The sequence below is a fragment of the Caretta caretta genome, chromosome 28, assembly GCF_965140235.1.
Source record: "Caretta caretta isolate rCarCar2 chromosome 28, rCarCar1.hap1, whole genome shotgun sequence".
In the NCBI taxonomy this organism is placed as follows: Eukaryota; Metazoa; Chordata; order Testudines; family Cheloniidae; genus Caretta; species Caretta caretta.
This window is the reverse complement of record NC_134233.1, coordinates 15330266-15471822: the sequence shown is the minus strand read 5'-3', so window position 1 is coordinate 15471822 and position 141557 is coordinate 15330266. Positions and strand designations below refer to the sequence as shown.

The 141557-nt window shown below is 51.8% G+C and overlaps 3 protein-coding genes, 1 long non-coding RNA gene and 1 other non-coding gene across 9 annotated transcripts in view; 3 read left to right on the top strand and 2 right to left on the bottom strand.

The window, feature by feature from the left end:
• LOC125628606 (uncharacterized) overlaps positions 1-8996 on the bottom strand; it is a 175796-nt gene extending 166800 nt beyond the window's left edge. Inside the window, exons 1-4 of one of the 5 annotated variants that reach the window (XM_075123905.1) lie at positions 8618-8996; positions 6242-6460; positions 5262-5350; positions 4442-4568 (exon numbers count right to left, since the gene is read on the bottom strand). In XM_075123905.1, coding sequence (XP_074980006.1) covers positions 4442-4568; positions 5262-5303 — 169 coding nt within the window. In that variant the 5' untranslated portion in view covers positions 5304-5350; positions 6242-6460; positions 8618-8996. Of the gene's footprint in view, positions 1-4441; positions 4569-5261; positions 5351-5756; positions 5861-6241; positions 6461-8617 lie in introns of those variants that run through there. The other 4 variants (XM_075123909.1, XM_075123910.1, XM_075123906.1 and 1 more) reach the window with 4 other exon arrangements.
• A 17249-nt stretch (positions 8997-26245) lies between these two features.
• LOC142070246 (uncharacterized) lies at positions 26246-56220 on the top strand. Its single transcript, XM_075123804.1, has 4 exons — positions 26246-26354; positions 38490-38582; positions 38956-39766; positions 55566-56220. Exons 1-4 carry the CDS (start codon positions 26246-26248, stop codon positions 56218-56220), a joined length of 1668 nt encoding a protein of 555 aa, XP_074979905.1.
• A 10387-nt stretch (positions 56221-66607) lies between these two features.
• TRNAG-UCC (transfer RNA glycine (anticodon UCC)) lies at positions 66608-66679 on the top strand. The gene has a single exon. It is a non-coding gene; the product is annotated as a tRNA-Gly (tRNA).
• A 2093-nt stretch (positions 66680-68772) lies between these two features.
• On the top strand, positions 68773-135971 carry LOC125628519 (uncharacterized). Its single transcript, XM_075123803.1, has 16 exons — positions 68773-68977; positions 72585-72673; positions 73279-73405; positions 80941-81054; positions 81402-82516; positions 89946-90044; positions 92690-92782; positions 95979-96105; positions 106198-106311; positions 106648-107774; positions 123608-123718; positions 124389-124524; positions 125244-125335; positions 126094-126217; positions 133634-133747; positions 134051-135971. The coding sequence occupies exons 2-16, from the start codon at positions 72596-72598 to the stop codon at positions 135592-135594; spliced, it is 5115 nt and encodes a 1704-aa protein (XP_074979904.1). The 5' UTR covers positions 68773-68977; positions 72585-72595; the 3' UTR covers positions 135595-135971.
• On the bottom strand, positions 87573-91777 carry LOC142070336 (uncharacterized). Its single transcript, XR_012666294.1, has 2 exons — positions 90503-91777; positions 87573-89718 (listed from the first exon to the last, which is right to left on the bottom strand). It is a non-coding gene; the product is annotated as an uncharacterized LOC142070336 (long non-coding RNA).
• Positions 135972-141557: the final 5586 nt, after the last annotated feature.

The window sequence follows — 141557 nt, the reverse complement described above, 5'->3', positions numbered from 1 at the left end:
GGCAACCACATCTGCACGCAGTATTCAAGGTGTGGGCATACCATGGATTTATATAGAGGCAATACGATATTTTCTGCCTTATTATCTATCCCTTTCTTAATTATTCCCAGCATTCTGTTCGCTTTTTTGACTGCTGCTGCACACTGAGTGGATGATTTCAGAGAACTATCCACAATGACTCCAAAGTCCCTTTCTTGAGTGGTAACAGCTAATTTAGACCCCATCATTTTATATGTAGAGTTGGGATGATGTTTTCCAATGTGCATTACTTTGCATTTATCAACATTGAATTTCGTCTGCCATTTTGTTGCCCAGTCACCCAGTTTTGAGAGATCCTTTTGTAGCTCTTCGCAGTCTGCCTGGATCTTAACTATCTTGAGTAGTTTTGTATCATCTGCAAATGTTGCCACCTCACTGTTTACCCCTTTTCCCAGATCATTTATGAATATGTTGAATAGGACTGGGCTCACAACAGACCCGTGGGGGACACCACGATTTACCTCTCTCCATTCTGAAAACTGACCATTTATTCCTACCCTTTGTTTCCTGTCTTTTAACTAGTTACTGATCCAGGAAAGGACCTTCCCTCTTATCCCATGACAACTTACTTTGCTTAAGAGCCTTTGGTGAGGGACCTTGTCAAAGACTTTCTGAAAATCTAAGTACACCATATCCACTGGATCCCACTTGTCCACATGCTTGTTGACCCCCTCAAAGAATTCTAGTAGATTGGTGAGGCAGGATTTCCCTTTACAAAAACTGTGTTGACTCTTCCTCAACAAATTATGTTCATTTATGTGTCTGACAATTTTGTTCTTTCCCATAGTTTCAACCAGTTTGCCCGGTACTGAAGTCAGGCTTAGAGGCCTGTAATTTCTGGGATCACCTCTGGAGCCCTTTTTAAAAACTGGTGTCACATTAGCTATCTTCCAGTCATTTGGTCCAGAAGCTGATTTAAATGATAGGTTACAGACTACAGTTAGTAGTTCTGCAATTTCACACTTGAGTTCCTTCACAACGCTTGGGTGATACCATCTGGTTCTGGTGACTTATTCCTGCTTAGTTTTTCAATTTGTTCCAAAACCTCCTCTAATGACACCTCAGTCTGGGACAGTTCCTCAGATCTGTCACCTAAACAGAATATCTCAGGTTTGGGACTCTCCCTCACATCCTCAGCCATGAAGACCGATGCAAAAAATTCATTTAGTTTCTCCACAATGGCCTGATCGTCCTTGAGGGCTCCTTTACCACCTCCATCGTCCAGTTGCTATTACTTTTTGAGTCTTTAGCAAGCTGTTCTTCAAATTCTTTTTTTGGCCTTCCTAATTATATTTTTTATTTTTCATTGGCCAGAATTTATGCTCCTTTCTATTTTCCTCACTAGGATTTAACTTCCAGGTTTCAAAGGATGCCTTTTTGCCTCTCACGGCTTCTTTTACTTTGTTGTTTAGCCACGGTGGCTCTTTTTTGTTTCTCTTACTATGTTTTATCATTTGGGGTACACATTTAAGTTGAGCCTCTATTGTGGTGTCTTTAAAAAGTGTCCATGCAGCTTGCAGGGATTTTACGTTTGGCGCTGTACCTTTTAATTTCTGTTTCACTAACCTCCTCGTTTTTGTGTAGTTCCCCTTTCTGAAATTAAATGCTACAGTGTTGGGCTCCTGTGTTTTCCCTGCCACAGGGATGTTAAATTTAATTATATTAGGGTCACTATTACCAGGCAGTCCAGCTCTATTCACCTCTTGCACCAGATCCTGTGCCCCACTTCGGACTAAATCAGGAATTGCCTCCCCTCTGGTGGGTTCCAGGACCAGCTGCTCCAAAAAGGTGTCATTTAAGGTGTCAAGAAACTTTATCTCAGCATCCCGTCCTGAGGTGACATGTACCCAGTCAATATGGGGATAGTTGAAACCCCCCCATTATTATGGAGTTTTTTATTTTTCTAGCCTCTCTAATCTCTCTGAACATTTCACAGTCACTATCCCCATCCTGGTCGGGTGGTCGGTAATAGATCCCTCCTGCTACATTCTTCTTATTAGCGCATGGAATTACTCCTATCCCTGGAGAGTCTATGGCACAGTTTGGTTCATTTAATTTTTTTACTTCATCTGATTCGACGCTTTCTTTCCCATATAATGCCCCTCCCCCACCAGCACGACCTGTTCTGTTCTTCCGATATATTTTGTGCCCTGGTGTTACTGTGTACCGTTGATTATCCTCATTCCACCGAGTTTCGGTGATACCTCTTATATCAATAGCCTCATTTAATACGAGGCACTGTAGTTCACCCATCTTATTACTTCGACTTCTAGCATTGGTATATAAGTGTCACGGAACGTGGGGCAGTCAGGGCCCACACCGTATTCAGAGAAAACGTTAAGAACATTCCTGCTTCGTCACAATAAGCACTTTAAAAACCTGTCACTTTTGAGCTGTCTGCCATTACATGATGGAACTGAATGGGACTTCTTTTCATTTGACTGATTCCCATCAGATCCAACCCATATTTTAGCATCTTCCGTCCTCTTACAATATCATCTTGTTCTTATAACATTTCCTTGCACGCAGCTGGGGCTCAAACTGGGGTTCTCCTTGTCCCCTGACTGATCTCAGTCCCTCAGTTCGTACACGGCACCCACGACTTCTGCGGGGAGCCAGAACCGAAAAGGTCAGTAACTCTAGAATTTGGCATTTCAGAGCCGCACAAGCCAAACTGGTGAGTCGCTGACACTGAAATGCACATATGCTGCAAGGCTAAATCCCTTTTAACTGCTAGAGGGTTTCCTGCAACCTGCTGTCACTGTAAAAAGCTGGCCCAAGGAGATGTGCTGTGGCTATTCAACCTGGACTTTACCCTTGAATGTGAGATTGAACCCAACCTCTCAGACCTCATCTGTTGTGCATATTTCTTGCATTCTGCCGACGTGCTTCTTGGATGTCTTTGCCCTCTGATATCAAAATGTTTGGGTCAAGAGTAGTATTTTAAAGGGCCCTAAAATCCACCTGCAGACTCTTGCCTGGTCCGTTTTGCCAGCATAGCTCTGCCAGGTAGGGATGTGAAAAAACCAACACAGCTATGCCGGCAAAAGCTCTAGGGTTGGCACAGTTATTGTGGCAAAGACACAGATCAGCCCCACGCTGGTACGGAGGGGGTCAACCCTTCCCTCCTAGCAGAGGAAGCCTTGCCCCTGCGGCTCTGCTGGGCATGTGCTGCCAGGTATAAAAGCCTGCAGAACTGCTGACGGCCAAGGAGGAAGGACACTCGGCGGGGGCTCCAGCCCCGGAGCCGTTACAGCCTTTACCTGCGAGAGCGGAAGAGCCCGAAACCTGAACCAGAGGCCTGCCGCTACCAGAACCCCCGGGAGCGTCTGCTGCCGAGGTGCCTGGAGACCCCGATACCATAGGGACCACTGCGGCCGGAGAGCCGGGAGGCAGGGACCCAGGGAGGGCAAGGGAGTGGTACCCGTAACACGAGCGTGGCTCCACTCCTGAACTAACCCTGCAGCGGGCACTAACCACTGGGAACGGTGCCGTGAGGCTGGGGCAAAGGTTAACAAACTAGCAAGGAAAGCGGCAGATTCTCCATCTCCGGAAATCTCATGTCAGGGCCGGATGCCTTTTTGGGAGAGGATTTAGTCCAACACAAGGTGTTCAGCTGAATACGGCAGTAACTGGATGAAATTCTATTGCCTGAGTTATACAAGAGACCAGACGAGATGACCTAATCATCCCTTCTGGCCTTAAAAATCTGTGAATCTATAACAGATACGAGGAAGGACTAAGAACATGCCCTTGTTTGTGTTGTGTTCTACAGACGGGAATCCCAGCATTTATCCACATCCCCTCCGGCTGCGTGCACTGGGTCAGGTGTAGCTGTAATCGGACGGTGGAGGGAGTAGTTGGAGCAGCTTGGCAGAGCTGTGACTGTGATATGCAGAGAGGTGCGTGTGACCCCTGAGGGACCGAGCCTGCCCCATTTCAGTGCTCAGTGTTGTAGGTTGTCAGTACAGGTGCACAAGGGGGAGTTCTTGCCACTGGGACTGTCAGCACCCTGGTGGGATACATGGTAGTGATCTGCAGGGCAAGTGAAGGCAACGACTCAGAAGAAATCCTCAAGGTGAGGGTAAGGGAGTGGGATCATTTTGTAAGTCGGAGCTGGTTTGCATGGAGTCAAGGCCAGGGTTGGAAGCTTCTGTTCACTATGCGGGACCCAAACCCCAGTTTCACCTTAAACCCAGAAGGTATTTGACCATGTGCTAAACTGCTGATGTGCTCTGTTCCCGCAGTGTCGGATAGCAGGGGAGGGGAGAGGGCTAGTGTGTGTGTCCCTGGCATGTGGGGTGATGCTGAATCAGGGCAGTGTAATGGTTACATTATAGAGATGATGTGAACCTTAATTAGTCACTTCCCTTCCAAGAACCGAGGGGACAGGAACCCTTACCCAGCGAGGTCACATTCTCGTAGTTCTCCTGCATGACGTCTCTGTAGAGGGCTCTCTGAGCGGGGTCCAGCAGAGCCCCCTCTTCCCTGGTGAAATACACGGCCACCTCCTCGAAGGTCACCGGCCCCTGAAAGAGCAAGAGCCCCCCACTCAGGACCTGCTGCCCCACTCACAGGCCCACTATTCGTGGGGGAGAGGAGCCAATCAAATGGAAGCTCTGGATGGTTTGGCATCAACAGAGTCCCACCCCCACACCACTCAGAGGATCCAGGAAACACCAGGGTGAGGGGCGAAGAGAGAGGCCGCTTGTCTCTCCCCGCAAATTCATCACACCGACTAATCACAGACGGATACAGGAGATGGAGCCCCCAGCAGGGTCCAGGGCGAGCTCCCTGGTAGGAAGCCCAACACCCTCCTCCTTGTGAGGAGCTGGATATGAGGGGAGAGACGTGTCTCCTATGCCACACCTGGGGGTGCCCCCTTCATATCTCACAGCAGCTGCTGGTTAGCCGGGTCAGGCTCCAGCACTGGGAGTCTGGTCCATTTTCCCAGCCCCAGCTAGGTGGGTTGTTTCCTCTTCCACAAATTAGGGCATTTCCACCTCCGAACCTCATGGGTCAGTTCCTAGAATCTAGGTCACTTATTAAATAACTTCCAGCAGGTTTGCCACCCTGTGTCCTCCTCCCTTTCTCCATCCTGTGCATTTCCTGCCTTGCTCCAACCTCCAAACCAGACTAATGAAACCTTCCCACCTCCGGTGTATTTGCTGCCCCTCTCCCTCCTGCAGGAACCCACCAGCAAACCCCCCAATAATCCCTACCTGAGCTGGCTCCTCTGCAGCCATTTCTCTCCCCTGTCCCATGGGAGGACGGGATCAACTGGAGCGAAACGTGGGCGTCATTCTGCAGCCTGGCAGGGCGAGAAGGGCAGTTGTGGAAGTTTAGGAACGGGCTTTAGTTCATTTCACATCACGATTCCCCCAGGCCTTTTCCCTGCAGACAGACAGCCTAGATTCTGCCATGCTGGGAAAATGCTTGTTCTCTGTATTACAGTGTAGACCTGGCCCCTCCTGCCAGGCTAAGCTCACAGAGACATTTTTAAGCCTCCCCAGTAACAAATATTGGGGGGGGGGGGGTAGCTGTGTTAGTCTGTATCCACAAAAACAACAAGGAGTCCTTGTGGCACCTTAGAGACTAACAAATTTATTTGGGTGTAAGCTTTCGTGAGCTAAAACCCACTTCATCAGATGCATGGAGTGGAAAATACAGAGGCAGGTATAAATACACACCACATGAAAACATGGGAGTTGCCTTACTGAGTGGGGGGTCAGTGCTAACGAGGCCAATTCAATTAGGGTGGATTGGCCCATTCCCCACAGCAATCACGTGCCAGCAATGCCCCTCTGCCATGTACATTGGCCAAACCGGACAGTCTCTACGTAAAAGAATAAATGGACACAAATCAGACATCAAGAACTGTAACATTCAAAAACCAGTCGGAGAACACTTCAATCTCCCTGGACACTCAATAACAGACTTAAACGTGGCCATTCTTCACCAGAAAAACTTCAAAAAACAGACTTCAGCGAGAAACTGCAGAACTGGAATGAATTTGCAAACCTGACACCATCAAATTAGGCCTGAATAAAGACTGGGAGTGGCTGGGTCCCTACAAAAAATAATTTTCCCTCTGTTGATACGCACAGCTTCTTGTCAACCGTTGGGAATGGGCCACATCCACCTTGATTGAACTGGCCTCGTTAGCACTTCAAAAAGTAATTTTCCCTGTGTTGATATTCACCCCTTCTTGTCAACGGTTGTAACGGGCATCCACGTGTTAGCGTCCCCATAGAATCTGCCGGGCATTAGGACTGTGCATCGTTAACAATAAACCTGGCCAAGCGCCTTTGCCACTCAACCCAAGTCCGTGGTCTTCCTGGGCAGTTCGATCAAGACTTGTGGTGCCGGCTACCTGGCCAGAGTCGGGGCAGCACGCAGAGGAAACACACACAGCCAACCCCTGACAACAGAGAGGGACAGAGAGTTTGAGCCGCCTTCCCTCCTTTAGCAACAACCAGAGCTCTCTGGGGAGAGCAGCGAATGAAACCACCTCCCCATGGGCACAGCTGCTGATCTCATTTGCCCCCCTGTTCATCTGGAGTCACTCCTTGTCTTTCCTTGCAGTGACTCCGGATTAACACTCGTCCCAATGACACCAGAAGCACAGTTCAGAAAGGATGAGGCCAGAATACTCTTCAACAGATCACTGTGTGCGAGTGCTCACCCCCTTCCCACCTCCCTCGATCTAGGGCAAGAACTCGGGGTAACAGTTTTCCTTCCAGAACCTGAAGCCCCTGCAATTTTCCAGAGGGGAGAGAAGCAGAAATCGGTGATGGTTTCACCTCACAGTGTTTGATAAGTGGACAGAAAGTTATCACCTGCCTCTGCTGGCCAGTCACACAGGCAGAGGGAGCCCTGGGGGACGCTTCTTTAACAGGAGAAGGGAAGGCCTGGAGGGGCCAAAATAGATAAGAAATTTCCATGTCCCGTCACTAGCAAATAATGGCCACCTGGATCCACCCCAGAGGTGGCTGCATCTTAGCACTGTGGGAAACCCCCCCTCACGGAGACCCTTTGTCACGGGGTTTGGGATACTTCTGGACCCACGCTGCACTCAGAGGGACCTCCTCATCCCGTGCCAGCTGGACAAAAGAAAAGGGTCCAGCCAACTCTCCTGTCGCCAGCTGGCAGCCACTGATCTCCCAAACAGGGGGAGGCCTCTGGCTGCGATGTCTATTAAATATGTGGCTGGTCCCTTTCATCAGCAAACCTTTTAACAAAGATAACGGGGGGAACAAACGATTCGCAAAGGAGAGGGAAAGACGATCACTGGGCAATTTAACTCCCTGCGACCTCCAGGATAGAGAACGACTCAGGGCCACCGGTCTCCTCCGAGGAAGAAGTTGCTGGGATTTAGAGACATGGGGAAGAGCCCCAAACCCGAGAGGATTTTTAATTGACATTTGATAATGACCTAGAAAGAGGCAAAACCTGAGACTTGAGATCAGTGTTCAGAAAGAGAAAAGGGCAGAAATCGGAGGAATTTTGAATCCATTTTTGCAAATTAGAGAGCAAAGTGGAAAATCTGAGGGATTTTATGTCCGTTGTTGTAAGAGGTAAAATCTGAGTGTGTTTCCCTTCCTCATTTGAAAAATGGAGAGAGAGAAAAGAGGCACCGTTTACAAAAAAATTCTACTGTGTTCACGTTCAAGAATTTGAGAAAAAGCCTAAATCTGAGATTTTGTTGTTATTTTGTAATTCGAGAGATGGAAAATTCTCCGGGTATGAGGAATCGACTAATTAGTAATAGACAACTAGAGAGAAAGTGGGGCAAAATGTTAGGGTATTTTAGATCAGCCTTTGAGAGTCGCAGAGAAAATGGGTCACAAACTCCGCGTTTGATCACCTGAGAGAAAAACGCCCAGACCTGAGGGGATTTTATGTGGCTATTAAATAACGGGAGGGGGAAAGGGGGACAGTTTGAAGGGATTTTATGGGACTGTCCAACACAGAAACACAAAGTGATGGTCCCCCCCCACCCCCATGATTCACATGGGCCGCAGGGAGACCTTGGGGAGCCAGTTTTAAGGGGGCCGGGGAGCGGGAAGGTCCCTGGAGGAGGGAAGGGGGCAGCAGTGGGGGATGGGCAGGTGGCTCGGGGCAACTGTGTGGGTAGTTTTGGGGGGCAGCCACGTGGATGGGGGAACCTGGGTCTGGGCCGCCCCCACGGGGGACACGTGCCCCTCCCTTCCCCACCCCAGAGGCAGCCGGGTCTCAGGGCTCCCCCAAACAGCCCCCCCCGACCCCCACCCCTTTGGGGGACTCAGGGCAACAATTTCCCACCCGCCCAAGGACAAATCGCTGCAGGGTGGGGGGACCCCCCGGGGGAGGAGACTGTCAGGGGACTTTGGAGGATTATGGCGAGAACAGGGGGGATCCGGGGGGCTGATGGTTGGAGGGGAAAGGGGGGGGGTCGTCCCCTGATTTTACAGGGGGGGGCAAGTGGCACAAACAGGGACAGGATCCAATTCATCCCCCCTCCCCGGGAATTTCCTGGCTGCCCAGAGACAGTTCAAGCCCCCGCAACTCCGGCTTCTCCCCGCCGAGATCCACTCACCGTCCTTTGTTCTCCCCGGCCCCGGCCTCCTTCCTCCCGGCCCCTTCCTGTGCCCTGCACATACCAGCCCGGGCGGCAGCGCACGGCAGCCCGGACGCCTGGGTCCTCAGCGCCCCGTGACCGCTGCTCCGCGGCCCGTAGCCGGGTCCCCGCCGGGGGGGGCGGCGACAGGGAGCCGGGGATCCCCACAGGGCATCAGCCCCACCGTGCCCGACTCCGGCCTGGCGTTGGGGGGGGCCTCAGCTCCCCGATTTTCTGTCTAGCCACTTCAGCTCCCCCCCCCCCCCAGCCGGAAAGAGGCCGGCGCTGCTTCGGGGGGGGGGACAGGCGTAAAATGTGAGCTCGGCCTCCCAGAGCCAAGGAGAGAACCCAGGAGTCCTGGCTCCTAGCCCCTCCCCCGCTCTACCCACTAGACCCCACTCCCCTCCCAGAGCCAGGGAGAGAACCCAAGAGTCCTGGCTCCCAGCCCCCACTCCCCCACCAGCTCCCACTCCCCTCCCAGAGCCAGGCAGAGAACCCAGGTGTCCTGGCTCCCAGCCCCCACTCCCCTCCCAGAGCCAGGGAGAGAACCCAGGAGTCCTGGCCTCTAGCCCCTCCCCCGCTCTACCCACTAGACCCCACTTCCCTCCCAGAGCCAGGGAGAGAACCCAGGAGTCCTGGCTCCCAGCCCCCACCAGCCCCCACTCCCCTTCCAGAGCCAGGCAGAGAACCCAGGAGTCCTGGCTCCCAGCCCCCACTCCCCCACCAGCCCCCACTCCCCTCCCAGAGCCAGGCAGAGAACCCAGGAGTCCGGGCTCCCAGCCCCCACTCCCCCACCAGCTCCCACTCCCCTCCCAGAGCCAGGCAGAGAACCCAGGAGTCCTGGCTCCCAGCCCCCACCTGCAACCACTGGACCCCACTCTCCTCCTAGAGCTCCAGGCGACCACCTTCTAGCCGCTAACCAGTAAGTGCTGGTCAGAGGCGGGGGAGGGACTGGGCTGTTGGCTCACAGGCCCGGCAAGTCCTGTGCTGGGCCCTCGGATGCCTGGGTTCACACCCAGAGGCAGCCTGTTGCCCAAGGAGCTATGGGAAAGAGCTGAGACTTGCAGTCCCGCAGGGTGATGTGGTTATTGGTGCCAGCTCGAAAGGGTGCCAGGGAAAATGCCCAAGCTCCCCTCCTCACCGCCCGCCCAGCACAGGATGCCTGGTTCTATCCCCGGTGGGGGGTTTTTGTCCTTCTCTGCCTCAGTTTCCCCTGGGTAACCTGAGGCCGATTCCATGCCTCTCGGAGGGGTTGTGGGAAAAGCCGGGAGTCTAGGGGAAGCGGGGGTTGGGGGGGCATCCTCCCATCTTCCCCACCATGGTTCTTCCCAATCCCTGATGTGATGAGGTGGCTGAGCCCTGCCACACTCTGGGTGTCCCTGCTCCGGCTGGAGGCCAGCGTGTGCTCGCAGGGTCCTGTGGCAGGGAGTTCCCCAGGCTCGCAGCACCACAGGTCCAGATTGGACCCTCCCACCGAGACTCTCCCCAGACGTTCCCCCCATGAGCCACTAGGACCCAGGCCCACCCACCTCATTGGCCAGGACCCCCCCACCCCGGAATCCCACCACTCCACCTTCCTGGTACCCCACCACCACCTGCCTAGGACCCCCAAAGGGACAGTCCCACCGGGGGCTCCCAGCGGCCACCCCCCCCCCACACACACACACTTCACCAGCCAGGGGCGCCCACACTGGGAACTCAGTCCCTCCTTGCCTGTCTGGGACCCCCTGACCCAGCCCCCAGATCCCTGCTCCCGCTGAGACACCCCCCACCCCCACCCCCACCCCCACCCCAGCCAGAGCCCCCCCAGGTCAGTCTGCCCAGAGACCCTCCCTCCCTCCACACCCCTCCATTACCAGCTGCACCGAGAGCCAAAGGGACCCCCCCTCACAGCACCCTGATCTCCCTCTGGTCCCTTCCCGATTCCCCCCCCCACCAACACGCTGGTTCCCCCTGCCCCAGGCTCCACCAGTCTCTACCCTCCCCTTCTCCAAATCCCTGATCTCCCCCCACCACCCCCATCCCGTACTGCCCCGCCCCGCTCCTCCTGGTCTCTTACTTCATCCAACCCCCCCAGATATCTCCCCACCCCTAATATCTCCCCAGGGCCTCTCTGTCCAGCGCCCCTGCACGGGTCCCCCCAATCCCTTACTACCCCACCACCCATTGCCTCCTTGACTTCCCCATCTTTCTGCTTTCCCCGGCCCCCCTAAAACCCCAATCTCCCCAGGACCCTCTATGCCCCTTCCCCAGGTACCCTGGGTCTCTTGCGCCCCTGGCCCCTCTCCACCCAAGTGCCCCCAGCCCCCCGGCCATGGGCTGCGGCTTCTGCTCAGGTGATGGTGATGAAGGCTGCAGCTGCCGGGGGGAGCTCCGGGTGCAAGGCACCTACCCCGGCCCCACTGCCGTTGTCCGGGCCCCTGGGCGAGCAAAGGGGCGGCCACCCGGCTCTGCCAGCTGGGCATGAATGGGGTCCTGCTGGGTGGCTATGGGCTGGCGGATGGTACCTAGTGTAGCGGGCGGGCCGGGGTCCTGGGTCCCGTCTTGGAGCTAGGGCAGATTGGGGGAGTGGGGCGTGGCCAGGGCAGAATGGGGGGCAAGGGGTGGGCCCTAGACCGGGGCAGATTTGGGGGGTGGAGCACAGCAAATGATGGTTTGCTAATGACCAAAAGTATAAGTAGAAATCTTGACTTACTCATGAATGTCATTTTTTTCCAGAAAATCTATTTCTTTTGAGGGTTCATATTTTAAATTCTATTTGGTACCCTCATTTATTTGTCTCAAACTGCAACTTTAATGCCGGTAGCTAAAACTATGTCCAAGTAGATTTCCCTGCCCTTTCAGTGTCAACATTTTTTCTTTTCTTTTTTTAATTTTTCACTAATTAAATGCCTTATTCATATGGAGAGACCTATGACATATCCCACTGCGTGTGAACGAAGATGCTTGTTCGTGATCTAGGACGTTATTCTACTCTCCCTATTCTCTTCCTGTGTACTTTGCCCTCACTAGGCGTATGTAACAAAGATCTTGTCTGACTCTTCTATGCACAGTTCGAGTCTCCTGTACTTTCCAGAGTACGAATGTCTTTATACTCCAAATACGTCTCTGTAAACGAATTAAACTTTTAATTAGAAATCACATAATAATTGCACAGCATTAAGAAATAATCATACAAATTTGACATGGAGTACTTTCAGAATGAGGGGCCGCAGCTGGGTCATCTTCCACAGTTTCTGTTTTCCAGAGTCCAATTGTAGAATCCCCAGTTTTTCTGCGGATGAAGGATCTGAAATGTATAGGGAGTAGCCAGGTGGACTGCCCACAAGGAAAACTGCCTCCCCGGCTTCAGTATCAAACACAGAGAATGTCTGGTAACTGCAACAGTCTGCCCCTCCCCGGGACCGACACAAAGGAGGAACAAAATACATGGTTTTTAAAAATCTGTGTTGATTTTTGCCAGGACAAACCAGTGAAATTTTCAGTATGAAGAACATGGCTGAACTGTGTCATAGCAAAACTATGGATCAGACATCAAAGGCTACAAGCGTAAAGTACGTAATTAGGAATGTAAACAAGTCCATAGAAAAATCAGCATCCAGCAGCAAATGACAAGAGAAGAGTACAGCGTGTGTTTTCAGTGTTTGCAGGATGCGGGGATTACTTACAGAAATAAGGTTTTTAAAAGGAATTTTCAATTGGGGAAAGGGGAGGAGTCCAAGACAGTACTGTAGATCATAGAGTCATTTTAGATAGGTGGATTCCTTGGGAAAGGTAACAGCAAAAATATGAGCACAGGCCCAGATCCACAAAGATAGAAATTAGGATCCTAAATACTTTTGTGGATCATAGAATTATAGAATATCAGGGTGGGTATCTAGTCCTCAGGAGGTATCTAGTCCAACCCCCTGCTCAAAGCAGGACCGATTCCCAATTAAATCATCCCAGCCAGGGCTTTGTCAAGCCTGACCTTAAAACCTTCTAAGAAAGGAGATTCCAGTACTTCCCTAGGTAACGCATTCCAGTGTTTCACCACCCTCCTAGTGAAAAAGTTTTTCCTAATATCCAACCTAAACCTCCCCTGCTGCAACTTGAGACCATGACTCCTTGTTCTGTCATCTGCTACCACTGAGAACAGTCTAGATCCATCCTCTTTTTGGAACCCCCTTTCAGGTAGTTGAAAGCAGCTATCAAATCCCCCCTCATTCTTCTCTTCCGCAGACTAAACAATCCCAGTTCCCTCAGCCTCTCCTCATAACTCATGTGTTCCAGTCCCCTTATCATTTTTGTTGCCCTTCGCTGGACTCTCTCCAATTTTTCCACATCCTTCTTGTCATGTGGGGCCCAAAACTGGACACAGTACTCCAGATGAGGCCTCACCAGTGTCGAATAGAGGGGAACGATCACGTCCCTCGATCTGCTGGCAATGCCCCTACGTATACATCCCAAAATGCCATTGGCCTTCTTGGCAACAAGGGCACACTGTTGACTCATCTCCAGCTTCTCGTCCACTGTCACCCCTAGGTCCTTTTCTGCAGAACTGCTGCCGAGCCATTCGGTCCCTAGTCTGTAGCGGTGCATGGGATTCTTCCGTCCTAAGTGCAGGACTCCGCACTTGTCCTTGTTGAACCTCATCAGATTTCTTTTGGCCCAATCCTCCAATTTGTCTAGGTCCCTCTGTATCCTATCCCTGCCCTCCAGCGTATCTACCTCTCTTCCCAGTTTAGTGTCATTCGCAAACTTGCTGAGGGTGCAATCCACACCATCCTCCAGATCATTAATGAAGATATTGAACAAAACCGGCCCCAGGACCAACCCCTGGGGCACTCCACTTGATACCAGCTGCCAACTAGACATGGAGCCATTGATCGCTGCCCGTTGAGCCCGACAATCTAGCCAACTTTCTACCCACCTTATAGTGCATTCATCCAGCCAATACTTCTTTTAACTTGCTGGCAAGAATACTGTGGGAGACCGTGTCAAAAGCTTTGCTAAAGTCAAGGAACAACACATCCACTGCTTTCCCCTCATCCACAGAGCCAGTTATCTCGTCATAGAAGGCGATTAGATTAGTCAGGCATGACCTTCCCTTGGTGAATCCATGCTGACTGTTCCTGATCACTTTCCTCTCCTCTAAGTGCTTCAGAATGGATTCCTTGAGGACCTGCTCCATGATTTTTCCGGGGACTGAGGTGAGACTGACTGGCCTGTAGTTCCCAGGATCCTCCTTCTTCCCTTTTTTAAAGATGGGTACTACATTAGCCTTTTTCCAGTCATCACTGGTCCTAGTGCACCCAAACGGCTCAGGAACAAAATGGCAAACAGAAAGAGCTAGGGCTGTCAAGCAATTAAAAAAAAATTAATCGTGATTAATTGCACGTTTAATTGCGCTGTTAATAGTAGAATACCATTTATTTAAATATGTTTGGACATTTTCTACTTTTTCAAATATATTGATTTCAATTACAACACAAAAAGAAAAGGAGGACTTGTGGCACCTTAGAGACGAACCAATTTATTTGAGCATAAGCTTTCGTGAGCTACAGCTCACTTCATCGGATGCATACTGTGGAAAGTTTAGAAGATCTTATTATATACACACAAAGCATGAAAAAAATACCTCCTCCCACCCCACTCTCCTGCTGGTAATAGCTTATCTAAAGTGATCACTCTCCTTACATCTGATGAAGTGAGCTGTAGCTCACGAAAGCTCATGCTCAAATAAATTGGTTAGTCTCTAAGGTGCCACAAGTACTCCTTTTCTTTTTGCGAATACAGACTAACACGGCTGTTCCTCTGAAACCTCTCCTTACAATGTGTATGATAATCAAGTTGGGCCATTTCCAGCACAAATCCAGGTTTTCTCACACCCCACCCCCCCCCAAACTCTCTCTCCTGCTGGTAATAGCTTATCTAAAGTGACCACTCTCCTTACAATGTGTATGATAATCAAGGTGGGCCATTTCCAGCACAAATCCAGGGTTTAACAAGAACGTCTTGGGGGGGGGGGGGGGGAGGAAAAAACAAGGGGAAATAGGTTACCTTGCATAATGACTTAGCCACTCCCAGTCTCTATTCAAGCCTAAGTTAATTGTATCCAATTTGCAAATGAATTCCAATTCAACAGTTTCTCGCTGGAGTCTGGATTTGAAGTTTTTTTGTTGTAAAATAGTGACTTTTATGTCTGTAATCGCGTGACCAGAGAGATCTTCTACACTTTCCACAGTATGCATCCGATGAAGTGAGCTGTAGCTCACAAAAGCTTATGCTCAAATAAATTGGTTAGTCTCTAAGGTGCCACAAGTCCTCCTTTTCTTTTTGCGAATACAGACTAACACGGCTGTTACTCTGAAACCTGTCAGTAATTATTGGCTATTAAAATATCAATTCCATAGCACAGGGACATCCAGCCGCACAATGCTAACACCGGTAAATGAGGAAGAATAAAAAGAGTAATAAAAAACATTTAAAAAGCAAATAAAAGGAGTGCAACTCCCTTCACACTGGATTCCCAAAGCAGGGAATCAGAAGAGCAGATAAACCAAATCTGGGAACTGCGAGGAGGCTTTCTGCAGACGTATGGAATCATAGAATCATAGAATATCAGGGTTGGAAGGGCCCTCAGGAGGTATCTAGTCCAACCCCCTGCTCACAGCAGGACCAATCCCCAATTAAATCATCCCAACCAGGGCTTTGTCACGCCTGACCTTAAAAACTTCTAAGGAAGGAGATTCTTCCACCTCCCTAGGTAACGCATTCCAGTGCTTCACCACCCTCCTAGGGAAAAAGTTTTTCCTAATATCCAACCTAAACCTCCTCCATTGCAACGTGAGACCATTACTCCTCATTCTGCCATCTGCCACCACTGAGAACAGCCGAGCTCCAGTACAATAAACTGAGAAGCGACTCTTTTAAACACTAAAAACATGCATGGGGTGTGTGTATGCGGAACATTTCACTGAACCAAGTCTCCTTTCGCAGCTCAGTAAGTCATTCTTGACGGGGAAGAGCTGCCTTCTCTAGACTGTACGTCTGATTTCACCTCACTTAAAAATCTTCTTGCTTGCAAAATCAGACATTAACGTACAAAAGTACCACAGCACACTAGGACTGAACAACTGCTTAATTTCTCATTTTACCATAGAATTATAAATCCAGTGGAAAATAAACCTTGCACAGACATTGCAGCGTACAGGGTAGAGAGCAGTATGAACAAGTCACTGTCTGTTTGCCATTTTAGTTTGCATTAACAACGAGGAGTCCTTGTGGCACCTTAGAGACAAACAGATGTATTTAGGCATAAGCTTTCATGGGCTAGAACCCACTTCATCAGATGCATGGGCTGGGTTATAGCCCACGAAAGCTTATGCCCATATACGTTTGTTCCTCTCTAAGGTGCCACAAGGACTCCTTGTTTTTGCTGATACGGACTAACACGGCCACCCCTCTGAACCCTGTCACCATGCAAGGCATTAGTTTGTATTGACTTTGCAAATCTCTAGATGAGTTGATCCACCCCCTGGAAGACCTCTGCGTACCCCCAGGGTTACACGTCCCCCTGGTTGAGCACCACCGCTCCAGGCACTGGGGTGCCCTGTGCCTTTAAACACACAGCCCTGGGAAGCAGGTGCGGAGTTATATTGTGTGTGGGTTTCCCCTCTGCCACTGCAATGCGTCTCCCTGGTCTTGACCCCCCAGCCCCTGATTCTGCCCCATGGCCCCTCTCCTTGCTGCCTCCAGCTGTTCGACCCTCCTGGGCGGGCAGTGCGGCCCCTGCACAGATTCCCAGCCCTCCCCTCCGATTTGCCCCCTCTAACCTCAGCAGGGAGAGCAGAGGGTGACCCCCAGGGAGGGCAGCCTTTGCAGGGGCGTGGCTGGGGGGCTTGTTCCCCCATGGGGTCTGTGCTGGGGGGGTGTCATTAACCCCTCCCTGCCCAGCCGGGGGGGATGTTCCCCAGCTGGGACCAGCCGCCTGGGCAGCCCTGGGCCGGAGCCTGCAGGTAATTAACCAAGGGCCGGGGGGGGAGACGCCTCTGCACAAGGGGGCCCAGGTCCCCCCGCCCCTGGGTACCGGCCCCCGGGTTGTTCCCGCACCTGGGGCGGGCCCCGAGCTGCGTTCACACCAGTGACCCCGCTGCCCCCCCCGCCCCCAGCTCCAGCCAGGGGCTGCCCCAGAGGCACGGGGGGGTGGGTCAGATGGGTCAAGAGACCGGGCCGCAGTGGGGTTCCCCTTTGTGTGTCTGGGGGTGCAGGGGCTGGAAAGGGAGGGATGAGAAATGAGCCAGAAATGAGGGGACAGACCGTGTGAACTGGGTGGACCTGGCTCTGGACAGGCCGGAGATGGGGGGGCAGGGGGGTTTCTCTCTGGTTTTGCCACTTCAGTCTCAAACACTGAATAATTTCTCCTGAATTCTTCCCCTTTCCCCTCCAATTATAAAATATGGGGATAAAATCCATGTCGATCCCCCCCCTTTTTTCTCCAATGATTGTCCCTGTCTCTATCATCCTCAGATTTTGCCCCATTTTCTAATTCCCAAAGGTCAGTTTAAAGTCTCAGTTGTGAGCTATTTCCCCACCCATTTTATCTGCCGCCAATTGTCCTTGTTCAGGTGGGAAATTGTCGCCATGAGTCATTCCCCCAACTGTGGGTCCAGCTTAGGGGAGCCTGGAGATGTGTCTGGCTCTGGGGTGGGACGGGGCAGCCGGTCTCTGCCAGCAACAGGGCATGGGAGGGACACGGGGGGGAAGGGAGAAGTGATTTTTCTCAGTGGCGTAACCAGGCCCAGCTGCCCCCCCCCACCCATCTGCCCAGTGCAGCTCCCCACAGCCACCAGCTGCCTGTCCCCTGCCCCTCCCATCCTGCTGCCCCCTCCCCACTGCCAGGGGGCCTTCCTGCTCCAGACCCCCCCTCCCTGGTCTTCTTAAAACACCTTCACAAAGGGCTCCCTGCTGCCCAGGGGAATGGTGGGGAACCGTTACTGTCTGTGTATTTTACAATCCCATACAATCCTTTCAAACTTTCCCACTCACCCCTCGAATTATTCACCATCCCTCAGGTCTTGGTGTTTTGATCTTATATTATCGAATATTTCGGTTTTGACCCATTTTTCTCCCCAGTTCTCAAGAACGGATCTAAAGTGCCCCGAGCGGCCAGGCGGGTGACGTGACCTCTTTCGCTGGGCCGATTTCCGCTGGTGAAAGAGACACGCTTTCGAGATCCACAGAGCTTCTCCTCAGGTCTGGGGAAGGAACTCAGCCTAGAACAGATTGAGAATCCTAAGAAATTAACCCATATTGCCACAAACCGTTCAAACCGAAGTGAAAAGAACAGGAGGACTTGCGGCCCCTTAGAGACGAACCAATTTATTAGCGCGTAAGCTTTCGTGAGCTGCAGCTCACTTCCTCGGAGGCCTCTGGCGTGGGCAGTTAACACCGCTGCATTCGTGGGACAAAGGGGAATTAGTGGGTTACAGATTGTCGTAGTGAGACATATAACCAGAGCCAGGACACCACTTTCCCTAAGGCCGACCCTGGCGGGATCCGTGGAGGAGACGGGGGGGGGGGGCTGGAAGCATGTGGGGGGCAGTGGAGGCCAGGAGGGATGCGGGGTGGCGGGGGAGGGAAGCAGCTGGGGTCATCAAAATACAAGTCCACCCAAACGAGGATGAGTTTGTTAACAAAGAACAGAGATTTAAGCGATGTGAGGTAAGAGCAGAAGACAGGTACGGTTACAAACAAAACAGATTTCCTAGCGACTAAGGGCATGTCTACGGCGGTGAACGTACGGCGGTAGTAATGCAAGGTCTTTTAAACGGCAGTGATTTGCGATAAGGATTCGGCCTCCCAGGTTGGCAACAGTATCAGGACTGACAGGGTGAGAACCACTGCTATGAATATCACTAGATGGAGAGACTCTAGGGAGACACGAGGAGCAACTATTAGAGGGGATACAATCACTGATTTTCACATGTCTGTTTAGTCATCATTTCCCCGAGCAGATAAAGAAAGGCCAAAGCGTAGGAACGTAACAGAAGATGGAGGGAAAGTACGTAACGTCCAGCATCGATACGTTCCCACTCACATCCCCTTGGGGAACGCTGGAATAGGCAAGGGGATCATCAGGTGTTGGCAAGCGTTAGGAAAGGGATCGATATTAAGACAGAAAAGATCATATTGTCTCATCTTGAATACTGCGTGCAGATGTGGTTGCCCCATCTCAAAAAAGATATATTGGAATTGGAAAAGGTTCAGAAAAGGGCAACAAAAATGATGAGGGGGATGGAACAGCTTCCATATGAGGAGAGACTAATAAGGCTGGGACTTTTCAGCTTGGAAAAGAGACAGCTAAGGGGGGATATGATTGTGGTCTATAAAATCATGACTGGTGTAGAGAAAGTCGATAAGGATATGTTATTTACTCCTTCTCATAACACAAGAACTAGGGGTCACCCAATGAAATAGGCAGCAGGTTTAAAACAAACAAAAGGAAGTATTTCTTCACACAACGCACAGTTAACTTGTGGAACTCCTTGCCAGAGGATGTTGGGAAGGCCAAGACCATAACAGGGTTCAAAAATGAACTAGATAAGTTCATGGAGGTCAGGTCCGTCAATGGCTATTAGCCAGGCTGGGCAGGGAGGGTGTCCCTAGCCTCTGTTCGCCAGAAGCTGGGAATGGGAGAGAGAGGATGGATCACTTGGTGATTCCCTGTTCTGTTCATTCCCTCTGGGGCACCTGGCCTTGGCCACTGTCGGAAGACAGGACACTGGGAAAGATGAACCTTTGGTCTGACCCAGTAGGGCCATTCTTATGGTGGTCGTCTGCTGGACATCTTTGGATGTGTTCCCCACCCTACCGCACACAAGCTGGGTGCTGTCTTTTATCCTGAGTGACGCTTATGCCCACTAAGACTCATACACATGTATAAAGGCTTATCCTTCTCTGTCCTTCCACATCCTACTAAATTCAGGATGCCCCATTTTCCATAGGCTAATTAGTTCCTCTTACCCTCACTAACACTGGCATCAATCAGTTACTAAAGTAACTTGTGCTTATTTTAGAATTCCCCCAAATATTTGTGACTGTTCCGAACTGACATCTTGCGGTGTTAACAGGTACATTGTGGCAAGTTTTCCTAAGCATCAGCAATGAACACACTTTTGCTGTTGTCATGCAATTTATGGGTTCAGGGTCGTGTCTTGGGTAACTGGTCCTGTCAACGTATCTTGGGCTTAAGGCCTTGTCTGGCTAAGCCTAATATCTTACAGGCCTTCAGCCTCGCTTTACAGCCTTATCTTACCTACACACCTAATTCACACTCATCTGTGATACAGTCCAAACCCTGTGGTGCTATTCCTGCTTCGCTTTTACCAGGTCAAATCTACGTAGAGCAACAGTGTCCTGTGATATACAGGAAGCTAGATCAGATGATCTGGTAGTCCTTTCTGGCCTCGGTCTCTGTGACCATGACTCTTTGATTGTGAGCAAAAGTATCCCCAAAAACCTATGAGGGGTTGCTTCCCCCAGCACTGAGATGCAGCCACCTCTAGAGTGGGTTAGTGGCCATTATTTGCCAGTGACAGAGCCTGGAAATGTCTTAAATATTTTGGCTTTTCTGTGCCCTACAGTCTCTTGTTCAAGAAGCATCATCCCCCAGGGCTCCCGGCTGCCGGTGTGGATGGCCGGCAGATCATACAATCGTAGAATATCAGGGTTGGAAGGGACCTCAGGAGGTATCTAGTCCAACCCCCTGTTCAAAGCAGGACCAATCCCCAATTTTTGCCCCGGATCCCTAAATTTTTGCCCCCTCAAGGACTGAACTCACTACCCTGGGTTTAGCAGGCCAATACTCAAACCACTGAGGGGCCCGGGTGATTTAAAAGGACCCAGGGGCCCCCAGCACGCAGCGGGGCTAAGGGAAGATTCCTGCCCGCCCTCACTGCGCACTGCTCCCGGAAGCAGCCAGCACCTTCCTGTGGCCCCTGGGGAGGGGGTCTCCGTGGGCTGTGCCGGCCCTGAGCGCCGACTCCACAGCTCCCATTGGTCGGGAACTGCGGCCAATGGGAGCTGTGGGGGCGGTGCCTGTGGGCACTGGCATGTGGAGACGCCCTGGCCCCCCGCCCCTCTAACGGGGGGGCCCAGGTGCTCAGGGGAGAGTTGGCAGGGATGGGGCAGGTTCCCTACTTGGTTCCTAGGAAGCCGCGACCTCCAGTTCCTAGATCCATGTGGTGCCTTCTCTCCACCCCGAGCCCCGGTTCTGCAGCTCTCCAAACTGGAGAAATGGTCTGAAGTCAATAGGATGAAATTCAGCAAGGACAAATGCAAAGGAGCAATCAATTGCACACACACAAAATGGGCAATGACGGCCTAGGAAGGAGCCCTGCGGGAAGGGATCTGGGGGTCAGAGTGGATCACAAGCTAAATATGAGTCAACAGTTTAACACTGCTGCAAAAAAAAAAAAAAGGAAACATCCTTCTGGGACGTATTAGCAGGAGTGTTGAAAGCAAGACACGAGAATTACCGTAATTCTTCCACTCTACTCCGCGCGGATTAGACCTCAACTGGAGGATTGTGTCCAGTTCTGGGCACCACACTTCAGGAAAGAGGTGGACAAATTGGGGAAAGTCCAGAGAAGAGCATCAAAAACGATTCAAGGTCTAGAAAACATGACCCATCAGGGAAGAGTGAAAACACTGGGTTTGTCTTAGTCTGGAGAAGAGAAGACTGAGGGGGGACATGATCACAGTTTTCAAGGACATAAAAGGTGGTTACAAGAGGGAGAAGAATTGTTCTCCTTAACCTCTGGGGACAGGACAAGAAGCAATGGGCTTCAATTGCAGCCAGGGCGGTTCAGGTTGGACATTAGGAAAAACTTCCTGCCTGTCGGGGTGGTGAAGCACGGGAGTAAATTTCCCAGGGAGGTTGTGGAATCTCCATCATTGGGGATTTTTCAGAGCAGGCTGGACAAACACCTCTCAGGGACGGTCTAGATAATACTTAGCCCTGCCATGAGTGCAGGGGACGGGACCAGCTGACCTCTCGAGGTCCCTTCCAGTCCTACGACTGGCTGGGAACCACAGCCAATGGGAACTGCGGGGGCGGTGCCTGGGGGCAGAGGCAGCATGTGGAGGGGAGTTCTTGTTGCCCTTCCGGGGAGCCCCCCCCCCAGGTAAGCACCGCCCCACACCCTAAATCCCAGCCCTGAGCCCCCTCACCCACAGATATGTAGGTACTCTTACCCCACTCTTATTACCAGGGCTTGTGTTTGGGACATTTCTGGCGTTTGAATGGCAGAGCCTGGAATGTCTTTCTGCAGGGAAAGGTTTGGGAAGGGGGTGGGCAGAGAACTGGGATGTGACGCTAACTGAAGCCTGTTCTGACATCTCCCCCAATGCTCCTTTTGCCTTGACAGGCTGCAGAATAACCTCCATGTTTTGTCCCAGACCACCCCGTCCTCCCGTGGGAAGGGGAAGGGGAAGGGGAAGGGTTGCACTGGAACCGGTTCAGGTCGGGACTGTCCGGGAGTTGCCGGTGGGAAAGGAGCAGTGAATGCACTGATGGTGGGAGAAGGCAGAAAAATATGCCATGGAGCTGAAAGAAGGTGTGACAAACTTGCTGAGACTTGTGTCACCCGGTTCCTAGAGTCTAGGACGAGACTCTTAGGGTTTGGGGGGGGGAAATGCCTTCATTTTTGGAACAGGAAACAACCCCCCCCCATCCCTGGACAGTCTTGGGAAAACCTTCCAGACCCCTAGGGCTGGAGCTGGAACTGATCAACCAGCGGCTGCTGTGAGAGAAGAAGGGGGCACCCACCAGTGGGGCTTAAGGGAGATGCTCCATCCCCTCACATCCAGCTGCTGGGAATGGGGAGGGAGTTGGGCTACTTGCCAGGGGGCCTGGAGCCTGCTGGGGGCGGGGGGTCTCCATCTCCTGTATCAGCCCCTGGCTAGTAGGGGAGTGATGGATGTGAGGACCCCTGTCCCCTCTCTCTGCTGGGGGGGGGCGAGGGTCCCTCTCTTTCTCCCCTCACCCTGATGCCTCCTGGGTGCTCTGAGCGGGGTGGGGGTGGGACTCTGTTGATGCCAAACCATCCAGAGCTTCCGTTTGATCGGCTCCTTTCCCCCACGAATAGTGGGGCTGTGAGTGGGGCAGCAGGTCCTGAGTGTGGGGCTCTGGCTCTTTCAGGGGCCGGTGACCTTCGAGGAGGTGGCTGTGTATTTCACCAGGGAAGAGGGGGCTCTGCTGGACCCCACTCAGAGAGTCCTCTACAGAGACGTCATGCAGGAGAACTACGAGAATGTGACCTCGCTGGGTAAGGATTCCTGTGCCCATGGTTACTAGAAGGGGAAGTGACTAATTAAGGTTCATGTCACCCCCACAATGTAACCTTAACTCTTCCCTGTTTCAGCGACACCCCACCATGCCAGGGACACACACACCAGCCCTGTGCCCTGCCCTGCTACACAACACGGGGAACAGAGCATGGGAGAACTACAGCACAAAGTCTTAACAACCCTCTGCTAAGGCAGAACGGGGGGATAGGTCTGGCCTCGTGAACGGAAGCTGCTCTGAGCTTCCTCCACGCAAACCAACCCAGACTTGCAAAATCTTACCACCCATTTACCCTCCCCGTGAGGATTCCTTCTGCGTCATTGTCTTCGCTGAAGCCCTGGAGGCCATTAACCCCTCCGCCAGCAGAGCGCTGACCGTTCCCACGGCAAAAACGCCCCCTTGCGCACCTTTGCTGGTACCACCTAGCAAACTCAGCCGTGAAATGAGGCAGACTTGGGCCCTCAGGGGCCACCCGTATGTAAGCAGAGACAGGGTGGGATCCACCCTGACATCTGGTGGTGAGGTGTGGCAAGTTGTGGAAAAGAACTTCAGGGGCTGATCTTATTTGCATAGGCACATCCACCCCGCCTAGCAATAGGCCATAACTGCCCAAATGGTCACTTTGGCTGCTGTGGGATCCCCAGTGTCTCTGTTATTGGGGCGGGAAGAATAAATTGTTAGTACCCTGATTATGGGAACTGTGCTTGGAACTGTACTTGGCCTTTTTTGTTATGATGGAGGACTCACCATCAACTGAGTAGCACTCACTAGGCAAGGGACATGGGTTCCAAAACTCTGTGAATGGAGAGAGACTTGAGACAGGTATTAGTGCCTGGTGGTGTAGGCCCCTTTGTGAGAGCCTGAAGCACCAATTGCACCTCTGTCTCTCTCCACTGTGGAATGTCAGAGCTAATTTTGGGTCTATTAAGAGTTTTGTTACAGGTACTGTGCTGAATTCACTTCAGCCTTATGGTGCACCAGCATTAAGGCTCCCACTACTATGAGCTGAAATCACTGAGAGCTGAAATCACTGAGCACTGTGTCAAGTAGTGGGGAGCCGGAAGATCTGGTGTGCAGCGGAGCTATTTGTGAGACGGCGGCGTGAGCAGAGCCGGGCGTGAGACAGCGGCGTGTTCGTGAGACAGCGAGCTGAGCGGAGCCGGGCGTGAGAGAGCGGGGTGTTCGTGAGACAGCGAGCTGAGCGGAGCCGGGCGTGAGACAGCGGGGTGTTCGTGAGACGGCGAGCTGAGCGGAGCCGGGCGTGAGACAGCGGCGTGTTCGTGAGACGGCGAGCTGAGCGGAGCCGGGCGTGAGACAGCGGCGTGTTCGTGAGACGCTGAGCGGAGCCGGTCGTGAGACAGCGGCGTGTTCGTGAGACGGCGAGCTGAGCGGAGCCGGTCGTGAGACAGCGGCGTGTTTGTGAGACGGCGAGCTGAGCGGAGCCGGGCGTGAGAGAGCGGGGTGTTCGTGAGACGGCGAGCTGAGCGGAGCCGGGCGTGAGACGGCGGGGTGTTTGTGAGACGGCGAGCTGAGCGGAGCCGGGCGTGAGACAGCGGGGTGTTCGTGAGACGGCGAGCTGAGCGGAGCCGGGCGTGAGACAGCGGCGTGTTTGTGAGACGGCGAGCTGAGCGGAGCCGGGCGTGAGAGAGCGGCGTGTTCGTGAGACGGCGAGCTGAGCGGAGCCGGGCGTGAGAGAGCGGCGTGTTCGTGAGACGGCGAGCTGAGCGGAGCCGGGCGTGAGACAGCGGGGTGTTCGTGAGACGGCGAGCTGAGCGGAGCCGGGCGTGAGACGGCGGCGTGTTCGTGAGACGGCGAGCTGAGCGGAGCCGGCCGTGAGACGGCGGCGTGTTCGTGAGACGGCGAGCTGAGCGGAGCCGGGCGTGAGACGGCGGCGTGTTCGTGAGACGGCGAGCTGAGCGGAGCCGGGCGTGAGACGGCGGCGTGTTCGTGAGACGGCGAGCTGAGCGGAGCCGGGCGTGAGACAGCGGGGTGTTCGTGAGACGGCGAGCTGAGCGGAGCTGGGCGTGAGACAGCGGCGTGTTCGTGAGACGGCGAGCTGAGCGGAGCCGGGCGTGAGACAGCGGCGTGTTCGTGAGACGGCGAGCTGAGCGGAGCCGGGCGTGAGACAGCGGCGTGTTCGTGAGACGGCGAGCTGAGCGGAGCCGGGCGTGAGACAGCGGGGTGTTCGTGAGACGGCGAGCTGAGCGGAGCCGGGCGTGAGACAGCGGGGTGTTCGTGAGACGGCGAGCTGAGCGGAGCCGGGCGTGAGACAGCGGCGTGTTCGTGAGACGGCGAGCTGAGCGGAGCCGGGCGTGAGACAGCGGCGTGTTCGTGAGACGGCGAGCTGAGCGGAGCCGGGCGTGAGACAGCGGCGTGTTCGTGAGACGGCGAGCTGAGCAGAGCCGGCCGTGAGACGGCGAGCTGTGCAGAGCGGAGCTGGTCGTGGTGGAGCGGAGCAGAGCCCTGTAAGGCAGTCAGCTTCAGGACACGTAAGGTGCCCCTTACCTCTTTCCCCCCCACACCCAGGCACATTTTAGCCAGACTGGGGAGTAACACTCTGCAGATGAACTTTTGAACTCCGGGGCTGGACTTTTTTTGGACTTTGGGTGATTTGTGGATTGCTGGACTCAAGAGACGTTTGGGTTCTGGGACTCAAGAGCCTGAGGGAAAGGATGTGGCCCAATTTTTCTGGGGTGGGTCGGCATTCATGGTTTGGTTAATGAACACTAGTCGTGGTGTTTCCCCAATTTAATGCTGATGTTGTTTGCCTCATGTTATTAAAGATTCTCTACTACACCAAGACTCTGTGCTTGCGAGAGGGGAAGTATTGCCTCCTTGAGGCGCCCAGGGGGTGTGTAAGATTTTCCCAGGTCACTGGGTGGGGGCTCGAGCCAGTTTTGCATTTGCTTTAGTGAGAGGGAACCCCGGTGTACTGAACCCGGCCCTTGCTGCTATCAACTTGGCCTGGCAGAAGGGTTACATTTTTGGGGGCTCGTCCGGGATCGAGACTGGGTCAGTACCCCTCGCAAGCACATCTTAGGTGAGTCATTAAATTGGGAAAACCCAGAATCTGGTTGTTGTTGTTTTGATCTGTTATATTTGGGAAAGAAATTACAGTTTGTATAATGGCCCTACATTTGCTAGAGGATTGGTGCAGGGGGATGAATATTAACCCTAGGAACTGTGTCCTGGTGACCGGGGTGCCGGAGGCATTCGATGAAGGCTCAATAGAGCCTACCTTAAGGGCATCCACTGGGTACCTGAGTAAGTGTAAAATGCGTGGGCGCATATTTGTGAGGGAGGACGGAGATTTTGCTGTACTGTGTGAGCTGCCGTCGGCTGTGGACCCACTACAGGTTCCAGGCACGATAGCAGTGGAAGATGGTGAGTGGAAGGTAATAACTACTGGGAGCCAGCCCTCACCGGCTCCTGCATCTGAAGTGGAGTTTTTAAAGAAAATGTCAGCCTTTTTGGGGAAAGAGGGGAAGACCTTGGCTGATATGCCGGGCCTGTTGGGCCTTGACCCAGGAGTCCCAACCCGGGAGGCTGCTCCATCACCTGATGAGTGGGTGAAGGCTTTGGGGCAAGCATTAGAGAAGGTTGTGCCACCCCACCCTGAGTCAAGCCCCTATCGTAAACTGAGGCTGTTTTCTGGGGGTCCCACCCCAATACCCGGGGAGGAAGCATTTGAACCCTGGCTGGAACACACCACTGAAATGCTGCAGGAGTGGGCAGTACCTGATGCTGAAAAGAGAAGGCGACTAGTAGAGTGCCTCAGGGGACCAGCCCTAGATGTGATTCGCACCCTGAAGCTCAGTAACCCTGGGGTCAAGGTAAAGGACTGCCTAGAGGCCCTTGATCATGCCTTTGGGAGAACCGAGGGCTCAGAGGATGTTTATTGCAAGTTCCTCAATGCCAGGCAACAAAAGGAAGAGAAAGTTTCTGCCTACATACAGAGGTTGGAGAAATTATTACAGAGAGCCATCATGAGGGGAGCAGTAGCGGTTGAGCAAATGGACCGGACTAGATTGGCTCAGATTGTGAGGGGAATTCAATATCAGAACCCAATCCTTCTCCACCTTCGATTAAGGGAGCGCCAAGACAATCCACCGGGTTACTCTCGACTGATAAAAGAGGTCCGAGAGGAGGAAGAGAGGCAGGCAGCTGGTGAGGTTTGGGAGGTTCAGCCACCCCAGGCAACTGCCACAACATCCATACGAGCGCCCAAGGCGCTGATGGTGAATCCTCAAGAGGAACTTACCCAACGAGTTCAGGTTCTGACACAGAAAGTGGCTGAACTAGAGAATACTATCGATTCAGCAAAGACTTCAGCGTACAAGGAACCCCCTGTTACCACGGTCCAGAAGACTACATTTAGAACCTCTGCCCCACCCCGGCAACACGGGAAAGGGCAATCCTTCTTCTGCTACCGGTGTGGCCAGGATGGGCACATTGCTGCCAGGTGTCAGAATGCAGAGAATCCCCCGCTAGTATACCAAAAGCTGAGGACCACCTGGGGAAAGTCGGGAAACGGCCCCAGGGCCTGGGAAGGGAGCCGCCTAGGCCTGCAGGGTTTGGAGGCTCCTCTGCGAAGAACCATGCCACCCGAATCCCACCAGGATTGATAGGACCTCGAGCTGAGGTCACTGTAAAGGTTGAAGGGACAGAATGTAGAGCCGTGCTTGACACGGGATCCCAAGTGACTATCATATTCCAGTCTTTCTACCAGCAGATGCTTATGCATCTGCCTATACAGCCCTTGACAGGGCTTGGCCTGTGTGGTCTCAGCATGGATGAATACCCGTATCAGGGGTATGTCATTGTACACCTGGAATTCCCAGAAGAGATCGCTGGGGTAAGACAGGAGGTGGACACTGCAGCTTTAATATGCCCTGACCCTAAAGGTGTCTCTGATGTGTCCGTGCTGATAGGGACCAACTCCAGCCTCTTTAAGGTACTTGCAGATTACTGCAGACAGCGAGCAGGGGACCAATACCTGAATACCTTAGTGATACACACACATTGTGCCGCAGCCTACAGAAAAATTGAGGATGCAAAAAGAGTGATGCCTGATTTGCCGGTGGGAGCACTGAGGTACGCAGGCCCGGTCCCCTTAGTGGTGCCTGCAATGACAGAAAAGGAGGTGATTGTCATGAGTACCTGCCTGAAAGGCAATAAGAGAACATTAGCAGTGGTAGAGCAGCCGACTGAGGGAGGGCTCCCTGAAGGAGTGCTGGTTCTTAGTGGAGTCATAACCCTACCTGCTGAAGCCCAGGAAGAGGTGACTATACTGATTGCTAATGGAACAAGTCGTGATATTTTTGTGAGGCGAGGACAAAAAATAGCAGACCTCTTTGAGCCCGAGTCAATTGTAACCCCCCAGTGTGAAACGCAAGTTCCGACGATAGACCCAGCAAAGTTTGACTTTGGAGATTCACCTGTGTCCGAGGAGTGGAAAGATCGCCTGAGGAAGAAACTTTGTGAAAGATCCAAGGTGTTCTCACTGCATGAGTGGGATGTGGGATGTGCAAAAGGAGTAGAACACAATATCAGACTACATGACTCTCGACCTTTTAGGGAGAGATCTAGGAAGATTGCTCTCTCTGAGATGGAAGACGTGCGACATCATCTTCAGGAGCTGGCTGCGAATGGCATCATTACAGAGTCCCGCAGCCCATACGCCTCGCCCATTGTGGTAGTCCGTAAAAAGAATGGGAAAATCCGGATGTGTATTGACTACCGCACCCTAAACAGCCGTACTGTGGTCGACCAGTACACTATGCCTCGAGTGCAAGATGCCTTAGACTGTTTGCTGGGAAGCCAGTGGTTCTCTGTGTTGGATCTTCGAAGTGGGTACTACCAGATCCCTCTGGGAGAAGAAGATAAGGAGAAGACCGCCTTCATCTGCCCATTAGGGTTTTATCAGTTCGAACGCATGCCCCAAGGGATTTCTGGAGCACCTGCCACCTTTCAACGTCTCATGGAGAGAGTTGTGGGAGACATGAATTTACTGCAAGTGTTAGTTTATTTGGATGACCTTATTGTGTTTGGAAGAACCTTAGAGGAGCATGAAGAAAGACTTCTTAAAGTGCTTGATAGGTTGGAGGATTATGGTCTGAAGCTTTCAATTGACAAATGCCAGTTCTGCAGAACCTCAGTGAAGTATGTGGGTCACATCGTATCCCAAGAGGGTGTGAGTACTGATCCTGATAAAATAGAAGCACTCACTACATGGCCACGTCCAAGTAACTACAGAGAACTCAAGACCTTTCTTGGATTTAGTGGCTACTACCGCAGGTTTGTGAAAAACTATGCTACGATTGTAAAGCCTCTGAATGATCTTACCAGGGGACATCAGTCCAGCAAGAACAAATCTAAGACCAGGAATAAGGGGAGGTTCCCAAAGCCTCCTGTGCAGAGAAACTATGGCCCCTTTGCACCATTTGGGCCACGGTGGGATGAGAGATGTGAAAGGGCTTTTCGAGAAATCATTACTTGCCTAACTCATGCTCCAGTCCTAGTTTTTGCTGACCCAAGCAAACCATTTATCCTGCATACTGATGCCAGTTTGGAGGGTCTGGGAGCAGTCCTGTACCAGGAAGTGGAAGGCAAATGTAAACCTGTAGCCTTTGCCAGCCGAGGATTGTCTGATAGTGAAACTCGCTATCCCACCCACAAGCTGGAATTCTTGGCCTTGAAATGGGCCATCACTGAGAAATTTCGAGACTACTTGTATGGTGCTCAGTTCCAGGTGTGGACAGACAACAATCCACTGACTTATGTGTTAACAAGTGCTAAGCTGGATGCTACAGGGCAGAGATGGGTGGCCGCCTTGGCTAGCTATGAGTTTAGCATTCAGTACCGATCCGGGAGAAGCAATGTAGATGCAGATGCATTGTCCAGGCGTCCGCAGGCTCCAGAAGTTGCTGTGATACCCACAGATGGAGTGAGAGCTATTTGCAGTGTGAGTCGTCGAGAGCCAGAGGCCTGTGAGAGCCTTCAGGGATGTATTGCAGAAGCTTTGGGCCTGCCCCCTGAATGCATGCCTTCTGCCTCAGTGAACTATATTGCATTGGACCAATCCCCTTTGCCCATGCTCAATGCGGCTGACTGGCAAGAAGCCCAGCGGCAAGATATTGACATTCGTGATACACTACTTGCCAAAAGGGAGGGGCGAAGCCCAGCTGCGGTTGTCCCACCTAACCCGGAGGGTAAACTACTATTGAGAGAATGGACCAAATTAAAACTGATTCAGGGAGTGCTACACCGAATGACCACCGACTCTTTACAAAAGCAACGAGCACAACTAGTACTGCCAAAAAAGTACAGAGCCCTGGCCATGAGGGCCCTGCATGATGACTTTGGGCATTTAGGGATGGAGAGGACCCTGGAACTTATTCGTAGTAGGTTCTATTGGCCCCGAATGGCTGAAGATGTTCGCAGGAAATGTGAGACTTGTGCTCGATGTGTTCAAAGGAAAACTCTGCCCACGAGGGCTGCATATCTCAAGAACATCACCAGCAACAAACCTTTGGAATTGGTATGCATTGATTTCTTGTCTGTAGAGGTAGACAAGAGGAATGTTGGGAACATTCTAGTAGTGACTGACCATTTTACACGGTATGCACAGGCATATCCCACACGTGATCAGAGGGCCACCACCGTCGCTCGAGTATTGTGGGACAAATATTTCTCAGTCTATGGATTCCCGGCTCGGATACACTCTGATCAGGGGCGGGATTTTGAGAGTCACCTTCTGAAGGAGGTGCTGAAGATAGCAGGAATTAAAAAGTCTAGGACAACGCCTTATCACCCCCAAGGTGATCCCCAGCCAGAGAGGTTCAACCGAACCCTATTAGATATGTTGGGAACTTTGCGACCAGAGCAGAAGGCAACCTGGAGCCAGCATGTCGCATTTCTGGTGCATGCCTACAATGCCACAAAGAACGATGCTACGGGAGTCACCCCATATCTCTTGATGTTTGGGCGAGAACCAAGATTACCCATAGACTTGTGCTTTGGTGTATCAGAGGATGGAGATAGCTATGAAACTCATCAGCAATACGTATCCCGACTAAGAGAAAGGCTGCGGGATGCTTATCGCTTAGCTACTGCTGCGGCTCGGAAGAACGCAGACCGCAACAAACATCGATATGATGCTAGAGTGCGATCGCAGGAGCTCCAGCCGGGGGACAGAGTCCTGCTGCGAAATTTGGGTATTGCTGGCAAACACAAGATAGCTGACAGATGGAAGGCAATACCATACCTGGTGATGGAAAAGCTGGGAGATCTGCCGGTCTACAAGATCAAACCTGAAGACAGTCCAGGGCAAATAAAGACGGTGCATAGAAACCTTTTGCTCCCTGTGGGGGAATTGGTAAGCACCCCTTATGAGATGGGCCATGACAGGGCAGCCGGGCAGAACAGAAGTGCTAGACCAAAGCTGCCATCCAACACAGACAGTGAGCCCCCTGCAGCTAACTTACCCCTATTCTGCACATCTGAGAGTGAGTCTGAGGAGGAAGACACAACCCTGGTGTATCCTGGGATGGAGACAAGATTTCAGTCTCGACCAGCTGAACCAAATGAGAGTTCTCCCTTTTCCACCCTAAACCCTATGGCGGAATTATTTAGGCCCCTTTCTGACACCCCTGTGCCGCTGATGAGACCCCCATGTGGAGACACACAGGTAGAGGATGTCCTGGGCACCTTGGACCCTCCCGCGTTAGAACTAGGAGTGCAGGGGCCTACGCCAGTAGCCAAGAGACCCTCAAAGGAAGCCTCTCCATCCGTCAATCAAGAGGATGTTCCCCTTGCCTCGGCAACAGAGATTCTCAATAGACGAGACAGGGTGATAAGACCAGTAAAACGGTTAACTTATGATGCACCTGGGGTGACTAGTGAGGAGCAAATACATTTAGCACACAGGATTGTGGAAGCCAAAGTGGGCTTTCTGAGGCCCTTTGGAGGAAACCAATGAGTTGGTATAAAGGGAGTATGATTTGTCGGGACGCCAAATTCTCGGCTGGGGGGAGGATGTAAGCAGAGACAGGGTGGGCTCCACCCTGACATCTGGTGGTGAGGTGTGGCAAGTTGTGGAAAAGAACTTCAGGGGCTGATCTTATTTGCATAGGCACATCCACCCCGCCTAGCAATAGGCCATAACTGCCCAAATGGTCACTTTGGCTGCTGTGGGATCCCCAGTGTCTCTGTTATTGGGGCGGGAAGAATAAATTGTTAGTACCCTGATTATGGGAACTGTGCTTGGAACTGTACTTGGCCTTTTTGTTATGATGGAGGACTCACCATCAACTAAGTAGCACTCACTAGGCAAGGGACATGGGTTCCAAAACTCTGTGAATGGAGAGAGACTTGAGACAGGTATTAGTGCCTGGTGGTGTAGGCCCCTTTGTGAGAGCCTGAAGCACCAATTGCACCTCTGTCTCTCTCCACTGTGGAATGTCAGAGCTAATTTTGGGTCTATTAAGAGTTTTGTTACAGGTACTGTGCTGAATTCACTTCAGCCTTATGGTGCACCAGCACTAAGGCTCCCACTACTATGAGCTGAAATCACTGAGAGCTGAAATCACTGAGCGCTGTGTCAAGTAGTGGGGAGCCGGAAGATCTAATGTGCAGCGGAGCTATTTGTGAGACGGCGGCGTGAGCAGAGCCGGGCGTGAGACAGCGGGGTGTTCGTGAGACGGCGAGCTGAGCGGAGCTGGGCGTGAGAGAGCGGGGTGTTCGTGAGACGGTGAGCTGAGCGGAGCCGGGCGTGAGACGGCGGCGTGTTCGTGAGACGGCGGGGTGAGCAGAGCCGGGCGTGAGACAGCGGGGTGTTCGTGAGACGGCGAGCTGAGCGGAGCCGGGCGTGAGAGAGCGGCGTGTTCGTGAGACGGCGAGCTGAGCGGAGCCGGGCGTGAGACAGCGGCGTGTTCGTGAGACGGCGAGCTGAGCGGAGCCGGGCGTGAGAGAGCAGCGTGTTCGTGAGACGGCGAGCTGAGCGGAGCCGGGCGTGAGACAGCGGCGTGTTCGTGAGACGGCGAGCTGAGCGGAGCCGGGCGTGAGAGAGCGGGGTGTTCGTGAGACGGCGAGCTGAGCGGAGCCGGGCGTGAGACGGCGGCGTGTTCGTGAGACGGCGAGCTGAGCGGAGCCGGGCGTGAGACAGCGGCGTGTTCGTGAGACGGCGAGCTGAGCGGAGCCGGTCGTGAGACAGCGGCGTGTTCGTGAGACGGCGAGCTGAGCGGAGCCGGGCGTGAGACGGCGGCGTGTTCGTGAGACGGCGAGCTGAGCGGAGCCGGGCGTGAGACAGCGGGGTGTTCGTGAGACGGTGAGCTGAGCGGAGCCGGGCGTGAGACGGCGGCGTGTTCGTGAGACGGCGGGGTGAGCAGAGCCGGGCGTGAGACAGCGGGGTGTTCGTGAGACGGCGAGCTGAGCGGAGCCGGGCGTGAGAGAGCGGCGTGTTCGTGAGACGGCGAGCTGAGCGGAGCCGGGCGTGAGACAGCGGCGTGTTCGTGAGACGGCGAGCTGAGCGGAGCCGGGCGTGAGACAGCGGCGTGTTCGTGAGACGGCGGGGTGAGCGGAGCCGGGCGTGAGACAGCGGGGTGTTCGTGAGACGGCGAGCTGAGCGGAGCCGGTCGTGAGACAGCGGGGTGTTCGTGAGACGGCGAGCTGAGCGGAGCCGGGCGTGAGACAGCGGCGTGTTCGTGAGACGGCGAGCTGAGCGGAGCCGGGCGTGAGACAGCGGCGTGTTCGTGAGACGGCGAGCTGAGCGGAGCCGGGCGTGAGACAGCGGCGTGTTCGTGAGACGGCGAGCTGAGCGGAGCCGGGCGTGAGACAGCGGCGTGTTCGTGAGACGGCGAGCTGAGCGGAGCCGGGCGTGAGACAGCGGCGTGTTCGTGAGACGGCGAGCTGAGCGGAGCCGGCCGTGAGACAGCGGCGTGTTTGTGAGACGGCGAGCTGAGCGGAGCTGGGCGTGAGACAGCGGCGTGTTCGTGAGACGGCGAGCTGAGCGGAGCCGGGCGTGAGACAGCGGCGTGTTCGTGAGACGGCGAGCTGAGCGGAGCCGGGCGTGAGACAGCGGCGTGTTCGTGAGACGGCGAGCTGAGCGGAGCCGGCCGTGAGACGGCGAGCTGTGCAGAGCGGAGCTGGTCGTGGTGGAGCGGAGCAGAGCCCTGTAAGGCAGTCAGCTTCAGGACACGTAAGGTGCCCCTTACCTCTTTCCCCCCCACACCCAGGCACATTTTAGCCAGACTGGGGAGTAACACTCTGCAGATGAACTTTTGAACTCCGGGGCTGGACTTTTTTTGGACTTTGGGTGATTTGTGGATTGCTGGACTCAAGAGACGTTTGGGTTCTGGGACTCAAGAGCCTGAGGGAAAGGATGTGGCCCAATTTTTCTGGGGTGGGTCGGCATTCATGGTTTGGTTAATGAACACTAGTCGTGGTGTTTCCCCAATTTAATGCTGATGTTGTTTGCCTCATGTTATTAAAGATTCTCTACTACACCAAGACTCTGTGCTTGCGAGAGGGGAAGTATTGCCTCCTTGAGGCGCCCAGGGGGTGTGTAAGATTTTCCCAGGTCACTGGGTGGGGGCTCGAGCCAGTTTTGCATTTGCTTTAGTGAGAGGGAACCCCGGTGTACTGAACCCGGCCCTTGCTGCTATCAACTTGGCCTGGCAGAAGGGTTACACGTACAACACAGACGGTAGAATTTCATCCAGTCACTGCTGTCATAAGCTGAATACCTTGTCTTGGACTAAATCATCTTCCGGAAAGGCGTCCAGCCTCGACTTGAAGACTTCAAGAGATGGCGAAACCTCCACTTCCCTCGGTAGCTCTTAACCTCTGCACCACCCTGACAGACACGTTGGCAGTGGCTATTGCCGGCTCCGGGGTTAGTGGCCAGGGGCAGAGTTAAGGATGTAGTGTACTTTACCTCTTCATTTTCTGGTTTTCAGAGGTTTAACTTGAGCCACCGTCCGTATGCTGGAAGGGCATGAGGCAGCACTGGGCAACTGTAGTTAAATTAACGTAGTTTATGGACATTGGATTTCCTTCATTTTTTTTTTAATGAACTTCTTTTGCCACTGTAATTGTGTCTACACTAGAGATTTTGCTGGCGTAGCTATGGGGGGGGGAAGGGTTTCACATCCCTAACCCACAGAGCAATGTTGGCCACACTTCTAAGTGTAGACCAGGGAAACGTCTGCATTTGGATTTAAGTACTCTAAAATATTGCTCTTAACCCAGGCATGTTGATATCAGAGGACAAAACTTCCAAAAGGAACTCCTTCAAAATGCGATAAAAATACACAACACACGTTGTCCGAAAGCTTTATCTCAGGAGCCCCTTGATCCATTAAACCCAAATTTCAACCAATAACCCTGCTCGGCATGCCAATGAAGAGTAGCAAATTTCAAGACAACATGAGTAAGCGTGAGTACGTCAGCATAGTTAGAATGATCATGCCAAACCAAGCTAATTTCCTTCTTTGACAAGGCTACTGGCTGTGTTCCCTCTTAATTTTTCCCATCCATGTGCGGAATGAGTTTTGTTATGTGCACCAGCATGGAGGTGTTGTGTGGCAGGGGTGGGGATGAGGGTTTCAGGGTGTAGGAGGGGACCCAGGGCTGGGGCGGAGGGTTTGGGTGTGTGTGGGCGGGGGGGGGTGAGGGCTCCGGCTAGGGGTGCGGGTTCTGGGGTGGGGCCGGGGATGAGGGGTTTGGGTTGCAGGTTCCCCACAACCCTCTCTCCCCACACCAGCACCTGGGCTGTGGGGAGACCACGGCAGGTCCGGGGCTGTTACCTGCACACAATAGGGCACCCCACCTTTTCCCAGTCCATAGGGCTCCAGGTGTAACCCGGTTAATGTGGGCACTCACACGTTGTCCCAATTCGTAAGGCTCCAGGCAAAAAGCACCTACCCGTTCCCAATTCGTAGGGGTCAGGGTGTAACTAACCTGGTCAATGTAAGTACCCACACCCTTTCCCAGTACATAGGGCTCTGGGTGTATCCTACTTCTGTAGGTGTGCAGGACCTTTTACCAGTGAAAGAGCCTTACATGGTAATATCCCGATCCTCTATTTATTAACCATTACCAAGCAGAATACACATTAAGCCTACAATGCCATGCTCACCAGCCCTGATCACGCAGGCAAACTTTCCCTGTTGGCCAGGCAAGGTTGGTGTTGTCTGGGTCCTACTTGCTGCACGTCACGTTCGGGCAGAGGATTCTTAACAGCCCTGATCTTAGGCTGAGTCTTGGGGGTGAGTTTGTCTTCTTCCAGGTCTTTCCGTCGTCTTCTTCTCTTCCCAGCCGATCTCCTTCTTGGACCTCACTTTATACAGTGAAACCTGAGTCCTGCTTAGCTAGACCTTAACCAATCATTATACTAAAATTTTACTAACCAAGCCTAACATAGTGTAACAAAATTCTTTAAGCTATCCTACCCCACCACCTTCATTAATTTACACCTGGCAAAATTAATTATGAAACAATTAAAGAACCAGACAGAGACTATACAGACAAACAATAGGGAAGTGAGGACCATAATGACAAAACAAAGAAATGAGGACTTCACAACTACTAATATTGATAAGTGATTTCTTGACAGACAGGACGCCATCGAACTAAGTTTTCTTTAGCCATCTTAAGATCTGTTTCTTTATCTGTTGATAGTGGGGGCCATTAAGATGGGGTCTCCTTCCTGACAGCCTGATATGACATTGTTTTAATATAAATTAGATGGAATGTGAGGATGTGACTTCCGGCTTCTCAGCTAATGACTGATGCTCTTTTAATCTGGCTGCAAACAAAGGCCTTAGCTTTACATGGCTGGGGCCGGGGGAGAGGCGCCTCTCCCCGGCTGCAGTCCTGAGCGCCTGCATGGCCCTTGATAGGCTGCTGCACGGCCGTACAGCTTAGAGGGAACTTAGATTACTGGCCTAGTGGATGCGGGGGAAGCAGAAGAGTTATTATAGCTTGATCTGAGGAATAGTGATACAGTCCCACGTGACATTTGCATAAGGAAATGAGGGGAATATGGGAGGGTGTCTCCTAATTGGGGTCAGTCCTGGGTCTGGTACTGTTCAATATTTTAATTAATTACATGGACAGTGGAGTGGAGAGTATGCCTATAAAATTTGTGGTTGACACCAAGCTGGGAAGGATTGCAGGCACTTTGGAGAACACTATTAGAATTTAAAATCACTCTGACAAATTGCTCTGAAATCAACAAGGTGAAATTCAATAAAGGCAAGTTCAAAGTACTCCACTTCGGAAGGAAAAAATCCAATACACAACTACAAAATGGAGAATATCTGTCTAGGTGGCAGAACTGCTGAAAAAGATCTGAGGCTATAGCGGATCACAAAGTGAATACGAGTCAACAGTGTGATGCTGTTGCAAATAAAGCTAAGATCGTTGTTTGGTGTATTACCAGGAGTGTCAGATGTAAGATATCGGTCGTACTTGTCCTGCTCTATTTGGTACTGATGCGGTCTCCGTGTCTAATTCTGAGCATCACGCTTTAGATGCGGGAAAATTAGAGAGAGTTCAGAAGAAAGCAACAAAAAATACAAAATTTAGAAAACTTCACCTGTGGGGAAAGGTTAAAAAAAACTGGATAATTTTAGGCTTGAGAAAAGAAGGGTGAGAGGGGGATCGGATAAAAATGTTATGGTCTGCTGTAAGAAGGATGGCGCTGGATAATTCTGCATGCCCACCAGGGTAGAACAAGAAACGATTAACTTAATCTGAAGCAAGGGAGAGTTAGGTTGGATATTCGGAAAAGCTTTCTAACGATAAGGGGAGTTAATTACTGAAATAGGTTCCCAAGGGAGATTGTGCAATCCCTATAGTTGTAGGTTTTTAAGAACAGGTTGGACACACACACCTGTCAGGGATGGTCTAAGGTTTCTTTGTCCTGCCACAGGACGTCTTTCCAAGGTGCCTTCCAGTGCTACCTTTCTATAATTCTATCCCCCTTCACACGCTGGGCAATTTTCATACTCCCTACCATTATACCTGACTCTCTGTAGTCCATAATTCCTCAAAATGGGCTTTATTAACGTCGCACACCCCTGAGATCCTGTATTCAGTGACATCCCTTTTCCCTCCTCTTCCTTACTGCAGAGAACCCCACTAGCCCATTCTCACCGGTCCCAGCTTCCTTAGGACTTTTCCCACTATCACTGGGTCTCATTCTGTCAGTAAGAAGCCGTTTCAGGGGGACTTCCCCTCTGGCCAGAGATTTCACTTCCTGGGCCATGGAGTTACCTACACTATGTTTTAGGAGCCCCTTTGATGAGGAGTGTCTGGCTGTGTTTGTTCCCAGCAGAGACGGAGATAGGGAATTCACTCAAAAGCAGAGGGACCTGCACCTTTGAGCATATGGGGAGCTGGCCCCCGGGGTTTTATTGCTTTAAAATGAGCTGGGGTTAAAATAGTAGAACATTTTTCGGTGACAAATGTCCCATGAATTCCCCTGATCTCCCTTGTTTTCCTTCTCATGAGCAGGGTTTCCAGCCTCCAATCCTGACGTGATCTCCCAGCTGGAACGAGGGGAGGAGCCGTGGGTCCTGGAGCTCTGGGACAGAGAGCTCCTGAGAGGTGGCTGTACAGCTAAGGACTGATTAAACCAACTCAAAGACTGGCAGTGCCTGAAGGAAACAAGTGGGTTTGCCTACCAAGACCTTGGGAGCTGTCCGTGTTCAGGATTGTCCCCAGCAGGGGTCAGGTCCTCAGGGCAGATATGGCTCAGGGCTTCCTACCCATCCCAGCCCCCGGCAGGAGGTCCTTCCCTTCCCTCTGAGTGTTTGCATGCGACATAGAGGCAGACTCAATTCCCTCCTCTCTCCTCCATGGGGAAGAGTTTAGGGGAATTCGTTTCCTGATAATTTTCCCCCATTTCTCCAACACTTTTGGTTTGCTCTCCTCTTTTTCCATTCCTGTTTCTGAGGTTTCTCTCTCTCTATCCCATCAGGTGACAAGATGGTGAGTGAGAACAGGGAGCAGATTTCTCAGCAGGAAGTGGCTGAGGGAGAGGCACATAGGGGATTATTGCAAAGATCTAAAAGGAATGCGTCCATGTGTTGTGAGCAGGGAAAAGCCTGCAAGAGTCAGCGCAGACCAGAGAAGCAGCAGGAAAACCAGCCAGGGGAGAAAGCTGGTGAATCCATTAATTGTGAGGGAACGCACAAGAACCTCAAGGAATCCACAGCCCAGCAGAGAATCCTCATGGGAGAGAGAAACATCTCATGCACTCAGCGTGGGGAAAACTTCAGTAACTGCTCAGTCCCTATTAACCATGAGAGAATCTTCACGAAAGAGAGACTCTATGAATGCTGTGAGTGTGGGAAAACCTTCACTCGGAGCTCACACCTCACTCGACATCAGAGAAACCATACGGGAGAGAAGCCCTATGAATGCTGTGAGTGCGGGAAAAGCTTCAGTCAGAGTTCAGACCTCATTAGACACCAGCGAATTCACATGGGAGAGAGACCATACGAATGCTGTGAGTGCGGGAAAAACTTTATTTACCGCTCGGACCTTGTTAGACACCTGAGAATCCACACAGGACTGAGACCCTACGAATGCCCAGAGTGTGGGAAAAGCTTTGTTGACAGCTCAGCCCTTATTAATCATCAGAGAATCCACACCGGAGAGAGACCCTATGAATGCCATGAGTGCGGGAAAACCTTCATTGACAGCTCAGCCTTTAGTAAACATCAGAGGATCCACAAAGAAGAGAGACCTTATGAGTGCTGTGAGTGTGGGAAAAACTTTCATCAGGGGTCACACCTCATTTATCATCAGAGAATCTGCAAGGGAGATGAACAACGTACAGCTCTTGTCCAGGCATGACAAAGGATTTTTTTTCCCTGTAGGTCTTTTGCTACATAGTGACCTGCAAGGCTATTTGCACCATTTGCTTCGCTGTGTCCCCTCAACTTACTCATGTGAATTGCCAGTTTTTGCCTTTGCAATTCACCCTTCTTTGGAGTTTCTCCCATGGTCCTTATGATCAACTCCTTTGTCCTATGAGTCTTGTGACTATGTGTCCTTCCTACCAGATATTTCCATCAGCCCCATGTGGGAGAGACAGGACTTATGACAGGTTCCCTGGGGTGCAACCTGGAACTGGGGTACCAGTAAGCCCTCTGTCTTACCAACCTGGGCTCCCTCTCACAATATGATGCTGTGACAAGCTGCAAACCTCTCCAGGTCCTGTGCTTACACAGCCATCCATAGGCTGGGATACATCCAACCGAGTAACAGAAATGCTTCTCCTAGGCACTCGTGAACCAACAATAGAGAGGCTTCAGCCAATTTCTCTAGCTCCCCAGACTAGGACCCCAGGTCTGTACCATCTTGCCCTCATCAGAAGACTGATCAGTGTGAGTTTATAACCCAGTTTGCCCCTCCCTCAATGTGGAGAGGACATGCACCAGCTCTTGTTCCTGAGCAGATTTCTCAAGCACTGCAAGCAAAACACTCTGTTTTAGGTTAAATATAAAACAGATTTATTAACGACAGAAAGGTAGATTTTAAGTGATTATATGTAATAAGCGCACAGATCAAAGTTGGTTACCTATGAAATAAAAAGTAAAATCGCAGTCTGAGTTCTATAAACTAGACAAGATTTGAATCAAGCCGTGTCTCACCCAGATGACATAGTTCCTTCATACACAGGCTGGGATTCACCACCTCCCCAGGTCAGTCTTTGTCCTCCAGACATGTTTCCACGTGTTGAGTTGGGAGGGGAGTGCAGACAAATGATGACGTCACTTCCTCTCCTTTATAGGTTCCTCCAGCTCGCTGGAAAGATCCTTTGCTATGAGATGAGTCAAGCAGCCTCCATTGTCTATGTGCTGTCTCTGAGAGGTCTCCATTGTATGCAGTTCCTCGGGTCATCCTTGTGACTGTGAGTATTCCCCTTAATGGGCCGTCATCAGTGTCTGCCTGCCCCATTGTTGTACCTGAAAGGCTGATTGTGAGTGTTCCCAACTTCATAACACATTTCAGTCACATACACATAGCCAAACTTCGTAAAGCCACATACAATGATAGCACATACAATCCAACAGGGTACTAATGGTGAACAGATCAAGACTTCTAGAATGATATCCTTATAGGGCATACTTTGTTTAAAAAAAAACATCATAATGATATCACCATGGTGAATACGGGGTGCCAGGGTTTTGCTTTGGGGAACAGAGTGTCACCGGGGTGACCTTAACTAACCACGTCAAGGTAAAATCTACCTGGACCTCATCTCCCCTAGATTGCCCAGGGAGTTCGCTAGCTCGAGTTAACTATTCTGATATAAATACACAGCGAAAGACAGAGTCTGTGCATAGTGGACAGACGCATCTTGCACATTTCCTCCATTATTTTTGTACCATGTTTCTCATTTAAAAGATATTTAAATATAACAAGAGCAGGGGCAGTGGGGGACAAGTGTCATCTCAACCTCTGTGACAGCCGAGGGAGATGGGGTGAATCGTAGGAATTTCCTCCCTCCCCATCATCCCCCAGCGATGCTACTTATGGTCAGAGCCATACACAGCATTTATCTCCTTCACAGTTTGATTTCTGTGATCCTAAAACAGACTCATTAGAGCTGGAGAGGAAAGTGTCACAGAAGTGGAAGGGAAATTTTAATGGAGCCCGAATACAGTGTGATCATTCAGAGTTTACATCCCAGTTTCCAAAGCCATTGGTTGGCTTTTTCCTGCCAAGTTGGGATGGCTTGCAGATGGGAAGGTTGGCTGTTTTTCTCCCATTATGATGATGCTAAAACTTTCATAAATAACACACCTCCCTATTTCTGAGACAACGCTGAGTGAGGCGGCTTTGAATGGGTGAGAGAAGAGCACCATGGGAGAATCTTTTGTCCTGATTCTGAGTCATCAGATGTAACCTGCTCTGGAATTTCACCCTCTATGAACCTGAAAGGGGCTTACACCACTCTGAGATGTGGCTATTTGCTGTTTTAACAAAATTAGTTGCTAGGACCTTTTATTAATTCAAGTGTAAAAACCTGCTACCATCTGTGTCACAAGAGTTAAATAGTGTGCTAAAAAAAAAACAAAAAACCCTGTACGTTAAAAAATGTAAATACATTAAACATTTTAGAAATTCACCCAAATCTTCTATTTTAAAAAGCACAAAAAGCCAACCCCCCATGTACATTAAATTAAACTCCCAAATATGTTGAAAAATCTTAGCTTTTATATTTACAAAAAATAGCAGCCATTCAAGAACATAAAACAGTTATAAAACTTAGCAATCTTAAAAAAAAAAGAAAGCTTTAAAATCAGACGATATAAACTTACTAAACAAGAAATAAACAACGGGTGTTCCTTCAATTAAAAGTGCACAATAAAGTTACTAAAATAATTAAATCAGGAAAATGCAAGAATTTAAAAGAGTAAAAGCAAAAGGGTTGATACCAAAAAAACTGCAAAATGTTTTAAAAGCTCAAGTGACATTGAGGGAAAAGCTAAAACTTTGGAAAAGCTTAGTTTAAAAAAATACCGTGGTGCAAGAACAAAATAACATGGTTAAAAATCATCAAAAATTTACACTTGTCTCACCCTTGCTTCCTCTAAAACTATTTTTAAAATATTAATTAGCAAAAATATAAAGCAAGCACGCCTGAAACAACAGTACAAACAAGCAAAAATTCCAAAGTAGCGAGTAAAAATTATTTTGTATTATATTATTTGTATTAGCCAAATAATGACGTTTAATCCAGCTAATCGAAAGGCTGTTATTTATTGGTACTTAACTGTTGTTTAAAAAAAAAAATTGAAGACAAAAAAGTTAGTTCTCACAGACAAAATACAGGTTTCCGAGTAGCCGCCGCGTTAGTCTGTATCCACAAAAAGAACAGGAGGACTTGTGGCAGCTTAGAGGCAAATAAATTTGTTAGTCTCTAAGGTGCCACAAGACAAAATACAGTTATTGAAACATGTCTACTAAGTGGTTACAGAGTAAACAGCACCTTTGTCAACAACATGTCAGCAGCGTTTTAAACTAACATTGCTAGCTTTAAGGGGAGGGTGTGGTATTTTTAAGAACTGTACTTCCTCACCGCTTGGCAAACAGCTTATAATATTAAACAAAAAGGACCAAGAACTTCCAAGCATTACACAAAGTTACGGCAAACCTATTGGGAAGTTCCAACACATCCCCAGTGTAAAGAGCGTAATTTAAGGTACTTTTTACCAGGACATTAAATTCTCAAATACAAAGTCGCTCTGCTTGGGTGGATAAACCCTAAAACAGACTGAATAAGTGAAGTCCTAAAGCGTGCTGAAAAGCTGTAAAACACAATCCAAGTGAACAAACGAACAAGATCTCCACTGTAAAAATTACTAATAGTTAGTAAAATAAAAGAAAGCATTAACTAAAATAAACAAAAAGATTTCTGCCCTGGAAACCAGAGGTCTACTCCTTTTCCTTTTCTACTCCTCTTTCCCTCTTTAGCCTCCTCTTTTGCGTCCATCCACCGCTCTGGCTAACCTCGGAACCTCATTATCTGTAAAAAATAGCAGTATATAATTTTTTTATTTTTTTTTTAAATAAAGCCTAGCAATAAAAAGGTATTTTAATTTAACAGCCTGAGGTAATAACATCCAGAAATGCTATTAAATTGGTTTCAGAGGAGCAGCCGTGTTAGTCTGTATCCGCAAAAAGAAAAGGAGGACTTGTGGCACCTTAGAGACTAACCGATTTATTTGAGCATGAGCTTTCGTGAGCTACAGCCGATGAAGTGAGCTGCAGCTCACGAAAGCTCATGCTCAAATAAATTGGTTAGTCTCTAAGGTGCCACAAGTCCTCCTGTTCTTTTTGCTATTAAATTGCAAATCTCAAAAATGTTTAAAAGTGCCTTCGTTTTCAATGCCCTTGCAAAATCCTTGCCTCCTAATAAGGGAAAAATACAGTTTTATTATGCAAAATTTTAATAAAAGCCAGCTTTCAAAATGTTGTGATTTCATGTCGCGTTTTCACAAGTCGCACAGCCCGGTTATGCCTGTAAAGGTTCTAAAGACAGCACATGGCTGTGGAGTGAGTCGCCTTACCCACTTTAAAGCTAAGCAGATTGGAAAGATGGAGTTTTACAACTGAAGGTAAAATCTTCCTATGAAAAGAAAAGCAGCTTGAAACCGTTTGAGTCAGCCGGTCGTGAATGCTTAAAAACTGTTTCTCCCACACAGAACAAGTGCACCCAAAAAGCAATAGAAGTAAGGAGTTTTTCCCATACACGTTTTCCTTTCCCCTCTGCCTCTCTTCCCCACTCCTCTTTGTCTAAACCCTTCCCTGGTTCATCTCTTTCCCTCCCCTCCCTTGGCCAATCTGCTCTCCCAACGGTCCCTGCTTTACTTTTCTACCATTCCTCCCCCTTCTTCTTACGGCTTGAAGCCGGTTCAAAGAGAGATCTGGCCAAAGTACAAACAATATATATAACCTGCCGTTTGTGTGTTCTTTACCCAAAAATGAATGCAAAAAGTGTTTTTACCAATAAAAATAAAAAGGACATCAGTGTCTTAATGGGTGTCTTTCTCTCCTTTCTAAATAGTCTTTAACGTATATAAACAGCTAGACCGAAGCAATCCAAGATACAGCCTAGATATAAAAGAATTTTCTTCCATAAACGTATTTGGGAAAGCTCAAAATGTTGAGGTTTGGAGAGTGATTTGGCTCCCCATGCAAGTAGGGCATATGAAATTCACCCTTTGCCGAAGCGTAGTCCAAGAGCTACCATACCTAGTGTTGTGGAAAATTAACCATGCGTTGTGTTTGGATCAGATCCGCCTGAGGCTACCTTTATTCAAGCATGCGCATGCAGGGCGAGTCAGCCAGCCAAGCTGCTGCTCTGCTGAAAAAGGGAACACAGAAGCTTAGACAGCTCAAAACCACAATTTAGTTACACATACTTCCTTATTAATATTTTCCCTTATTAGGAACACAGAAAAAACAAGCTTTTCCTGTTATTCACAGGTTGTTCTTTTGCGGTTACCGGCTTTCCCAACACTAATTGTTGAAGTTACATTAGACAAGACTGGTTACTGCAATTCTGTCTTGCTAGTAATTTTCCACACTCTCTTCTTCTGCCCGGTGACCATGTACACAGTTATCTTGACCAGAGTTTAGGCCTACTCTCGTTTTTCATCTACACCGAGGAGCAACTGCACTGGTCTATTTTGAATACCAGCAAGATTGTCTCTCTTTAAAGAACAATCCAGTGTCCCTAAATCCCACCAAAGGCCTGTTAAAATCTGACCAAACAGTTTCAAGTCACATGGGTAATGTGTGAATTTTCTGGAGAAATTCCACCCTTTGCAGAGAATTTTGCTATAAATATGGTGTAAGGGACTGCAGAAGACTTTGTTACAGCCTAGCTAGGGAACTTCCGCTTTCTCGAGGCCGCCCGGTCACTGTAGGACACGGGGTGCTTTAGGCCGGTTCTGTCTGCCCTGCATGGCCCTTTGCCAGGTAGTGGAAGTGCTTATTATGGCTCGCTGTTTACCCCTTCGTTGGACTCCGTCCCAGGCAAAGCTCCGGTGTGTTGGGTTCTCCGCCTCCGTGACAGCAACGCTTGGAGTCCCCGTTGTGGGTGTGTCACTAACCTTCAATAAAGCCAATAACTCGCGGCTTAGCTGCGTGTGGGTCTCATTGTTCAGAGTACCTCTGCCGGCCTGCGGTGCTTCGAACACCTTGGCCCAGAACATGTGGTAATTCCGAAAGGACAAGTGTGGGATGATCCCATGGGTTATTTCAATCCCACTCAACATTTCCAGGAAATGAGCCTAATATTAGCTTTAAGAAGTCCATCTCGTAAATTTTAAGGAGGGTAATGCCTTTGTTTTAGTGCATAATCCATTGTCTAAAAGTATTAAAAAATTCTTGCACCATTTAATGTAGGTATTGCGTTGTCTTCCATATGGAAAGGACAAAACTTTGTCCCATCAGTTACCCACTAGTGGTAAAGTCCCCAAACTAAACTTAATAGAGAGGGTTTGTGTTGTACTGTACCTTCCTTTCAATTTAACACTCATTCAAAAACAATAAATCACAAAATTCTCCCTACACCTAGCTAATTCAAGTGGAAAAATACGATTAAATAACAAACGGAACACACACACAAATGAAATCCTGTTTAATTCTAGTGCAATAACATCAGTTCGACAATCTATCATGCTGCGTAAAGTTAAAAAAAATGGAAATTCCTCCCCCAAAGATGCATATTTTCCAAAACAAGTGAAAAAAATTAAACGAAGCTTGCTAATAGTTTAGCCTTTAAAGATAAAAACTGAATGAAAAAAATCTGTTTTCTAAAAACTGTCTGACGTGTGTAAAAAAACCCTCCACACAATAAAAATTAAAACCCCTTCATAATCAAATCAGTGTGAAAAATGATATCATATTCTATGAACTGCTCAAAAATGCATACAGAAAATTTAAACTTCCTAGGATATATACATAAATATATTGAAGAATTTCTTCTCCATATAATGTACCCTTGTGCCAGTTTAAAAAAAAAAACTAAGCTGTAAAAGTTAATTAATTATAAACAACTAAGAAAATCCTCCTAAATAAGTAGCCCATGCAATCTGTACATCACAATTTAGCCAAGCTAAGTTTAAAAAACAAACCAACCAACCTCTTAAACATAGCAAAGTTTTTAAATCCTAAAAGTAATTCTAAAAAACCCCAACACAAACTAGCTTTCATTTGTTAAAAAACGTAATATAGCTGAAAAAGAATGCCCTTTGGAGTAAAAATTTCCCCAAGTAAATTTAATTATTTCATTCACAAAGCTTTATTTACAGCAAAACAAGCAAGCAAATAAAAAATAACCACTGATGTTTATAATACTTTAATTTTTAGTACCACTATTGCTGAGGAAAATTTGTCATTAGTAAAAGGTCAATGAGCCAGAAAAGAGTAAATTATTTAGCCTTCAAAATTCGCTCTACTGTAAGCTCATAAATTGCAGACGCTAATGAATTTTAATACTCTTTCCAACGTGTCAGAACTATGTTGTTTCCTGGCCATCTGCAATTACTGCAGGCGATTCATTCAAGAATATACCAGACCCCTTAGTAAACTACCACAATAACATCTTGCCCATATGCTCAGGGTTTAGCGGATCGCCATATTTGGGGTCGGGAAGGACTTTTCCTCCAGGGCAGACTGGAAGAGGCCCTGGGGGTTTTTCGCCATCCTCTGTAGCATGGGGCTCGGGTCACTTGCTGGAGGATTCTCTGCTCCTTGAAGTCTTTAAACCACGATTTGAGGACGTCAATAGCTCAGACACAGGTGAGAGGTTTTTCGCAGGAGTGGGTAGGTGAGATTCTGCGGCCTGCGTTGTGCAGGAGGTCGGGCTAGACGATCATAATGGTCCCTTCTGACCTTAGTGTCTATGAATCTATGAAAGTTCCCTCTAATTTTTGACAGGCCATGTGCGCAAAAAAAATTTTTCTGTGCAAATTTTTGTGTGCGCGGGGTTTCGGATCTGCGTGCGCATGCAGACGCGCACAGCTTGGAGGGAACAGTGGAGAGGGGTTGTCCGTGTGCGGCTGATCTCTATTGCAGGAGTATTTGTGTAAAGAAAGCAAATCACACTTAGAATTCACAGTCTCTGTGCACCGATTTCTCCTGCCCTGGGAAGCCACCAACCCGCAGGGCCCAGGCCACCTCTCGCTCAGCAGCGGGGCCAGGCTGGTATCAGCAGGGTAATGTAATAATGGGGGGCCTTAAGTGTGAGGCTTTTTCTGGTGTCCCCCCACAGTCCCTGCCCCAGGGAAGCAGACCCTAGGGGTAACAAAGGGGCAACAGCAGCATTGAGATTTTGCCATTCTCAGCCCGGCGGGTCACCAGCCTGAAGGAGACCCCCGGGGTGAGTTCCCTTGGGACTCACTAGACACTGGGGTGGGGATTTCCCCAGCTCCCAGTGGGAACCAGCCAGGGCCAGGCAGCAAAGGGAGCTGGGAAACTCTTCCCCCGCCCCGACCCCACTTCTTTCTCCCTCCACCCCACCCCCCCTTTTCAATTTCTCTCTCCTCTTTCCCTTTCTAGCCCCTTCCCCATCTCCTCTCCCTCTCTGGCTGGGAGAATGGGTCACTTTCCTGCTCCCATGGGGGACCCACACACCCCTGGGACTGGGACTGGCAGACAAGGTGTATTGGGGGGGGTATCTCTGGCTGCAGCCCGGGCTGGTGTTTGCAAGACACAGGAAGGGGCTGGAGCCGCTGGAGGAAGGAGCCCAGAGAACAAAGCCCAGACCCCGGACCAGAGGTTGCTGCTGCTCCCCGCGGTCTGTGCTGGTGGGGCGTCATTAACCCCTCCCGGCTCGGGGGGGGCTTTCTCCAGCTGGGACCAGCCCCCCGGACTCTGCCCGCACCAGGAGCCCCCCGGTGAGTGAGGGACCCCCGGGGAGGGGTAGGAAAGTGCCCCTCTGCACAAAGGGGTCTGGGAAGCTCACATCTGGCAGCATCTGGGAAGCCCCCTGCCCTGGGGCCCCGCTGGGGGGATTCAGGTGGGGAAGGAAACCGGGCCCCGCTGCGGTTTCTACCTTTGTGGGTCAGGGAGGGAGGGATGAGAAATGAGCGGGGGTGGAGGGAGGGGGCAGACCGTGTGAAGGGGGGGAGATGGACCTGGCTCTGGGCGGGCAGGAGATTGCAGGGGGTTGCGGGGAGGGGAGCTCAGTGATTTGAGCATTGGCCTGCTAAACCCAGCGTTGGGAGTTCAATCCTTGAGGGGGCCATTTAGGGATTTGGGGCAGAAATTGGGGATTGGTCCTGCTTTGAGCAGGGGGCTGGACTAGATACCTCCTGAGGTCCCTTCCCACGCTGATATCCTATGATTGTGTGAAATCGGATTGTCCCACTTCTCACTCATACAAATCTTCCCCCTTTCTTTCTAATCAGCAAGTACTCGTATCAAATCCACGTCACCTTTTCTCCCAGCTGACTGAGCCTTTCTCTGGTCTCCTCAAAAACGAATGAGGAGTCCGGTGGCACCTTAAAGACTAACAGATTTATTCGGGCGCAAGCTTTCGTGGGTAAAAACCCCACTTCTTCAGCTGCATGGAGGGAAAATGTGTTTGTGGATACAGACTAACGCGGCTACCCCCCGATACTTGACACTCTGGTCTCCTCCCGAGATTTTCCCGCATTAATTCTCAAAGGCCTGTTTAAAATCTCCTCTGATTTGGGATATTTTCCCACCTGTGTTATCTGCAGTGATGTGTCCTTGTTTGGGTGGGAAATTGTGAGTCATCCCCTAAAGGGGAAAGGGGTTAGGGGGTGCAGCCTGGGAGAGCCCCGAAACCTGGCTGGCTCTGGGGTGGGGCGGCCGTTCTCTGCCAGCAACAGGGCCTGGAAGGGGCACCGCAGGGGAAAGCAGGAGCAAGTGTCACCAATGGGGTAACCACTCCCAGCAGGTGCCTGCCCGTCTGCCCAATGGAAGTACCCCACAGCCACCAGCTGCCTGTCCCCTGCCCATCCCCACCCCACTGCCAAGGAGCCGTCCGGATCCGCACCCCCTCTTCTGCCCCTTTAAAGCAGCCTCCCCAAGGGTTCCCTGCTGCCCATGGGACTGGGGCTGGCGCTGGGGAACCAGTACTGTCTGTTTACCGAACCGTCATCTACAATCCTTTCAAACTTTCCCACTCAGAATTGAATATCAATATAAAATCCCCATAGAACTTTGTGGTTTTTTCCCCCCTCATAGTATCAATTTTGGACCCATTTTCTCCCCCATGATCAAAGCTACATATAAAACACCCTAACCCCCCATCCTCCTCTCTCGCTAGTTAGCTATTACTGATTTCATATGTCCCAGATTGCTCCCGGTTTCAATAGTTCTAAAAGATTATTAATATAAAATCTCCCCCGGTTTTGCCCCTGTCTGGCATGTTGATACCAGAGTCCTGGCGAATGTTGCCCGTTTCTCTCTTTCTCCATATTATAAAATATGGATAAGCCAGTCATTCAAATTTTACTTCTTTACCTATCACCCGCTATGGATGGAAAATCCCACATTTCCCCGCTGTCCTTTCAGAAAATGGATCCAATATCCCTCAGATGTCCACCTGTCTTTGTCCCATTACCGAACATGGCTCTCAAACCTCGCATTTTGCCTTTCTCCATGTCATTATGAAATGTCAGTTAAAAATCCTCTCCAGTTTGCGGGATGTTCCTCGTGTTTTTTAAATGCAGAAATGTCTCTGTTTCTGGTGGGAGCCAGTAGCCCCAAGTCATTCTCCACACTGGAGATCCCAGAGGGTTAAATTCCCAAATGATCAACTTTCCCCTCTCCTTTGAGAATCAATTGTTCCCCCCTTTTATCTCCATTAAAAATGTTTGCTGGTGAAAGAGACTTGCCCCACATTGAATGCCCATCAAAGCCAGAGGCCTCCCCCTCTTCAGCGAATCAGTGCTCACAGGAGATTTGGCTGGACATTGATGGCACAGGATGAGGGGCTCACTCCTCTGCTGTAGGGTGTAACTGGCTCTTTGCTAGCCCAAGCAGTGCCCAGAGTGGCTGAGACTCTCCGTGCTCCTGTATTAACCCATCACCGCTTTCTCCAGAAGTGTCCCAAACCCCACGGCCAACGGTCTCCACGAGGGGTTGCTTCCTGCAACACTGAGATGCAGCCACTTCTGGGGGGCGCTCCAGGGAGGCCAGTGGCAGATCATGGACAAAGTTCTTAAGTATTTTGGATCCTTCATTCTCCTGTGAAAGCAGCACCCCACCCGGGGTTCCCTCTACCTGCGTGAATGACTGGTACGGGGTGGTGATATCTTTCTATCCACTTATCAAACGCTGATATAAAATCATGACAGATTTTGCTTCTCCCCCCCCCCACTTTGAAACTGGAGGAATTTCAGGTTTTGGAAGGAAAACTGATGCCCTGAGTCCTTTTTCTAGAGATGGGGGGGGGACGGAGGGGGTTAAACCCCCCCCCAGCAATGGGTCTGTTTAAAAGGATTGTGGCTGCCTCCCTCCTGACCCATGTTTCTGGGCTCGTTGAGACCAGTGTTAATCCGGATTCATTGCAGAGGAGGATGAGGAGTGACTCCAGATTAACAGGGGGGCGAATGAGATCAGCTGTCCCTGTGGGGAGGTGGTTCCATTATCTGCTGTCACCAGAAGCTCTGGATGCTGCTAAAGGACGGGAGGAAGTTATCTCTGTGTGTGTGTCTCTCTCTCTCAGGATATTGGTGTTGAGTTTCCTGGGTCAGAGGCTGCAGCCTCCATTGTGATCTGGGAGACCAGATTTAGCAGCTGCTGCTCCCCCAGCGGGATCTGTGCCAGGGAGTTGCCATAATTAAAGTTTCCTAGGTGCCCAGCCAAGGTGAGGACTTTCTCCAGCTGGTGCTAGCCCCCTAGGGCAGCCCTAGGCTTTGCCGACATCAGCTCATGGTCCGGAGACTCCCAAGTGATCGAGGGAGAGTTTGGGGAAAGTGCTATGTCTGCTCTTGTCGGTCAAATTTATGTCACTCAGGGGTGTGAAAAAAACAAACCCCGGACTGACATAAGTTACGCTGACAGAAGCGCCGGTGTGGACAGTGCTATGTCAACGGCAGACACTTTCCGACTGACATAGCTACCGCCGCTCGTTAGGGGGTGGTTTAATTATGTCGACGGAAGAGTTCTTTCCCGTTGGCATAGAACAGGTACCCGGGAGACCTGACCGCCGTGCAGCTGCATCGATACAGCTAGGCCGCTGTAAGGTCTCTCGTGTAGACATGGCCTAATCTACTTCTAGAACCAGTTCTTATTGTCTTTTATGTCCCTTGCTTGGAGTGAGTCACCCTGTGCTTTAGCCTTTCTAATTTTGTACCTACACCCTTGTGCTGTTCGTCTGGACTCATCCTTAGCAACTCTCCGTGTTTCCAGTTTTCGAAGGATTCCTTCTTCTTTTCAAGAGCTACCGATGCAGCCTTATTGGCCTCTTACTCTGACCTTTCGTTTGGGATAGTTTCCCGCTGAGCCTTTAATATGATCTTTTTGAGAAACTGCCAGGTCTCCTGAACTCCTGTTTCCTCTAGATTTCCTTCCCACGGGACCTTACGGACCCGTTCTCTGGGTTTGTTAAAGTCTGCTTTTTTGAAGTCCAGTGTCCTCATTCTGCGGCTTTCACACCTGCCTTTCCTTAGACTCATTAAGTCCATCATCTCGTGATCGCTTTCACCCAAATTACCTTCACAACCAATTCCTCCCTGCTAGTCAGAATCCCGTCTCAGATGGCTCTCCCGTGGTTACCTCTTCCGTGTTCGGAAACAAAAGTTGTCCGCAATACGTTCCAAAAACGTACTGGCCGTTTTCTCTTTGGCCATAACAGATGTCTTGGCAGCTACTGTCGCCCCATTGCTATCAGCTCGTATCTGTTGGGTGCTCCTTTTATTTTCATGGCAGAGGCTAGAATGGCTACTGAAAAAGGGCCTGGTTGGAGCCATGAAGTGAAATGAACGAAAGCCTGTTCTGAAATCTCCCCTGTAGCTCTTCTCGCCCTGCCACGCTGCAGAACGATGTCCATGTTTCGCTCCAGCTCATCCCAGCCTGCTACAGGACGGTCGCGGGGAAGGGAAATGGCTGCAGAGGAGCCAGTTCAGGTAGGGATTATTGGGGGGGTTGCTGGTGGGTTCCTGCTGGAGGGAGAGGGGCAGCAAATACACCGGAGATGGGAACTTCTGGGCAGTTTAGTCTGGAGGTTGAAGCGGGGCAGGAAATACACAGGGTGGAGAAAGGGAGGGGGGAAAGCGTGGGACAAACTTGCTGGGACTTGTTTAACCTGGGCCCTAGGTTCTAGGAACAGAGAATGGGGTGTGGGGGCGGGGGTGTCAATGCGGAAATTCCCTTATTTGTGGAACAGGATACAACTCCCCTGGGCAGGAGTGGGGAAAAAACTCACCAGACTCCCAGGGCTGGAGTCTGAAACTACTGATCAGAAGCTTCCATTGGATATGAAGGGGGCACCAACCAGTGAGGCTTAGGGGAGATGCTCTGCGCCCCCACATCTAGCTGCTGGCACTGGGGACGGCGTTGGGCTTCCTACCAGGGAGCTCGCCCTGGACCCTGCTAGGGGCTCCATCTCCTGTATCCGTCTCTGGCTAGTAGGTGTGTGATGCATCTGCTGGGAGAGACGAGGGGCTCTCTCTTCGCCCCTCACCCTGGTGTTTCCTGGATGCTCTGAGCGGGGTGGGGGGTGGGATTTTGTTGACTGGGAACTTCCCAGAGCTTCCATTTGTTTGGCTCCTCTCCCCCACGAATAGTGGGGCTGTGAGTGGGGCAGCAGGTCCTGAGTGGGGGGCTCTTGCTCTTTCAGGGGCCAGTGACCTTCGAGGCGGTGGCTGTGTATTTCACCAGGGAAGAGGGGGCTCTGCTGGACCCCGCTCAGAGAGCCCTCTACAGAGACGTCATGCAGGAGACCTATGAGAATGTGACCTTGCTGGGTAAGGGTTCCTGTCCCCTCGGTTCTTAGAAGGGGAAATGGAGAGTTAAGGTTCATGTCACCCCCACAATGTAACCTTAACTCTGCCCTGATTCAGCATCACCCCAACATGCCAGTGACACACACACTAGCCCTCTGCCCTCCCCTGCTACCCAATGCTCTGGGAACAGGGCACAGAAGACCTTGAAATAGTTATAACCATTAGAAACAACTTATCAGCATCACCATGTCCGACTATACAAATTAAATATCCTTAAACCAATCTCTAATAAGTTCTCAAGCTGTATTTTTCTTCTTTTGCCTAGCTGCGCTACACTGTTATCATCAGTGGAATTTTGTTTGCTTGGTTTGTGTGTCTGAAATCAACGTTTACTGACATGTACCAATAAAAATCTAACCCTTGCAAGCCAATCCATTCACTGTGGCCCGAGCCACCCTTCCTGAACCCTTATGTTCCTCACAGCCCCAAGACGAGCCTTTCCCTGGCACAAATGTGCCTTTGGTGGTGTTATAGTGGGTAGTGACACTTCTGGGGACACATCGGTTCTCATTCATCCCTCCCCATCTGCAGCAGCCACAATCTCTATTCCCTACCGGCGCCTTGGATCTGTGAGCCGGTGCCTCCCGAGGTCACGTCGTCTCATAAAGCGCTGACTCCATGGGTGCTCCGGAGACAGAGAGGAGCAAGCGGCGGGTGGGTGGGTGGGAGGAGCCGAGGGGGAGGAGAGGAATGGGTGGGAGTCACTCGGGGGGGGAGAGGGCAGAGAGGAGTGAGCAGCAGGGGGGCCTCAGGGGAGGGGGCAGGAAGGGGCAGAGTGGGGGCAGAGCGGGGGTGGAGCACCCACCAGCAAAAACAAAAGTCAGCCCCTGGGCTTGGTCTGATTTTAATCTTTTTATATTCTCTTTTTCAAGAGGAATTAGCACGTTGCTCCTGCATTATAGCCTCTAACTCTCCAAACTTCTCCAGATTTTCCCATACTTCTCCCGCTCACACCTGACTTACTCGATTCCCCAGTTCTTCAAAATGTGCTTTCCTCTCCCCTGACATACTGTAGGGAGTGTCATCCCTAGATGGCCAGCCCATCTTCCCCATCACTGGCTCTGGGCCTCTCTCTGTCAGTAAGAAGCAGTTACACGGTGGCTTCCCCGCTAGCTGGCTTCTCCACTTTCTGGGATATGGAGTCACCTTCTGTGTTTTACGAGCCCCCTCAATGATACATGTCTGGTTGTGCATGTTTGCAGCAGAGCTGGTGATAGTTAAATCCCTCCAAAGTAGAGTGACCTGCCTCTTGGAGCATCTGGGAGCTGGGCCCAGGATTTTACGGCTGGGTTTAAACTAACAGAATGTGACAAATGTCCCCTGAATTCACCCGATCTCCACTTGTTTTCTTTCCCCTGAGCAGGGTTTCCAGTTTCAAAACCTGACGTGATCTCCCAGCTGGAACAAGGGGAGGAGCCGTGGGTCCCACATCAGCAGGGCTCAGAGAAAAGGGCGATCCTGAGAGGTCCCTGCACAGGTGAGGAATCATTAAAACCAACTCAGAATCTGTCAGTGCCTGAAGGAAAGAGCTGGGATTCCCTGAAAAGACCTTGTGAGCTCTCTGTCTCAGATCTTGTAGCAGATCCCTTCCTGACCTCCCTTTCCTGTGAGCCTTTGGGTAGGAGGTGGAAGCAGAATTGATCCCCCTCTTCTCTCCCCAATGGGGAAGATTTTAGGGAATTCAGTTCCTGGTTTTTTTCTCTCTCCAGCACTTATTTTGATTTTCTCTTCCTTTTTCCATTCCTGATTCTGAGGTTTCTCTCTCTGTCCCAGCAGGTGATGGGACGGTGAGTGAGAATGAGGAGCAGAATCCAAAGCAGGAAGATGCGGAGCAAGTGGAATCACCCAGGGCATTAGCACAAAGATCTAATGTGAATGTGTCCAGGAGTCGTGAGCAGGAAAGTGCCTGCAAGAGTCAGCACAGGCCAGGGAGAGAGCAGGGAAACCAGCCAGGGCAGAAAGTGGGTCAATCCATTAATTGTTGGCAAACTCACAAAGACCTCAAAGAAACCGCAGCCCAGCAGGGAATCCCCATGGGAGACAGAAACAACACATGCCCTGAGTGTGGGAAAGACTTCAGTTACCGCTCGGCCCTTATCACACATCGAAGAAGCCACACAGGAGAACGACTCTACATATGCTGCGTGTGTGGGAAAAGCTTCACTCAGAGCTCACACCTTGTTAGAGATCAGAGACTCCACTCAGGAGAGAGACCCTACGAATGCTGTGAGTGCGGGAAAATTTTCACCCAGAGCTCAACCCGTGTCCGACATCGGAGAATTCACACGGGAGAAAGACCCTATGGATGCACAGAGTGTCAGAAGAGGTTCAGTGACAGCCCAGCCCTTATTAAGCATCAGAGAACCCACACAAGAGAAAGACCCTATGAGTGCTGTGAGTGCGGGAAAACCTTCATTGACAGCTCCTCCCTTATTAGGCACGAGAGGGTCCACATAGGAGAGAGACCCTATGAATGCTGTGAGTGTGGGAAAACCTTCACTCAAAGCTCAGCCCTTATCAGGCATCAAAGAACCCACACGGGAGAGAGACCTTACGAATGCTCCGAAAGCGGGAAAAGCTTCACGGACAGCTCACACCTTATCAGGCATGAGCGAATCCACACAGGCGAGAGACCCTATCTATGCGCAGAGTGTGGGAAAAGCTTCGTTGTGAGCTCAAACCTTGTTGCACATCAGAAGAGCCACAAGGGTGATAAAAAATCATTAAAAAAATAAAACCTGACCAAAGATAGATTTTTTTTCTTTAATATTTTTGCTAATTCCCACATAGTGACTTCTGAGGCTATTTGTGCCATTTACGTCTCAGATGCGCCAAGAGAGATGCCCATTTTTGCCTTTTACAGCTTGCCCTTTTTTGGGGTGAATCCTGTGGTCCTTTGTATCAACTCTTTTGTCCTGTGAGTCCTGGCAGTATGTGCCAAGAATGTCCATCAGCACCAGCTGGGAGAGATATGGGTGATCTCCACTAGCTACATCTCCCAGATAAAATCTACCAGGGTCTTTTCTCCACTAGGGTTTTCCATGGAGTTAGCTAGCTTGCATTAGCTCATCTCATGTTAAAACAGAACTACTCTTGCACAAAAGATGTAGCCCGTGTCGAGTGGCCGGGGTTATCACGCCCGTTTCCTCATCACCTCACCTAGCCATGACTTGTCCTAGTCTAAACCAACCTGGAGTATCACACTGATACTGTGCCTCTCCCTGAAAAGCAATTGTTAGGGTCACCAAGTTTCCCCTTTAGGGAACAGATTGCCTCATTCCCACTTGTTCTCAAATTGCCCTGGGTGGTACTGAACAGCGGTTATTTTGGGGTACCATTTTTCTCATTACAAATATATTTAAATATATCAAAGAGCGGGGGGGACAGTGTCATTTCAGCCTCTGTGACCCCAGAAAGAGATGGGATGGGTTGGAGGGATTCTCTCCTTCCCCATCACCCCAGCAGTGTTACCTTCTACAAGAGCTGTGTAGAGTTTATCTTCTTCGCATTCTACCCCTCCACCACCCAGAGTGTCCCATGATGCAGTGTTCTCAGCCCTCTGTGCTTTAGACTCTCTCTTTGGTGCCTTTGATCCTAAATCAGACTCGTTAGGGCTGGAGATGAAAGTGTCACTGACCTGGAAGGGGAATTCCAATGGATCCCAGACACAGTGGGAGTTTAAATCCCAGTTTCCATCTATTGGCAGAGACACTCCTGGGCTTTTCCCTGCTGAGATGGGATTGTTTGTAGATGGAAAGGTTGGCTGCTTTTCCCCCGTTATGATAATCCTAAAGCTTTTGTGAATAACACAACTCAATAATAATGAGACAGTGCTGAGTGAAGCAGGTTTGAACGGATCGGAGGAGAATGTGATGGGAGAATCTCTTGTCCTGATTGAGTCATCAGATGTATCCTGTTCTGGAATTTCATTTTATATGTAACTGAAAGTGTCTTTATTACCCCTCTGTGATGTGGGTTTTTCTCTCTTTCCTGTAGGCCACTGGGTCAGATAACTGGATACTAATTTTGTTTGACCAAATCTAGCTTAGATTTATTGTGGGCTTTGAGATAAATGACCATTTGCTAAAAGAGTCATTTCTTTATTTATTTTTGCTTTTCCCCCACCACTCGGTAATGACATGGAGGAAGTTCAGGTGGACTTTAGTCAACAAAGGATAATACTCCATGCTATTGGACATGTTACCAAGGAAACAGCACTGTCTTTAAATCTCCATTCTGAAATGGTGAACCACAGGACATCCAAAATCGTGCAATTAACTGAAGTGACTGAATACAATTACAGTGGTTTTCAACTGTTTGGGTCAGTATTGTCTCAGATGATCTTAAAAAGAAAAGGAGGACTTGTGGCACCTTAGAGACTAACCAATTTATTTGAGCATGAGCTTTCGTGAGCTACAGCTCACTTCATCGGATGCATACCGTGGAAACTGCAGCAGACTTTATATACACACAGAGAATATGAAACAATACCTCCTCCCACCCCACTGTCCTGCTGGTAATAGCTTATCTAAAGTGATCATCAAGTTGGGCCATTTCCAGCACAAATCCAGGTTTTCTCACCCTCCACCCCCCCACACAAATTCACTCTCCTGCTGGTGATAGCCCATCCAAAGTGACAACTCTTTACACAATGTGCATGATAATCAAGTTGGGCCATTTTTTGCACAAATCCAGGTTTTCTCACATCCCCCCCACCCCCATACACACACAAACTCACTCTCCTGCTGGTAATAGCTCATCCAAACTGACCACTCTCCAAGTTTAAATCCAAGTTAAACCAGAACATCTGGGGGGGGGGGGTAGGAAAAAACAAGAGGAAATAGGCTACCTTGCATAATGACTTAGCCACTCCCAGTCTCTATTTAAGCCTAAATTAATAGTATCCAATTTGCAAATGAATTCCAATTCAGCAGTTTCTCGCTGGAGTCTGGATTTGAAGTTTTTTTGTTTTAAGATAGCGACCTTCATGTCTGTGATTGCGTGACCAGAGAGATTGAAGTGTTCTCCGACTGGTTTATGAATGTTATAATTCTTGACATCTGATTTGTGTCCATTTATTCTTTTACGTAGAGACTGTCCAGTTTGACCAATGTACATGGCAGAGGGGCATTGCTGGCACATGATGATCTTGGAATAGAATTCCACAGTTAGTGACTTGGAACTGGGAAACTGTAAGTCTCTTGGTTCGAAAAGAAGGTGTGACCCAGGCCCTACAGGGGGTTATTCCTGAAGAGATCGCCTCGCTACTCCTGTGATTTGGGAAATGCTGTCCCGAATGATGCAGATGCAGAGGTCGTGTTTTTGTTGAACTCACCCTTTGTCGGTGCTGCAGATGTCCACAGAATGAAATCAGTGTTAAATGTGAGATAGCGGCAAAAAAAAAATCCCCACCTATTTTCAGAAAGAAACCCCACCTCTGGTAGCTTCCAGAGATTCTGATCCAGACCTGCAACTGGTCCCTAACTTAGACCTGTGCCATCAGATTAAAGAAATGAACTGAGCATGTTTGCGGAAGCCGTTCCTCACTAACATGGCTGAGACTTTGGGTTGTTTGGAAAAAAGATTCTCTCCCAAAGAAGTGTAAATTTACCCTGATGAAGGTCAAGAACTCAGGCAGAAACAGCAGGCACCCCGTGGTTGGTTTTTGCCTCAGGAGAAAGAAGCTATGGGTTACTATGGTAAACTGTTTTGAGAACACTCCCTAGTTCAATTGCATTGATTACAGTGTCAAAGGATGCCGTGGTTAGACTGAGAACAATTGTCCTCTACCGTTTGGATCCAAAGTGTCGTAAGCTGAAGAAAGGAATAGTTGATGCCTTCAGAGGACATTCCTTCCCCGTGGATCCCAGTCTGCCTGCCTGGTTGGGCAACTGGGACTTCCATGCTGTGCAAGTGAGGGAATGATGGGTCAGCCTCCGTGTCCGGCATGCAGAACACACGAATGTCGAGTCCTGTTTCTATGGTTTCGTGTCAAAGGTCCGGTCTACACTGCAGTGGGCTGGAGCACCCATGGGGAAAAAAATGGTGGATGCTAAACACCCATCTGCAGCCCCCCCCATCAGCTCCTCCCCTTCCTCCTGCACCTCCCACCCACCAGCAGCCCCGCCGATCAGCACCTCCCGCTCCCTCCCCGCACCTCCTGCCCACCGTGAGGACTTGGGCTGGAGCCTGGGTTCTGAGACCCCTGCCCCCTCGTGGGGTGTCAGAGCCCATGGTCCAGCCCAAGCCTGAACTTACACATTGTGATTTTTAGCCCCACATCCTGGGCCCTGCAAGCCCAAGTCAGCTGACCCGGGCCATCTGTTGCCATGCTGCAGGTCTTATTCCAGTGGAGATGTACCCGAAATGGACACCCATCTGCTCGGGTTACTGTGCTAGGATTTATAAGCTTTGAATAACTGTTGTATGAGTCTGATGATTTGACTCAGTTTGGTGACCTGATTTCAGTGCAATATTGTTGTTAATGCATTGATTTACTGGTTTGAGCTGAACTTCCTAACTGTGCGTTCAACTCATAGTTGGTTTATTAGTGTTTATAGGGGCTTAGCCTTAGTGTGGTGTGTGTTCTTCATTTTATTTGTTCATTTTAATAAAAATTATAAGCGGATATGGAGTCACATTTCTATCAATAAGCGACATGGGCCAGAGCCATAGAGAATCTGGGGGCAAATTCTAGCCAGTCCCTCTAAATTAACCTGGTCCTCATGGAGGAGCATGTGAAGGGTGTGCTGATCTCAACTCTGGCTGTATCGTGTGGGGCTCAGAACACCACAAGAGAATCAGCTCTCCTGGCCCAGGCTTTTGGGTGTGTGTGTGTGTGAAAGAGAGAGAGAGAGAGAGAGAGCAGTGTGGCTCACTGAAGGGGGCTCAGTGAGGTGGGGGAGTGTCTCTGAGTAGAGGCAAGGGGGCTTGCTGTGCAGTCATGACCAGGGCCAAGCCCAGCCTGCGCCCCTTTCTGACTTGCCCCGGGTTGTGCCTGGTCAGGCCCAGCTGACGCTGGGGGTCTGGTTTGAAGGGCTGTAAATGGAGGTAGAAAGCTTGTACAATTCAGCCACTGTGATGCTGACAGCATAAATGTATGTGCTTTAAGAGGGCACATTGGGGCATTCTGGACAGAGGGCAGAGTTAAGGTTGTGTGGACAACCTTAATGGTGAATTTCCTGGTTTTCAGACATTTGAGTTGTGCTGAAGTTGAGGTTCTGCAAGGGATGATATCCCACCAGGCACCCTAAACTCTGTGTTAATGAAGTTTTTTGCCCTTTAATTAAGCCAAGGAGGGGTGGTCATGGCTGCCCACTAGACGTTAACCAACTCGCAAGGCTGACTGCAGGGGTAAACGTTTAGAAAGAAAACAATGAAAATTGGCCAGAAGTCCTTGAAAACAAATCATATGCCTCCTATCTGCTCTGGTAAAGGTGGTAAGAAGTGAAGGAAAGGGATTCAAAACCATTCCCTAAGGGAGATGTTTCACCATCTCCATTCTGGGTGTCTTCAGTATAAAAGAAAAGAACAAGAAAAGCAAATTGAATTCACAGGAAAAAGTTAGCAGATTTCTTTTCCCTCCCAGGCCCCCAAGAGAAAACCCTGTTCTCCACACAATCCTTTGCTTTATAGATAACTGCTACCCTGAATGTCTTCGATTAACAAACCCTACATCTGCTCCCTCCAGAGTCTGTGTGCTTAGGATAGGATGAGGAACTGCCAGTCATTTCCTCTTCAGTCTACCTCAGATACAGATGAGATGGCCCTCCCTCACCGTGTACACTGTCCATCTGTCTGTCCATCCACCGTCCATCCATCATTCATAGAATCATAGAATATCAGGGTTGGAAGGGACCTCAGGAGGTCATCTAGTCCAACCTCCTGCTCAAAGCAGGACCAATCCCCAATTAAATCATCCCAGCCAGGGCTTTGTCAAGCCTGACCTTAAAAACCTTTAAGGAAGGAGATTCCACCACCTCCCTAGGTAATGCATTCCAGTGTTTCACCACCCTCATAGTGAAAAAGTTTTTCCTAATATCCAATCTAAACCTCCCCCACTGCAACTTGAGACCATTACTCCTCGTTCTGTCATCTGCTACCATTGAGAACAGTCTAGATCCATCCTCTTTGGAACCCCCCTTCAGGTAGTTGAAAGCAGCTATCAAATCCCCCCTCATTCTTCTCTTCTGAAGACTAAACATCCCCAGTTCCCTCAGCCTCTCCTCATAAGTCATGTGTTCCAGACCCCTAATCATTTTTGTTGCTCTCCGCTGGACTCTTTCCAATTTTTCCACATCCTTCTTGTCGTGTGGGGCCCAAAACTGGACACAGTACTCCAGATGAGGCCTTCCCAATGTCGAATAGAGGGGAACGATCATGTCCCTCGATCTGCTGGCAATGCCCCTACTTATACATCCCCAAATGCCATTGGCCTTCTTGGCAACAAGGGCACACTGCTGACTCATATCCAGCTTCTCGTCCACTGTAACCCCTAGGTCCTTTTCTGCAGAAAAACACACACAGGTCTACTTCTACACAACACACAGGTCATAATGACACCTACTAAATCATCACTTTTCTAACTTTCAATAAACTTTTCATATCAGCGGCATCGAGACTCAAGGTTTCCCAACCACCCAGGTTTTCAGGCTCAGTTGTTTACATGTTTATCCCTCCCTCCCATTCTGTTTAGCAAAAACTGCCAGCTAGATTTGATCTTGCGTCTGAAAGCCTGTCTCCAAATTAACCCTTAACTATGCGGTGTTCTATTTCATTACTTCATGGTGGCTGAATGCACATAATATGGCTACAATTAGCTTGATCACATTCTGGGGTATATACACCCCCCAAATCCAGGGCAACACCCCAATATGCCCTCTTAACACGCATACATTTAGTCTGTCAACACCATAGTGGCTGAATTGTACAGGGTTTTGTGGAGGGGTCAGTGAGGTGGCTAAGCAGGGTCAGGCACTGTTCCCTCTAAGCTGTGTGCGTGAGCACGCACACGCAGATCCTAAACCCCGCGCGCACGGCGAAACCCCGCGCACAGAAAAATTTGCACAGAAGCCCAACAATTTTCACCGAAGAAATTTTTTGCGCACACAGCCTGTCAAAAATTAGAAAAGGAGGACTTGTGACACCTTAGAGACTAACCAATTTATTTGAGCATAAGCTTTCGTGAGCTACAGCTCACGTCATCGGATGCATACATCGGAAGCTCACGAAAGCTCATGCTCAAATAAATTGGTTAGTCTCTAAGGTGCCACAAGTACTCCTTTTCTTTTTGCGAATACAGACTAACACGGCTGCTACTCTGAAACCTGTCAAAAATTAGAGGGAACATTGCGGGCAGGAGTTTTTTCTCTGCAGTCGCTGTCATGGCCAAGTCCAGCTGTGGTCCTCTCTGGTTTTCCCAGCGTTGGGCCTGGTCAGTCCCAGCTGACGTTGCAGGGGTCTGCTGTGAAGCGCTGTAAACGGAGGCGAAAAGCCTGTGCCAAGTTGGAATGACTGAGGTGTCTGTCTTGGGCCATAGACTGGGCAGTAGAAAGTTGAGGCTGGAGCCTGCAGGCCATCCAGGAGCGGTGTAGGCCCCGAACGAAGCAAGTGGTGAGGCTGTTTCTAGCGAGTGCCGGACTGAGCCTGTCTGCCTCAGTGACGGAGCCTGTGCCCGCAGGCTGAAGCACAGAACGGGCCCGTCTTGCTAGCACGCAGGGCCACCTGGGTCTGCCGCCATCAGAACCACAATCCCTGGAGGGGAGGAGACCAAAGCGCTGGAGTGAGAGACGAGTCCAGTCTCCAGAGCCGGCTCGGACCGGGGCTGCCTTTCCGGGTGAGGAGGAGGCAGCACGGGGGTGGAGTCCCCCTCCGGTGGGGGCAGCTTAGAGGGACTTTAGGCTGTGTGTAGGAGGGGTCCCCTCGAGCGGCAGCATCCTGGGGCTTTTCTCTGGGGAGCTGAGCATGGCCTGGCTCAGGAGGGGCAGGGAGCTGGGGTTGCTCTCACTGGGCAGGGAACAAACTGACCCCATGTGTTCAAAATCTCACCTGGGTGGGGGAGAGGAGGAGGGACTGACTCATGATTTCTGAAGGGTTTGGGGTTGTAAAATGACATCCAATCCCAGCCCTCACCCCCAGCACAGAAATGTCTCCTACTTTGCGCCAGCTTGCAGCAGGGGGGCAACAGGGGTGCAGAGTATATCCCCCCCTCCAGCCCCAGTGCTGGGATCAGGGGGTTCCTTGCTAGGAGATGGGGGAGCAGTCTGTAACTCCCCCAGGCCCAGTGCTGGGAGTGGGGTGCCTGGTGGGGGTAACCCTGCAGTGCAGGGGGTTCAACCCTTATCCTGCTGGCCTGGCTGCTGCCCAATCTGCCCCATACACCTCCATTTACTGTACCCCCCTGAATGCTCTGCACGGATAACCCCCCTGTTCCCCACAAACCACTCATAGCCCCTCCCCCAAGGTCTCCCAAAGCTCCTCCGAGCCCCCGGGGAGGGGCAGAGGGGCCCATGCTAGATGCAGCAAGCATGGTCATGGGGGAGCACAGGGTGGAAAGGCCCAGACCCCCCTCACTCAGCCCAGCCCATGGGGGCAAAAGGATTGGGGCCCACAGAGGAAAGAGGTGGACGTACATGGGGTGACGGGACTACAGGGCATCATTGTGGCCATGGGGGTATCAGCGTGAAGGGAGGGGCTGTGAGGGGGAGGGTCCATGGGGGTGTCAGTGTGAAGGGGAGGGCCTATGAGGGGGAGGGCTATGGGGCATCTCTATGAGGGGGAGGGGCTGTTGGGGGGAGGGTCCATGGGGGCGTCAGTGTGAGGGGGAGGGGTTGTGAGGGGGAGGGCTATGGAGTGTCTCCGTGAGGGGAGGGGCTGTGAGGGGAAGGGTCCATGGGCGCGTCAGTGTGAGGGGGAGGGGCTGTAAGGGAGGGTCCATGAGGGTGTCAGTATAAAAGGAGGGGCTGTGAGGGGGAGGGTCCCTAGGGGTGTCAGTGTGAGGGGGAGGGGCTGTGAGGGGGAGGATCCATGGGGTTGTCAGTGTGAGGGGGAGGAGCTGTGAGAGGGAGGGTCCATGGGGGTGTCAGTGTGGGGGGGGGGCTCTGAGGGGAAGGGTCTCTAGGGGTGTCAGTGTGAGGGGGAGGGGCTCTGAGGGGAAGGGTCCATGGGGATGTCAGTGTGGGGGGGGGAGCTGTGAGGGGAAGGGTCCATGGGGGTGTCAGTGTGAGGGAGAGGGGCTGTGAGGGGAAGGGTCCATGGGGATGTCAGTGTGAGGGGGGGGAGCTGTGAGAGGGAGGGTTCATGGGGGTGTCAGTGTGAAGGGAGGGGCTGTGAGAGGGAGGGGCTGTGAGAATATGGTCACCTTCAGGTAGCAGGAGCCCGCTGAGATGGGGGCTGAATTGCCCCCTCCCCCCAGGTGCTTTGGGGGGCCCCTGGGGTCCAGCATGGAGCTGCTGTCCCTGTGGGGTCCCTGGGAGTCACAAAGGGGTGATGTGCGGTTACTGCCCCGTCTGTCCTGGGGTGGGGGCCTGGAGCCCCCGGAACGGCCCTGGGGGGACATCACTGTCTGTGGAAAAGCAGGCCTAGGAACGGGGGTGACAGCGGCAGGAAGGAGAAGAGAGCGTTAAAGCTGCAGCCAAGTCTGGGTGCGCGGGGCGTGGAGGGGGGACCTGCCAAAATAAACCAGAGAGCAGGGCCAGCATTAGCCTCACTGGGGCCCAGGGGGGAAAGCTGAAGCCTGAGCCCCACTGCCCGGAGTCAAAGCTGAAGCCCGAGCAACTTAACTTCACAGGGCCCCCGGTTGCCTGGGGCCCCGGGGAATCGCCCTGCCTGCTACCCCCTAACACTGGCCATGGCTTTTAATCTACTGGAGATGCAGAAAAACCGTTGTGGCACAGGTGGGCTGGGGAGTTTTTATAGCATGTTGGGGGGTTCAGAAAAACCCCAGGTCTAAAGCATGCAGGGCCCCAGGAAGCAGGGAGGGAACTTTGATTCCCAGAGAACTGCCCTTGCTCCCTTTCAGCAGCAAAGAAAGTCCATTCCCCCCACCCCTGATGAACCAGCCTGGAGCTAAGGGCAGAGCGGGGGGGTTTCTCCTTTCACTCCTGCTGGGGAGTGCGGGGGTCCCGGGGGCATTTCTAGACGAGCATTTGGAACTGAATTGGGGGAACCGGCCGTTCAGAACGGAAAGCTCATGTTCAGACAACATCTTTCTTTACAGTTTTTTATAATACGATATAATCCTTCAATCCTAGTGTCGCCGTCGTCGATAACATGGCTTGGTCAGCCTGGTAGGACACCGAGGGTAAAACTGACCCGCTCTTCAAAGCCGAGAGAGTGGAAAGAAATCACCTCTCAGAGTCAATACGTGTAGAAGGGGGGTAGTCAACAGGCAGATGGCAGGCCAAATCTGGACTGCCAGACGCTTTCGAACGGATGCCGAAATCTTTTTATCTACTGATTATTATCATTGTTATGTTTTATTATTTTCTCTGGAGCAAGACATTTGGACCTTGACAAAAAATAATGGATCACCCCTAAGAATCGCTACTTTCCTTATGTCCTGCTGGCCATTTCCTTTCCCTCCTTTCGGTGAAAAGCGTTGGGCTTTTGCGCAGAAACTTTATTTCCTCGGGAGAGACCCAGGAGCGGGGGCTGCCTGCACATACCAAGCACCCGCTAGATTAGAAGGTGACCGACGAACACCCTTAAGACGAGGCAGCCGTCCCTGTCAAAAAATCATCTCCCGGCTCCACTTGAGTGACAGCCTGAGTCGTTCCTTAGCCGGGCAGAGCCCAAGGATCGGAATCGTCAGCAGCAGCAAACCCTCCTGTGCGTAGCAGGAACCAACGCCCAAGGTGCTTTAGAAAGAGCTCTCTCCTTCCTTCTGCGGTGAAATTTGCCATTCTGGTCCTGGATTTTCATCGCCCGTCTCAGAGGGCAGAGGTGGGGTGGACGCTTCCGCAGGCTGGGGTGTGGACCCCGTGTCCCCATCTGTCCATCACGCTGGGAGCCCGTCTCCGCTCCCAGCTGACAGGCCGCCTCCAGCCTGTCCGGCCAGCTCCTGAGCGCTGCGGGGGTGAGTCATTTGGCGTAAGTGGCACGTAGGAGACGCTCTCCCCAGAGGCATTGGTGGTATAGTGGTGAGCATAGCTGCCTTCCAAGCAGTTGACCCGGGTTCGATTCCCGGCCAATGCAGGGATGTGCTCTTTTCTTGGCCGGGAATTGGTTCCAAGGAGTCACGGCTTGCTCCTCTCCTCCCCCAAGGCCCAGCTTGCCCACTGCTCCTGCCCCTACACCCCTCCTCCGAGGCCCTCTCTGCCCCCTCCCCCAGAGAAGTGTGGGTGTGAGGGTCTGGGGGGGGGAAGAGGCGGAGCAAGTGCGGGAACAGGAGCAGCGTGGGCGGGGCCCATGGGGGTAAGAGGCCAAGCCGAGGCGGGGTCAGGGTCCGAGCGCCGGTGGACCTGAGCCCAGCCCCTCTGCACTCAGGGGAGCAGTGTGGGGCCGGGTGGGGGGCTCCGTGAGTAAATCCTCAGAAATCTCACACCTGGGTTTGTAATGTCAGGCCCCAGCAAACAAGTCCCTCTATGTGGGAAGGGAGGGGCTGTGAGGGGGGGGGCTATGGGGTGTCTCTGTGAGGGGGAGGGGCTGTGAGAATATGGTCACCTCCAGGCAGCAGGAGCCCCTGAGATGGGGGATGAACTTCCCCCTTCCCCCAGGTGCTTTGGGGGGGCCCTAGGGCCCAGCATGGAGCTGCTGTCCCTGTGGGGTCCCTGGGAGTCACAAAGGGGTGATGTGCGGTTACTGCCCCGTCTGTCCTGGGGTGGGGGCCTGGAGCCCCCGGAACGGCCCTGGGGGGACATCACTGTCTGTGGAAAAGCACGTCTAGGAACGGGGATTCCCCGCTGCATGACAGCGGCAGGAAGGAGAAGAGAGAGTTAAAGCTGTAGCAAAGTCTGGGTGCGCTGGGTGTGAAGGAGGGTGCCCAGCTCTCCGTCTGCAGAACGGCCAACCCCAAACGTTCAAAAACCCTGAGTCAAGAGCACCAAAAATCATGAGATTGGCTTTAAAACCATGAGATTCTGCAAAAAAGGAAGAGAGCTCTGGATCTTTTTAATCGCCTTCTGCTTGTTGAGCATTTAGGGCGCACGGGGGTCCCATTTTGAAGCTTTCTCCACAGCCACGTACTGTTTCTTTAAGAGCCAAGGCTGAAATCATCACATACTCACTTGACTCCAGGAGCTGGGGCTTTACGGAAAAACAATAATTCCCACGCGACTCATGGCAGAATCCCGAGCGCTGGCGAATCGAGTGAGTCCTTATTCCCCGGGATTCGCCCCCCGGAGCTCCGCCTCGACAAGTCTGAAGTGGGGGGCAAAGCTGCTGCCTTCGCTGATGGCTGAACTCAGGCCCTTAGAGTGGGATATTCAGGCACGGCCAGCCGCACGGGGGAAGCTCACTGAGCAGCTCCGGGACCGCCTGAGCCTGCAGGGCCCCGGGGGGCAACGAAGCAGCCGGGTCAGGCTGGGAACCTTGATTCCCAGGGAACTGCCCTGGCTCCCTGCTCAGCAGCGAAGAATAATTTCTCTCCCATTCCCCAGTAAATCAGCCAGGAGCTAAGGGCAGAGCTGCGGGGGGTTCTCCCTTCACTCCTGCTGGGGAGCGCGGGGGTCCCGGCGGGGGCGTTTCTCGAAGAGAATTTGGAACTGAACTGGGGGAACCGGGCACCTGCCTTTCATTACAGACTACGTCTTTATGTGCAGCTTTTTCATAACGTGGGTGTTGCCCAGGGGTCGGGGCCTTCGCCCCCGCGGCGTTGGCTAGAAGGCCCGTGTGAGGAAGCTGGAGCAGACGGCCGGCTTTTGGAAGCCGCTGCGTGCCTCGGTTTCCCCGGCATGCTGCCTTGTGACCCGGCGGGGTGGGAAAGGGCCGCTTGCTCTGGGGGACATAGGTGGGGGTGTCGCCGCGCGGTGGGGGGCTGGGGGGGGGCCTTCGCCCCTCTATCAGTGGGTCATCTGAGAAGACGAAGGCAAATACAATGGCCCAGACAGCGACGCCAAGCAACCAACGACCCCGAGGGAGATGGACCCCCCCACACCCACCCACCAGGAAAGGGTTAACAGCCCCCAACCCCCTCCCCTCAGGCGGGCCCCCCCCCCCCCAGATCGTGGCTGGGAGAAGTGGGGGAAAGGTCAGCGCACCTCCCCGCCCCGCCCCCAGCCCCGCGCGGCACCAGCCCCGCCCCCGACGGGCGCCGCGCCGCTCGCAGCCCCGCCCCCCAGGCGCGCGGCGCGCCCCAACCGCCCTAACGGCGCAAACGGCCGCGGCGGGCCCAGGGGGGAGCTGCGTCACTTCCGGCCCCTCCGAAGCCTGCGGTCCGGGCGGGGGGGGGGGGGAGAGCGAGCCCGTCATTAACCCCTCCGTGCCCGGCCGCGGTGGGGGGGGGGCGTTTTCTCCAGCCGGGACCAGCCCTGGGGCCGGAGCGCCCCCCCCCCGGTGAGTGAGAGACCCTGGGGGGGGCAGCGCTGGGGCCTGGGTCCCCTGTAGGGTGGGGGGAGGGGAGAAGCCGGTTGGGGGGGGAGTTAATTGCCCCCCCCGGTACAAATTCTCTCACACGTGGCTGTAAAACCCGGGGCGACCCCCCCCTTTCCCTCCGCCCCCCCGTTCTCCCCCTAACCCTCCCGCGCCCCTTGACCGCCCCCCCCACCCGGGGGTCCCCCCCCACCCGGCAGCGGTGCGTCCTGGGGCGGGTGGGAAATGGGTCCCCGGAGCCCCTCCCCCCAAGGGGTGGGGGTGGCGGGGGGGGGGGCCCTGAGACCCGGCTGCCTCGGGGGTGGGGGTGGGGATGGGGGGGGCCCAGTCTCTGCCAGGGCGGGGCACGTGCCCCCCATGGGGGCGGCCCCGACCCGGGTTCCCCAATCCCCGCGGCTGCCCCCCTCCCCCCCGAACTGCCGACACAGCCGCCCCCTGCCCATCCCCCCCACTGCTGCCCCCCTTCCCGCTCCCCGGCCCCCTTAAAACTCATCCCGCCCCCCCCCCCGGCTCCCTGCGGCCCGCGTGGGGACCCGTCACTTTCCGCTTCTGTGGCGGGCGGCCCCATAAAATCCCTTCAAAGGGTCCCCCCTTCCCCTCTCCCCTCCTTGCACAGCCCCGTAACATCCCCTCCGGCCGGGGTGTTTTCCCCTCAGGGGATCGAAGGCGGCGTTTGGGACCCCGTTTTCTCTCCCGTGCTCGGAGACGGATATCAGCTACGCGAACACGTTGCCCGAATACGCCCTGAGAATTTTTTCTGTCTCTCTAATGATAAAAGACGAACGAAATCGCAGATTTAGCCCTTTTCTCGAATTCCTGACCAAGGATGTGAAATCTTTGTAAATGTTGCCCGTTTTCTCTCTATTTATTTATCAGCTATTGATGAGGAAACACACTCAGATTTTACCTCATTTCCGCAACTGATAGCAAATCCCCCCGATTTTCCTCTCTCCTCTCTTATTTACAAAAATGGATCCAAAATTCCTCAGATTTTCACCCTTTTCTCTTTCGTTTCTGAACGCGGGTCTCACATCTCAGGTTTTGCCTCTTTCTAGGTCATTATCAAATGTCTATTAAAAATCCTGTCAGGTTTGCGGCTGGTACCCATGCTTCGAAATCCCAGCAACTCCTTTTTTGGAGGGAACCTATCGCCCTAAATTGTTCTCCATCCTGGAGGTTGCAGGAGTTAAGTTGACCAATGATCATCTTTCCCCTCTCCTTTGAGAATTGTTTGTTTCCACCTTTATCTCCGCTAAAAGGTTTGCCGATTAAAGAGGCCAGCCACATACTTAATAGACATCAAAGCTAGGGGCCTCTCCCTCCTTAGCTGCTAACAGCAGAGTTGGGTGGCCCCTTTTTTTTTCTCCTGCCGGCACAGGATGAGGAGGTCACTCTGAATGCAGTGCTAGTCCAGGGGTACCTCCAAACCCCACGACAAATTGTCTCCATGAGGGGTTGCTTCCCACACTGCTAAGATGTAGCTGCCTCTGCAGTGGATTCATGGTGGCCATAATTTGCTAGTGACGGTGCATGGAAATTTATTAAATATTTTGGCTCTCCAGGCCTTCTAGTCTCCCTTTAAAGAAGCATCCCCCAGGGCTCCCTCTGCCTGTGTGAATGGCCAGCAGGGGGTGGTGATAAGTGAACAGAAAGTTATCAAAAACTGATTTTCTCTCCCCTCTTCCAAACCTCAGGAACTTTAGGTTCTGGAGAGAAAACTCTTGCCCTGAGTCCTTGTCCTAGATCTGGGGGTGAGGGAGGTGGGAAGGGGGTTAGTACTCACACCTGGTCATCTGTTGAAGAGGATTCTGGACTCATGCTTTCTGAACTGTGTTTCTGGTGTCATTGAGACCAGTGTTAATCCGGAGTCACTGCAAGGAAAGACAAGGAGTGACTCCAGATGAACAGGGGGGCAAATGAGATCAGCACCTGTCCCTGTGGGGAGGTGGTTTCATTCGCTGCTCTCCCCAGAGAGCTCTGGTTGTTGCTAAAGGAGGGAAGGCTGCTCAAACTCTCTGTCCCTCTGCTCGGATACGGGGGTTCAGTTTCCTGGGTCAGATGCTGCAGCCTCCATTGTGATCTTGGAGTCCAGGCTTAGCAGCTGCTGCTTCCTCGGGAGGAGGGGGAGAGAACCTGTACTCGGAAGTGACCTGAATTAAAGCTACCTCTGTGCCCGGCCAAGATGAGGACTTTCTCCGGCTGGTACTAGCCCCCTAGGGCAGCCCTAGGCCCTGTTAATACTAAATTCTGAGCCAGAGACTCCAAGTAATTGAGAGAGACCCCAAGGAAAATGCTGGCTGTTGTCAGGGCTTGGCTGTGTGTGTTTCCTCTGCGTGCTGCACCAGCTCTGGCCAGGTAGCCGGCAACACAAGCCTGGATCGAACTGCCCAGGAAGACCACAGATTTGGGTTGAGTGGCAAAGGCGCTTGGCCAGGTTTATTGTTAACCATGCACAGTCCTAATGCCCGGCAGACTGTTCGGCGACAATAACACAGGGACGCCCATTACAATGGACTCGGCTCGGAGTGGTGGGACTTTCCACCCCCTCTGTGACCCCTCTTTCATACACTGATACAGACAAGTTATATATTGCCCCCTGATGTGATTAGTTACCACCCTTCACCTTGCACTTGGTGGTTAGATCAAAAGATCTCTGTCCATCACCCTGTCATCCTGCCCTGATCTTTAGGAGGGGTCAGTGTGTCCCTGTATCATCTCTGGGGAGTGTGTTTACACTATAACTTTGTATCGAGGTGTTCTGGTACTACCCCTCTGGTAGGTGTTTACGTGGCTTCTTAGTGCCTAGGAGTGGTTGTGTTTTTGCAACACCAGCCCTATTCTTGCCAAGTTCAAGTACCAGACAGTGAACTTGCAAGCAGGCATCTGTTTTGTAATTGAGCCAGACTTTTGCTCAGACCCTGACTCTTGCAAACTTCGCTTTGTATCCGAAGAGCTTGATTTTAGTTTGGGCCTTAAGCCTTACACCATCCTGTCTCAGGCTTTCTCTTTCTGCTACACCGGGGACTAGCATGAAAGTGACTCTGCACAAACAGCCCCTCCGCATTTCTCCTCCCATTAGCAATTGCAGGAGCAAATCCAGCCATGGGAGAGCAAACAATTCAGAAATAGGACTTTTCCAGCCCGAGGGGCAGGGACAGGGGAAAGAGAGACTGACTGTAGGAGAAAAAGGTAGCCACCCCTGGATGGAATCACTTTCCTGTAAACAAAATGAGGATCAGAGAGAAGAAAAGCCAGTCCCGGACTCCATATTCCCCCTGCTGGGCTGTGGCTGCCATGGTGTCCGTGTCAGAGGGAGTCCTCCAAAGTAACTCCTTTGGTTCTGCTCTTTTCTAATAAAGACTTTGTTACTGGAAAGGCTTAAAAAATGTCTCTGGGAGTTTAGACTGGCAGGTGGGGCCAGGTCTACACTGTAATAAAGAGATCAAGCAATTTCCAAGCATGGCAGAATCTATCATGTCTGTCCGAAGGGAAAGGGCCTGGGGGAATCGTGATGTGAAATGAACTAAAGCCTGTTCTGAAATCTCCGCAACTGCCCTTCTCGCCCTGCCAGGCTGCAGAACAATGTCCGTGTCTCGCTCCAGCTCATCCTGTCCTCCCATAAGACAGGGGAGAGAAATGGCTGCAGAGGAGCCAGTTCAGGTAGGGATTAACCGGGGTGGCTGGTGGGTTCCTGCAGGAGGGGGAGGGACAGCAGATACACTGGAGAGGGTAAGGTTTGCACACTCAGGCTGGAGAAAGGGAGGAAGCCTAGATTCTAGGAACAGACCCATGGGGTTTGGTGGTGGAAATGCCCTAATGTGTGGAACAGGAAACAAATCTCCTAGATGGGGCTAGGAAAACTGACCAAACTCCCAGTTCTGGAGCCTGATCCAACTAACCAGCGACTGCTGTGAGATATGAAGGGGGCACTTACCAGTCAGAGTTAGGGGAGGTGCCCCTCTCTCATATCCTCCTTACAATGTGTTGGGCTTCCTACCAGGGAGTTCGCCCTGGACCTTGCTGGGGGCTCCATCTCCTGTATCAGTCTGTGGCTAGTAGGTGTGTGATGGATCTGCTGGGAGAGAGGAGGGGTGTCTCTTCGCCCCTCACCCTGGTGTTTCCTGGATGCTCTGAGCGGGGTGGGGGTGGGACTCTCTTGATGGGAAGCCATCCAGAGCTCCCATTTAATTGGCTCCTTTCCCCCATGAGTAGTGGGGTTGTGATTGGAGCAGCAGGTACTCAGTGGGGGGCTCTTGCTCTTTCAGGGGCCGGTGACCTTCGAGGAGGTGGCTGTGTATTTCACCAGGGAAGAGGGGGCTCTGCTGGACCCCGCTCAGAGAGCCCTCTACAGAGACGTCATGCAGGAGAACTACGAGACTGTGACCTCGCTGGGTAAGGATTCCTGTCCCCATAGTTATTACAAGGGGAAATGAGCAGTTAATGTTCATCACCCCTACAATGCAGTCTCAACTCTGCACACTCGCACTCTGCCCTCCCCTGCTACAGAACACTGGGAACAGAGCACCGGAGAACTACAGCACAAAGTCTAACAACTTCTCTTTGCTGAGGCAAAACTGAGGTTCAGGTCTGGCTTCCTACCTATGGCCCTCACTCAAACACTGATCCTACTCCACACAAACCAGCTCCGACTTGCAAAATACCTCTCCCTTACCCCCACTGCCAGCTTTTGTCGACAAAAGAATGAAAGCGTACACACTGCGATGTGACTTTTGGCGGCAAAAACGCCCTGTTTTGGCAATAAAATACAACCACCCAGATGAGAGACATACATCTTTTTCCTCTAAATTTTTGTCGACAAAGTGGCAGTGTATTTGTTGCTTTAATTGGCCTCTTGGAGGTGTCCCACAATGCCCATCGTGACTGTTCTGGTCAGCGGTTTGAACTCCACTGCCCTGCAGCCAGGTAAAGAACCATCTGCCCCTCCCTCTTAGAAGCCCCGGGAATTTTTGAAATTCCATTTCCTGCTGCTTGCTGTGGAGAGTTCTCATCGCATCTCCCCAGGTGACCAGGGCAGGTTATCGCAGCAAACGTTCTCCCGCTTGGACCACTGGGGTTCTGCTCAGTGTATGGGGAGAGGAGGCTGTGCAGTACCAGCTGCTCTTGAGCCATAGGGATTGGGATACCTACAGGCACATTTCTTGAGGCTTGTGTGAAAAGGGTTATGATCAGGGCACACGGCAGTGCAGAGTGAAGATAAAGGAGCAGAGGCAGGCGTACCATAAGGCGAGGGAGGCAACCCGTCACGCTGGTGCTGCACCTAAGACCTGCTGGTTCTATAAGGAGCTGGGCGCTATCCTTGGTGGTGACCTCACCTCCACCACCAAGAGCCCCGTGGATACTTCGGCAGGCGTGGAGGCGGTGGAAAGAGGATCTAACCCAGAGGATGAAGTAATCGATGAGGAGGTGGAGTCAGATGATGATGTGCAGCTCCCAGTAGGCTCGTCTGGTGGGGCAAGCAGCCAGGAACTGTTCTCCACTCCAGAGGTGTCTAGGCAGTCTCAGCAGTTGCTCTCTGGGGAGCAAGAAGCAGGAGATAAGATGCCTGGTAAGTGGCTGTGGCCTGTGTGGTGCGGAGGTGGGTTCTGGTTATAGAAACGTGGGAGGCTGGCTGTGTTTCTGTGAGCTGGACAGTTTCCTGTATAGCTAATTGGTACGGCAGAACAGGGTGTTGATGCACGCCGAGATCTCACAGGAATAGTCCAGAGAGATCTCCTGGAGGTGCTCGGCAATCCTCTGCCAAAGGTTCCTTGACAGAGCAGCTTTGTTCCTTCCCGCATTGTAGGAAACTTTCCTGCGCCATTCGGCAATCACTTGTGCAGGTGAGCAGCACAGGGGCGGAAGCCACAAGCATGGAGTAGGTGTACCCTCATGTGATCTGTGGTGCCCGGGGCAGCCCTCCCTGGAAATACCAAGTTCAGGGCAGGCTGCAAAAGGGAGTGCAGATACCCACCAGTCTAGGGAGTAACACTGAAGTTAAACTCCCCAACCAGTCACAAACTGTGCTTCTGATTCCTCACACTGGTTATTAAGAAGCAAAAAAGAAATCACACAGCCCCCTTATTGCATTCCAGTCAGCACCTAGCTCTAGTACAGTGAGAAGTTATTTTAAAAACTCTGCTCACATATATAAAATATTCTTCTGACCCCAAAGGGTCAGCCACATTACCAAGTCAGTATAGATTTGGATCTTACCCAAAATACCATGCTGCCAGCCAATCCTTTAGTATCTAAAACTAAAGGTTTATTATAAAGAAACAGGTTTCAGAGTAACAGCCGTGTTAGTCTGTATTCGCAAAAAGAAAAGGAGGACTTGTGGCACCTTAGAGACTAACCAATTTATTTGAGCATAAGCTTTCGTGAGCTACAGCTCACTTCATCGGATGCATACTGTGGAAAATACAGATGATGTTCTTATACACACAAACCATGAAAAAATGGGTGTTTACCACTACAAAAGGTTTTCTCTCACCCCACCCCACTCTCCTGCTGGTAATAGCTTATCTAAAGTGACCACTCTCCTTACAATGTGTATGATAATCAAGATGGGCCATTTCCAGCACAAATCCAGGGTTTAACAAGAACGTCTGAGGAACGAGGGGGGGGTAGGAAAAAACAAGGGGAAATAGGTTACCTTGCATAATGACTTAGCCACTCCCAGTCTCTATTCAAGCCTAAGTTAATTGTATCCAATTTGCAAATGAATTCCAATTCAACAGTCTCTCGCTGGAGTCTGGTTTTGAAGTTTTTCTGTTGTAATATCGCAACTTTCATGTCTGTAATCGCGTGACCAGAGAGATTGAAGTGTTCTCCGACTGGTTTATGAATGTTATAATTCTTGACATCTGATTTGTGTCCATTTATTCTTTTACGTAGAGACTGTCCAATTTGACCAATGTACATGGCAGAGGGGCATTGCTGGCACATGATGGCATATATCACACTGGTGGATGTGCAGGTGAACGAGCCTCTGATAGTGTGGCTGATGTGATTAGGCCCTGTGATGGTGTCCCCTGAATAGATATGTGGGCACATTTGGCAACGGGCTTTGTTGCAAGGATAGGTTCCTCGGTTAGTGGTTCTGTTGTGTGGTATGTGGTTGCCGGTGAGTATTCGCTTCAGGTTGGGGGGCTGTCCGCAGGCAAGGACTGGCCTGTCTCCCAAGATTTATGAGAGTGTTGGGTCATCCTTCAGGATAGGTTGTAGATCCTTAATAATGCGTTGGAGGGGTTTTAGTTGGGGACTGAAGGTGATGGCTAGTGGCGTTCTGTTGTTTTCTTTGTTGGGCCTGTCCTGTAGTAGGTGACTTCTGGGAACTCTTCTGGCTCTATCAATCTGTTTCTTCACTTCCGCAGGTGGGTATTGTAGTTGTAAGAATGCTTGATAGAGATCTTGTAGGTGTTTGTCTCTGTCTGAGGGGTTGGAACAAATGCGGTTGTATCGCAGAGCTTGGCTGTAGACAATGGATCGTGTGGTGTGGTCAGGGTGAAAGCTGGAGGCATGTAGGTAGGAATAGCGGTCAGTAGGTTTCCGGTATAGGGTGGTGTTTATGTGACCATCGCTTATTAGCACTGTAGTGTCCAGGAAATGGATCTCTTGTGTGGACTGGACCAGGCTGAGGTTGATGGTGGGATGGAAATTGTTGAAATCATGGTGGAATTCCTCAAGGGCTTCTTTTCCATGGGTCCAGATGATGAAGATGTCATCAATATAGCGCAAGTAGAGTAGGGGCGTTAGGGGACGAGAGCTGAGGAAGCGTTGTTCTAAGTCAGCCATAAAAATGTTGGCATACTGTGGGGCCATGCGGGTACCCATAGCAGTGCCGCTGATTTGAAGGTATACATTGTCCCCAAATGTAAACCTTTTGTAGTGGTAAACACCCATTTTTTCATGGTTTGTGTGTATAAAAACATCTTCTGTATTTTCCACAGTATGCATCTGATGAAGTGAGCTGTAGCTCATGAAAGCTTATGCTCAAATAAATTGGTTAGTCTCTAAGGTGCCACAAGTACTCCTTTTTTATAAAGAAACAGAAAGGGCAAGAAGAGAGATATTAAATGGTAAAACAATCACATACACACAAAGATTTCAAAGTCCATATATCAGGTTCTTAGCAGTATTGGTGAGTTGCTGGCTTGAAAGTTCCTCTGGAACACATCTACAGCTTGGATGGGTCATTCAGTCCTTTGTTCAGAGCTTTAGTTTGTGGCAAAGTTCCTCCAGAAGTAAGAAGCAGGATTTAAGACAAAATGGAGAAGATGCAGCTGCCTTTTATAGACTTTTGCCATTTGGCTTGTAGTTCCTTTGTTTCAAACACAAGCTGCCCAGTACATGGCTTGGAAGCCTTTTCCATCCATAGGTATGTCCCTGCATGCCTTGCTGAGTCATAAGGTGTATCCCTTGCCTTCTGTCAATGGGTCAGTTGTATAGCTGATGGTCCTTAATGGGCCATCAAGCAGGCTAGGCAGTGCTGATGCCAAACTGTCTGGGGGTGTCACCCAGAAGCATAGCACAAGTTTGGAAATACAGACATACGTACATATCTAAACTCATAATACAAAGGTGATACAAACACATAAGTGAGATTATCATATCTGGCAACTTATAACACTTTTGTAGATATCTTCCATGGCATATCTGGCACAACTCATTGCAATTTTACACCATTGGTATTCATAATATCCTCACGTGTCCCCCAGATTCCATACAGTGTGACACCTCATTTCCCTGTTTACCCCTAGCAGTGAGAGATCTGCTAGAATGACCTGCACCTGTGGAAAACATTCACCATGCTTTGGGTGTTCACAGAGATGTGTGCTTGCCGAGGATCAGTGAGAAGTAATTGTTATGTTGCAAAAGGTGTATTTAACTGAAACGGTGTCAATGTTGTGTGTGAATTTAACAATCCTGCTTCTGTGCATTGTTCCCTGTGCTTCGGCAGATGTGGCCTTCAGGAACGCCCCCAAGCACCCTGGCCAAGCATCTCCGCCAGATAACAAAGCGCCCAAGACGGAGCAAAGAAGACATGTTCCGGGAGGTACTGCACTGCTCCAGTGCAGAGAAAAGGGAATGCAAGGAGTGCTGGGAAGCTGAAAGGCAGAACAGAAAAGAAGATCAGGAATTTAAGGACGCTATTGAACGGATGATTAAAGTAATGGAGGAACAAACACACATGCTGAAGTCCTTAATAATGCTGCAGACTGAGCAGATCTGTGCCTGCCTTCCCCTGCAGCACATTCAGAACCCTTTTCCATGCACATACACCCCCACCCCCAACTCCGCCCGCACAGTCCTTTCCACTTTCTGGTTTCCCCTTCACTCCACCCCCTCGGACAACTTTCACACTGAGAGTTAGACATACACGCACCTTTGAAAGTCTGCCCTTCCCTGGTTCCTCCTTTCCCACCAAGCATCTTTGTGTGTGTCTGTGTGGGCTGTTTCTTGTGCAATAAAAATAAAGGTTTTGAATGGTAACTCATCTTTGTTTCCTACAGATTGAGAGAGCAGGCACTACCAACACATACACAGCCAGTTTATTCATGTGCTTGCGGGAACGTACGGCCCAAACGTTTTCCTGGAAAGCAATGGAGACTACATGTAATGTAACATTGCAGCACCAATCACAGAGATATACATTTTCATTTTCAAAGTGTTGCCTCAAAGCCTCCTTGATTTGAATTGTGCTCCTCTTCTGAAAGCCCTGGTATCCAGCTGCTCAAAATCAGCAGCCAAGCGATCTGCCTCAGCACTCCAAGCCTCAGCAAACCTTTTACCCTTAGCATCACAAAGATGATGCAACATACAACATGCGGCTATGACCATGGGACTATTATCTTCATTAAGGTCTAACCTGTCATAAAGGCATCACCAGCATGCCTTCAGTCTGCCAAGGGCACATTCAACTGTCATCCAGCACCACCTCAGCCTGTTGTTGAACCGTTCCTTACTGCTCTTCAGGTTTCCTGTGTAAAGTTTCATGAGCCACAGCTGTAAGAGGTACGCCAGGTCTCCTGAGGATCACCATCCCCCTGAAAATGTGTATGTCATGCACCTTCCTGGACCGCATGGATGTCAGTGTAACTCTCTCAGTGATCCACAAGTGCCTGCAACACCATGGAGCAGTACCCCTTCCTATAGATGTACTCTGTCACAAGGTGGTATGGTGCCAAAATTGGAATATGTGTGACATCTATCGCCCCTACAGTTAGTGGATGGCTTTGCAGAAATCGGTTTCCCTATTTCATGCATATTTCCCAGAGTTGTGGACCTGGTCCTTCGTAGCAGGATGCAATTAATTGCCCTGCACGCTTGCATTAATGCAGCCCCAACGTTTGTCTTCCCGACTCCAAATTGATTTGTGACCGACAGGTAGCAGTCTGGCATCACCAGCTTCCACACAGCGATTGTCATGCACTTCTCTATCGATAGGACGGCTCTCATTCTGGTATCCTTGTGCTGCAGGTCTGGGGCGAGCTCCGTACCCAGTTCCAGGAAGGTGGCTTTCCGTATTTGAAAGTTCTCTAGCCACTGCTCTTCATCCCACACCTGCACGACGATACAATCCCACTATTCAGTGCTTGTTTCCCGAGCCCAGAAGCCATGGTCTACCCTATGCAGCTGTTCTATGAATGCCAAAAGCAATCTTAAGTTGTTCCTGTTCATATCAGGCATCTGAGAGTCTTCTTCAGTTAGGAACTTCGCGATTAACTGCACTGCCATCCGCAATGTCTTCATGACAGTTAACAGAGCATAGGAGAGCAGTGCGGGATCCATCCCATCTCACAAAGATGCCGGGGTGCACAGCAAAGAAGGGTCATTGAAGAATGCTGTGAAAGAAAGCCGGAAGCCCATGGAGTGCTGGCACAGAAAGCAATGAATCGAGCCCGGTCCCAAGAGATGCCACGATCCACTTCGCCTTCTCACAACACGTAGCAACTGAAGATGTCGAGGTGGACTGTGGGATAGGTACCCACAGTGCATTGCTCACACTGTTGATAGTGCCCCAACCGTGGACGCGCCCTGCCGACAGGGAGCGAGTGTGAACATGACATTCTGACTTTTATTATGCTGATTTTTGAGTGTCAACATCGCCTTTGTTGACATAATTTGGTAGTGTAGATAAGGTCAAATTAACTTCTAACTTAACAAGCTAAAACAGATTCAAATCATATGTCTGTCTCTCCCCATATGTTGTGTCAGGCTGGGTTTCCTTTCAGCCAGGACTCTTCCTTCCTCCCTCCCCCCCTCCCAAGTTGAGTTATTCAGGAGGAGCTGATGTCATGATGGAGGCGGGGGAGGAGAGTCTCAAGCATTTATTCCACCTCTTTTTATAATTCAGTCCTTTGTGCTAGAAACACTTTCAATCCTCGGGTGAGTCATGGTGACACGCTGTCTGTTGTGTTCATGAGCGCCTAGCCATCCATGTGATGGAATGTAAATGTCTGGTTCACACCTTTCCCAGACCGGAGAATGGCCATTTAACCAGGTGATCGCCTTGCTGTCTCTGAGGAAGTGGTCTGTGGGTGTTCCCCAGAACTGTACCGTTTTCAGTAACATCATACAGTAAACTCTAATAACGGTACGTAGTGATGCTACACATGGTCTAAAAGGTTGATAATGTTCAGCAGGTTTTTGAGTTTTCCAAGGCATACTTTGGACAAAATATATCATAATTTTGTAAAAGAGTGAATACACGGGTACAGACTGTCACAGTGTCTGTGTGCGTTCCCAGCAGATATGTTGGTAGTTCAGTCCCTCATAAGCAAAGCATTCTGTACCTTTGAGGACCTGAGGAGCTGGCCCTGGGATTTCACTGGTTTACTAAGGACTGGGGTTTAAATTAATAATTATTATCATGACAAAGTCTTATGAATTAACCTGATCTCCTTTGTTTTCTTTCATCTGAGCAGGGTTTCCAGTTTCCAAACCTGATGTGATCTCCCAGCTGGAACAAGGGGCAGAGCCATGGGTCCCAGACCTCCAGTGTTTAGAGGAAAGAGAGATCCTAAAAGGTCCCTGCACAGGTGAGGAAATATGAAACCTACTCACAGTCTGAAAGTGCCTGAGGGAAACATCTAGGATACCCTAGAAAGACCTTGTGAGCTCTCTAATTTTAGGATTGCCCCAGCAAATGTCATATCCTCCAGGCAGATATAGCTCATGACTTCCTACAGATCCTAACTGACACCTGTCAGTGGCATCTTACCTTCCCACTGAGAATTTAGATGGGATGTGAAGGCAGAATTGATTCTCTTTGGGGGAAGAGTTTGGGGGAATTCAGTTCCTGATTTTTATTTGACATCTCTCCAGCACTTATTTTGGTTTGCTCTTCCCCTTTCTATCCCTGTTTGAGGTTTTTTTTCTATCACAGCAGGTGATGCGATGGTGAGTGAGAATGAGGAGCAGAATTCTCATCAGAAAGATGAGCCACACAGAGCCTTAACGCAAACATCCAAAGGGAATGTGTCCAGGAGTCATGAGCAGGCAAAAGTCTGTGAGATTCAGCAGACACCAGAGAGAGAGCAGGGAAACCAGCCAGGAGAGAAATTGGATAAATTCATTTGCTCTTGGGGAACTCACAAGGACCTCAAGGAAACCACAGCCCAGCAGAAAATCCTCGGGGGACAGAGAAAAAATACATCCACTGAGTGTGGGAAAAGCTTTAGGGACCACTCAGTCCTTCTTGTGCATCAGAGAATACACAGAGGAGACAGACCCTATGAATGCTGTGAGTGTGGGAAAACCTTCATTCGGCGCTCACACCTTATTACGCATCAGAGAATCCACACAGGTGAAAAACGCTATCCATGCTGTGAGTGCGGGAAAAGTTTCACTGATCTCTCATCCCTTATCTCTCATCAGAGAGTCCACACGGGAGAGAAACCCTATGAATGCTGGGAGTGCGGGAAAAGCTTCTCTCAGAGCTCAACCCTTCTTACACATCACAGAATTCACACGGGACAGAGACCCTACGAATGCGGTGAATGTGGGAAAAGCTTCACTCAGAGCTCACACCTGACTATACATCAGAAAATCCACACGGGAGAGAGACCCTATGGATGCTGTGAGTGTGGGAAAAGCTTCACTCTGAGATCGCACCTCATTAGGCATCAGAGAATCCACACGGGAGAGAAACCCTTTGAATGCTGTGAGTGTGGGAAAAACTTCACTCTGAGCTCAGACCTTACTACGCATCAGAGAATCCACACGGGAGAGAGACCCTACGAATGCTGTGAGTGCGGGAAAACCTTCACTCGGAGCTCAGCCCTGACTAGACATCATAGAATCCACACGGGAGAGAGACCCTATGAATGCCGTGAGTGCGGGAAAAGCTTCACTCGGAGCTCAGCCCTGACTAGACATCATAGAATCCACACAGGAGACAGACCCTATGAATGCCGTGAATGTGGGAAAAGCTTCACTCAGAGCTCAGCCCTTATCTATCATCATAGAATCTGCAAGGGGGCCAAACACCATAAAAACCTCTAGATCTATCAAAACTTTTATTTTCTTTCATAGTTTTCCTAATTCCCATGTAGTGACCTTTAAAGCTGTTTGAACTGTTTGCACCACCATTATCCCTCATTGTGTCCAAAAGAGTTGTCCATTTTCACCTTTTCTAGTTTTGCCATTTGCCCTGTTTTGGGGTGGACCTGGTTGTCCTTGCTATCCACTCCATTGTCCCGTGAGTAATGGAAGTGGGTCTGTCCTTCCAGGAAACCAGGAGAATCACATTTATACTTTTCCTCCTTTTGCCAAGTTATTTGTATCACCAATGATACAGATTGTAGCATTCCCAGTTTTACTCACGTTGCTCTGGGTTATGCTGAGCAGCAGTTATTTGTGGACCTTTATTCGTTATATTTCAATGAAGAGGAGCAGGGGCAGGGGAAAAGGTGTCATTTCAGTCTCTGTGACACTGGGAAGAGAGGGGGTGACTCAGAGATTCCCTCCTTCCCCATCGTCCCAGAACGGTTACCTCCTGTCTGAGGCATGCAGAGTTTATCTTCTTCACATTCTATCCCTCCACCTCTCAAAGTGTAGTGTGGTGCAGTGTTCTCAGCTGTCTCTGCTTGGAGAGGATGTTTTGACTTCTTTAATCAGAGTCACTATGTCTGCCAAAGAAAGTGTCAAAGATCTGGAAGGGTAATTCAAGTGCATGCCAAACACAGTGGGATCATTTGGAGTTTAAATCCCAGTTTCCATCTATTGGCCAAGCCACCTTTGGGAAGGTTGGCTGTATTTCCCCCCATTATGAGGATGTTACATTGCTAAAACTTTTGTAAATAACATAACTCAATAATGCGACTGTGCTGAGTGAAGCAGGTTTGAATGGATCAGAGGAGAATGTCATGGGACAATCTCTTCTCCTGATTCTGAGTCATCAGATGCAATCTGCTCTGGAATTTCACTTGACACTTTCATTTTCATGTAGTCTACCTCTCTGTGATATGGGTTTCTATCTTTTCTGGAGACTGTTCGGTCACCCAGTTGGATATTAATTTAGTTTGACTGCATGTAACTCAGATTTATTGGAGACTTCGAGACAAATGGCCATTTGCTAAAGTCATTACGTCTCACTGTTTTTGTGGATACAGGCTAATACAGCGACCCCTCTGATATTTGGCACTTTACTTTGGCTTTTTCCCCACCTGTCCGTGATGACATGGAGAAAGTTCAAGTGCAGTTCTGTCAACAGGAGAGAACTCTCCCATTTACTGGACATGCTAACAAAGAAACAGCCGTGATTTAAAATCTCCACTCGGAAATGGTGAACAGCAGCAGACCCCAAACTGTGCAACGAACTGAAGGAAGTGCAGATGATCACAGTGGAGTTCCATTATTTGTCAATATTGTCTCAGATGATCTGGGGAGAGGATTCCACAGTAAGTGAGTTGGAGCTAGGCAAAATGCTCATGTATTTGGTTCCCAAAGTAGTAACCCAGACCCTACAGAAGATCTGTCTTAGGTAATGCTATGGTATGGGAAATGCTGCCCTTTATGATGCAGATGTCGAGGAAATAGAAATGGGTTTTGTTGAATTTACCCTACGTAGGTGCTGCAAATGTGTATAAAATGAAATCAGTGTTCAAAATGAAATAGCTGCAGAAAAATAGCTATTTTTGAATAGAAACTCCAACTCCGGTAACTAACAGAGATTCTGATCCAGGCCTGTATACAGTCCCTAGCCTGGACCTGTGCCACCAAATTAAAGAAAAACTGGGCACGTTTTGGGAAGCCATTCCGCACTAACACTGCTGAGATTTTGAGTGGTTCGGTAAAGGATTCTACTTCAGAGAAAGGTAAATTTAACCTAACCGAAGCCAAGGATTTTAAAAGAAATGGGTTAGCAACAGTACACACCCAATTCTTGGTTTTCACCCCAATAAGGGAAGCTGTGGTGACCAATGGCCCAAGGAAAATGTTTGTAGAACACCACTCCCTAGTTCAGTGTCACTGATTACAGTCCCAAAGGATGCCATGGTTAGTTTGAGCACAATCATGCTTCACTCTTTGGATCCAAAGTTTCATTAGGCAGAGAGAGTCATTTAGAGGACATTCCTTCCCTGTGGATCTCAAACTGGCTGCCCGATTGGGTGAAAAGGACTTTTATGCTGTGGAAGTGATGGTAACTAATGGGGGAATTACTGTGTTGGGCTCCAATTTCAGACTGCAGGAATCACAGATGTTAAGTCCTGAGTCTATGGTTTTGTCTCTTAGGGCTTGTCTACACTTACGAGACTGCATGGGCACAGCTGCATCGGTGCAACTGCTGCTGTAGCGTTTTTATGAAGAAGCTCTAAGGTGAAGGGAGAGAGCTCTCCCATCATCTCAATTAATTCACCTCCCCGAGAAGTGGCAGCTTTGTCCGCAGGAGAAACTCTCCTGCTGACAAGGCACGGTCTATATGGCGGGGGAAAACTATACCGTGTACCTCAAAGTAGCATCCTGGGGCCCCTATATTCACTACTGTCATGTGATTATGATATGTTTTGAACAATGCATGCTTGAATCTTTATACCTTAATGTCCTGTTGAATTATTTGTAGTATCATTGTATGTGAAGTTGTGGACTACTGCTGTATGTGTTACTGAAATACATTGTGAGGTTGGGAAACGCCCAGAGCCAGCCTTTCAGTTGCAACAGAGATGCAGCTATCAGTCACCAGACAGGCATTGATGGCCCATCAAGAAGAATCCACTCGCCCAGAGGCTCCTTAGAGAGGGCACATACGTAATGGGGACAGCCTAACCGACGTCGCAGCAAGAATCTTTCTAGCAGCTGGAAGAAAGTATAAAAGAGGGATAGTGACATTTCCCCCACCTCAACACCTGGAAGATCGTCTGGAAGATGAAGACTTTGAACTAGGGAGATTGGCCCCAGGCTGGAAGGGAGTTCAGTCTGAGTATTGAGAACTGTGAGCTGCCTGTAACGTCTATTAGGGTGAGTCACTTTGATTCAAATCTTGCTTAGTCTGTTAAAGTTCGAATTTAGACTGTTTCTATTTCTGTTTCTTAGGTAACTAATTTTGATCTCTATGCCTGCTACTTATAGTCACTTAACATCTGTCTGTAGTTAATAAATCTGTTTTATATTTTACCTAAACCAGTGTGGCTTTGGTTGAAGTGCTTGGGGAATCTCTGCTCAGGTTACACGGGCTGGTGCATGTCCACTTTCCTTTCACGAAGTGGCAAATGAGCTTGCACTGTTCAAGGGTGTCTTGAGCAGTGTAAGATAGCATGTTTCAGGGGTGTTCTCCTGGGGGTTGGAGTGATTGGCAGGTGCCTTTCTAGGTTGTAGCCCAGGGATCCCATCACAGGGGGTTAGTTTGGTATCACTACATTGCTCAGAGCTGTGGATTTTTCACATGCTGAGCAACACAGTTGTACTAAAATGGGACTGTAGCAGCAGAAGATTCAGAGAGATACGAACTCACAGAAGTGGGAGGCACCTACATTGGGACAAACCACAAGTTGCCTTATGGGTTCACTTGGTGGCAATGGGAATTTGTGACCTGGGTGCCACCTGGAACTGGGATACCACTGACCCCTCTGACCCACCAGTCTGGGCTCCCTCTCACACTGTGTTGGTGAGACAAGCTGCGGACTGTTCCCAGTCTTACACTTCCACCAGCATTCACGCAGGCAGGGACACACCCAGCTGCAGTTACATGCAGGCTGACCAGTCACTGCATGAACCAAGGACAGAGAGGCTACAGCTAAGACACCACCAGCTTCCCAGCCTAGGACCCCAAATCTGTACTGACTTGCCCTGGTCAAAACCCCAACCAGTATGAATTTATTACCTGGTTCACCCCGCCCCCCTTGTGGAGAGGTACAGCCAACAGCCTTTGGACACAAAGCTGAGATTTTTTCCCCAAACGCTTCACTTAAAGGTACACTGGGTTAGATTAAAACATAAAACAAGTTTAACTGCGGAAAAACAGATTTTAAGGGATAACAAACAGATGAAAGCAGATTATCTAGCCATTTCTAACCCTGACTGATGATACCAGCAGGCTTGCAGATTCTTAAGGGACAAGGGGGGGGAGGGATAGCTCAGTAGTTTGCGCATTGGCCTGCTCAACCCAGGGTTGTGAGTTCAATCCTTGAAGGGGCCATTTAGGGATCTGGGCCAAAAATTGGGGATTGGTCCTGCTTTGAGCAGGGGGTTGGACTAGATGATCCCAAGGTCCCTTCCAACCCTGATCTTCTATGATTAAGCTGCAGCTTGGGCTTCCCATTCCAAGTCCTTTTCCATTGGAGCTTCTCTTAGGTGTTGAGTTGTGGGGGAGTGAAAAACAACAGATAATGTCACTCCCTGCCTTATATAACTTTTCCACAGGCCAGGAACCCTTTGTTTCAAACTTGGTTCCCAGCCCAGTTTGTGGAAAAATACAGGTACCCAAAATGGCATCCAGAGTAACGTGATCTGATCACATGTCCTTGCAGAGTCACAGCAGCCATTATTCATAGGCTGTCTGGAGCATTCCCAGGAAGATTCTCCTAAAACCTGTTGTTTTCCCTAATGGCCCATTACCCTGAATGAGTCCTTCACAACCAGCTATTTAGACTGGAAGCATCTTGCCAAGTGGGTGTCACCCGGTGTGACGACATGTGAAATACAGATCCATAGTCCATATTCATAACTTCGGGTACAAAAATGATACATGCATATAAATAGGCCTGTCGTGTTCAGCACATTGTAACTTTTCGAACGATACCTTACATGAGCCATCTTGTACAAAATGTATCATAATTATGCCATGAGCATCATCATCATATCACTGACGAATATGGGGTGCAGTGGAACAGAATTACAAGAAAATGAACGTGTACAACAAGATTTTGTGATCTTTGAATGTGTGATTGGTACCACTATAGTCTGATTTTTAGAGGGTTGTATGAGCAGTTGATGTGACCAGAAGATAATAAGGTTCTTGTCCCGGAATCAGGCTACACAGACTCAGTCGTCCTGAGTTCAAGATCTTGCAAGGATCCTTGGGGTGTGTGACAAGAACACTCGCACTGAGGACAAAACAAAGCCTGAGAGACGTTTATTAAAATAAATGGGAAAGTTATCAAAGCTCCAAACCACAAATCAAAAGGAAATAATACAGTTCTGGGGGTACGTGTGGGACCATTGTGTAAAAGTTTTCCTAGATTAGCATCCTCACTCCTTCCTTGGGGACCAAGTGGTGAGAGACAAAGGACCAGCCTCGTCGTTGGCATGCCAAATGAGTCCGATGGTCCAGGTTCCTCAACGCTCGACACTGATGGCGAATAATAGAGCTGAAGGGTCAGCAGCTGAGTAGCTAAGTTACCAGCTCAGAGAGTCAAAAAATTAAGATGAAAAAGCCAAGAGCTGGAAAAAGCTAGCCAGAGCGGCTTCCGCATGGTGGTTTGCCCTCTTCTGGGGTCTCAGCACTCTGAATATTCGTGCCAGTGCCCAATCTTCCATGCCCAAATCTAATTTCCTCACCCCCATAATATTGGGGTGCACTTATCCTATAGGCTAGCTTAGTCATATTAACGCCAACGAGCTCGTTCTGGAAACCTGTTGCTCAAACCAGTTTCTGGTCGTTACGTGCATGTTCTTGTGATGTACCTTGTGGTTACTGTTAAGTCCCAAATGTCTTAGGTAGACATGTTTAGTTCCCCAAAATCCAAAAGGGTAACTATTAGGCCATTTATCTATGCCAAAGGTCACAAGCCAAATTTATGCTAATTTACTAAGCTAATGATACAAGATACAGGCCAGTTGGATCCTAGCATTACAGCCAAACATCATAGAATAATCCAATACAAAAATATAAGCCAAATATAATAAAACAAAGAGCACACCAATAAATAAAGGCAGGATATCATAAAGCAACCATCAGGCTAGCCCTATGGGCTACACCACTGAAAAGGAAATTAAAGATGAAGTTATGGGTTAAAGAGTAAGAGACTAATTATGTGATCACCTGAATTATATTGGAAAATTGAATTTGTCTTGGTTTTTGTTTTCTTAGTAATACAGGAAATGGTGGCTAATGTAATTTACCTCCTTTAGCGTAAGGAATTACGATGTAAAACCCCACTCCAAAGGTTGGAGTGTGGAAATATGTGTGAGAAATAATATATGAGAGAATATTGGCCCAGTATAGATTTTATATTTTGTATTTCAAATGGAATTTATTTAGAGTAGCTTCCAAGTCCGTTTCAATCAAAAGGAAAACGACCCGAGGAGACAAGGTGTATAACCTTTTACCCAGTTAGACCGTAAGGGTCACTGAGGCTACGTCTACACGGGCACTTTCATCGGCCAAACTTTCGTTGCTCAAGGGTGTGAAAAAACACCTGTGTGCTAAAGGCTGCAGGGCCCACATGGCATGGTCTGGGTCCAGGGTCCCGCTGCCCTGCCACCCGCTGCGGTGGGGTCCAGGGCCCCACAGCTGTCCTGCTGCTGGGCTGTCCTGCCTTTCCCTACCCCACGCAGCAGGATCCGGGCCGCCGGGGCTGCTGAACTGCTCTGCCCCGAGCAGTGGGATTCAGGGCCGCCCTGCCCCACGCAGCGGGGTCCGGGGCTGCTCTGCATGGTGGGGTCTGGTGCCACTAGGGCAGCACTGCCTTGCTACGCCACCGGGCCTGGGGCTGCCCTGCCACCCAGCCGGGTCTGCTTCTGGCCCCACTCTGTGGAGGGAACTCAGGGCATAGGGGTCTGTGGGGGGGCCGCTGTGGTTCTCAACCAGCGGCCCAGGTAACACACGGTGGGCTACAACGATAAATCGGTTGAGAACCACAAGCGCTACGCCCTTCAGCAAGGTGGTTTTACAATGCAGGCACACTTTGGCGTGCGAACAGCTCCATAGTTCGATGGACGTAAACTGCCTGAGGTCGACGTCACCTTGCAGCGTAGACAACCCCGTAATCGGTGTCTCTGGGCACAGCTGCCTTTCCCCAATTCTCCTTTCTTCTTCTGGCCCCAGCTCTCAGATCTTTCCTGATTCACAGCGGTCTCCCATCACCCATTCTCTCCGAGCATCTCCCGCCGACACCCCTTTAAGGTGACGTAACGTACGTAGCTCAGGGGTTGGGGTTTTCACACACCTGAAAGCCAGGGGTGAGGAACCTATGGCCCACCGGCTGGATCTGGTCCGTGGCAAGTCTCCGCACTGCGGGCCAGAAGCCCCGAGTTTCGCCCTGCTGCAGGGGGAAGCTAGAGTCAGCTCCAGCTGCCGGAAGCGGCCAGCATATCCCTGCTGCCCCTAGGAGCAGGGGTGATCAGGGAAGCTCCATGCACTGCCCGTACCCCCAGCGCAGGCTCCGCAGATCCTATTGGCTGGGAACCACGACCAATGGGAGCTGTAAGGGAGGCGCCTGTGAGTGCGGGCAGCATGCACGGCACAGAGCCCCCTGGCCCCTCCGCCTAGGAGCCGGACATGGCAGCTGCTTGCGGGAGCAGCGCGAAGCCAGGGCAGGGAGGGAGCCTGCCTGAGCCCCGCTGCACTGCCGACCTGGAGATGCCTGAGGTAGGCACCACCTGGCCAGAGCCCGCACCCCAAAACCCCTGCCCCAGGTCAGCACACCCTTCCCCCCGCACCCTAACTCCCTCCCAGATCCTGCTCCCCCACCGACACCCCAACTCCCTTCCCCAGCCCTGAGCAAACTCCCTCCTGGAGACTGCACCTCCCCGCCCACACCCCAACCCCTGCCCCAGCCCCGAGTCTGCTCCTCCACCCCAAACCCCTCATCCCCAGCCCCACCCCGGAGTCCACATCCCCAGCCACAGCCCTCACCCCCCCTCCTGCACCCCAACCCCCTGCCCCAGCCTGGAGCACCCTCCTGCACCCGCAACCCAAAAAGGGACAGGGGGCCCTTGTCCCGCGCCATGGCGGAAGCTCTCCGGCTGGCACGTTGCTGCCCACACGGGCGCTATGGGGAAAGGCACTGTCTGAATTGTCACAGTGGGGCACGAACAAGAAGCTACCGCAATGTCATGAGTCACAACTATGCGGCCACCGTGCTCAGGCCAGAAGGGATGCGGCATCCCCTAGTCTCGGGAAAGCAGGACCCAGATTTCCTTTCAGCAGAGATCACCACCGCAGGGCAGCGGGCCGCACCCGGCAGCTGCGCGGGTAAGGAGATGGCCTGGCCATCCATCGTGGGGTCCCCAGGATCCCCACTGCAGCTGGGTCCAGCCTCTCAATGCATGCTGGGGGGGCGGAAAGAAGGGGAAGGAAAAGTTAAACATCCCCCCCAAAGAACAGACATCTCCTCCCCTAATCCTGGCCCTTCCAAGTTTGCCTTGACTGCCCTACCCGTTCGAGGATTTGGGGCAGAACTCCCACCCCACGTGGCTGTCCTCCACCAGCCCCCCAACTCCACCCCATCAGCCTTCCTCTCTGATTCAATCTTTTCTTCGCCTCCCAGTCTCCCGTGGGGCTCTCCGTCATCTTTGGCCCCTTCTTGGGGGTCTCATGCCCCCTTCCCTGGGTCTGGTAGGGAGCCCAGGCCCACCCTCTCCTCTGGGTTGTAGCCCCCCAGACCCTATAACCAGCAGACAGCGGCTGCTTAGACACCTTTTCCCTGCTCACCGCTCTCTCTCTGGGGCCACCGCTAATCCTCAAGCCACCAGCACAGACCACCTCCCCCTGCCCTATTTATCCTCTTCCCCCAGATCTATTGCCCCACTGAACCCCTCACGCATCCTGCTTTTATTCCTATGTCTGCCCCCGGGGGGGGGACGGCAAACAGGTCTCCAGGGGGGCGGCAGCTGGGCCGGTGAGGGTCAGGGCTGAGGTGCCCACTCCCCGATGTCCACAATACTGGACCTTCTGGGAACGTTTGGGGCCCACCCCCTTTTCATATGGCCGGGCCGGGCCGGTCCAGATGAGTCCTGCCTTGAGTGCCGGGGACCGGACTCGGCCACCTCCCGAGGTCCCGGCCGGGCCCGCGACTCTAGGACTCGCCCACCGACGACGCGGCCAGTGGCGTGGGGCGGAAAGCCCAAGTCCTTTCCGGGGACAGCAACGTGGGGGGCTGAACGCAGCGCAGGGAGGGCCGCGGGGGGGCCGCAGGCGCGGAGGCCCTGCCTAAGGAGGCGGTGAGGCCGCGGGGTTTGTCCTGGGAGAAGAGAGAGACCTGGGGGGGGGGGGGTCCAGCGCCGGGGATAAAGGGAGCCCCCCCTCCCTTCTGAGAGCCAGCCCCACAGCTGCCCCCCACATCTCCCTTCCAGCCCCACAGAGTGGGAGACAAACCCCCATGCTGGGGATAAAGGGAGCCCGCCTGTCCCTCCCAGAGCCAGCCCCACAGCTGCCCCCCCATCTCCCTTCCAGCCCCATAGAGTGGGAGACAAACCCCCGCGCTGGGGATAAAGGGAGCCCACCTGCCCCTCCCCTCGCCAGCCCCACAGCTGCCCCCCCCACATCTCCCTTCCAGCCCCACAGCTGCCCCCCCATCTCCCTACCAGCCCCACAGAGTGAGAGACAAACCCCCGCGCTGGGGATAAAGGGAGCCCGCCTGCCCCTCCCCTCACCAGCCCCACAGCTGCCCCCCCCCAGAGCCAGCCCCACAGCTGCCCCCCCATCTCCCTACCAGCCCCACAGAGTGAGAGACAAACCCCCGCGCTGGGGATAAAGGGAGCCCACCTGCCCCTCCCCTCGCCAGCCCCACAGCTGCCCCCCCCACATCTCCCTTCCAGCCCCACAGCTGCCCCCCCATCTCCCTACCAGCCCCACAGAGTGAGAGACAAACCCCCGCGCTGGGGATAAAGGGAGCCCGCCTGCCCCTCCCCTCGCCAGCCCCACAGCTGCCCCCCCACCCCTCCCAGAGCCAGCCCCACAGCTGCCCCACCCCACCCTGCCTCTCCCAGCCCCACAGCTGCCCCCCATCTCCCTTCCAGCCCCACAGAGTGGGAGACAAACCCCCATGCTGGGGATAAAGGGAGCCCGCCTGCCCCTCCCCTCGCCAGCCCCACAGCTGCCCCCCCTCCCAGAGCCAGCCCCACAGCTGCCCCCCCATCTCCCTTCCAGCCCCACAGCTGCCCCCCCCATCTCCCTTCCAGCCCCACAGAGTGGGAGACAAACCCCCATGCTGGGGATAAAGGCAGCCCGCCTGCCCCTCCCCTCGCCAGCCCCACAGCTGCCCCCCCTCCCGCGCGCCCGCCCCCCCCCAGTGCGGTGCGTCGCGTCACTTCCGGCCTCTGCTTCCCCCCGCTAGACACATCCCCGCCCCCCCCCAGTCCGGGGCCGCTGGTGGGAGCCGCCCGGTGAGTGAGAGACCCCGGGGTGGGGGGAGGGGAGAAGCCGGTTGGGGGGGGGAGTTAATTGCCCCCCCCGGTACAAATTCTCTCTCCCCGCCTCACACGTGGCTGTAGAACCCGGGGCGACCCCCCCCTTTCCCTCCGCCCCCCCCGTTCTCCCCCTAACCCTCCCGCGCCCCTTGACCGCCCCCCCCACCCGGGGGTCCCCCCCCACCCGGCAGCGGTGCGTCCTGGGGCGGGTGGGAAATGGGTCCCCGGAGCCCCTCCCCCAAAAGGGTGGGGGTGGCGGGGGGGGGCCCTGAGACCCGGCTGCCTTGGGGGGCCCGACCCGGGTTCCCCAATCCCCGCGGCTGCCCCCCTCCCCCCCGAACTGCCGACACAGCCGCCCCCTGCCCATCCCCCCCACTGCTGCCCCCCTTCCCGCTCCCCGGCCCCCTTAAAACTCATCCCGCCCCCCCCCCCCGGCTCCCTGCGGCCCGCGTGGGGACCCGTCACTTTCCGCTTCTGTGGCGGGCGGCCCCATAAAATCCCTTCAAAGGGTCCCCCCTTCCCCTCTCCCCTCCTTGCACAGCCCCGTAACATCCCCTCCGGCCGGGGTGTTTTCCCCTCAGGGGATCGAAGGCGGCGTTTGGGACCCCGTTTTCTCTCCCGTGCTCGGAGACGGACCCAAAATACCTTAAACGTTTGCCCCACTTTCTCTCCAGGTCTCTGTTACTAACGGAAGATGCCCAGAGATTTTTTCCTGTCTCTCTACGTATAAAATACGAACAGTCTCAGAGTTACCCCTTACGTAAAATCTTTGTAAACGCTGCTCCTTTTTCTTGTATTTAGCTATCAAATCTTGATGCGAAATACACTAAAGGAGGGAAGGCTGCTCAAACTCTGTCCCTCTCTGCCCAGGGTATGGGGGTCTGGCTCCCTGGGTCAGAGGCCGGGGCCCAGGCTTAGCAGCTGCTGCTTCCCCCAAGGGGGCAGGGGGAGAGAGGTGCTTAATTAAGGCTACCTCTGTGCCCGGCCAAGATGAGGACTTTCTCCGGCTGGTACTAGCCCCCTAGGGCAGCCCTAGGCCCTGTTAATACTAAATTCTGAGCCAGAGACTCCAAGTAATTGAGAGAGACCCCAAGGAAAATGCTGGCTGTTGTCAGGGCTTGGCTGTGTGTGTTTCCTCTGCGTGCTGCACCAGCTCTGGCCAGGTAGCCGGCACCACAAGCCAGGATCGAACTGCCCAGGAAGACCACAGATTTGGGTTGAGTGGCAAAGGCGCTTGGCCAGGTTTATTGTTAACCATGCACAGTCCTAATGCCCGGCAGGCTGTTCGGCGACAATAACACAGGGACGCCCATTACAATGGACTCGGCTCAGACAGTGCTTGGACTTTCCACCCCCTCTGGGACCCCTCTCTTCTACGCTGATACAAACAAGTTATGTATTACCTCTCTGACGTAGTTCGTTACCACCCTTCACCTTGCACTTGGTGGTTAGATCAAAAGAGCTCTGTCCATCACCCTGTCATCCTGCCCTGATCTTTAGGAAAGGTCAGTGGGTCCCTGTATCATCTCTGCGGAGTGTGTTTATACCATAACTTTGTGTCGGGGTGTTCTGTTCAGGTGTTTCCGTGACTTCTTAGTGCCTGGAACTGCTTGCGTTTGTCCAAGGCCAGCCCTGTTCTTACCAAGTGCATGTACCAAACGGTGAACTTGCAAGCAGGCTTCTGTTTCATAACAGGGCCAGAGTTTTGCTCATAGTCTGACTCTTGGTAACTTTGCTTTACAGGAGCAGAGCCTTCAGCCTTACACCAGGCCTTTCTACCAGGCCTCATATCTCAGACTTTCTCTTTCTGTTACACTGGGGACTGGCAAAAAAGTGACTCTGCTCAGACAGCCCCTCCCACTAGCAATTGCAGGAGCAAACCCAGCCATGGGAGAGCAATGGGACTTTCCCAGCCCGAGGGGCAGGGAGAGGGGACACAGGAAAGAGAGACTGAAAAGGGAAGTGGGAGAAATGAGTGGGGAGAGAGATTTCCAGATCTCTGATCTGCCCAGTCACACGTACTGCAGCATCCCTGGGCAGAATCACTTTCCTGTGGGCAAGATGAGGATGAGAGAGAGGAAAAGCCAGTTCCTGCTGCTGTATCCCTCCTGCTGGGGTGTGGCTGCCCTGGGGTCAGTGTCAGAGAGAATCCCCCCAAGTGATTCCTTTGGTTCTGCAATTTTCTAGCAGAGACTTTGTTACTGGAGAGGCTTAAAAATGCGTCTGTGAGCTTAGCCTGGCAGGAGGGGCCCGGTCTACACTGTAATACAGAGAACAAGCATTTTCCCAGCATGGCAGAATCTAGGCTGCCTGTCTGCAGGGAAAGGGCCTGGGGGAATCGTGATGTGAAATGAACTAAAGCCCGTTCCTAAACTCCACAACTGCCCTTCTCGCCCTGCCAGGCTGCAGAATGACGCCCACTTTTCCCTCCGGCTCATCCCAGCCTCCCTTGGGACAGGGAAGAGAAATGGCTGCAGTGAAGCCAGATCAGCTATGGATTATTGGGAGTTACTTCTGGGTTCCTGCAGGCGGGAGAGGGGCAGCAAATACACAGGAGGTGGGAAGGTTTGCACCGTCTGGTTTGGAGGTTGGAGCAGGGCAGGAAATTCATAGGGTGGAGAAAGGGAGGAGGACAAGGTCTGGCAAACCTGCCAGAACTAGTTTTAATATGTGGCTTAGATTCTAGGAAGAGACCAGTGAGGTTTGGAGGTGGAAATGCCCTAATTTATGGAACAGGAAACAATCAACTTGGAAAACTGGGCAGACTCCCAGTGCTGGAGCCTGACCCGACTCACCAGCGGCTGCTGTGAGATAGGAAAGGGGCACCCACCAGTCAGATTTCGGGGAGATTCCCCTCCCTCATATCCAGCTCCTCACAAGGAGGAGGGTGTTGGGCTTCCTACCAGGGAGCTCGCCCTGGACCCTGCTAGGGGCTCCATCTCCTGTATCCGTCTGTGCCTAGTAGGTGTGTGATGGATCTGCTGGGAGAGAGGAGGGGCTCTCTCTTCGCCCCTCACCCTGGTGTTTCCTGGGTGCTCTGAGCGGGGTGGGGGTGGGACTCTGTTGACTGTGAGCCACCCAGAGCTTCCATTTGATCGGCTCCTCTCCCCCACGAATAGTGGGGCCGTGAGTGGGGCAGCAGGTTCTGAGTGTGGGGCTCTTGCTCTTTCAGGGGCCGGTGACCTTCGAGGAGGTGGCTGTGTATTTCACCAGGGAAGAGGGGGCTCTGCTGGACCCCGCTCAGAGAGCCCTCTACAGAGACGTCATGCAGGAGACTTATGAGACTGTGACCTCGCTGGGTAAGGGTTCCTGTCCCCTCGGTTCTTAGAAGGGGGAATGAGGAGTTATGGTATATGTCATGCCCACAATGCCACCTCTACTCTGCCCTGTCTCAGCATCACCCCAACATGCCAGGGACACACACACTAGCCCACTGCCCTCCCCTGCTACACAACACCCTGGGAACAGAGCACAGGAGAACTACAGCACGGTGTCAGATTTCTCCTGTTTGCTCAGGTAAAACGGGGGGTTGGGTCCAGCATAACGAACAGAAGCTTCCAACCCCTACCCCTCTCTCAAACACTGAGCCTGCTCCACACAAACCAGCTCCGTCTTGCAAAGTGATCCCACTCGCCTACCCTCAGTTTGAGGTTTCCTTCTGAGTCGTTGCCTTCACTTGCCCCTCACTAAGCCCTGGAGACCACTAGCGTGTATCCCACCAGGGTGCTGGCAATCCTCAGGGCAGGAACTCCCCCTTGTGCACGTTCACTGACACAACCTACAACACTGAGCACTGAAATGGGGCAGGCTCGGTCCCTCAGGGGTCACGTGCACCTCTCTGCATACTAGTCACAGCTCTGCCAAGCTGCTCCAAGTACTCCTTCCACCGTCCGATTACGGCTACACCTGACCCAGTGCACACAGCCGGAGGGGATGTGGATAAATGCTGGGATTCCCGTCTGGAGAACACAACACAAACAACGGCATGTTCTTAGTCCTTCCTCACATCTATTCTAGAGTCATAGATTTTTATTTTTTTTGTTAAGGCCAAAAGGGATGATTAGGCTTTGTAGTCTGATTTCCTGTGTAACTCCATCCAGTTACTGCTGCACTGAGCTGAATATGTTGTGTTTGACCAAATCATCTTCCGGAAAGGCAGCCAGTTTGACACGAAGACTGCAACAGAGGGAGAATTCTCCAGGTCCTGTGGTCATTTGTTAACCTTTGCAGCACCCTGGCAGACCCATTCGCAGAGGCTCTTACCAGCTGCAGGGTTTCATAGAATCATAGAATCATAGAATATAAGGGTTGGAAGGGACCCCAGAAGGTCATCTAGTCCAACCCCCTGCTCGAAGCAGGACCAATTCCCAGTTAAATCATCCCAGCCAGGGCTTTGTCAAGCCTGACCTTAAAAACCTCTAAGGAAGGAGATTCTACCACCTCCCTAGGTAACGCATTCCAGTGTTTCACCACCCTCTTAGTGAAAAAGTTTTTCCTAATATCCAATCTAAACCTCCCCCACTGCAGCTTGAGACCATTACTCCTCGTTCTGTCATCTGATACCATTGAGAACAGTCTAGAGCCATCCTCTTTGGAACCCCCTTTCAGGTAGTTGAAAGCAGCTATCAAATCCCCCCTCATTCTTCTCTTCTGCAGGCTAAACAATCCCAGCTCCCTCAGCCTCTCCTCATAACTCATGTGTTCCAGACCCCTAATCATTTTTGTTGCCCTTCGCTGGACTCTCTCCAATTTATCCACATCCTTCTTGAAGTGTGGGGCCCAAAACTGGACACAGTACTCCAGATGAGGCCTCACCAATGTCGAATAGAGGGGAACGATCACGTCCCTCGATCTGCTCGCTATGCCCCTACTTATAAATCCCAAAATGCCATCGGCCTTCTTGGCAACAAGGGCACACTGTTGACTCATATCCAGCTTCTCGTCCACTGTCACCCCTAGGTCCTTTTCCGCAGAACTGCTGCCTAGCCATTCGGTCCCTAGTCTGTAGCTGTGCATTGGGTTCTTCCGTCCTAAGTGCAGGACCCTGCACTTATCCTTCTTGAACCTCATCAGATTTCTTTTGGCCCAATCCTCCAATTTGTCTAGGTCCTTCTGTATCCTATCCCTCCCCTCCAGCGTATCTACCACTCCTCCCAGTTTAGTATCATCTGCAAATTTGCTGAGAGTGCAATCCACACCATCCTCCAGATCATTTATGAAGATATTGAACAAAACCGGCCCCAGGACCGACCCTTGGGGCACTCCACTTGATACCGGCTGCCAACTAGACATGGAGCCATTGATAACTACCCGTTGAGCCCGACAATCTAGCCAGCTTTCTACCCACCTTGTAGTGCATTCATCCAGCCCATACTTCCTTAACTTGCTGACAAGAATACTGTGGGAGACCGTGTCAAAAGCTTTGCTAAAGTCAAGAAACAATACATCCACTGCTTTCCCTTCATCCACAGAACCAGTAATCTCATCATAGAAGGCGATTAGATTAGTCAGGCATGACCTTCCCTTGGTGAATCCATGCTGGCTGTTCCTGATCACTTTCCTCTCATGCAAGTGCTTCAGGATTGATTCTTTGAGGACCTGCTCCATGATTTTTCCAGGGACTGAAGTGAGGCTGACTGGCCTGTAGTTCCCAGGATCCTCCTTCTTCCCTTTTTTAAAGATTGGCACTACATTAGCCTTTTTCCAGTCATCCGGGACTTCCCCCGTTCGCCACGAGTTTTCAAAGATAATGGCCAATGGCTCTGCAATCACAGCCGCCAATTCCTTCAGCACTCTCGGATGCAACTCGTCCGGCCCCATGGACTTGTGCACGTCCAGCTTTTCTAAATAGTCCCTAACCACCTCTATCTCCACAGAGGGCTGGCCATCTCTTCCCCATTTTGTGATGCCCAGCGTAGCAGTCTGGGAGCTAACCTTGTTAGTGAAAACAGAGGCAAAAAAAGCATTGAGTACATTAGCTTTTTCCACATCCTCTGTCACTAGTTTGCCTCCCTCATTCAGTAAGGGGCCCACACATTCCTTGGCTTTCTTCTTGTTGCCAACATACCTGAAGAAACCCTTCTTGTTACTCTTGACATCTCTGGCTAGCTGCAGCTCCAGGTGCGATTTGGCCCTCCTGATAACATTCCTACATGCCCGAGCAATATTTTTATACTCTTCCCTGGTCATATGTCCAACCTTCCACTTCTTGTAAGCTTCTTTTTTATGTTTAAGATCCGCTAAGATTTCACCATTAAGCCAAGCTGGTCGCCTGCCATATTTACTATTCTTTCGACTCATCGGGATGGTTTGTCCCTGTAACCTCAACAGGGATTCCTTGAAATACAGCCAGCTCTCCTGGACTCCTTTCCCCTTCAAGTTAGTCCCCCAGGGGATCCTGGCCATCCGTTCCCTGAGGGAGTCGAAGTCTGCTTTCCTGAAGTCCAGGGTCCGTATCGTGCTGCTTACCTTTCTTCCCTGTTTCAGTTGGGAGCAGAGTTAAGGTTGCATTGCAGGGGGGCAGCACTGGGCAACCTTAGCTCTGCCGTAAAGTAGTTTCTGGGCATTTGGTTTGCTACATTTTTTTTAGTGGACATTTTGCCACTAGAACTGTGTCTTTTGCCAACATAGCTATGTTGGTTCAGGGGGAGAGGGGCACCTATAGAGCAGAGCTATCCTGGCAAAACTGTAAAGAGCAGACCATGTCAGAGCCTGCATGTGGATTTTACAGCACTTGAAAATATTCTCAACGGGGAAGCAAAACACACTTTACTGGACTTTGTACAATTTGTCCTCATCTTTCCTGAAATATGGCACCCAGAACTAGACATAATACTCCAGTTCAGGCCTAATCAGTGCAGGGTAGAGCAGAAGAGCTAATACGTTCCAGAATTATGTTTGCTTTTTTTGCAACACTGTTCAACCATGTTTAGTTCGTGATCCACTATGAACCCCAGATCTTTTTCTGCAGTGCTCCTTCCTAGGCAGTCCTTTCCCATTTTGTATGTGTGCAGTTGATTTTTCCTTCCTAAGAGAAGTACTTTGCATTTGACCGTATTGAATTTCATCCTATTTATTTAATACCATTTTTCCAGTTTGTCCAGATCATTTTGAATTTTAATACTATCCTCCAAAGCACTTGCAACCCCTCCCAGCGTGGTATTGTCCACAAACTTTAGAAGTGTACTCTCTATGCCATTATCTAAATCACTGATGAAGATACTGTACAGAACTGGACCTTTGGGATCCCACTCAATATGCCCTTCCAGCTTGACTGTGAACCACTAATAATTACTCTCTGGGAACAGTTTTCCAACCAGTTTCACACCCATCTTACAGCAGCTCCCTCTAGGTTGAAATTTCCCTAGTTTGTTTATGAGAAGGTCATGGGAGACAGTATCAAAAGTCTTACCAATGTCAAGATATACCACATTTATCACTTACCCCCTATTCACAAAGCTTGTTACCCTGTCAAAGAAAGCTATCAGGTTGGTTTGACATGGTTTGTTCTTGACAAATCCATGCTGACTGTTACCTATCACCTTATTATCTTCTAGGGGATTGCGTATTGCTTGCTTAATTATTTCCTCCATTATCTTTCTTGCGACAAATCATACTGTTGGTTTGTTTCCATGGTGGAAGCTGCAGGGTGTACCCCGTACATCCAAATGTACCCCCAACATGCCATTATCTAAACTCTCAGGATCCTGTTTGTTTTGTATGTAAATTTTCTAATTTCACAATCTCTTCATTAGCATTTGGCTCAGCATACAAACTGTAACACCTCCCCCATCTGTCTCCTGTCTTAATCTTAGTCCCTTTGGGGGTTCTGTGTCTGTAGAATTTCCAGCACAGTGGGATCTGGTCAATGGCTGGGGATATGAGCATTACAGTAATAAAAATAATAAATAACTGTAATTCAGAGGGTCCAGGCAGTGGGAGGGAGGCTGTTGGCGAGCAGGGGAGTGTCTAGGTGGTGGTAGGCTGGTGGGGGGGAGGTTTGGGGTGAAGAGTTCCTGTGAGCTGGGACGTCTGGGGCAGGGGAAAGGAGATGTATCATGGGGTAGGTTCTGTAGGGAGTTGCGATGCAATGGAGGGCTGGAAGAAATGGGAAGGAGTTGGATCAGGATGTCAAGGAGTTGGGGGGGGGGGTGCGAGTAAAGGGGAGGTGGGGGCTGGGTAGTGTTTGCTCCAGGAAATGGGGGAACTAGCAATGGGAGGGAGGGAACAGGAGCTCTTGGGAGTCGGAAGCAAAGATGACTTGGGGCAGAGAGAAGGTGAGACGGGAAGTGGCTGGGCCGTGGGAAATTTGGGGGATGCTCTAGTGAGGAAGGCTGCAGGCAATGGGAGGGGAGGAGAGAACACAAGGAGCGGGTGCTCCTGGGGCCGAAGAAGGTGGAGAGGGGTGAGAGCAGTGAGTGGAAGGGGAGTGGGTGTTGTAATGAGTGAGAGGACTAGGTGCACCCTGTCCCCTTCCTGGTGTCTCTCAGTGCCCCCCCCCCACCCACAGGTGTCAGGCTTCCTGCCTTTTCCTCTCCGAGACTGGAATTCTGCAACTATCCTGCTCCTAGAATAGACCGGGGCTACAATGTCCTATATATCCACTGTGCTTACCCAGCAGGCCTGGCACAAATGTGCACTTCCTTGGTTATGTCTGTGACCCTCACAGCATCCCAGGGCAAGTGGCTCTGTGGTATCTGATAACAAGTTTCAGCTGGCCTGACCCATTCAGTGTACCCCAACTCACTAATGTCTTCACCTGTATTGAAAAGGTGTCACGTAAGATATCAACAGAAAGCTACGGACATAATGTTCATTAATATTATTGCATGGTGTATGTATGGAGGAGAAATGCAAGATTACAGATAGGTGGGAAATGATGTTCTTAAAGCATGTCTGTCAGCCAGGGTTGAAGTTCCCCCACTCTAGACAAAGGCAGGTGGTTCTGCCACCTTGAAGGCACTTTCAGGGTACATTAAGAGACAATGGGAATGCAATTTACATAACCAATAAACAAACCCATCACACTAACAAGGGGCAGAGAGAACCACTGAGCATCATGGCAGGGGAGGTTATCGCAGGAACAGACCAAATTCTATTTTAGCAAACACCAGCAGGGGAAGAAACCACCATGGAACTTCATTTAAGAAGACAAAGGAACCAAGCCCTTTGGACTTTGTGGGAAATATTGAGCAAAGGGGTGCTCTGCCCTCTTGCTGGAAAATAGTGTGGTCAGAATCTTACCTTGCAGCAGGACTATAGTTTTATTAGGTCATTGTTCACTTCCACTTCCTGGTAACCGTTTCTAACTCTGTTGTTTATACCTGAACTCACTTTAAATGCTTGTGTTAGATTAAATGTTTAGTAAATTAATCCAGTGCTGTCTCTGAATACAAGTGATGGTTATCTCCAATTAAAGTGATAAGCTGGGCCATTTGTCTCTTCTGAAGAACAACCAATCCTTATTCCTCTGAACAGTCCTGGAGAAAGTAGCCATTGCAGAGCACATGATTTTGGGAAAATTCAGGAGTGGGGATGTTGCAATCTCTTGTCAGTTGTGTCCAAGGCTGTGGAAGCCAGAATGTGTCAGGGGTGCCGCAAGCAAGCTGCTGGAGTCAGAGCAGCTAGTCCAGGGTCACTTATCACACAGACACTCAGTGTGTCCTTGAATGCTGGCTGGGAACATCCAGACAAGAGAGCTCCAGCAACAGAACAGTGAAACTCACCCAGGATTACAGATGACACAACTCCGCACTGGTCTGGATTGCACCCCAGCGTGTGAAAATGGCCTAGGTTGGTAGTGAAACATCTTGAGATGTGGAGAGTCTTGCCCCCCCATCACCATGTGCAATAGCCACAATCTCTCTTCTCTACAGGCACCTTGGATCTTGGAGTCCATCATTCCTGGAGTCACCTGGCCTGATTCTTATTTTTCACATTCTGTTTTTCCAGAAGGAAATGGTAAACCCCAGAAACTGCTAAAGTAGAAAGCAATGTGTATCTGTGTGTGCGCACGCGCACGAGGGGATGAGAATAACTCCTACACAGCACCAAAAGGCAACACGCCCTCAGAGCCAAACGGGGCGGGAGGGAGAAGTGATGCCTGTAACAGAAGAGCCTATCCCAGTTGTCAGCTGACAGCGTTCTGCAGCTGAGCAGAGGGCACAGCCCACTCTAGAGAGCATAAGGAAGTGTGTGCTGGAGGGGGCTCCTGGAAGGGAAAAGGGAGAGATGCTTTAAGAAGATAAGAAGGGAGACTCCTGTGGGGAAGAAGAAAAGCCCTGGGCAGTCTTATAAGCAGTTGATTGTACCCGTCCAGCAGCAGGGGGGCGTTTAATGTTGTTAGCACATAACTGTCCTTTTGCTAGTCACTCAGGGGTGAATGCCCAGGATAGAGGGGGTAACTCAGCCTCTGTCCACCCCGGTAGGTAGCCTATAACTCAGGCTGAGAGAGTGAACCGTGTGGCTGACCTTCGGAGGAGAGCAGTCACCCAGCCAGCTCCTCGGGGCACACAGGGTGGTGACAGACAGGCTCCCACTCCAGCCCCTAGTGTACATGTCCTGTTATACTGAATTCAGGCACCTGTGATCCCTCGTGAGAATGGGAAGGTTTAGAAAGTAATCTGGCCTTGGGGGAGGTAAATGATATCCCCATTCTTGGGAACGTTTTTTTTCTATGTGCCTACGGCTGTCAATAGGGCACGTTAGCTAAAGGCACAAGAATCTTAGATCCTCCTGTTAACACGAGTTCTGCCATTCGACCAGGTAACCTGTCAGTCTCTAGGACCACCCTTTGTTTAACCAGAGAAATCTGTGCACCATCCTATTTCCATCCCATGGATGCCTGCCCGTTGATTTTGACAACGTTAATATGCTCCATATCTATCTCTGCAGAGCCAGTTCTCCCAAAATGTGTCAGGTAGACTCCAGACACCTGTGGGGCTTTTGGGCTAATGCTAGCTGCATTAACATGGATCGGTTGGGGCTTGGTTTCTTTCAGCAGGGTACTGATAGACTGATAACACCTTCTTGGGCTGTCTTCCTTCACAGGGGGTCTGTGATGGAGATTACCAGGAGAGGAATGATTTGGGGTGGGGGGAATGCCTCGGCTCCCAAATATCATTTTTCCTAGGGGTAAAATGAGATCCCCCCCCTTATATTTCCTCTCCTTCTCAGCTTCCGTGGCTTCTTGCTTAAAATAACAAGCTGTGCATATATCTTGCTCACTGCGCCACGGTGACATTACCCAGGGTACAATCTGGACTGTTGAACAGCCGTGTCCCCTCAGTTCCCCAGTGTGGGGTGCCTTTTGCACTCCTGGGTAGTTAACCCACAGTCTCCAGCCTGTAACTCGCTCCTAGCTGCAGAGTATTGAGTGCTACTAGTCCGGGGGGGGGTCTCACGACATAGGTTTTGGTGGCCTTGGAGTGCGGCCACGAACTCTTGCTGGCTGCTGCGCTGACCATTTTCCCTAAAATACTTAATTAGCTTTAGGAAAAACAAAAATAGGCACCTATGCATGTCCAAAGCATTGTAATTTATGTAGGGGGTTTTTGCAGACTCGATAATAAAATAATGTACAGTTGTCTCGATTCTTTATTGTACCTTAACAGCAGAGAGGTGCTTAACAAATAAGGTGCTTTGCATGTTCTTGTCTTTTGTTCTCGTTTCTTTTGCATTTGTGGTGGTGGTTTTTTTTCTTTCTAGACTTGCTAGCTACTAAGTCTGCTATGAAAAGTGATATTAAAATAGAAATATCACTTTTCACAGCAGACTTACTCAGCCCTGGCGAGCTGGGTCGATGGGGGTGAGATTGGGGCTGGCACTCACTGTCGTGTGGCCAGGGCCCAAAGCCCTGTGGCCGGGACCCAGGGCTGGAGCCTGAAGTCCTGCAGCAGGGGACCAGAGCCCTTTGTGGGCGCCAGGGGCAATGGGGAGGGGGACTTGAGCCCAGGCTGGCACCCACTACCATGTTCTCATTGTCTTCAGGAGTTGTTGATGTCATGAGCCCAGAGAAAAGGGAGAGAGAGAGAGTCTCAAGCAATTTTCTTACCTCCTTTAATCATTCCATCCTTTGTACTGGAAACATCTTCAATTTTGAATCATGGTGACAGGCTGTCAGTTGTGGATGTGAGCTTCAAACCATCCTTGTGATGGAATGTAAATATCTTCAAAAAGAAAAGGAGGACTTGTGGCACCTTAGAGACTAACAAATTTATCTGAGCATAAGTTTTCGTGAGCTACAGCTCACTTCATCGGATGCATGCAGTGGAAAATACACAGTGGGGAGATTTATGTACACAGAGAACATGAAACAATGGGTGTTACCATACACACTGTAACCAGAGTGATCAGGTGAGGTGATCTATTACCAGCAGGAGAGCAGGGGGAAAAAAACCTTTTGTAGTGATAATCAAGGTGGGCCATTTTCAGCAGTTGACAAGAATGTGTGAGGAACTGGGGGGGAGGAGGGGGATAAACATGGGGAAATAGTTTTACTTTGTGTAATGACCCATCCACTCCCAGTCTTTATTCAAGCCTAAGTTAATTGTATCCAGTTTGCAAATTAATTCCAATTCAGCAGTCTCTTGTTGGAGTCTGTTTTTGAAGTTTTTTTGTTGAAGAATTGCCACTTTTTGGTCTGTAATCGAGTGACCAGAGAGATTGAAGTGTTCTCCGACTGGTTTTTGAATGTTAGAATTCTTGACGTCTGATTTGTGTCCATTTATTCTTTTACGTAGAGACTGTCCAGTTAGACCAATGTACATGGGAGAGGGGCATTGTTGGCACATGATGGCATATATCACATTGGTAGATGTGCAGGTGAACGAGCTTCTGATAGTGTATGTGGTTAGTGTTTTGTGGTGTGTGGTTGCTGATGAGTATTTGCTTCAGGTTTGGGGGCTGTCTGTAAGCAAGGACTGGCCTGTCCCCCTGCCGGAGAGTGGCTATTTGACCAGGTGATAGCCTTGCTGTCTCTGAGGAACCGGTCTCTGGGTGTTCCACAAAACTGTAATATTTTCAGTAACATCATACAGTAAAATCTCGTAACTTTACAAACAGTGTTGCTTCACATATTTTAACAGGGTGATCGTGTTCAGTGGATTATGAGTTTTCAAATGATACCTCACAAGGCATACTTTGTACAAAATACATAATTTTGTAGGAGTGAACATAGGGGTACAGACTGTCACACAGTGTCTGTCTGTGTGTGTTCCCAGCAGATATGCAGGTAGTTCAATCCCTCATAAGCAGGGTGTTCTGCACCTTTGAGAACCTGCGGAGCTGGCCCTGGGATTTCACTGGTTTACTAAGGATTGGAGTTAGACTATTCTTTATGACAAAGTCTTATGAATTCACCTGATCTCCTTTGTTTTCTTTCATCTGAGCAGGGTTTCTAATTTCCAAACCTGATGTGATCTCCCAGCTGGAAGAAAGGGAAGAGCTATGGGTCCCAGACCTCCAGGGTTCAGAGAAAAGGGAGATCCTGAGAGGTCCCTGCACAGGTGAGGAAACATTAAACCTACTCAGAATCTGTAAGTGCCTGAAGTTGACCTCTGGTGTACCCTACAAAGACTTTGGGAGCTCTCTGAGTTCAGGATTGTCCCCAGCAAGCGTCATATCCCCAGGGAAGATATAGCTCATGGCTTTCTACAGATTCTAACTGACACCTGTCAGTAGCTTCTTCCCTTCCCCCTGAGAATTTAGATGGGATGTGAAGGCAGAATTGATTCCCTTTGCGGGAATTCAGTTTCTGGTTTTTATTTGACATCTCTCCAGCACTTATTTTGGTTTGGTCTTCCCTTTTCCATCCCTGTTTGAGGTTTCTCTCTTTGTCCCAGCAGGTGCTGGGATGGTGAGTGAAAATGAGGAGCAGAATTCTCAGCAGGAAGATGCTGAGCAAGTGGAATCACAGGGAGCATTATCGCAAAGATCGAAAGGGAATGTGTCCAGGAGTCGTGAGCAGGGAACAGCCTGTGAGATTCAGCACAGACCAGAGAGAGAGCAGGGAAACCAGCCAGAGGAGAAAATGGGGAAATTAATTTACTGTGGGGGAACTCAGAAGGACTTGAAGGAAACCACAGCCCAGCAGGAAAGCCTCAGGGGAAAGAGAAAAACTACATGCACTGAGTGTGGGAAAAACTTTACCCACTGCTCATCCCTTATTAGACATCAGAGAATCCACACAGGGGAAAGACCCTACGAATGCTGTGAGTGCGGGAAAACCTTCACTAACAACTCAAGCCTTATTACACACCAGAGAATCCATTCTGGGGAGAGGCCCTATGAATGCAGCGCGTGCGGGAAAAGCTTCACTGACAGCTCACACCTTACTAAGCATCACAAAGTCCACACGGGGCAGGGGCTCTATGAATGCGGAGAATGTGGAAAAAGCTTCACGGACAGCTCAGCCCTTCTTAAACATCACAGAATCCACACGGGAGAGAGACCCTACGTATGCTGCGAGTGCGGGAAAACCTTCAGTCAGAGCTTTGAGCTTACTAGACATCAGAGAATCCACACGGGGGAGAGACCTTACGAATGCTTTGAGTGCAGGAAAAGCTTCATTCAGCACTCACACCTCATTAGGCATCAGAGAAACCACACAGGTGAGAAACCCTATAAATGCTGCGAGTGTGGGAAAAGCTTCACGCAGAGCTCAGACCTCATTATACATCAAAGAATGCACACGGGGGAGAGGCCTTATGTATGCTCTGAGTGCGGGAAAACCTTCATTCAGCACTCACACCTCATTAGGCATCAGAGAAACCACACAGGTGAGAAACCCTATGAGTGCTGTGAGTGTGAGAAGACCTTCATTCAGTTGTCAGAACTTACTAGACATGAAAGAATCCACACAGGAGAGAAACCCTATGAATGCCGTGAGTGTGGGACAAGGTTCACTCAGAGCTCATCCCTTAAATATCATCAGAGAATCTGCAAGGGAGAGAAACACCATAAAGACCTCTAGGGCTATCTAGCCATTTTTTTCTTTAATACTTTTGTTAATTCCCATGAAGTAACCTGTAAGGCTGTTTGAACCGGTTGCAGCACTGTTATCCCTCAGCTTGTCCGGATGAGTTGCACATTTTTGCCGTTTGCATTTCATCCTGGTTTGGGGCGGACCCGGTTGTCCTTGCTATCCACTCCATTGTCCCATGAGTAATGGGAGTGTGTCCCTTCTTCCAGGAAACAAGGAGCATCACATTTGTACTGTTCCTCCTATTGCAGAGTAATTGTTAGGGTCATGAATGATACAGATTGTTTCATTCTCAGTTGTTCTCACGTTGCTCTGGGTTGTGCTGAAGAGCAGTTATTGTGTGGACCTTTCTTCCTCATTATATTTAAATGTATTTTAAATGAAGAGGAGCAGTGGCAAGGGAAAAAAATGTCATTTCAGCCTTGGTGACACTGGAAGGCGATGCGGTGACTCAGAGAGATTCCCTCCTTCCCCATCACTCCAGAACGGTTACCTCCTTTTTGAGCCATGCAGAATTTATCTTCTTCACATTCTATCCCTCCACCTCTCAAAGTGTCGTGTGGTGCAGTGTTCTCAGCTGTCTGTTCTTGGAGAGGATGCTTTGACTTCTTTAATCCTATATCAGAGTCACTATGACTGGAGATGAAAGGGGGATTCAAATGGATCCCAAACAGTGTGGGATCATTTGGAGTTTAAATTCCAGTTTCCAACTATTGGCCAAGCCACTTGGGGGAAGATTGGCTGTTTTTTCCCCTCGTTATGAGAATGCTAGAACTTTTGTAAATAACATAACTTAACAGTGCTGAATGAAACAGGTTTGAATGGATCAGAGGAGAATGTGATGGGAGAATCTCTTGTCCCAGTTCTGAGTCATCAGATGTAACCTGCTCTGGAATTTCACTTGAGACCTTCATTTTCATGTGTTCTATATATCTGTGATGTGGTTGTCTATCTTTCCTGAAGGCTGTTTGGTCACCTAATTCGATATTAGTTTAGTTTGACAGGATGTAGCTCAGATTTATTGGCGACTTTGAGATAAATGACCATTTGTTAAAGTCATTACTTCTCACTTTACTTTTGCTTTTTCCCCACCTCTACATGATGACATGGAGAAAGTTCAAGTGGAGTTCAGTCAACAGGAGAGAACTCTCCCATTTACTGGACATGCTAACAAAGAAACAGCAGTGATTTGAACTCTCCACTTAGAAATGGTGAACAGCAGCAGACCCAAACTGTGCAACGAACTGAAGCAAGTGCAGATGATCACAGTGGAGTTCAGTTGTTTAAGCCAGCGGTTCTCAAACTTCATTGCAATGTGACCCCCCTTCTGACACCAAAAATTAATACATGACATGCCCCTCCCCCCTGGTGGAAGCCGAAGCCCGAGAACTTCAGCCCCAGGCAGCTCAGGGAATGAAAGCCACAGAATAGCTGCAGAAAAATATCTATTTTTGAATAGAAACTCCACCTCTGGTAACTTACAGAGATTTTGGTCCAGACCTGTATTTAGTTCCTAGCCTAGACCCATGCCACCAAGTTAAAGAAACCCTGGATGTGTTTGGAGAAGCCGTTCCACACTAGCAGTGCTGAGATTTTGAGTGGTTTGATAAAGGGTTCTACTTCAGAGACGTGTAAATGTACCCTAGCCATGGCCAAGGATTAGGAAAGAAGGGGGGGGTAGAAATAGTACACACCCAGTTCTTGGTTTTCACCCAGCAAAGGAAGCTAAGGTGACCAATGGCCCAAGGAACATTGTTTGTACAACACGACTTCCTAGTTCAGTGTCACGGATTACGGTCCCAAAGGACGCCATGCTTAGTTTGAGAACACTGATCTTTCACCATTTGGAGCCAAAGTTTCATGAGGCAAATCGAGAGAGAGAGAGAGTCCTTCCAAGGACATTCCTTCCCTGTGAATCCCAAACTGGCTGCCACTTGCATGCTGTGGAAACGATGGTCATGAATGACATGTTCATTTGGCTCTGCAGGACACACAAATGTTCGAGTTCTGATTCTAGGGTTTTGTGTCTTGGGGCTCGTCTACCCTTCAAATGCTGCATCGGCACAGCTGCACCGATGTAACTGCGCTGCTCTAGTGCTTTAATGAAGAAGCTCTAAGGTGAAAGGAGAGAGCTCTCCCATCAGTTTAGTTAATCCACCTCCCCAAGAGGTGGTAGCTTTATCAGCAGGAGAAGCTCTCCCGCCAATATGGCACTGTCTACATGGGGGGGGGGGTGTGACAGTAGCACCCTGGAATCCCCATATTCACCACTGTCATATGCTTGATATGTTTGTACAATGCATGCCTTGTGAAGTGTCGTTTTAAAAGTCTTGGTCTGTTGAACCTTAATACCTTGTTGAATTGTAGGTACTATCTTTGTATGTGAAGTTGTGGCGTACTGCTGTATGTGTTACTGAAATACGTTGTGAGGTTGGGAAATGCCCAGAGCCAGCCTTTCAGTTGCAACAGAGGAACAGCTGTCGCTGGCCAGACGGGCGTTGATGGCCCATCAAGAAGAATCCACTCTCCCAGAGGCTGCTTAGAGAGGGCACATACGTAAGGGGGACAGCCTAACTGATGTCACAGCAAGGATCTTTCTAGGAGCTGGAAGAAAGTATAAAAGAGGGACAGTGACATCATCACTTGGCCTCTCTCCCTTCCTCCCCCCACCCCCACTGTCAATGTCTGGAGGACAACGACTTTGAAGTAGGGAGATTGGCCCCAGGCTGGAAGGGAGTTCAGTCTGAGTAATGAGAACTGTGAGTTGCCTGTAACATCTATTAGGGTGAGAGACTGTTTGATTCAAATCTTGGTTAGGCCTTGTTTGTACTACGCAGCTTTTAGCGACTGACACTCCAAGTCACACTCACCTTCTATGTAGCCCCCATCCCCACAAGAACCCCAGTTCCATTCAGAGCCCCCCACCCTAAGCACCCCTCAGAAGAACTCCAGCACCCCTCACACCCCACATACCTCTGCCACCCCATCCACTCCCTGTCCCCTCCCCTCTGTCCCCTAAAAGAACCCCAGCACATCCTAGACCCACATCCACAGACCATCAGAACACTACCCCATAGGTTCCCAGCCTACAGCCCCATCACATGCACCCTGCCCATAACTCCTCCCCCAGCTACGTTGACGACAACAAGAACACTGGGAAGACAAAGACTTTGAACTGGGGAGATTGGTTCGGGGCTGAGAAGGAAATTCAGCCCATGTATTAAGAGCGATGAGCTACTGGTAACATCTATTAGGGTGAGAAAGGCTGTTTGATTCAACTCTAAAAGTTTAGGATTTAAAATGAGTGTTTAGTTACCTTAAGGAAATAAAAAGTATCTCTGACCTTTATGCCTACCACTTATAATCACTGGAAATCTATCTTTGTGTAGTTAATAAACTTATTTTAATGTTTTACACGGACTAGTGAGTACGTCTAAAGTGCTTTGAGGAATCTGCTCAGATTACAAAGGCTGGTGCATATCCATTTTCCTTTGATGAAGCAGCAAACTAATTAATGAGCTTGCACTGTTCCAGAGAAGGTCTTGAGCAGTGTAAGACGGTACATTTCTGGGGTGCAAGGCTGGAGGGATTTCCTGGGGTCTCCCTGTGATGGGGCAGCTGCCCCACACTGGCTGGCAAAGGGTTAATAGCAGCCACCAGGCAATCATAGGAAGGCTTTGAAGCAGCCAATCAGGGCCAGGCTGGGCCCTATAAAAAGGGCTGCAGGGCAGCAAGGAGCTCAGTCTCTCCCTGGAGCTTAGAATCATAGAATCATAGAATATCAGGGTTGGAAGGGACCCCAGAAGGTCATCTAGTCCAACCCCCTGCTCAAAGCAGGACCAATTCCCAGTTAAATCATCCCAGCCAGGGCTTTGTCAAGCCTGACCTTAAAAACCTCTAAGGAAGGAGATTCTACCACCTCCCTAGGTAACGCATTCCAGTGTTTCACCACCCTCCTAGTGAAAAAGGTTTTCCTAATATCCAACCTAAACCTCCCCCACTGCAACTTGAGACCATTACTCCTCGTTCTGTCATCTGCTACCATTGAGAACAGTCTAGAGCCATCCTCTTTGGAACCCCCCTTTCAGGTAGTTGAAAGCAGCTATCAAATCCCCCCTCATTCTTCTCTTCTGCAGGCTAAACAATCCCAGCTCCCTCAGCCTCTCCTCATAACTCATGTGTTCCAGTCCCCTAATCATTTTTGTTGCCCTTCGCTGGACTCTCTCCAATTTATCCACATCCTTCTTGTAGTGTGGGGCCCAAAACTGGACACAGTACTCCAGATGAGGCCTCACCAATGTCGAATAGAGGGGAACGATCACGTCCCTCGATCTGCTCGCTATGCCCCTACTTATACATCCCCAAATGCCATTGGCCTTCTTGGCAACAAGGGCACACTGCTGACTCATATCCAGCTTCTCGTCCACTGTCACCCCTAGGTCCTTTTCTGCAGAACTGCTGCCTAGCCATTCGGTCCCTAGTCTGTAGCTGTGCATTGGGTTCTTCCGTCCTAAGTGCAGGACCCTGCACTTATCCTTCTTGAACCTCATCAGATTTCTTTTGGCCCAATCCTCCAATTTGTCTAGGTCTTTCTGTATCCTATCCCTCCCCTCCAGCGTATCTACCACTCCTCCCAGTTTAGTATCATCCGCAAATTTGCTGAGAGTGCAATCCACACCATCCCCCAGATCATTTATGAAGATATTGAACAAAACCGGCCCCAGGACCGACTCCACTTGATACCGGCTGCCAACTAGATATGGAGCCATTGATCACTACCCGTTGAGCCCGACAATCTAGCCAGCTTTCTACCCACCTTGTAGTGCATTCATCCAGCCCATACTTCCTTAACTTGCTGACAAGAATACTGTGGGAGACCGTGTCAAAAGCTTTGCTAAAGTCAAGAAACAATACATCCATTGCTTTCCCTTCATCCACAGAACCAGTAATCTCATCATAAAAGGCAATTAGATTAGTCAGGCATGACCTTCCCTTGGTGAATCCATGCTGGCTGTTCCTGATCACTTTCCTCTCATGCAAGTGCTTCAGGATTGATTCTTTGAGGACCTGCTCCATGATTTTTCCAGGGACTGAAGTGAGGCTGACTGGCCTGTAGTTCTCAGGATCCTCCTTCTTCCCTGAGCAACCAGCTTGAGGGAGAAGGCCTGGCCGTCCACAGAGAGAAGTGCCTGGGACAGAGCCGTGCTGGACAGGGTCAGGGGAGCAAGCGGAGCTCCAGCCTGGCTGGCTCCCAGACTGAGGCCTTGACACAGGGGCTGAGTAGGTGCTGGGGTTATGGGGAAGTGGCCCAGGGAAAGCAGGTAGCGGCGGGGGGAAGGAGAGGTAGCGAGCAGCTGCCAGCTGTGGCGGCCCAGAGTAGCGGGTGGGCCTGGCCCCCCCCTTTGCCCCACTGGGCATCGAGGGAAGTGGCCAGCCTAAAGACTGGCTAGGGGCTGCAGTTCACCACTGCCACGAGAGTCTGGGCGAAGGACTGCCGGTTCCCCTGGAAGGGAGTTGAGTGGAGTTGAGGCACAGCTGGAGGGCTGGGCCGTGAAGAGGATGCCGCATCCCGGAAGCGATACGGGTCCCCACAGCCAGTGGAGATGGAGCAACAGAGAGTGAGACACCACAAGAGGAAGGCGCCCTGCTGACAGAGCTAATTCCCTGAGCAACCAGACCATCGCCAGGGCATCATGGAATGGGCCCCCTCATACCTCGAGAGAACCTGCTTCAATACAGAAAAACACATTGACAACCCCACTAATGGTCAGCCACCACTCCACGCTACAACCCATGTGGGGGATCAGCAAAGAATTACAATCCAGACCCCATTCTTTCCACACCCTGAAAGAAATCTTTCCGCAACCCACTCTTCTGGCCCCCAACCTCATCAGCCCAACCAGACTCCCTACAGACCGGGACACACCAACTCAAAGCTGCACCAGACTCCGCCAGCACAATGGTTACCAAACCTGCCGCCATGTCTCCCCTGCTGCGACCCCACAAAACACACCTGCCGAGATCCACGAACTCACACAGACAAATAATAGAAGACAAAACCACCCCATCACCCGTGGACGAACCCTCCTCACAACGTGATCACTCAAGATCTCACCTCTCAGGCTGAGCCCGCGAAGGAAACCTGCAAAACCCCTTCAAAAGACGAGCCTGGGAGCTGAAATGCATAACGTTGCTAAACTCTACAAATCGGGCTCTCAACAACCAAACCAAGAAAAAAAAAGAGACGCTGGTTACAGGTCTCACTGGAACCATCTGTAATCCACGAATTCTCCGACGAGCGCAAGGCGGTCATGGCCCACTTCAGCTGGAAGAGTGTCTGGCAACATGGGTTAATTTCTCACGCTTCGGCTCCACTCAGAACCTTCCCAGACCTGAGGAGAAGCTCTGTGGAGCTCCAATGCTTCTCTTCCACCAACGGACACGGTCCAGCGACAGCGTCGCCTCACCCACCTGGCCGCTCGCGGCACTTCAGATCAGTCCTGCAGAACGGGGGAGAAAACGGGTCAAAACCGAAAGATTGGATAATATAAGATCAAAACACCGAGATCTGAGGGCGGGTCAATAATTTGAGGGGAGAACGGGAAAGTCTGAAAGGGTTGTATGGGATTCTTAGGGGCGGCAGGGGCACCCCTGGTATGGGGCGGTGAGCCCCCTGCCCCGCCTCTTCTGCCCAAGACCCCACCCCACCCCCATGGCCGCCACCCAAGAACCCCAGAGCCTCAGCCAGCCAGGGCCAAGCCCTGAGCCGGACCACACAGAGGTGCTCTGAGCCCCTCCCCAGCCCCCTCCTGCCCCGCCCCGCCCCCACCATGTCCCTCCCCCATCACCACCCCATCACTCCCCCCCGCCAGCCTCCTTCTTCCCTCCCCCCAACCCCCTCCTGCCCCATTGATATTCCTGCCCCGCCCCCACCATGTCCCTCCCCCTCACCCCCCCACCAGCCTCCTTCTTCCCTCCCCCAGCCCCCCACCCCCTCCTGCCCCACTGATATTCCTGCCCCAGCATAGCCCTCCCCCGTCACCCCCCACCAGCCTCCTTGCCTCCCCCCAGCCCCCTCCTGCCCCATTGATATTCCTGCCCCGCCCCGACCATGTCCCTCCCCCTCACCCCCCCAGCCAGCCTCCTTCTTCCCTCCCCCACCCCCTCCTGCCCCACTGATATTCCTGCCCCAGCATACCCGTCACCCCCCACCAGCCTCCTGCCCTCCCCCCAGCCTCCTCCTGCCCCATTGATATTCCTGCCCCGCCCCCACCATGTCCCTCCCCCTCACCCCCCCACCAGCCTCCTTCTTCCCTCCCCCAGCCCCCCACCCCCTCCTGCCCCATTGATATTCCTACCCCGCCCCCACCATGTCCCTCCCCCTCACCCCCCCACCAGCCTCCTTCTTCCCTCCCCCAGCCCCCCACCCCCTCCTGCCCCACTGATATTCCTGCCCCAGCATAGCCCTCCCCCGTCACCCCCCACCAGCCTCCTTCCCTCCCCCCAGCCTCCTCCTGCCCCATTGATATTCCTGCCCCGCCCCCACCATGTCCCTCCCCCTCACCCCCCCACCAGCCTCCTTCTTCCCTCCCCCACCCCCTCCTGCCCCACTGATATTCCTGCCCCGCCCCCACCATGTCCCTCCCCCGTCACCCCCCACCAGCCTCCTTCCCTCCCCCCAGCCCCCTCCTGCCCCATTGATATTCCTGCCCCGCCCCCACCATGTCCCTCCCCCTCACCCCCCCACCAGCCTCCTTCTTCCCTCCCCCACCCCCTCCTGCCCCACTGATATTCCTGCCCCGCCCCCACCATGTCCCTCCCCCGTCACCCCCCACCAGCCTCCTTCCCTCCCCCCAGCCCCCTCCTGCCCCATTGATATTCCTGCCCCGCCCCCACCATGTCCCTCCCCCTCACCCCCCCACCAGCCTCCTTCTTCCCTCCCCCACCCCCTCCTGCCCCACTGATATTCCTGCCCCGCCCCCACCATGTCCCTCCCCCGTCACCCCCCACCAGCCTCCTTCCCTCCCCCCAGCCCCCTCCTGCCCCATTGATATTCCTGCCCCGCCCCCACCATGTCCCTCCCCCTCACCCCCCCACCAGCCTCCTTCTTCCCTCCCCCACCCCCTCCTGCCCCACTGATATTCCTGCCCCGCCCCCACCATGTCCCTCCCCCGTCACCCCCCACCAGCCTCCTTCCCTCCCCCCAGCCCCCTCCTGCCCCATGGATATTCCCCGGCCCCGCCCAGGCAGCGCCCCCAGAACGGGCCGGGGGAGCGGGGGCGGGGCCGCTCCCGGCTCCGCCCCCCGCGCGCGGCGCGCTGTGGCTCCAACCGTCCTAACGGACCCGCCTCGCGCCGCGCTCGCCGGGTGCGTCACTTCCGGCCTGTGCCGCGCGCCTCGCGCCCCCTCCCCCCCCGGCCCGTTCTGCCCGGTGCGCTGAGGCCCCGGAAGCCGGTAAGAGCCGGAGCCGGAGCCGGGGGGGGCTGAACTGTCCCTGGGCGGCAGGAAATCCCCGCGGGGGGGGGAATTAATTGGATCCGGTCCCTGTCTGTGCCCCTCCCCCCCCGCTGGCTGCCCCCAGGCCCCCCCGCCCCGTCACCCGCCCCTCCCCCGCTGGCTGCCCCCAGACCCCCCCGCCCCGTCACCCGCCCCTCCCCCGCTGGCGGCCCCCAGACCCCCCCGCCCCGTCACCCGCCCCTCCCCCGCTGGCTGCCCCCAGACCCCTCCCCCGCCCCGTCACCCGCCCCTCCCCCGCTGGCGGCCCCCAGACCCCCCCGCCCCGTCACCCGCCCCTCCCCCACTGGCAGCCCCCAGACCCCCCCCACCCCGTCACCCGCCCCTCCCCCACTGGCGGCCCCCAGACCCCCCCGCCCCGTCACCCGCCCCTCCCCCGCTGGCGGCCCCCAGACCCCCCCGCCCCGTCACCCGCCCCTCCCCCGCTGGCTGCCCCCAGACCCCTCCCCCGCCCCGTCACCCGCCCCTCCCCCGCTGGCGGCCCCCAGACCCCCCCGCCCCGTCACCCGCCCCTCCCCCACTGGCGGCCCCCAGACCCCCCCGCCCCGTCACCCGCCCCTCCCCCGCTGGCTGCCCCCAGACCCCCCCGCCCCGTCACCCGCCCCTCCCCCGCTGGCTGCCCCCAGACCCCCCCGCCCCGTCACCCGCCCCTCCCCCGCTGGCGGCCCCCAGACCCCTCCCCCGCCCCGTCACCCGCCCCTCCCCCGCTGGCGGCCCCCAGACCCCTCCCCCGCCCCGTCACCCGCCCCTCCCCCGCTGGCGGCCCCCAGACCCCCCCGCCCCGTCACCCGCCCCTCCCCCGCTGGCGGCCCCCAGACCCCTCCCCCGCCCCGTCACCCGCCCCTCCCCCGCTGGCGGCCCCCAGACCCCCCCGCCCCGTCACCCGCCCCTCCCCCACTGGCAGCCCCCAGACCCCCCCCACCCCGTCACCCGCCCCTCCCCCACTGGCGGCCCCCAGACCCCCCCACCCCGTCACCCGCCCCTCCCCCACTGGCGGCCCCCAGACCCCCCCCCGCCCCGTCACCCGCCCCTCCCCCGCTGGCTGCCCCCAGACCCCCCCGCCCCGTCACCCGCCCCTCCCCCGCTGGCTGCCCCCAGACCCCCGTCACCCGCCCCTCCCCCGCTGGCGGCCCCCAGACCCCCCCCCGCCCCGTCACCCGCCCCTCCCCCGCTGGCTGCCCCCAGACCCCCCCCGCCCCGTCACCCGCCCCTCCCCCGCTGGCTGCCCCCAGGCCCCCCCGCCCCGTCACCCGCCCCTCCCCCACTGGCAGCCCCCAGACCCCCGTCACCCGCCCCTCCCCCACTGGCGGCCCCCAGGCCCCCCCGCCCCGTCACCCGCCCCTCTCCCCTGGCGGCCCCCAGACCCCCCCGCCCCGTCATCCGCCCCTCCCCCGCTGGCGGCCCCCAGACCCCCGTCATCCGCCCCTCCCCCACTGGCAGCCCCCAGACCCCCCCCGCCCCATCACCCGCCCCTCCCCTGCTGGCTGCCCCCAGGCCCCCCCGCCCCGTCACCCGCCCCTCCCCCACTGGCAGCCCCCAGACCCCCGTCACCCGCCCCTCCCCCACTGGCGGCCCCCAGACCCCCCCGCCCCATCACCCGCCCCTCCCCCCTGGCGGCCCCCAGACCCCCCCGCCCCGTCATCTGCCCCTCCCCCACTGGCGGCCCCCAGACCCCCGTCATCCGCCCCTCCCCCACTGGCGGCCCCCAGACCCCCATCACCCGCCCCTCCCCCGCTGGCGGCCCCCAGACCCCCCCCGCCCCGTCACCCGCCCCTCCCCCACTGGCGGCCCCCAGACCCCCCCGCCCCGTCACCCGCCCCTCCCCCCCTGGCGGCCCCCAGACCCCCGTCACCCGCCCCTCCCCCCTGGCGGCCCTCAACCCCCCCCCACCCGCCCCTCCCCCGCTGGCGGCCCCCAGACCCCCCCACCCCGTCACCCGCCCCTCCCCCGCTGGCGGCCCCCAGACCCCCCGCCCTGTCACCCGCCCCTCCCCCACTGGCTGCCCCCAGACCCCCGTCACCCGCCCCTCCCCCGCTGGCGGCCCCCAGACCCCCGTCACCCGCCCCTCCCCTGCTGGCAGCCCCCAGACCCCCCCTCCCCGTCACCCGTCCCTCCCCCGCTGGCTGCCCCCTTCCCTGGGCCAGGGATCTTCCTGCCCCCCCTTCACACTGCCCCCCTGGGCTCCCTGCAGCCCCTGTGAATGGGGGGGAGACGTCACTGTCCAGTCCCAAAAAATCCCTTCAAACTGCCTCCCGCACCTCCCCCTTCCGCCCCCCCCCACGAAATCCCCTCCGCTCTTGGCATGATAACACACCAACCACGCCTCTGCGTTTCCCCTGCCCCCCCAGCTCGTCACCGGGGGCATCCGATCTCTGCCAGCGTCGCCCCTTTCCCCCGAGTCCATCATTGCAGGGACACGCGCTCCGACTTGACCTCCTCTCAGAAATCCCGCCGGTTCCCCGGCCTTGTCTGACCGCGGGTCTCGCCTCCCAGCTTTGGCCTCGTTCCAGGTCATCATCCAACATCAGTTGAAAATCGTCTCGGGTTCGGGGCTCTTCCCCAGGTCTCTAAACCCCAGCAGCGTCTCCTTCCTTGGAGGGGACCCGTGGGCCTGAGTCCTTCTCCGTCCTGGAGATCGCAGGGGGGTAAGCTGCCCAGTGATCGTCTTCCCCCTCTCCGTTGAGACTCGTTTGTCCCCCCCGTTATCTCTGTTAAAAGGTTTGCCGATGAACGAGACCAGCCACATATTTAATACCCACCAAATCCCTCTTTGGGCGACTGGCCAGCGGGGCGAGGAGGGTGGTAACTTTCTATCCACTTATCAAACACGGTGAGGTGAAACCACCAACAGATTTTTTTCTTCTCTTCCCTCTGGAAAACTGCAGGAACTTCAGGTTCTGTAGGGAAAATTCTTACCCCGAGTCCTTGTCCTACATCTTAGGGGTGAGGGAGGAGGGAAGGGGATTAGCACTTGCACCTAGTGATCTGTTGAAGGGGATTCTGGCCTCATCCTTTCTGAACTGTGCTTCTGGTGTCATTGAGACCAGTGTTAATCCGGAGTCACTGCAAGGAAAGACAAGGAGTGACATGAACAACTGTCCCTCTGGGGAGGTGGTTTAATTTGCTGCTCTTACCACAGAGCTCTGGTTGTTGCTAAAAGAGGGAAGGCTGCTCAGACTCTCTCTCCTGGATATTAGGATTCAGCTTCCTGGGTCAGAGGCTGCAGCCTCCATTGTGATCTGGGAGACCACATTTTTGTTTTTGTGTGTGCGCGCGCAGAGCGGGAGCTGGGAATTGACTTTCTCCAGCTGGTACTAGCCCCTGGGGGCAGCCCTAGTCTCTGCTAATAGTAAACTTTTAGCCAGAGATTCCAGAAAAGTGTGAGACCCGCAGGGAAAGTGCTGGGGATTAGGCAGAGTCACTTTCACGCCAAATAGCTTCTCCTCATTTCTCCTCCCATTAGCCATTTCCAGGAAAAAATCCAGCCGTGGGAGAGTAAACATCCCAGGGATGGGACTTTCCGAGCCACAGGGGCAGGGAGAGGGGACATGGGAAAGGAGATAGAAGGGGAAAGAAGAATGTGACTGAAAGGGGCAGTGGGAGAAATGAGTGGGGAGAGATCTCTGATCTGCCCAGTCACATGTATTGCAGCATCCCTGGGCAGAATCACTTTGCTGTGGACAAGGTGAGGATCAGAGAGAGCAAAAGCCAGTTCCTGACTCCACATTCCTCCTGCTGGGGTGTGCCCCTCCTCGGGGATCAGTGTCAGAGGCACTCCCCCAAAGTGACTCCTTTCTTTCTGCTCTTTTCTAGCATTCTGTTCAGACACTTTGTTACTGGGGGGGCTTAAAAATGTCTCTGTGAGCTTAGCCTGGCAGGAGGGGCCAGGTCTACACTGTAATACAGAGAACAAGCATTTTCCCAGCATGGCAGAATCTAGGCTGTCTGTCTGCAGGGAAAGGGCCTGGGGGAAGCGTGATATGAAATGAACTAAAGCCCGTTCCTAAACCTGCACAACGGCCCTTCTCGCCCTGCCAGGCTGCAGAATGACGCCCACGTTTCCCTCCGGCTGATCCCGTCCTCCCATGGGACAGGGGAGAGAAATGGCTGCAGAGGAGCCAGCTCAGGTAGGGATTATCGGGGGGTTGCTGATGGGCTCCTGCAGGAGGGAGAGGGACAGTAAGTACACAGGAGGTGGGAAGCTTTGCCCTGTCTGGTTTGGAGGTTGGAGCGGGACAGGAAATACACAGGAGGTGGGAAGCTTTGCCCCGTCTGGTTTGGAGGTTGGAGCCGGACAGGAAATACACAGGGTGGAGGAAGGGAGGAGGACGGGGTGTGACAAACCTGCTGGGATTTGTTTAATGAGTGGCCTAGATTCTAGGAACAGACTGCAGTGGTGGTGGAATCGTCCCTCTCCGTCTGGGTCGGAGGGAGTCCTCACCACGTCCTCGGGATCACTGCCTAGTCTCAGGGGAATTAACAGTCCAGGTGTCAGTGTCCCGACCTCCCTAACAGGCAAGAACCCCAGTCAGTATATGGGTTCTGATCCTCAGGCAGGGGGTGTGGCAGAGGCTGGCTGTGGGCAGGGGGTGCGGGGGTGGCTGGAGGCGGGGGCTGGCTGCGGGCAGGGCAGGGGGTGCGGGGGTGGCTGGAGGCGGGGGCTGGCTGCGGGCAGGGCAGGGGGTGCGTGGCTGGCTGCGGGCAGAGGCTGCAGGGGGTGGCTGGAGGCGGGGGCTGGCTGCGGGCAGGGCAGAGGGTGCAGGGGGTGGCTGGAGGCGGGGCCTGGCTGCGGGCAGAGGGTGCGGGGGGTGGCTGGAGGCGGGGGCTGGCTGCGGGCAGGGCAGGGGGTGCGGGGGTGGCTGCGGGCAGAGGGTGCAGGGGGTGGCTGGAGGCGGGGCCTGGCTGCGGGCAGGGGGTGCGGGGGGTGGCTGGAGGCGGGGGCTGGCTGCGGGCAGGGGGTGCAGGGGGGTGGCTGGAGGCGGGGGCTGGCTGCGGGCAGGGGGTGCAGGGGGGTGGCTGGAGGCGGGGGCTGGCTGCGGGCAGGGCAGGGGGTGCGGGGGTGGCTGGAGGCGGGGGCTGGCTGCGGGCAGGGCAGGGGGTGCGGGGCTGGCTGCGGGCAGAGGGTGCAGGGGGTGGCTGGAGGCGGGGGCTGGCTGCGGGCAGGGCAGGGTGTGCGGGGGTGGCTGCGGGCAGAGGGTGCAGGGGGTGGCTGGAGGCGGGGGCTGGCTGCTGGCAGGGGGTGCGGGGGTGGCTGGAGGCGGGGGCTGGCTGCGGGCAGAGGTTGCAGGGGGTGGCTGGAGGCGGGGGCTGGCTGCGGGCAGGGCAGGGGGTGCGGGGGTGGCTGGAGGCGGGGGCTGGCTGCGGGCAGGGCAGGGGGTGCGGGGGTGGCTGGAGGCAGGGGCTGGCTGCAGGGCAGGGGGGTGTGGGGGTGGCTGTGGGCAGAGGGTGCAGGGGGTGGCTGGAGGCGGGGGTTGGCTGCGGGCAGGGCAGGGGGTGCGGGGGTGGCTGGAGGCGGGGGCTGGCTGCGGGCAGGGCAGGGGGTGCGGGGGTGGCTGGAGGCAGGGGCTGGCTGCAGGGCAGGGGGTGTGGGGGTGGCTGCGGGCAGAGGGTGCAGGGGGTGGCTGGAGGCGGGGGCTGGCTGCGGGCAGAGGGTGCAGGGGGTGGCTGGAGGCGGGGGCTGGCTGCTGGCAGAGGTTGCAGGGGGTGGCTGGAGGCGGGGGCTGGCTGCAGGGCAGGGGGTGCGGGGGTGGCTGGAGGCGGGGGCTGGCTGCGGGCAGGGGCTGCGGGGGGTGGCTGGAGGCGGGGGCTGGCTGCGGGCAGTGGGTGCGGGGGTGGCTGGAGGCAGGGGCTGGCTGTGGGCAGGGCAGGGGGTGCGGGGGTGGCTGGAGGCGGGGGCTGGCTGCGGGCAGGGGGTGCAGGGGCTGGCTGCGGGCAGTGGGTGCGGGGGTGGCTGGAGGCGGGGGCTGGCTGCGGGCAGGGGGTGCGGGGGCTGGCTGCGGGCAGGGCAGGGGGTGCGGGGGTGGCGGGAGGCGGGGGCTGGCTGCGGGCAGGGGGTGCGGGGGTGGCTGGAGGCGGGGGCTGGCTGCGGGCAGGGCACGGGGTGCGGGGGTGGCTGGAGGCGGGGGCTGGCTGCGGGCAGGGGGTGCAGGGGCTGGCTGCGGGCAGTGGGTGCGGGGGTGGCTGGAGGCGGGGGCTGGCTGCGGGCAGGGGGTGCGGGGGCTGGCTGCGGGCAGGGCAGGGGGTGCGGGGGTGGCGGGAGGCGGGGGCTGGCTGCGGGCAGGGGGTGCGGGGGTGGCTGGAGGTGGGGGCTGGCTGCGGGCAGGGCAGGGGGTGCGGGGGTGGCGGGAGGCGGGGGCTGGCTGCGAGCAGGGGGCGCGGGGGGTGGCTGGAGGCGGGGGCTGGCTGCGGGCAGGGGGTGCGGGGGCTGGCTGCGGGCAGGGGGTGCGGGGGTGGCGGGAGGCGGGGGCTGGCTGCGGGCAGGGGGTGCGGGGGTGGCGGGAGGCGGGGGCTGGCTGCGGGCAGGGCAGGGGGTGCGGGGGTGGCTGGAGGCGGGGGCTGGCTGCGGGCAGGGGGTGCAGGGGTTGTGGGGGTGGCTGCAGGCAGTGGGTGCGGGGGTGGCGGGAGGCGGGGGCTGGCTGCGGGCAGGGCAGGGGGTGCGGGGGTGGCTGGAGGCGGGGGCTGGCTGCGGGCAGGGGGTGCGGGGGGTGGCTGGAGGCGGGGGCTGGCTGCGGGCAGGGGGCGCGGGGGGTGGCTGCGGGCAGGGGGTGCGGGGGCTGGCTGCGGGCAGTGGGTGCGGGGGTGGCGGGAGGCGGGGGCTGGCTGCGGGCAGGGTGGCGGGCGCTCACGGGGAGAGCAGCAGGACGCAGCCCAGGCCCAGCAGAGCAGCCGGGGACCCACCAGGCAGCAGCGGGAGCCCCAGGGGGAGGGGGAGGGGGAGCAGCAGCTCGTGCCCAGGGCTCGTGCCCAGGGCCAGGGGGCAGCCCACGTGGCTCCCGCAGCGCAGCGCCCCCGGCGGCCGGAGGAGGAATCACATCGCTTCCCAGCCAGAGCCCATCAGAGCCTCCGCGCCCCCGGCAGGGAAGCGGGTTAACAGCCGGTTCTAAAAACTGCTTCAAAATTTAACAACCAGTTCGCGCGAACCGGCTCCAGCTCACCACTGGGTGTGCGGGTGCTTTTTACCTCCAGTCCCACCCTACCCCCTGCTGCCCTTCCTCTCCACCCTGCGGAAACCCCTTTCTCTCATCAGCCCCCTCCCCCTGGGCTGTAAGGACCCCGCCCTCTGTCACGTCCTGTCCTTCCGCTGGCAGGTCCAGGTCCACCTGCTGGAGGCGCTAGAGGGGTCCTTTCTGGGGTCCCCCCAGGGGGCCCATTGCCAGGTGCTTTACTCTTCGGAGGAGGCCCGGTGCTACCTCTGCCAGGTGACGGGCATGTCCGGAGAGACTGGGGTGGTGCCCAGACGGGGGGGTGGGCCCCACCTCCGTCAGACACAGTCTGGTGGGGCCCCTGGAGGAGAGGACAGCAGGGCTGCTGCCGGGCATGGGAGAGGGCCCACCACAGCGGGAGGTATCTCTTCCCCTCATTGTCCCCCCGGCTCGGCCCCTGTTAGTCAGCCCTCTGCCTCCACCTTGTGGGGCTGGGTGCTGAGAGAGGGGAATGCGTCAAACGGAAGGCATGGGCTCACCACCGCCCTTGACACGGAGGGGGAGGAGGCCCCCCGCAAGACCGAGGGGGGCTGCGACTGCCGAGCCGTCCGCACCCCCCGAGAGGGCCCACAGGTGGAGCCAGCTGAGGATGCTGTGGGGAACGGCACCGCCCTCCGCCTGGAGTCGCTCCCTGAGGGGGCCTCGGATGGAGCCCCTCCCGCCCCCTCGTCATCTGTGCCCCCCTCGGCGCTGAGGCAATTGTTGCCTCCGTTGCTGGGGGGGAGAACTCTGGGGTGGCGGGGGAGATTTTCACTCCAGTTGTCAGGAAATCGAGGCCCTGGGTCTGACCCCGGTCACCCAGCGGGAGGACGACCCCTTGCCAGAGGGCCTCAGTCTGGGCAGTGGATTTGTCCCGCTGCCGCCTCCTTTCCCTCCCCTACCGCAGGCCACTGCCTCCACTCTCGACCCTGGGGTGTTCCTGGGCTCGTCCATCTGCCCAGCCACAGACAGCACCTCGCCCGCGCCCGCCAGTTCCCTTGTGGCGATGGGCAGTGCCGAGAGCGCGGGCCCCGAGCCCCTGGGTGCACCCCCTCTTGAGGCCGACTGCTGCCTTTCCTCCCAGCTGGGGGCCAATTGCAGATGCCATCCTGCCCCACACCGTGCGTTACTGAGGGCCCCCTTTCTCTCCCTGTACCCTTAGCCCCTGAACCCAGTCGAAAGGTGCTGTACCCTAGGGACACTGACCCCACTTCTGCCTCTGCTCCTGATCCCGTTCCCACTCCCAGTCCTGCTCCTGCCCCTGCCCCTGCCGTATTCTCCGACTCTCTCCCGGCCACCTCTCATACTGCTGCCGCCCCTGGGGTCGTCTCGTTTCCCCTTCCCTTGGACGATCCTCAGGGGACAGTTTCGTGTCTCCCCTTCCCCACCCTTCTCTGAGCGGCTGCGGAGGTGGACGTGACTGCTCCGGTGCCTTTCCCTATGGGAGGGACACTGATGCTCAACCAGCTGGTCCTGTCCGTGCTCTGAGACCAGCCCCGTGTATCCTGTCCTGGCTCCAGAGGTGAGCTCTGGAGTTCTTCTGGCCAGCATTGCGCTGGGTCTCACCGCACAGACGCGTGGGGTTTGGAGGTGGAAACGCCCTAATTTGTGGAACAGGAAACAACACACCTAGCTGGGGTTAGGAAGAAGAACCAGACTCCCAGTGCTGAAGCCCGACCTGACTAACCACCAGCTACTATGAGATATGAAGGGGGCACCCCCAGGTGTGGCACAGGAGACATGTCTCTCCCCTCATATCCAGCTCCTCACAAGGAGGAGGGTGTTGGGCTTCCTACCAGGGAGCTCGCCCTGGACCCTGCTAGGGGCTCCATCTCCTGTATCCGTCTGTGCCTAGTAGGTGTGTGATGGATCTGCTGGGAGAGAGGAGGGGCTCTCTCTTCGCCCCTCACCCTGGTGTTTCCTGGATGCTCTGAGTGGTGTGGGGGTGGGACTCTGTTGATAACGAACCATCCAGAGCTTTCATTTGGCTGTCTCCTTTCCCCCACGAATAGTGGGGTTATTTTGCTGTGCTCTCTTTAGATGTGGGGGTGAGTCATTTGGTATAAGTGGCACATAGGAGACACCACCAATGCCTCTGGGGGGGGTATAGCGGTGAGCATAGCTGCCTTCCAAGCAGTTGACTCGGGTTCGATTCCCGGCCAATGCAGGGATATGATGTTTTACTTCCCTGGTGGTCTAGTGGTTAGGATTTGGTGCTCTCAGTGCTGCAGCCTGTGTTCAATTCCCAGTCAGCAGAAGATGTTTCTCTTCAACACATATGGAACCAATCAAACTTTTCTAGAGCCTCAGAGCAGAAATTAGGCCTGTTCCCACCATGGACCGTTTATACCAATAGAGCTGTGCGAATCATTTGTTGTTTCGCAGGGGGAGGGATAGCTCAGTGGTTTGAGCATTGGCCTGCTAAACCCCGGGCTGTGAGTTCAATCCTTGAGGGGGCCATTTAGGGATCCAGGGCAAAAATTGGGGATTGGCCCTGCTTTGAGCAGGGGGTTGGACTAGATACCTCCTGAGGTCCCGTCCAACCCTGAGATTCTATGATTCTATGACTGGGGCAGGAGGCACTGAGTGTGGGGCTCTTGCTCTTTCAGGGGCCGGTGACCTTCGAGGAGGTGGCTGTGTATTTCACCGAGGAAGAGGGGGCCCTGCTGGACCCCGCTCAGAGAGCCCTCTACAGAGACGTCATGCAGGAGAACTACGAGAATGTGACCTCGCTGGGTAAGGATTCCTGTGCCCATGGTTACTAGAAGGGGAAGTGACTAATTAAGGTGCATGTCACCCCTACAATGTAACCATTACACAGCCCTGTCTCAGCATCACCCCAACATGCCAATGACACACGGTAGCACTGTGTCTTCCCCTGCTACACAACACTGTGGGAACAGAGCACAGGAGAACTACAGCAGAATGTCAAATATCTCCTGTTTGCTCAGGTAAAACGGGGGGTTGGGTCCCACATAATGAACAGAAGCTTCCTACCCCTGCCCCTCACTCGAACCCCGAGCCTACTCCACCCAGACCAGCTCCGAGTTGCAAAGTGATCCCACTCCCTTACCCTCACCATGAGGTTTCCTTCTGAGTCGTTGCCTTCACTTGCCCCTCACTAAGCCCTGGAGACCACTAGCGTGTATCCCACCAGGGTGCTGGCAATCCTCAGGACAGGAACTCCCCCTTGTGCACTTTCACTGACACAACCTACAACACTGAGCACTGAAATGGGGCAGACTCGGTCCCTCAGGGGTCACACGCACCTCTCTGCATACTAGTCACAGCTCTGCCAAGCTGCTCCAACTACTCCCTCCACCATCCGATTACAGCTACACCTGACCCAGTGCACACAGCCGGAGGGGATGTGGATAAATGCTGGGATTCCCGTCTGGAGAACACAACACAAACAACAGCATATTCTTAGTCTTCCTTGTAGATATTCTAGATTCATAGACTCTAGAAGGGATTATGGCCGGAAGGGATGTTTAGGTCATCTAGGCTGATCTCCTCTATCACACAGACTGTAGAATTTCTTTCAGTTACTGAGCTGAACACCTTGTTTGACTAAATCATTTTCAGAAAGAATTCCAGTCTTGATGTCCTGAACTGACGGATAATACCCCAGGGACTGGGGTAGTTTGTTAATCTTTGCACTACCCTTAGAGAACCATTTCCAGTGGCTCTTACCAGCTGCAGGGATGAGGATGGGAGCAGCAGAGTTAAGGGGCAATGCAGGGATGGGGTGTACATTTACTTTTCATTTTCTGGGTTTGCAGAGATTTAAGTTTAGCTCAGTCCATATGGTGAAAGGCAGGAGACAGCACTTCAAAATATTCTCAGCAGGGAAGCGATAGACATACCCGAACCGCTGAGCCCTCTGAGAGTCTCCCTGGAGAGTCCAGCCCCTGTTCCGTTGGACGCTCACAGTACACTCAGATTCACAGATATTCCAGTTTAACACAACACTTAGACGATGTCTACAGTAGCACTTTTGTCGGTAACACTTCCGTCAGGCGGGTGTGAAAAAAACACACCCCTGACCAACATAAGTATCCCCACAAAAGCAGTGGTGTGGACAGCGCTATGCTTGTGGGAGCCGCTCTCCCGCTGACATAGCTACCGCCGCCTGTAGGGGGTTTCATTCTGCCGAGAGGAGAGAGCTCTGCCGTTGGCATAGAGAGGCGACATGGGAGACTTACAGCGGTACAGCTGTGGCTCTGTCGTGTAGACATAGTCTGAGATGTGTGTAGAGAGAAAACAAGTCATAGTTTAATTAATGAAGTCTAGAGATTCCAGTGATAGCAAGGAGAAGTCTTGGGAAAAAATAGTTACACATCAAGTACAATCAGAGCACTCTGTCTAGATCCTAGACGTACAGACCTAGAGCCTTTCATATGTCCTACAGCAATGCTCACACAAAGGCCTTCCAGTGTTTTACAGCCAGGCTGGGCTGTGACCTTCTGTTCATGAGACAAATCACACTGCCAGTTTGCCGCCATGCTGGAGGATGCAGGGTGTACCTCTGTACAGCCAAATATATCTCCACATTCCATTATCTTACCTCATAAACAGGATCCTTCTCTTTGTTATTTCGTGTAAATTTCCTCTCTTGAAGATGTCACAATTTCTTCATTAGCATTTGGCTCAGTGTACAAACTGGGACACTTCCCCCACCTGTCTGTTCCCATCTGTCTCTTGTCTTATTCTTAGATTGTCAGCTCCATGGGGCAGGAATTGTGTTTTTGTTCTGTGTCTGTAGAACATCCAGCACAGAGGGATGATGGTCAGTGGCTGGGGATATGAGCATTACGGTAATAAAAATAATAAATACCAATCCTTGGGAGGGTCCAGGCATGGGGAGGGAGGGTGTTGGAGAGCAGAGAGGTGCTGGGGGGAGGTTTGGGGTGAAGAGATCCTGTGAGCTGGGATGTCTGGAGGCAGGGGGAAGGAGATGTACCATGGAGTAGGTCCTATAGGGAGTTGCAATGCAATGGAGGACTGGAAGAAATAAGAAGGAGTTGGTTTCAGTGGGCATGAACCTTTCAGAGCACCCCAACTCACTAAAGTCGTAACCTGTGCAGTAGAACGTCAGAGTTACAAACACCTGGGGAATGGAGTTTGTAATTCTGAACAAAACATTATGGTTCTTGTCATAAATATAAAGGGAAGGGTAAACGCCTTTAAAATCCCTCCTGGCCAGAGGAAAAATCCTCTCACCTGTAAAGGGTTAAGAAGCTAAAGGTAACCTCGCTGGCACCTGACCAAAATGACCAATGAGGAGACAAGATACTTTCAAAAGCTGGGAGGAAGGAGAGAAACAAAGGGTCTGTGTCTGTCTGTGTGATGCTTTTGCCGGGGACAGAACAGGAATGGAGTCTTAGAACTTAGTAAGTAATCTAGCTAGGTATGCGTTAGATTATGATTTCTTTAAATGGCTGAGAAAATAGCTGTGCTGAATAGAATGAATATTCCTGTCTGTGTGTCTTTTTTGTAACTTAAGGTTTTGCCTAGAAGGATTCTCTGTGTTTTGAATCTAATTACCCTGTAAGGTATCTACCATCCTGATTTTACAGAGGTGATTCCTTTTTACTTCTATTAAAAGTCGTCTTGTAAGAAAACTGATGCTTTTTCATTGTTCTGAGATCCAAGGGTTTGGGTCTGTGGTCATCTATGCAAATTGGTGAGGATTTTTACCAAACCTTCCCCAGGAAGTTGGGTGCAAGGGTTGGGAGGATTTTGGGGGGAAAGACGTGTCCAAACTACGTTTTTTCAGGAACCCAGATAAAGTTTGGTGGTGGCAGTGGAAGTCCAGGGGCAAAGGGTAAAATAGTTTGTACGTTGGGGAAGTTTAACCTAAGCTGATAAAAGTAAGCTTAGGAGGTTTTCATGCAGATCCCCACATCTGTACCCTAGAGTTCAGAGTGGGGAAGGAACCATGACAGTTCTTCTTTCAAATGTTTACAACCGAACATCAACTTAATACAGCTTTTAAACTTCATTATGCAGAAGAAAAATGCTGCTTTTAACCGTCCTAATTTAAATGAAACTAGCACAGAAATGGTTTCCTTTCCGTGTCAAATCTTTTTTTTAAACTTTTTAAGGCTATGGCTGCACTACTGACACTCTAAGCCAACAGGAGAGAGTTCTCCCATCGACTTAATTACTCCAGGCCCCAGGAGCAGGAGTAGCTGTGTTGGAAGGAGAAGCTCTCCCACTGACATAGTGCTGTCCACACCAACACGTCACTGTAGCTTACGTCGCTCAGGAAGATGTAACATAATTGATGCCGATGTAATCTGTACTGTCTATATAGCCTAAGATACCAATTAGGGCTGTCAAGCAATTAAACAAATTAATTGTGATTAATCAGACTATTAAAAATAATAGAATTTTAAGTATTTATTTAAGTATTTTTGGATGTTTTCTACATTTTCAAATCAATGATTTCTATTGCAACGCAGAATACAAAGTATACAGTGCTCACTATTTCTCATTACAAATATTTGCACTGTAAAAAACAAAATAGTAATTTTTGAAGTACTGTAGTGCAATCTCTTTATTATGGAAGTTGAACTTACAAATGTAGAATTATGTACAAAAAATAACTCCATTCAAAAATAAATAAAACTATGTAAAACTTTAGAGCCTACAAGTCCACTCAGTCCTATTTCTTGTTCAGCCAGTCGCTCAGACACTCAGACGAACGAGTTTGTTTACATTTGCAGGAGATAATGCTGCCCGCTTCTTGTTCACAATGTCACCTGAAAGTGAGAACAGGTCTTTGCATGGCACTGTTGTAGCCAGCATCACAAGATATTTACATGCCAGATGTGCTAAAGATTCATATGTCCCTTCATGCTTCAACCACTGTTCCAGGGGACATGTCCCTGCTGATGATGAGTTCTGCTTGATAACAATCCAAAGCAGTGTGGACCGATACATGTTAATTTTCATTATCTGAGTCAGATGCCACCAGCAGAAGGGTGATTTTTTTTTTTTTTTTGGTGGTTCAGGTTCTGTAGTTTCCGCATCAGAGCGTTGCTCTTTTAAGACTTCTGAAAGCATGCTCCACACCTTGTCCCTCTCAGATTTTGGAAGGCACTTCATATTCTTAAACCTTGGGTCGAGTGCTGTAGCTATCTTTAGAAATCTCACATTGATACCTTCTTTGCATTTTGTCAAATCTGCAGTAAAAGTGTTCTTAAAACGAACAACATGCGCTGAGTCATCATCTGAGACTACTATAACATGAAATATATGGCAGAATGTGGCTAAAACAGAGCCGGAGAAATACAATTCTCCCCCAAGAAGTTCAGTCACAAATTTAATTAACACATTTTTTTAACAAGCGTCATCAGCATGGAAGCATGTCCTCTGGAATGGTGGCTGAAGCATTAAGGGGCATACCAATGTTTAGCATATCTGGCATGTAAATACCTTGCAATGCTGCCTACAAAAGTCCCATGCGAACGCCTTTTCTCACTTTCTGGTGACGTAAATAAGAAGTGGGCAGCATTGTCTCCCGTAAATATAAACAAACTTGTTTGTCTTAGAGATTAGCTGAACAAGAAATAGGACTGAGTGGACTTGTAGGCTCTAACGTTGAGTAAGGGGGTGCTCTGCCCTCTTGCTGGAAAGTAGTATGGTAAGAATCTTACCTTGAACCAAGACTAGTTTTGTTAAGTCGTCCTAGTCTCCAGAAAGCATTTTTCACTTTCACTTGCTTGTAACCATTTCTGACTTTCTCCTTTACACCTAAACTCACCTTAATGCTTTTGTTACTAAACTTGTTTTACTCTTAATTTAAAGAATTTGGGTGGTGTCTTTGAATTCAAGAGAAAGCTAACTCCAGTTGAAGTGATGAGCTGGGCCATTTGTCTCTTTTGAGGAGCAAGCAATCCTTATTATTCCTCTGAATTCCTCAGGAAAAAGCAGCCATTGCAGAGCACATGATTTTGGGAAAATTCAGATGTTGCTATCTCTTGCCAGGTGTATCCAAGCCTGCTGGAAGCCAGAATGTGCCTGGGGTGTAAGAAGCAGGCGGCTGGAGTCAGAGCTGCTGGTCCAGGGTTATTTATCTCACAGACACTCAGTGCGTCCTTGAATGCTGGCTGGGAACATCCAGACACGGGAGCTCCAGCAGCAGAACACTGAAAGTCACCCAGGATTACAGATGACACAACTCCTCACTGCTCCGGATTGCACCCCAGCGTGTGAAAATGGCCTAGGTTGGTAGTGAAACATCTTGAGAGACTTGCTCCCCCAACCCCATCTGCAATAGCCACAATCTCTCTTCCTTGCAGGCTCCTTGGATCTTGGGCTCCATCATTCCTGAAGTCACCTGGCCTGATTCTTATTTCTCACATTCTGCTTTTCCAGAGGAAATAGAATATGTTACTCCTGAATTATAGCGGCTAATTTCCCAGCATTCTCCACATCCAGAGATTTTTATATTCCCTCCCGTTACACCTGACTCACTAGATTCCCTAATGCCGCAGTATGCACTTTCCTGACATCTAGTACTGCTGAGATCCTGCATTCAGTGATCTCCCTGCCCTTCCTGTTCCTTACTGCACAGAACCCCATCGGCCTATGCTGACTGTTCCCAGACTCCCCAGGACTCTCTTATTGTCTCTGGACCTGTCTGTCAGCAAGAAGCAGTTCCTGGGAGACTTGCTCGCTGTCTGGAGTCTTCACTTTCTGAGACATTCATTTACCTTCTGTGTGTTTTAGGAGCCTCTTTGATAATGAGTGTCTGCGACATTACCCAGGGTACACTCTGGACTGTCGAATAGCTGTGTCCCATCAGTTCTCCAACCTGGTATACCTTTCACACTGCTTTGCTGTGAGAACAGCCACTCCTGGCCAGTTAACACACATTGTCCAGCATGTAACTCACTCCCAGCTACACAGTACAGAATGCTACTACTCAGCCACTCATGAATTACACCACAGGGGAATACCGGCACATTCTCTAGTCCCAGATTTCCCCCCACAAATGTGTGTCTTGCACTCTCCAGCACATTACTAAACCGTACAAGGTCATAGAAACTCTGTCATTTCATCAATGGAAAATAACATGCACCAGGCTTGTTATCCCAAGTGGCATTTCTCATACACTTTAATCCAAACAATAAAGTTGTTTTACTGTTTTATCTATTAACTACAGAAAGAAAAGATTTTAAGTGACTACAGTAAGGAGGCATAAAAGTCAGAATTGCTTACAAAAGAAATAAAAGATGAAACGCAAACTAACGTCTAACTTAACAAGCTAAAACAGATGTACAGCAAATGTCTCTTGCTCACCATATGCTGTGACAGGCTGGGTTTCCTTTCAGCCAGGGGCCCCGCCTCCCAAAGTTCAGTTCTTCAGAACCTGTTAAGAGCCTCCGCTCGCGCCAGATATGAGCACGTGATAGGAGCTGTGGGAGGCAGGCATGCTAGTGGAGAGCTGAGTGGTGCAGATGCTGACAAGCACCAGGCGGGAAACCCTACCCAACAGGGCAAACAGCCCTTCCGGGCCCCGGATGTTTGAGGGAAGAGAACCCACCAGAGGGGAGAGACTGTGTATCTGGCCTGTTGCTACCATGCCCGGAGGGCCTACCAGAGATTAAAAGGCTCCTTTCTCCCTTCTGCCATCAAGAAGGCTGGGAGGAACCCTGCTCAGGCAAGCTGTGGGACAGTAAACCCAGGGGCATGGGGAAATCCTGAGGGGGAGAGGAATACCCGAGCCCACCACTAACAGGAAGCATGGAATTCACTGATGTGGAGAAGGAGCTCTGTCACACTTTATATATGTAGTGTTTCTATTTTCATACATAGTTTAACAAGACAATAATGTTCAGCATATTATGAGTTTCCAGATGATACCTGACATGGCATACTTTGTACAAACTGTATCATAATTTTGCAAAAGAATGAATACAGGATTACAGTGTGTCACAGTGTGTGTCTGTGTGTGTTCCTAGCAGATATGTGTGTATTTCAATCCCTCTTGAGCAGAGGGTTCTGCATCTTTGAGGACCTGAGGAGCTGGCCCTGGGATTTCACTGGTTTACTAAGGACTGGGGTTTAAATTAATAATTATTATCATGACAAAGTCTTATGAATTAACCTGATCTCCTTTGTTTTCTTTCATCTGAGCAGGGTTTCCAGTTTCCAAACCTGATGTGATCTCCCAGCTGGAACAAGGGGAAAAGCCATGCGTCCCAGACCTCCAGGAATCAGAGGAAAAAGAGATCCTGAGAGATCCCTGCACAGGTGAGAAACACTGAACCAACTCCGAATCTGTAAGTGCCTGAGCGAAAAATCTGAGATACCCTACAAAGAGCTTGAGAGCTCTCAGTTCAGGATTGTTTCCAGCAGGTGTTGTATCGTCAGGGCAGATATAGCTCATGGCTTCCTACAGATCCTAACTGACACCTAGCAGGAGCTTCCTCCCTTCTGTCTGAGAATCTGGATGGGATATGAAGGGGAATTCAGTTCCTGTTTTTTGACATCTCTCTCATTTTGGTTTGGTCCTCCCTTTTCCCTCCCAGTTTGAGGTTTCTCTCTCTGTCCCAGCAGGTGCTGGGAGGGTGAGTGAGAACGAGGAGCAGAATCCTCAGCAGGAAGATCCTGACCAAGTGGAACCGCACGGAGCATTATCCAAAATATCCAAAAGGAACATGTGCAGAAGTCACGAGCAGGGAACAGCCTGTGAGATTCAGCACAGAGCAGAGAGAAAGCAGGGAAAACAGCCAGGGGAGAAATTGAGTACATTTATTTACTGTTGGGGAACTCACAAGGACCACAAAGAAACCACAGCCCAGCAGAAAACGCTCAGGGGGAAGAAAAAATACACATGCACTGAATGTGGGGAAAACTTCAGTGACTGCTCAGCCCTCATTGCACATCACAGAATCCACACAGGAGAGAAACTCTATGAATGCCGTGAGTGCGGGAAAACCTTCAATCGCAGCTCACACCTCACTCGACATCGCAGAATCCACATGGGGGAGAGACCCTATGAATGCTGTGAGTGCGGGAAAGCCTTCAATTGCAGTTCACAGCTCAGTAGACATGAGATAATCCACACTGGAGACAGACCCTATGAATGCCGGGAGTGTGGGAAAACCTTCACTCTCAGCTCATATCTTACTACACATGAGCGAATGCACAGGGGGGAGAGGCCCTTTCAGTGCTCTCAGTGTGGGAAAACCTTCACTAGGAGCTCATCCCTTATTAGACATGAGAGAATGCACACGGGAGAGAGACCCTATAAATGCTGTGAGTGTGGGAAAACCTTCACTTCCAGCTCAAACCTTATTCAGCATCAGAGAATCCACACAGGGGAGAGGCCTTATGAATGTGGTCAGTGCGGGAAAGCCTTCAATTGCAGCTCAGAGCTCACTAGACATGAGAGAATCCACACAGGAGAGAGACCCCATGAATGCAGTGAGTGTGGGAAAACCTTCGCTCTCAGGTCAGATCTTACTACCCATGAGAGAATCCACACAGGAGAGAGGCCCTTTCAGTGCTCTCAGTGTGGGAAAACCTTCACTAGGAGCTCAGACCTTACTAGACATGAGAGAATCCATACGGGAGAGAGACCCTATGAATGCTGTGAGTGTGGGAAAAGCTTTCTTTCCAGCTCAAAACTTATTCAACATCAGAGAATCCACACAGGGGAAAGGCCCTATAAATGCGGTGAGTGTGGGAAAGCCTTCAGTTGCAGTTCAAAGCTCACTAGACATGAGAGAATGCACAGGGGGGAGAGACCTTATGAATGCTGTGAGTGCAGGAAAACCTTCACTTACAGCTCAGATCTTACTACACATGAGAGAATCCACACAGGGGAGAGGCCCTTTCAGTGCTCTCAGTGTGGGAAAACCTTCACTAGGAGCTCAGACGTTATTAGACATGAGAGAATCCATACAGGAGAGAGACCCTACGAATGCTGTGAGTGTGGGAAAAGCTTCATTTCCACCTCAAACCTTATTAAACATCAGAGAATCCACACCGGGGAGCGGCCCTATAAATGCGGTGAGTGCGGGAAAGCCTTCAATTGCGGTTCACAGCTCACTAGACATGAGAGAATCCACACAGGGGAGAGACCCTATGTTTAAGGCAGGGGAGTGACATCATCAGGGTTCTTCATTGACTCCCCACCCAAAGAGACTCTTGGAGACACCTAAGGAACAAAGAGTGAACTCGGGGGAGAAGGGCTGGACCCAGGCTAAAGGGTTTCTAGCCTGTGAAAGGAATACATGGGGGTTTTAAGCTGCAAGGAAGGGCAGCTGGCCCCTTAAGAATCTCTGCAACCATCTTAAATCATCATCTAGGGTGAGAATTTGCTACTCATAGCCAATCTCTTTAGTATATTAAGTTTAGATTGTGTTTTGTGTATTTGCTAGGTAATCTCCTTTGATCTGTTTGCTATCCCTTATAACCACTTTAAATCTATCTTCTGTAGTTAATAAACTTGTTTTTGTTTTGTCTAAAATCAGTGCATGGAAGTCATAACTTGGGGCAGAAAGCTGTCCTATATTCCCTCTCCACATTGAGGGAGGGGGTGAATTTCATGAGCTTATGCTGTACAGTTCTCTGTGGAGCACAAGGTGGTATCATTTTGGGTTTCCCTCCAGGTGGGGGTGCGTGCCTTAGAAAATGAGAGGTGCCTTAACTGTGCCTTAACTGTGCCTTCCCATGCAGGGACCAGTTAAAGAACCTATGTGTATGTACCTGCAGCTGGGTGTGTCCCTACCTGTATGTGCACTGGTGGAAGTGCAGGGTGAAGCCTGGAGGGCTTGGCAGCTTGTCATAGCAGTACAGAGTGAGTGGAAACCCAGGCTAGTGGGTCAGGGGGTCTCAATGGTACCCCAGTTCCAGGTGGCACTCCAGGGGGGAACCTGTCACAGTAACTGAAATTAATATTTTTGAAAATGTAGAAAACATCCAAAAATATTTAAATCCATGGTATTCTGTTCTTAACAGTGTGATTAATCATGATTCATTTTTGTAATGGCTTCACTGCACTACTCACTGCACATCAGAGAATCCACATGGGAGAAATATCCTATAAATGCTGTGAGTGTGGGAAAACCTTCAATCGTAGCCCTCAACTCGCTCGACAGAAGAGACTTGACACGGGAAAGAGACCTTTTTAACACTGTGAGTGTGGGAAAAGTTTCACTCAGAGCTCAGCCCTTATCAGAGAATCTGCAAGGGAGCTGAACACCATAAAAACCTCTAGGGCTATCCAGACATTTTTTTCTTTTAACACTTTTGCTATTCCCATGTAGTAACCTTCAAAGCTGTTTGAACCATTTGCATCAGTGTTATCCCTCAGCTTGTCCAGGCGAGTTGCCCATTTTTCCCTTTGACAGCTCACCCTTTTTTGGGGTGGACCCGATTGTCCTTTCTATCCACTCCGTTATCTCATGAGTAATGGGAGTTTGTCTCTCCTTCCACGAAACAAGGAGCATCACATTTATACCGTTCCTCTTATTCTACAGTTATTTTTAGAATCCCCGATGATACAAACTGTATCATTCCCAGTTCTCACATTGCTCTGGAGTGTACTCAATGGCATTTTTGGACCTTTTCTTAAATTTATGATATATTTAAATATAATGACGAGCAGGGGCAGGAAAAAAATGTCATTTCTGCCTCTGTGACACTGGAAGGAGATGGGGTGACTCAGAGAGATTCCCTCCTTCCCCATCACTCCAGAACGGTTACCTCCTGTCTGAGGCATGCAGAGTTTATCTTCATCACATTCTAAACCTCCCACCGCTCAAAGTGTCCTGTGATGCAGTGTTTTCAGCTGTCTGTGCTTGGAGATGATGTTTTGACTTCTTTAATCCTAAATCAGAGTCGCTATGGCTGGAGATGAAAGTGTCAAAGACCTGGAAGGGGACTTCAAATGGATCCCAAAGACAGTGGGATCATTTGGGGTTTAAATTCCAGTTTCCATCTATTGGCAACACCACTTGTGGGAAGGTTGGCTGTCTTTTCCTCTCATTATGAGGATGCTAAAACTTTTGTATATGACATAACTCAATAATGAGACAGTGCTGAGTGAAGCAGGTTTGAATGGACCAGAGGAGAATGTGGTGGGAGAACCTCCTGTCCTAATTCTGAGTCATCAGATGTAACCTCCTCTGAAATTTCACTTGATACTTTCAATTTCATGTTTCAGAGTAGTAGCCGTATTAGTCTGTATCTGCAAAAAGAACAGGAGTACTTGTGGCACCTTAGAGACTAACAAATTTATTTGAGCATAAGCTTTCGTGGGCTACAGCCCACTTCATCGGATGCATGCATTTTCATGTCGTCTACCTCTCTGTGATGTGGGTTTCTATCTTTCCCGAAGGCTGTTTGGTCACACAACTGGAGATTTGTTTAGTTTGACAGGCTGGAGCTCAGATTTATTGGAGACTTTGAGACAAATGACCATTTGTTAAAGTCATTACCTCTCACTTTAGCTTTGCTTTTTCCCCCACCTCTCCATGATGACACGGAGAAAGTTCAAGTGCAGTTCTGTCAACAGGAGAGAACTCTTCCATTTACTGGACATCCTAACAAAGAAACAGCCGTGATTTAAAATCTCCACTCGGAAATGGTGAACAGCAGCAAACCCCAAACTGTGCAACGAACTGAAGGAAGTGCAGATGATCACAGTGGAGTTCAATTGTTTAAGTCCATGGTTCTCAAACTTCATTGCACCGTGACCCCCTTCTGACAACAAAAATTTCTACCTGACCCCTATCCCCTCTGCGGAAGCCAAAGTGCGTCAGCCCCAGGTGGCAGGGCAGTAGCCTGAGCTTTGCAGGGGAGATGAAGCTGCAGCCCGAGTCCTGCTGACGGCAGGGGGACTGAAGCCCTCAAGCTTTGGCTTCAACCCCAGGCAGGGGGGCTTTTCCTTTAGTCCGGGGTCTAACGCCGACCCTGGCGATCCCCTTAAAACGGTTTGAGAACTGCTGGTTTAAGTCAATATTGTCTCAGATGATCTGGGGAGAGGATTCCACAGTAAGTGAGTTGGAGCTAGGCAAAATGCTCATGTATTTGGTTCCCAGAGCATTTGTAACCCAGGCCCTACAGAAGATCTCTCGTAGCTAATACTATTTTATGGGAAACGCTGCCCTTTACGATGCAGATGTGGAGGAAATAGAAGTGGTTTTTTTTGTTGTTCTTGAATTTACCCTTTGTAGGTGCTACAAACGTGTATACAATTAAATCGCTGCAGAAAAATAGCTATTTTTTAATAGAAACTCCAACTCCGGTAACTTACAGAGATTCTGGTGCGGGCCTGGATCTAGTTCCTAGCCTAGACCCGGGCCACCAAGTTAAAGAAAAACTGGCCACGTTTCAGGAAGCTTTTCTGCACTAGCACTGCTGAGATTTTGAGGGGTTTGGTAAAGGGTTCTACTTCAGAGAAGCGTAAATGTACCCAAGCCAAGGCCAAGGCTTCGGAAAGAAGGAGAAACGGTATATGCCGAGTTCTTGGTTTTCACCCAGTAAAGGAAGCTATGGTGACCAACGGCCCAAGGAAAATTGTCGAACACGACTCCCTAGTTCAGTGTCACTGATTACAGTCGCAGAAGATGCCATGGGAACAATCATCCTTCATTCTTTGGATCCAAAGTTTCATGAGGCAAAGAGAGAGACACCTTCAGGGGACATTCCCTCCCCGTGAATCCCAAACTGGCTGCCTGATTGGGTAACAAGGACTACTATGCTGTGGTAATGATGGTAACCAATCAGAGAATAAACATGTCGGGCTCCAACTGCAGACGGCAGGACACACAAATGTTTAGAGTTCTGATTCTGTGGTTTTGCATCTTGGGGCTCGTCTACACTTCAAATGGTGCATCGGCACAGCTGCACCGGTGTAACTGAGAGCTCTCCCGTCAGCTTAGCTAATCCACCTCCGCAGGAGGCGGTAGCTTTGTCACTAGCAGAAGCTCCCCCACCGATATGGCAATGTGCACATGGGCGGGGGGGAGCGGGCGTGCAATACTCTGTCCCTCAAAGCACACTGGAATCCCCCTATTCACCACTGTCATATGATTGACATGTCCTGTACAATGCATGCCTTGGGAGGTATCGATTTAAAAGTCTTGGTCTGTTAAACCTTAATATCTTCTTCAATTGTAGGTGCGATCATTGTATGTGAAGTGTGGAGCACTGCTGTATGTGTTACTGAAATACATTGTGAGGTTGGGAAACGCCCAGAGCCAGCCTTTCGGTTGCAACAAAGGAGAAGCTATCGCTGGCCAGACGCGTTGATGGCCCACTAAGAAGAATCACTCTCCCAGAGGCTCCTTAGAGAGGGCACATACGTAATGGGGACAGCCTAACTGATGTCACAGCAAGGATCTTTCTAGCAGCCGGAAGAAAGTATAAAAGAGGGAAAATAACATAATCACTTGGCTTCTTCCCCCTACTCCGTCTCAACACCTGGAAGATCGTCTGGAGGACAAAGACTTTGAACTAGGGAGATTGGCCCCAGACTGGAAGGGAGTTCAGTCTGAGTATTGAGACCTGTGAGCTGCCTGTAACGTCTATTAGGGTGAGACACTGTTTCATTCAAATCTTGCTTAGTCTGTTAAAGTTAGAATTTAGAATGTTTCTATTTTTATTATTACGTAACTAATTTTGGTCTCTATGTCTGCTACTTATAGTCACTTAAATCTGTCTGTAGTTAATAAATCTCTCTTATATTTTACCTAAACCAGTGTGGTTTTGGTTGAAGTGCTTTTGGGGAATCTCTGCTCAGGTTACACAGGCTGGTGCATGTCCACTTTCCTTAGAAGAAGTGCCAAATTAATTAATGAGCTTGCACTGTTCAAGGGAGTCTTGAGCAGTGTAAGATGGTAAGTTTCTGGGGTGTAAGGCTGGGGGCTGAGGTGATTGGCTGGTGCCTCTCCGTATTTTTCATGTGTGGTTCGGGGAGCATTCATGCAATTTAACTGGGTGCGGGGCTCCACGTGCCAATGGCTGAGTGATCACAGCGCCTGGCAAGGTTTGCTGCTTGTCACTGGCATAGTATTGTGTGAGAGAACCCAGGCAGGAGAGTTAAGGAGGCACAGTGGTCCCACAGTGCCAGGTTTTACCCCGGGGATCCCATCACAGGGGGTTAGGTCAGTATAACTACGTTGCTCAGAGGTGTGGATTTTTCAAATTCTGAGCAATGTCGTTATACCGATATAGGACTGTACTGCAGACCAGACCTTCATTTTTCTGTTGTATTTTATGCATTTGCATCACTTCTCCTCTACCTCCTCTGAAAGATTAAGAAGTGTGAAAATACAAGAGGTGTTTTTTCTCATGATGCAAATATTCTCACACAGGAGACCCCTTCCACCAACACACACGGCAGAAGATCCCAAAATAATACTGTGTTGGAGGTACACGTGGTACCATTGTTTAAAAGTTTCCTAGATTAGCATCCTCACACCTTCCTTGGGGACCCAGTGGTAAGAGACATAGGACCAGCCTCGTCTCTGGCATGCCAAATGAATCTGATGGTCCAGGTTCTTCAACGCTCAACAGTGATGGTGAACAATAGAGCTGAAGGGTCAAATGTTGAGTGGCTAAGTTACCAGGTAAGAGACTAAGGGCAGGTCTACACTATGGAGTTAAGTCAACCTAAATTACATTACTCCAGCTATGAGAATAACGTAGCTGGAGTTGACGTAACTGAGGTTGACTTATTGCAGTGACTACACTGCGTTGGGTCAATGGGAGAAAGTCTCCTGTCGACTTACCTTATGCTTCTCTTTCCCGTGCAGTACTGGAGTCGACGGGAGAGCAATTAGCGGTTGATTTAGCAGGTCTAGTGAAGACACACTAAATCAACCCCCGGTGGATCAATCGCTACAGTGTCGATCCACCGGTAAGTGGAGACAAGCCCTTAAAAAATAAAGATGATGAAAGAGCCAAGAGCTGGAAAAAACTAGCGAGAGCTGCTTCCACATGGTGGTTTGCCCTCTTCTGGGGTCTGAGCACTCTCCTGAATATTCATGCCAGTGCCCAACCTTCCATGCCCAAATCTGATTTCCTCACCCACATAATATTGGGATGC

What these genes read in the sequence shown, in the direction of transcription:
- LOC142070246 (XM_075123804.1), top strand. Translation starts at nt 26,246, where the DNA reads ATGCGTGGGCGCATATTTGTGAGGGAGGACGGAGATTTTGCTGTACTG. An exon ending in GGACAGAGAGCTCCTGAGAG is followed by an intron (nt 38,583 to 38,955) that starts GTGGCTGTACAG and finishes CTATCCCATCAG; the next exon opens with GTGACAAGATGGTGAGTGAG. An exon ending in GGGAAAAACTTTCATCAGGG is followed by an intron (nt 39,767 to 55,565) that starts GTCACACCTCAT and finishes GAAAGACTTCAG; the next exon opens with TTACCGCTCGGCCCTTATCA.
- LOC125628519 (XM_075123803.1), top strand. Translation starts at nt 72,596, where the DNA reads ATGTCCGTGTCTCGCTCCAGCTCATCCTGTCCTCCCATAAGACAGGGG. An exon ending in CTGCAGAGGAGCCAGTTCAG is followed by an intron (nt 72,674 to 73,278) that starts GTAGGGATTAAC and finishes TTGCTCTTTCAG; the next exon opens with GGGCCGGTGACCTTCGAGGA. An exon ending in CCTGTATCCGTCTGTGCCTA is followed by an intron (nt 125,336 to 126,093) that starts GTAGGTGTGTGA and finishes CTCTTTCAGGGG; the next exon opens with CCGGTGACCTTCGAGGAGGT.